This window comes from Oncorhynchus keta, chromosome 4, assembly GCF_023373465.1.
Source record: "Oncorhynchus keta strain PuntledgeMale-10-30-2019 chromosome 4, Oket_V2, whole genome shotgun sequence".
NCBI classification, from domain to species: Eukaryota; Metazoa; Chordata; class Actinopteri; order Salmoniformes; family Salmonidae; genus Oncorhynchus; species Oncorhynchus keta.
Window position 1 is genome coordinate 61,375,395 of NC_068424.1, and position 144,179 is coordinate 61,519,573.

A 144,179-nucleotide genomic window follows, 5' to 3' on the forward strand; every position below is an offset into this window, starting at 1 on the left:
ACAGTGACTCGGTCAATGAAAAAGTGCATCGATGATGTCGTCCCCACAGTGACCGTACGTACATACCTCAACCAGAGGCCATGGATTACAGGCAACATCCTGACTGAGCTATAGGCGAGAGCTGCCACTTTCAAGGAGCGGGACTCTAACCTGGAAGCTTATAAGAAATCCCGATATGCCCTCCGATGAACCATCAAACAGGCAAAGGGTCAATACAGGACTAAGATCGAATCCGAATCGTACTACACCGGCTTCGACACTCGTCGGATGTGGCAAGGCTTGCAAACCATTACAGACGACAAAGGGAAGCACAGCCGAGAGCTGCCCAGTGACACAAGCCTACCAGATGAGCTAAAGTACCTCTATGCTCGCTTTGAGGCAAATAACACTGAAACATGCATGAGAGCACCATCTGTTCCGGAAGACTGTGTGATCACGCTCTCCGCAGACTATGTGAGTAAGACCTTTAAATAGGTCAACATTCCCAAGGTCGCAGGGCCAGACAGATTACTAGGACGTGTACTGCAAGTATGCAATGACTAACTGGCTAGTGCCTTCACTGACATTTTCAACCTCTCCCTGTCCGAGTCTGTAACACCATCACATTTTAAGCAGACCACCATAGTCCCTGTGCCGAAGATCACTAAGGTAACCTGCCTAAATGACTACCGACCCGTAGCACTCATGTCTGTAACCATGACGTGCTTTGGAAGGCTGGTCATGGCTCACATCAACACCATTATCCCAGAAAACCTAGACCCACTCCAATTTGCATTCCGCCCAAACAGATCAACAGATGATGCAAACTCTATTGCACTCCACACGGCCCTTTCCCGCCTGGACAAAAGGAACACCTACATGAGAATGCTATTCATTGACTACAGCTCAACATTCAACACCATAGTGCCTTCAAAGCTCATCAATAAGCTAAGGACCCTGGGACTAAACACCTCCCTCTGCAACCGGATACTGGACTTCCTGATGCCCCGCCCCCAGGGGGTAAGGGTAGGCAACAACACATCCACCACACTGATCCTCAACACAGGGACCCCTCAGGGGTGCGTGCTCCCTGTTCACTCATGACTGCACAGCCAGGCACGACTCCATCACCATCATTAAGTTTGCCACAACAGTGGTAGACCTGATCACCGACAATGACGAGAAAGCCTATAGGGAGGAGGTCAGAGACCTGGACATGTGGTCCAGGACAACAACCTCTCCCTCAACGTGATCAAGACAAAGGAGATGATTGTGGACTACAGGAAAAGGAGGATCTAGTACGCCCCCATTCTCATCGACAGGGCTATAGGGTAGCAGGTTGAGAGCTTCAAGTTCCTTGGTGTCCACATCACCAACAAACTAACATGGTCCAAGCACACCAAGACAGTCGTGAAGAGGGCATGACAAAACCTATTCCCCCGCAGGATACTAAAAATATTTGACATGGGTCCTCAGATCCTCAAAAGGTTCTACAGCTGCACCATCGAGAGCATCCTGGCTGGTTGCATCACTGCCTGGTATGCCAACTGCTCGGCCTCCGACCGCAAGGCACTACAGGGGGTTGTGCGTACGGCCCAGTACATCACTGGGGCCAAGCTTCCTGCCATCCAGGACCTCTATTCCAGGCGGTGTCAGAGGAAGGCCCTAAAAATTGTCAAAGACTCCAGCCACCTTAGTCATTGACTGTGCTCTCTGCTACCGCACGGCAAGCGATACCGGAGCCCCAAGTCTAGGTCCAAGAGGTTTCTAAATAGCTTCTACCCCAAAGCCATAGGAGTCTTGAACATCTAATCAAATGGCTACCCAGATTATTTGCATTGCCCCCACAAACTCTTTTACACCGCTGCTACTCTCTCTTGTTATCATCTATGCATAGTCACTTTAATAACTCTACCTACATGTGCATATTACCTCAATTACCTCAACTAACCGGTGCCCCCGCACATTGACTCTGTACCGTTACCCGCTGTATATAGTCTCGCTATTGTTATTTTATTGCTGCTCTTTAATTACTTGTTCCTTTTATTTCTTATTCTTAATTAGATTTTTTAAACTGCATTGTTGGTTATAGGGTCTTGTAATTTAACATTTCACTGTAAGGTCTACACCTTTTGTATTTGGCGCATGTGACTAATACAATTTGATTAGATTTGATTTGTTGCTATGCCGTTTCAAGAGGCACAAACAGTTATATTGCTGTATTTTGGAGAAGAAGCTTCTCATTTCATTTGAGCGCATTTTCTGCCACAATCACTCTTCTCACTGCCTCTCTTCGATTACCTTTGACCTTTTTCAAAAGGAGGCAAGAGAGGATGGAGGAGAGGATGCAGTTAAGCAAAACTTATTGAGAAAAGAACTGAGTTGTTTGTTTTCTGAATTGTCATGATTATATCTAACCACTAGGTGGAGGCACCTGACACAGCCACACAATACTCGCTTTTAGACAAATTACCACCACTCAGAGTTCGAAACGGGAAACCCACATCCTCAGATCCCAGTCTCACACCCACACACATAGTTAGAGAACGTACAATGGTACATCCAAGGGTGAAAGGTTCTACCTGGAACTTAAAAGGGCTCTCCTACAGGGACAGTCGAAGAACCTGTTGGTTCTAGGTAGTCTAAAGTGTAGCCTTTGATGACATCATTGTTGTTACAAGGCTCTACCCAATTAAGCATTATTACAGCCTGCTGTATCTGGTCTCAGCTATTAACTGATTAGAAACTCAGAAATGATGTAAGTCTATAAATGGTTATCAACCCCTGTCCCTGGGACTCTTTATTAGAGACATAGAGATAACAGATGATCAAACAATGAGACAATTCTTATATTTCCAGTTAAATAAAAGAACATTGGAACATCAAACATTTGCCGAGGATGTCAGGGACATGAATGCTATCAGTTGTTGACAGTCGTTATGAATTCACGAGACTTTGTTAATGGCTACATCCTGCTCTGCATCTCTTCTGTGTGTGGGCAATAACTTACGTAAGTGTCATTGATGTGGAAAAGTGAGCAAACAGGGGAACAAACATGGGTATTTGAATGTCTGTCTTTAGAACATCTGGTTTTATGATGGAGGTTTATATAACTGGAAGGATATCTTGGTATTCTATGTGATTCTGCATGTTCAAATTACAGGTTAAGGGATTCACCATGAAAATCATGTGCAACGCTATCAATAATCAACATTTATCATTGATATAGTTTTTTTTTTGGTGCGAATTGTAATTCAGTTATCAGAAATACAATTATTTAACATACAAAGAACCTACATAGCATAACCTACAGTATTCCAGAGTATGTTTTATATAAATCAAATTGTTTTGTTTTTCAAATCATATTAATCCCTGATTTTACCTCACTGTTTAGAGAGGGTAAAGCATTCTAAAAGCCTACATCCTGACATCCCAAGTGACATTATGATTCAGAAAACAACTGTGAATGATGATATCGAATTAAACAATAAACTCAAGTTTAAAACTACTCATCGATGGTAGCCTCTGACAAGTCATAAATTGTCTGATTGAAATAGACAGAATCCCTGGTGGTGATGATGTAGACAGAATGGTTCCCGCTCTGCTTGTTTACTACCTCCTGTCCATCCCTTCCAGAGGATCTGCCAAACCCCCTCCCTTCTCTGACTCCTCTAGTTCCTTTACGACCCTCTCCTCCTCACTGGAGTTCCTGCTGATGCTCTTTAAGCATGGGTTATGCCCTGCACAGTGGATCTCCTTATGTTCTGATAGAATTTGCTAATTTGCATAAATTTTGAAAATGGGTACTTTAAACCAATAATGGTCAATACTAATTTCCCCCTATTTGATGACATGTAATATAATTTTTCCATAGACTAATTTTATTACGAAGGATATAGATTTTCTACCGATGCTTTTCTGTTCAGGAGTAGGCTAACATCTGTGTGCTTTGTTCTCTATGGAGAATGCATATTACAGACACAATTATGTTCTTTGTTGTTTTTTTTATTGACAATGATAATAGAGACTATTGCCTAGAGTAGAACACAATAGAATAGAACACAGTAAAATAAAACACAGAATATAACACAATAGAATAGAACACAACAGAATAGAACACGGTCAACTAAAAATAGATCACAGTAGAATTTTTTAATTTTTTTTTTATTTCACCTTTATTTAACCAGGTAGGCTAGTTGAGAACAAGTTCTCATTTGCAACTGCGACCTGGCCAAGATAAAGCATAGCAGTGTGAACAGACAACACAGAGTTACACATGGAGTAAACAATTAGCAAGTCAATAACACAGTAGAAAAAATGGGCAGTCTATATACAATGTGTGCAAAAGGCATGAGGAGGTAGGCGAATAATACAATTTTGCAGATTAACACTGGAGTGATAAATGATCAGATGGTCATGTACAGGTAGAGATATTGGTGTGCAAAAGAGCAGGAAAGTAAATAAATAAAAACAGTATAAAAACAGTATGGGAATGAGGTAGGTGAAAATGGGTGAGCTATTTACCTATAGACTATGTATAGCTGCAACGATCGGTTAGCTGCTCGGATAGCTGATGTTTGAAGTTGGTGAGGGAGATAAAAGTCTCCAACTTCAGCGATTTTTGCAATTCGTTCCAGTCACAGGCAGCAGAGTACTGGAACGAAAGGCGGCCAAATGAGGTGTTGGCTTTAGGGATGATCAGTGAGATACACCTGCTGGAGCGCGTGCTACGGATGGGTGTTGCCATCGTGACCAGTGAACTGAGATAAGGCGGAGCTTTACCTAGCATGGACTTGTAGATGACCTGGAGCCAGTGGGTCTGGCGACGGATATGTAGCGAGGGCCAGCCGACTAGAGCATACAAGTCGCAGTGGTGGGTGGTATAAGGTGCTTTAGTGACAAAACGGATGGCACTGTGATAGACTGCATCCAGTTTGCTGAGTAGAGTGTTGGAAGCCATTTTGTAGATGACATCGCCGAAGTCGAGGATCGGTAGGATAGTCAGTTTTACTAGGGTAAGCTTGGCAGCGTGAGTGAAGGAGGCTTTGTTGCGGAATAGAAAGCCGACTCTTGATTTGATTTTTGATTGGAGATGTTTGATGTGAGTCTGGAAGGAGAGTTTGCAGTCTAGCCAGACACCTAGGTACTTATAGATGTCCACATATTCAAGGTCGGAACCATCCAGGGTGGTGATGCTAGTCGGGCATGCGGGTGCAGGCAGCGATCGGTTGAAAAGCATGCATTTGGTTTTACTCGCGTTTAAGAGCAGTTGGAGGCCACGGAAGGAGTGCTGTATGGCATTGAAGCTCGTTTGGAGGATAGAACACAATAGAATATAACACAGTAAAATAAAACACGGAATATAACACAATAGAATAGAACACAACAGAATAGAACACGGTCAACTAAGACACAATAGAATAGATCACAGTAGAATAGAACACAGTAGAACAGAACACACTCTAAAAGGCCACTCTAAAATGTGCAGTTTTGTCACACAACACAATGTTACAGATGTCTCAAGTGTGCAATTGGCATGCTGACTGCAGGAATGTCCACCAGAGCTGTTGCCAGAGAATGTAATGTTCATTTCTCTATCATAAGTCGACTCCAACATTGTTTTAGAGAATTTGGCAGTATATCCAACTGGCCTTACAACCGCAGACCACGTGTACGGCATAGCGTCAGCGACGGTTTTGCTGATGTCAATGTTGTGAACAGAGTGCCCCATGGTGGCGGTGGGGTTATGGTATGGGCAGGCATAAGCTACGGACAACGAATCCAATTGCATTTTATCATGACAATTTGATTGCACAGAGATACTGAGACGAGATCCTGAGGCCCATTGTCGTGCCAATCATCCGCCGCCATCACCTCATGTTTCAGCATTATAATGCACGGCCCCATGTCGCAAGGATCGGTACACATTTCCTGGAAGCTAAAAATGTCCCAGTTCTTCCATGGCCTGCATACTCTGCAGACATGTCACCAATTGAGCATGTATGGGATGGTCTGGATCGACACCTACGACCTTTTATTAAGGTATCTGTGACAAACAGATGCATATCTGTATTCCCAGCCATGTGAAATCCATAGATTACGGACTAATTTATTTATTTAAAATGACTGATTTCCTTAGATGAACTGTAACTCAGTAAAATCTTTGAAATGATTGTGTTTATATTTTTGATTGGTAGCGTAATATCCCAATGTTTCAAATAGAGAACTCTATCTCCTTTGTTCCTTGCTTTCTGTACTGCCCCTTTAAAATAAGACATTTTAATCTAGGCGTGTTTCCTGCACCCATTGATTAGAAACGAGACAAGCTCGCATCGCGTCTTGCGGGAAATCAAAACCAACACACCTTATTTAGGCAACGATTATCTATGATATAGAACTATTGTTTTTTAAAAATGTGTTATTATGTCTTACTGAATAGACTAATATCAACATAAACCAAGCGATGACTGTCATGTGCGCGCATGTATGATCAGTTTTATGGATGTCACTCGGTCAAGGTCCACGCTCCTGATGCGAGTAGCAAGACTGGATTTCTTTCCTTTGGGCCAAAAAGATCTGACTCAAACAAATTCCGTTATTAAAGGGGAGAATTTAAGATACTGATTACTGTTCTACTATAGAATGGAAGCCCTCTGGCACTGGAAGGAGGTGGACGCACTGAAACGAGGAGAACTTTGATTGCCGAAAATATGGATAGATGCATGGATTTGTTCAAATGAATGACACTAACGACATGTACTTCTCAATCATGTCATTTCAGAACAACTAACGTGGAGTGTTTATAGGAATACGCATATTTGTGAGCTGAATCGCCCGTATAAACGGTGAAGGAAAAAAAACATCTCACGGATATTTCCTGTCACAGGGAAATGTACTTTACCGTATAATTTTCGTTTTGAAAGTCAAGTAAATATTGTAATTTACATACAGTGGCCTATAAACATTATATGTCACTATAGCTTACTGAGTTGATCGAAAACTGTCAGTATGTCGGCGGTAATGATGACACGGAAGGTACGAAAATGGGAAAAGCTCCCAGGGAAAAACACTTTCTGCTGTGATGGACGCGTAATGATGGCCCGGCAGAAAGGCGTCTTCTATCTAACCTTATTTCTCATCGTTGGCACCTGCTCCTTGTTCTTCGCATTCGAGTAAGTAGATCTGTTTATCCATTGTTTATTTGGGCGATGATCAAACAACTAAGCAAGCTGTCAAAATAATTCGGCCGTGTTTTCTCAATAAATTCTGAACAAATCAATGTCCCATGACGTTTCCTTAGGTGTGTAAAATGTTTTCTAGGATGAGGTACTTTTAGGGCCGCAAGTCCGATGAAACTAATAACATGTAGTAGGGCCTAAAAATAGCCTTTATTTACCCTGTACTAAGCTATGCATTAAGTGATGAGGCATATAAAATATTGAAGAAAAAAAATTCTCCCCACAAAAATCGTTGGCTGGGTGGTATCAGAAAGAAACCATTATTGATTAATATCTAGTCTTGCATATTTAATTCCCTTACTGTCCAGTGAAAGGGGCCCTTGCTAAACATTAAGCATTGCCTTTCAGAACATAATAATAAAACATCAACCTAGCTTTACAGCCTGGTCTCAGACGATGCAACATAGTAAGTGTAAATCCGTAACACTCAAATTAGTATTATATGTTTAGGAGGACTACATATGACAGAAGTTGATTGTGGTGGATGAAAATCTAGGTAACAAAGGTTGCGTGTTTGAATCTCATCATGGACAACTTTAGCATTTTAGCTAAATACCAATTTTTCAACTACTTGCTACTTTGCAACTACTAGCATGTTAGCTAACCCTTCCCCTAACTGTAACCATTTAACGTAACCTGCACCTGTATTGGACTTGGCAGGTGGAGCTAGCTGGCCAGGTGTTTTACAACTGAGGTTACAGAGTGAAACCGTAGCCCCCCAGAAACAGACTGGCCAAAGAGCAGTTCGGGCAATGCCTTGTCAGTGTGCCTGTCTAAATATTTTTTTGTTTGTTGCAGATTTATCATTAATTAATTTTAAAAAATGGGGGCCTCAAGGAAAAGTGTTCCAGTGTCCAGGCTGATGACTAGTTTTGCCCTATAAATACAAAATGTTTCCCTCCATGAAATGTAATGCATGATATTCTAACAGCTGGAATCAAGTTTTACCAAGTAATTCTACTGGACAGGGACCGTCACTGCTAGGCTTCTTGGCCTAATGTAATCATCCAGTGGACTGCTGAGGAGCTACAGCAGTGGCTGCAGACTGTAGCTCCCTGGGGCCTCTGGCCTTACAGTAAATGTGCAGCCCGTTCCATCTCTGTGTGCGCTCAATGTGAGTCTGGGTCGTGTTCATTAGGCACCAAATGTAAGAAAACGGACCGAAACATGGGGGGGGCTATATCTGGACTCGTCCAATCAATAACGCTCAATTTTATTTTACGTTATTGAAATATTTTGGCATAATGAACAGAACATGTTCTCTGAATCTCCACAGAGGGAACTGTTGTCTCGCCCCGGGGCCAGAGTGGAGACTGATATTGCTGATCCCACTAGTTTAGCGCCTGAGGTTGGACCAGGCCCAACAGTAACTAATGGCCAGATCGCCGTTAGCACACTACGTTCGTATTACAGTTGCCCCATAATTATCTCTCATGGGGAGGCCTGAATATTAACATAGAGATTGAGCTGGGGAACAGGGGCTGTAATTCAAAACTCTCCATTACGGAGCAATTTGAGCCATATCAGATCTAGCCCCTTGACAGGCTAATGACAATTTGCTGAAGAAAGAGGCACAGTGGTTTTCATGCTTTTCAGGAGGCATGTTTGAGAGAGTAGCTCACTACCACTAACCAACATCTAGTCACTCCTCTATCGGAAACTGAAGTGAGATCTGGAATCTTTCACTTCCACTATACTATATCTCAAAAAATTAAATGTCCCAACACAGTGGTTCCCAAACTTTTTATAGTCCCGTACCCCTACAAACATTTAACCTCCAGCTGCATACCCCCTCTAGCACCAGGGTCAGCACACTCTCAAATGTCGTTTTTTGCCATCATTGTTCGCCTGCCACACACACACTATACAATACATTTATTAAACTTAAGAACGAGTGTTCGTCACAACCCGGCTCGTGGGAAGTGAGGAGGGAGCTCTTATACGTAGGACCAGGGCACAATTAATAATAATCAATAATTTGACTCTTTATTTAACCATCTTACATCTTATAAAACCTTATTTGTTCATTGACAATTGTGAATAACTCACCACAGGTTAATGAAGGGAGTGCTGGAAAGGATACACATAACTCTGCAATGTTGGGTTGTATTGGAGAGAGTCTCAGTCTTAAATCATTTGCCCCACACAGTCTGTGCCTCTTTAGTTTTCATGCTAGTGAGGGCCGATAATCTACTCTCACATAGGTATGTGGTTGCAAAGGTCATCAGTATTTTAACAGTGCAATTTGCCAAGGCAGGATACTGAGCACAGCCCAATCCAGAAATCTGGCAGTGGCTTCTGATTAAATAAAAATTTCACAGAACCGCTTGTTGCAATTTCGATGAGGCTCTCTTGTTCAGATATCGGTAAGTGGACTGGCATGAAAGGGATAATGAATCCAGTTGTTTGTCATCTGTTATATCACATTTGACATTGTCTGTGAGTTCATTTGCACACAAAAAAAATCATACAATGACGGAAAGACCTGTGTGTTGTCCTTGTTGATGCAGACAGAGAAGAGCTCCAACTTCTTAATCATAGCCTCAATTTTGTCCTGCATATTGAATATAATTGCGAAGACTCCATGTAATCCTGGGTGCAGATCATTCAGGTGAGAAAAAGCATCACCCAGTTAGGCCAGTTGTGTGAGAAACATCATGCAAGCAGTCAGACAAGTGAAAATTATGGCCAGTAAAGAACTTTAACTCGTCTCTCAATTAAAAAAACAAAAACAACTGTGTCAATACTTTGCCCCTTGATAACCAGCACAATTCAGTATGTTATAAAAGCATTACATGGTCGCTGTCCATATCATTGCATTATGAAGAAAATACACGAGTTCAGGGGCCTTGCTTTAACAAAGTTAACCATGTTCACTGTAGTGTCCAAAACCTATTTCAAGTTGTCAGGCATTTCCTTTGCAGCAAGAGACTTGGTGAATGCTGCAGTTTACCCAAGTGGTGTCGGGAGCAACTGTTTGCACGCGCGTTACCACTCCACAATGTCTCCCTGTCATGGCTTTTGCGCCATCAATACAGATACCAACACATCTTGACCACCAAAGTCCATTTAATTTCACAAAGTTGTCCTGTACTTTAAAAATATCCTCTCATGTTGTCCTGGTTTGCAGAAGAGGATGTCTTCCTTAATTGACCCCCCATAAAAGTAACAGACATATACCAGGAGTTGTGCCAGGCCCGCCACATCTGTTCACTCATCCAGCTGTAATGAAAATAATTCACTGGCTTGTATGCGAAGCAGTGATTGTTTCAAAACATCTTCTGCCATGTCACTGATGTGTCTTGAAACAGTGCTGTTTGGTGAAGACATTGTCTGTATAGTTTTTTTGGCCTTTTCCCCTGCGTTGACCCAGCCATATCCGCAGCAGCAGGAAGAATTAAGTCCTCCACAATAGTATGGGGCTTGCCTGGCCTAGCCACACGGTAGCTCACCATATAAGACACTTCTGGTATCTGTTGTTTTTATACATGTCTTACTACTCGAAAGTCGTCTTAATTCTCGCTCAAACTCCTTCGGCTTATTTTTCAAAATGGCATTTTCTAAATTTCTACGCAATTGTGAAGGTTTCATCGAGTTGTGAAGGTTTCATCGAGTTGTGAGCAAAAAGTACTTTCTTTCAAAAAACAATTTGTAAAAATCCAAATAACTTCACAGATCTTCATTGTAAAGGGTTTAAACACTGTTTCCCATGCTTGTTCAGTTAACCATAAACAATTAATGAACATGCACCTGTGGAACGGTCATTAAGACACTAACAGCTTACAGACGGAAGGCAATTAAGGTTACAGTTATGAAAACCTAGGACACCATGGGTGATGGTCGGATTCGTGTTTATTGTCGAAGGAATGAGCATTATACCGAGGCCTGTACTCTGGAGCGGGATCGATTTTGGAGGTGGAGGGTCTGTCATGGTCTGGATTGGTGTCACAGCATCATCGGACTGAGCTTGTTGTCATTGCAGGCAATATCAACACTGTGCGTAACAAGGAGACATCCTCCTCCGTCATGTGGTACCCTTCCTGCAGGCTCATCCTGACATGTCCCTCCAGCATGACAATGCCACCAGCCATACTGCTCGTTCTGTGAGTGATTCCCTGCAAGATAGGAATGTCAGTGGTCTGCCATGGCCAGCGAAGAGCCCGGCTCTCAGTCCCATTCTGCTCGCCTGGGACCTGTTGGATCGACGGGTGAGAGCTAGGGCCATTTCCCCCCCCAGAAATGTCTGGGAACTTGCAGGTGCCTTGGTGGAAGAGTGGGGGAACACCCACAGCAAGAACTGGCTAATCTGGTGCAGTCCAAGAGGAGGGGATGCACTGCAGTACTTAATGCAGCTGGTGGCTACACCAGATACTGACTGTTACTTTGATTTTGACCCCCCTGTTGTTCAGGGACACATTATTCAATTTCTTTTAGTCACATGTCTGTGGAACTTGGTCCATGTCACCGTCTGTTCAGAGCTTTCTCGGGTAAGGGGGCAGTAGCTCTTTGGCTGCATCAGCTTCACAACTGTGTGTCCATGCTTGCTGGGCTAACAACAAATGTAGAATTACTGATGCTAGCATTGGATGTGATCATTGACGCAGAACATCTTGTTTCGTCAACAGGTGCAGGTGTACTGTTGGTAGTAGCAGTACTACCAGTAGAGATGGTATGTGTCTCTGTGGATGCGGTGCTACATTTTATTTAACCATTTATACATTTTCGAGCAAATGGAATGAGCAGCAGCTACGGTTTGGCTACATACGGACCGTTAGTGGGATTCCCATACATGCGGACCGTTAGTGGGCTTCCCATACATGCGGACCGTTAGTGGGATTCCCATACATACGGACCGTTAGTGGGATTCCCATACATACGGACCGTTAGAAGAATTATTTGACTAGGCTACCTGTATTTGACATTGTTATTTCGCCGAACACTAGATGGTTTAATGTTATTTTTGGCAGTGAAACATGGCTACTCGCGTTGGAAAATATAAATGTATTGATTGAAAATGTGGAGGTGAATCACATTTTTACTTGGCGTACCCGCTGGGGGGTACACACAATGGGAATACCTGTCCTAACGCATAGATGTCTGCACATAAAATCTGCACGTAAAAAGAGAGACATCTATATAGACAGGACTTCTCCAATTCCCATGGATCTGGCCTTGTCCCATGAGCTCTTTGGACTGTATGTACAGTACCAGTCAAAAGTTTGGACACCTACTCATTCAAGGGTTTTTCTCTATAGAATAGTGAAGACATCAACTGTGAAATAACACTCACGGAATCATGTAGTAACCAAAAAAGTGTTAAACTATATTTGTTTATATTTGAGATTCTTCAAAGTAGCCACCCTTTGTCTTGATTATAGCTTTGCACACTCTCGACATTCTCTCAACCATCTTCATGAGGTAGTCAACTGGAATGCATTTAAATGAATAGGTGTTGCATTGTTAAAAGTTCATTTGTTGAATTTCTTTCCTTAATCTTTCCAGTTGTGCTGTGACAAGGTAGGGGTGGTATAAAGAAGATAGCCCTATTGGTAAATGACCAAGTCCATATTATGACAAGAACAGCTCAAATAAGCAAACTGACACAATAGTCCATCATTACTTTAAGACATGAAGGTCAGTCAATCTTGAACATTTCAAGAACTTCAAGAAGTTTCTTCAAGTACGGTCGCAAAAAACATCAAGCACTATGACGAAACAAGCTCTCATGAGGATCGCCACAGTAAAGGAATACCTAGAGTTACCTCTGCTGCAGAGGACAAGTTCATTAGAGTTAACTCTCCGCTCTCTCCACTGGCTTCCAGTTGAAGCTCGCATCCGCTACAAGACCATGGTGCTTGCCTACGGAGCTGTGAGGGGAACGGCACCTCAGTACCTCCAGGCTCTGATCAGGCCCTACACCCAAACAAGGGCACTGCGTTCATCCACCTCTGGCCTGCTCGCCTCCCTACCACTGAGGAAGTACAGTTCCCGCTCAGCCCAGTCAAAACTGTTCGCTGCTCTGGCTCCCCAATGGTGGAACACACTCCCTCACGACGCCAGGACAGCGGAGTCAATCACCACCTTCCGGAGACACCTGAAACCCCACCTCTTTAAGGAATACCTAGGATAGGATAAAGTAATCCTTCTCACCCCCCTTTAAAAGATTTAGATGCACTATTGTAAAGTGGCTGTTCCACTGGATATCATAAGGTGAATGCACCAATTTGTAAGTCGCTCTGGATAAGAGCGTCTGCTAAATGACTTAAATGTAATGTAATGTTAACTGCACCTCAGATTGCAGCCCAAATAAATGCGTCATAGGGTTCAAGTAACAGAAACATCTCTACCTCAACTGTTCAGAGGAGACTGTGTGAATCAGGCCTTCATGGTTGAATTGCTGCAAATAAACCACTACTAAAGGACACCAACAAGAAGAGGAGACTTGCTTAGACCTAGAAACGCAAGCAATGGACATTAGACAGGTGGAAATCTGTCCTTTTGATCTGATGAGTCCAATTAGGATATTTTTGTTCCAACCGCCATGTCTTTGTGAGACGCAGAGTAGGTGAACGGATGATCTCCGCATGTGTGGTTCCTACCGTGAAGGAGGTGGGGTGCTTTGCTGGTGACACTGTTGGTGATTTATTTAGAATTCAAGGCACAATTAACCAGCATGGCTACCACAGCATTCTGCAGCAATACACCATCCCATCTGGTTTGTGCTTAGTGGGACTATCATTTGTTTTTCAACAGGACAATGACCCAACACGAATCCAGACGGTAAAGGCTAAAGGAGGAGAGTGATGGAGTGCTGCATCAGATGACCTGGCCTCTACAATCACCTGACTTCAACCCAATTGAGATGGTTTAGGATGAGTTGGACCGCAGAGTGAAGAAAAAGCAGCAAACACGTGCTCCAAATATGTGGGAACTCCTTCAAGACAGTTGGAAAAGCATTCCAGGTGAAGCTGGTTGAGATATTGCTAAGTGTGGAAAGCTGTCATCAAGGCAAAGGGCGGCTACTTTGAAGAATCTCAAATATAAAATACATTTTGATTTGTGTAACACTTTTTATTACTTACTACATGATTCCATAAGTGTTATTTTATAGTTTTGATGTCTTCACTATTCTACTATGTAGAAAATAGTAAAAAATAAAGATAAACCCTTGAATGAGTAGGTGTGTCCAAACTTTTGACTGGTACTGTATGTCCATTATGGACTGTATGGCATGACAATAGGAGTTGGCTACAGCACATGGAGTTATGGAATGAGGTTGCCATGGAGCATCTATGGGACAGATTCTGCAGCTGGACACGGAGGGTCTGTGATTATCTGTTGTATCTGGCGACAGTTTGACATTTAGCAAGAATGTTACTAATATTGTAGACTAAACTACTAGTCTTATGTGAGTAAGGAAACAATGATGGAAGCCTCCTCTTTACTAGATTATGATTTTTCAACGCCGATACCGATTTATTGGAGGACCATTATTATTATTTTTTTTTTGTATATATAAAAAAATGTATTTATTAATTTGTAACAATGACAGTTACAACAATACTTAATGAACACTTATTTTAACTTAATATAATACATCAATAAAATCAATTTAGCCTCAAATAAATAATGAAATGTGTTCAATTTGGTTTAAATAATGCAAAAACAAAGTGTTGGAGAAGAAAGTAAAAGTGCAATATATAAGAAAGCTAACATTTTAAGTTCCTTGCTCAGAACATGAGAACATATGAAAGCTGGTGGTTCCTTTTAACATGAGTCTTCAATATTCCCAGGTAAGAAGTTTTTTTGGTTGTACTATGAATTATAGGACTATTTCTCAATATACCATTTGTATTTCCTTAACCTTTGACTATTGGATGTTCTTATAGGCACTTTAGTAATGCCAGTGTAACAGTATAGCTTCCGTCCCTCTCCTCGCTTGAACCAGGAACACAACGACAACAGCCACCCTCGAAGTAGCGTTACCCATCGCTCCACAAAAGCCGCGACCATTGCAGAGCAAGGGGAACAACCACTCCAAGTCTCAGAGCGAGTGACGTTTGAAATGCTATTAGCTCGCACCCCGCTAACTAGCTAGCCAGTTCACATCGGTTACACGAGCCTAATCTCGGGAGGTGATAGGCTTGAAGTCATAAACAGCAGAGCTGCTGGCAAAACGCACTAAAGTGCTGTTTGAATGAATGCTTACGAGCCTGCTGTTGCCTACCATTGCTCAGTCAGACTGCTCTATCAAATCATAGACTTAGTTAGAACATGAAAACACACAGAAAAATGAGCCTTAGGTCATTAATATGATCAAATCCGGAAACTATTTTTTTTTTTTTTTAACCTTTATTTAACTAGGTGTAACGGATGTGAAACGGCTAGCTTAGTTAGCGGTGGTGCGCGCTAAATAGCGGGTCAATCGGTGACGTCACTTGCTCTGAGACCTTGAAGTAGTGGTTCCCCTTGCTCTGCAAGGGCCGCGGCTTTTGTGGAGCGATGGGTAACGATGCTTCGTGGGTGACTATTGTTGATGTGTGCAGAGGGTCCCTGGTTCGCGCCCGGGTATTGTTCAAGGGGACGGTTTAAAGTTACACTGTTACATTGATGCTGTTGACACTGATCACTGGTTGCTGCGGAAAAGGAGGAGGTCAAAAGGGGGGTGAGTGTAACGGCTAGCTTAGTTAGCGGTGGTGCGCGCTAAATAGCGTTTTAATCGGTGACGTCACTTGCTCTGAGACCTTGAAGTAGTGGTTCCCCTTGCTCTGCAAGGGCCGCGGCTTTTGTGGAGCGATGGGTAATGATGCTTCGAGGGTGACTGTTGTTGATGTGTGCAGAGGGTCCCTGGTTCGCACCCGGGTATGGGCAAGAGGACGGTCTAAAGTTATACTGTTACATAGGCAAGTCAGTTAAGAACAAATTCTTATTTTCAATGACCGCCTAGGAACAGTGGGTTAACTGCCTGTTCAGGGGCAGAACGACAGTTGTGTACCTTGTCAGCTCAGGGGTTTGAACTTGCAACCTTCCGGTTACTAGTCCAATGCTCTAACCATTTGGCTACCCTGCCACCCCAACTATCATCTCGAAAACAAGACGTTTATTCTCTCAATGAAATACGTTCCGTATTTTATCTAACGGGTGGCATCTATAAGTCAAAATATTCCTGTTACATTGCACAACCTTCAATGTTATGTCATAATTACAAAAAATTCTGGCAAATTAGGTGGCCCAAACTGTTGCATATACACTGACTGCGTGCAATGAATGCAAGAGAAGTGACACTTTCACCTGGTTAATATTGCCTGCTAACCTGGATTTCTTTTGGCTAAATATGCAGGTTTAAAACTTCTGTGTATTGATTTTAAGAAAAGCATTGATGTTTATGATTAGGTACACATTGGAGCAACGATACGCACCGCATCGATTATATGCAACGCAGGACACTCTAGGTAAACTAGTAATATCATCAACCATGTGTAGTTAACTAGTGATTATGATTGCTTGATTATTTTTTCTAAGATCAGTTTAATGCTAGCTAACAACTTACCTTGAATTACTGCATTTGTGTAACAGGCAGTCTCCTCGTGGAGTGCAATGAGAGGCAGGTGGTTAGAGCGTTGGACTAGTTAACTGTAAGGTTGCAAGATTGAATCCCCCGAGCTGACAAGGTGAAAATCTGTCGTTCTGTCCCTGAACAAAGCAGTTAAGCCACCGTTCCTAGGCTGTCATTGAAAATAAGAATGTGTTCTTAACTGACTTGCCTAGTTAAATAAAAGTGTTAAATGTATTTTTTAAATGGGCCAAATCTGTGTCCAAAAATACCGATTTATGAGAACTTGAAATCAGCCCTAATTAATCAGCCATTCCGTTTAATCGGTCGACCTCTACTCTTTACACTGAATATATGTAGTTGTTTTCAGAGGGGAGACAGATCTAACCATGGGTTCGTTCTTTAGGCACCAAACTAAAGAAAACCGTCAATCTGAGTGCAACTGAGCGGTCCTATCTGAGCTTGGCCAAGAACAAAGGCTCGTGTTCATTTTCCATTTTCGTTTGCACACTGTTCTGCTTTATGTACCCTAAGAAATCACAGCCCAGTTCTGACAGCTCAAGGTCAACAACTTTAGAGGAATCCTACGATTACATTACTCTAGGAGATCCAGCTTAGTTCTCCTTCCACTAATTATATTGATGTTTGTCTGTGAAGATCCAACACACACATCTTCTTTGGGAATCAATTCACTGCATTAGGGCCAGGTTCCTTTCATGTTACTTTTTGGATTAAAAAGTAGCAACAGGGCATAGATTGGAGGACAGAGAGGCAGTGTCCTCCTGAGCAGGCTGGACCCAGTCCAAGAACAACCAACCAACTGGGTTAACCTCTACTTATCACCAACCATCAGCAGTCTAGTGAGGGAGGCTCCCCCTGAAGAGTAGCTCCCCTACAAATGAGCAACACCTACACAGAACAGATGAGCCAAATTGGTAGAAACAAATTGTAGGATGAAGCGATCTCCATGCTTTTGTTCCTTGTTCCAGCATTGATTCGTACAATAGGATTGTGTGGTCTTTGTATGTTTTGCAACAAACAGAAATGAGCATTTCTTATTGGTCCAGGTCCCTAATTTTCTGTGTTTTCTTTCTTCTGTTTGATGCTAAATGAACAGGCTCAGGCTTTGATAGTAATTTGGCTCTGAACTGAAGGCCTGGCTGCTGCTGTACAAGTCCTCATGGGGGTGGCTAGTCTAGCAGAGAGGCCCTTGGCTTCTCCCGGTCAGATCCCTCAAATATTGTGTGTGTGTGGCTCGGGAGGGGGAGAGATTGCACTGCCAAGTGCTGACCTTAGTGTGACTCTGGCCAGAGGATATCTAGTAACAGACCTGAGGTCCCCCCGGGTATCCATCTTCCCTTGTGTGTGTGTGTGTGTGTGTGTGTGTGTCTAAATCAGCAAATTAAATGAGTGTTTTATGATTGAACAGGTAAAGGTAGTCACTCCCTGGTTGTTTGTTTTCTTCTTAATTTTGGTGTCTAATGAACACAACCCAGTCAGTGCCCTGATTTCATATTCAGAACAACTGTATCTATTTCCAATTATCATAAAGTAGTCTTTCTTCCCTAAAGATATTTAAGGTTTTGTTTATAGGGAGAGTGAATTTCAGTGAAATGATCCTGTTCATATCTGTACATCAAGTCCAGGAGGTGAGCTAGGGGGAGAGACTTTACATGTTTTTCACCTCCATCCAAGTGCTTTGAAATGGAAGACACATGCCACCCTTCTCCCAAGAGATGTCTGTTGTCATCTCTATAAAGGACTCGGATGTGCGGTACTGCCTCATAGGCACTCTGGCAGCATTTTGGGTCTTATGGTTTCGGTCCCTTCTCAATTAGTAGATATTGATCTACTGGGCCCTGGTCAGAAGTAGTGCACTATAGGGGAAAGGGTGCCATTTGGAACACAGCTGTTGTATTGCAGTGGCTTGTTGGGTCCTTATTGATTCTCCACACTACTATGTTCCTCTCTGTCAGAGGTCACTGGTGTGGTATTTCATGTAATCACATCGTTGTGATCTGATTTATTAATGAATCTCTTTGTTCTGCTCCACTGTTACAACTTTTTGTTGCTGATGCAACTTGTTTCTGAACATTAATATCAGACAGTTTTCAATTCCAACTCGTTTATTTGATTGTCCTTAAGTTGAGTAACCAATTGTAGTGTTATTTTTGTTTTAATTTTTAGAGTTCATTATTATATATTGATGTCACAAAACTGCACCCTTACTGTAGGTTGGGGTTTCTTTCTTATTGTTCAAAGGGCAATGTCCAGACTGCACTTTTAGTCTTGTGGCCATTCTTGGTCTCAAGCCAATATGTCATGAAGACAACCGGGCACAAACCTTGGTAAGTTCAGATAGGAGATTTATGTCTAGAACAAACATGACATGTAGAATAAGGAATCACATACTACCTGCAGAACATTGTTGCTGAGATGACTGTGGCTTAGAGATCACTAGGGACTCTGGTCAGAATATACAGCGGCAAATATTCTGGAACTCTTTCCTGGGTCAGAGAACTGTTTACTGTGTGGGTGTGAGAGAGAAGGCTTACAAAAGAGAGAGGTTACACAGCAGGCCTACTGCAGATCTGCTAGCGCAGCAGTATAGTACATAATTCACTTCTGCTTTCCAACAGACAGCTAGCGCCGGTGTTATGTATTCATAAAGGCTTGGTATGAGATACTCAGTGAAGGCAAATGTCAGGAGTGGCAAAGCTAAGGCATGACATATTCCTTGGTTCGACTTTTTTTTAAGGCTGCAACGTCTCCACCTTAGAGGCCTCTCCTCATCTCCACTCTTGAAATACATGATCGGCCGGTTTCCCAGACACAGATTAAGCCTAGTCCTGGGCTAAAAAGCAGGAAATTGGGCAGATAAGTCTCAAACTGAGAATTGCTCCCAATTTCATGGACAACTAAAGTTGAGGGGAACCAAAAAAATATTATTTCTTAGTTCTTGTTACTTAACAAGTCCTGTACCTATCCTCTTATCGGTGTTGAGTGTGAAGTTAAATGGTTTAAAGTCTAGATTAGAGAGCCGTCAATCAAATGTCCCTCCCCCTCCAGTGGTTAAAATTTAACAGTAAAGTGTTTACTCTGCATCTGTTACCTATTATAATTCATACCAGGTAGAGCCAGTGGTTGATATGTTAGCTCTGCTTTCAATGTATTCAAATAACTGGCTGTTACAAGCCTCATGTGTTAGGAAAGTGTTGTGACAAATTGTACAGGTTCTATGGCATGCGGGTTGGGCTCAAGGCCCTATTTTCAAGGGATAGTTTAGAGAAATTACATATTTTGATTTCTTAAAGGAATTTTGTTACTCAATGACTTGGTTTGATGTTATTTTGAGATGACTTGAGGGCATAAATATAGCCTACTTTGGGGAGCCTTTCTCACCGACGACAACGGGGGAGAGAAAGAACAAACAAGGGAATATCTGACAACATATAAAAGGCCCAGTGCAGTCAAAAATGAGATTTCCTGTTTTTTCTATACACTTCCACACTGAGGTTGGAATAGTATTGCTAAATTGTGAAAATTAGGATAATGCTGATTTTTAAGTGTAAGATCTGTTTGAAAAGAATGCCTGTTTTGGAGGGATGTAGTTGTGGCCTGCCTTGTGATATCACCAGGTGGTAAATTAGGTTGTGTCTACAGTTACTTGCGACTTCGGCTATCAGAACACAAAGCTTGCAATGAAAAGACTGGTCTAGACCAACAAGTTGCTTTGTGGTCTGATTGTGTTCAGATCTGTCTGACCACTTCAGGAGGTGGTCAGGGATGCATTGTGTGGAGATTTCTCCTCAATCTGGATTCTACCAGAACTCCATTATCAGAATACTGAAGCTGCATGAACTGTCAGGTCCAGAGTCATCCTTAGTTAATAGACCAATAATAGTTCCAAACCCCTCAGCCAATAACAGCTAGTTTTCAGTTTTCCCCTCCCCACCCAGACCACTCCTAGACAGTCCTAGCAATATTCTTGCTTGAGAAATTGCTATTTTTGTTTCTTTTTCACCACGAGACAAAAATGGCTACATTGATCATATTGAGAGATTATCAAAGGCAAATAATACTGAACACAGAATCTGACAATGCGTGTTGAGTCTGAATGTGATTAATTATGCTGTTGATGAAAACTGAAACAGCAAAATGAAAAGAGCCATGCTTAAATTTGACTGGTTTATCGCATTCTTTTATATTTTTTAAAAATATAGCTCAGTCCATCTGCCTCAGGGCTTAATCTAGTGGAAATGTATATTGATTGGATGGATCTCTGCTCCTTTTAATTTTTCCATTAGTGTTGAAAAGGTAGCCTGTTCCCAGATCTGTTTGTGCCATCTTTCCAACTCCTATGGTCATTGTCAAGCAAAGGAGTTGGACACAGCCCAAACAGATGTGGAACCAGACTATTAAATAGGTACTGGGTGGAAACGTATGGCACCTGTATGCAGACTTACCTGTCTAATCTACATAGTGCCTTTTGCCCCACTAAATTCAAAGTAATAATAATAAGTCCATCTCCATAATTTGAAAGGAACAGGTAGACTTTGTCACCCTGTGTTTTGTTGACTCATTCTTGTACACTGTAGCTACACCCCTCCCTCGTACCGAACATTTTCACTATGAGTGTTTGAGTCAGCATAAAATGGCACCCAAACAAAAGGAGGAAATTAAACATTTTTAAATGGGAACTGAATATGACAGAACCAGCCAAACCAGTCAGTGTCTGGGGCTTCCATCATAAACGTGCCTTGTGCATGGGTACCAGACTGAGTACGGAGAACGTTTGTTTTTCAACTAGAACGCATTTTCTTGGATTGATTATGTTTGGGATTTTGTAGGAAGATCCACCATCTTTATACATCAGGATCCACAAAAAATCTGGTGTTTTTTTAAAATAATTTCCATTTGCATAATCAAACCCATATCCTGTTACACTGTGAAATACACTCAAGACTCATCAACCTGTCCAACATGGCCATTGGCCTGTACTGTATGACCAGATGTGGTAATACTTTCCCATTTGGTCTTCATAAGGAATTATATGCGTCATGTATAGCTCATAAGGCGTAATACATGTGCTTATGCATTATGAAGAGGGTGTTCATAGGACATGTTATCATAATACATCTCTCCACATGGGGAGCAGTACATTATAATGCATCATGCACAGCTTATATGGCATTACAAATGTGATTATTATGAAGAGGGATGTGTTATATATTAGTACCAGTCAAGATTGGACACACCTACTCATTCAAGGGTTTTTCTTTATTTTCACTACTTTCTAAATTGTAGATTAATAGTGAAGACATCAAAACTATGAAATAACACATGGAATCATGTAGTAATGAAACAATTGTTCAATCAAAATATATTTGAGATTATTCAAAGTAGCCACCCTTTGCCTTGACAGCATTGCACACTCTTGGCATTCTCTCAACCAGCTTCACCTGGAATACTTTTCCAAAAGTCTTGAAGGAGTTCCCACATGCTGAGCACTTGTTGGCAGCTTTTCCTTCACTCTGTGGTCCAACTCATCCTAAACCATCTCAATTTGGTTGAGTTCAGGTGATTATGGAGGCCAGGTCATCTGATGCAGCACTCCATCATTCTCCTTCTTGGTCAAATTGCCCTTACACAGCCTGTAGGGGTGTTGGGTGATTGTCTTGTTGAAAAACAAATGATGGGATGGTGTATCACTGCAGAATGCTGTGGTAGCCATGCTGGTTAAGTGTGCCTTGAGTTCTACATAACTGACAGTGTCACCAAGAAAGCACCATCACAACACCACCTCCATGCTTCACTGTGGAAACCACACATGCGTAGATCATCTTTTCACCTACTCTGCGTCTCACAAAGGCATGGCGGTTGGAACCAAAAATCTCATTTGGACTCAGCAGTCAAAAAGGACAGATTTCCACCGGTCAAATGTCCATTGCTTGTGTTTCTTGGCCCAAGCAAGTCTCTCTTATTGTTGTCCTCTAGTGATGGTTTCTTTGCAGCAATTTGACCATGAAGGCCTGATTCATGCAGTCTCCTCTGAACTGTTGATGTGTCTGTTACTTGAACTCTGTGAAGCATTTATTTAGTCTGCAATTTCTGAGGCTATTATCCTCTGCAGCAGAGGTAACTCTGGTAACTCTTCCTTTCCTGTGGCGCTCCTCATGAGAGCCAGTTTTTCATCATAGCACATGATTGGTTTTTGCGACTGCACTTGAAGAAACTTTAAAAGTGCTTGAAATTTTCAGAATTGACTGACCTTCATGACTTGAAGTAATGATGCTGCTGTTTCTCTTTGCTTATTTGAGATGTTCTTGCCATAATATGGAGTTGGGTCTTTAACCAAATAGGTGTGGTATACACAAGATAGGGCTATCTTGTCACAACACAACTGATGTACAATGTAGAATATAGTAACAATAAAGACAAACCCTTAAATGAGTAATTGTCAACTTTTGACTGGTACAATAGATGTATATCACACATCCACAATGTAAGAATCTCTCCACACGGGGAAGAAGGAGAGCAGCTTCTCTATTAATAGCTCAATGCAGTGGCCTGTGGTGCTTGCCAATCTGCCGCAGCACTTTACAGAATGCCTTTGCCACCATGACAGGAAAAGGGGCTTTTTTTTGTGGGGCATCCTGGCTGCAGAGTGGCGTCCTGAGTCTATTGGCAGTTTTACAGTTTAGGCGTGCCATTTGGACTCGTGTTAATACTGCTCCTCCCCCCCTCTGGAGGGTGAGAACGTTTAGAAGTGTAAACATGGTCTCCGGCTGTTGTTGATTCTTGGGCCATGGCTGCAGTGTGTGTGAAGCCCTAGGGAAGGGTTGCAGACCAAACTGTTTTAACTGCATGCTGCGTCAGTAAACAACTTCTGAACACCGTTCTACAAGGACGTGTAGAGGCTTGTTTCTCAGTGCCGACTGTTTGTGCAGCGCTTTCGTTGACAATTAGGGTATTCTAATAGTCTCGTGTGTAAGACGAGGGCTTCTTCAACCTCTAGTGTAGTTATCTTCTCAGCCGTATTATTGTGCTGCCACAGATTTGCTCCTGGGCCATGTAAATACATATTTTTAAAAAATCAGATATTGAGTGTGTTTTGATGTGAAATTGAAGACAAGAAATTCAAATGTTCCACTCACAATTCATGAGGATTTGCATCATCATAACTAAACAGAATAATCACATGGTACTGTAACTACCCTGCTTTAGCTTAATGTTTCACGAGTAAATCAGATTATCAAATCAAATTTATTTATATAGCCCTTCTTACATCAGCTGATATCTCAAAGTGCTGTACAGAAACCCAGCCTAAAACCCCAAACAGCAAGCAATGCAGGTGTAGAAGCACGGTGGCTAGGAAAAACTCCCTAGAAAGGCCAAAATCTAGGAAGAAACCTAGAGAGGAATCAGGCTATGAGTGGTGGCCAGTCCGCTTCTGGCTGTACCGGGTGGAGATTGTAACAGAACATGGCCAAGATGTTCAAATGTGCATAAATGTCCAGCATGGTCAAATAATAATAATCACAGTAGTTGTCGAGGGTGCAGCAAGTCAGCACCTCAGGAGTAAATGTCAGTTGGCTTTTCATAGCCGATCATTAAGATTATCTCTACCGCTCCTGCTGTCTCTAGAGAGTTGAAAACAGCAGGTCTGGGACAGGTAGCATGTCCGGTGAACAGGTCAGGGTTCCATAGCCGCAGGCAGAACAGTTGAAACTGCAGCAGCAGCATGGCCAAGTGGACTGGGGACAGCAAGGAGTCGTCAGGCCAGGTAATCAGTCCTGAGGCATGGTCCTAGGGCTCAGGTCCTCCGAGAGAAAGAAAGAGAGAATTAGAAAGAGCATACTTAAATTCACACAGGACACTGGGTAAGACAGGATAAGTACTACAGATGTAACAGACTGACCCTAGCCCCCCGACACAAACTACTGCAGCATAAATACTGGAGGCTGAGACAGGAGGGGTCGGGAGACATTATCACTCACTATGGAGTATTCAGTCAACATTGAGAGAGTTGTGTGGTGCTGAAATATTATTAATCTATGGTCCTCTTGTAACATCTGCAGGTGCCCATACCTGGCAATCCACCTGTCCCCTGCCATCCCGGTCTTCGCTATCCTCCTCTTCTTTTTCGTCATGGCCATGCTGCTGAGGACCAGCTTTAGTGACCCGGGCGTGTTGCCGCGCGCACTCCCCGAGGAGGCCACCTTCATCGAGATGGAGATCGGTGAGAAAGTTTACCCTACCTGTGTTATCATCCTTCCATTGGCCTAGTATAGAAACAACCCCTAGGCCATATCCCATATATACACTGAACAAAAATATAAACGTGACATGTGAAATGTTGATCTCATGTTTCATGAGCTGAAACAAACAATCCCAGAAGTGTTCCACACACACACACACACACACACACACACACACACACACACACACACACACACACACACACACACACACACACACAGCTTAATTATCAACAACAACAAAAAGTTTGTGGCATATCAAGAAGCTAATAAAACAGCATAATAATTGAACAGGTGCAACTTGTGCTGGGGATAATAAAAGGCTATTCTAAAATGTGCAGTTTTGTCACACAACACAATGCTGCTGATGTCTCAAGTTTTGAGAAAGCATGAAATTGGCATGCTGACTGCAGGAATGTCCACCAGAGCTGTTGCCAGATAATTTAATTCCCATTTCTCTACCATAAGCTGCCGCCAACGTAATTTTAGAGAATTTAGCAGTACGTCCAACCGGCCTCACAACCGCAGACCATGTGTAACCACGCCAGCCCAGGAACACCACATCTGGCTTGTTCACCTGCGGTATGGTCTGAGACTGGCCACCGGAAAGCTGATGAAACTGTGGGTTTCAATTTCTGCACAAACTGCAGGAAACCGTCTCAGCGACGCTTATCTATGTGCTCGTCGCCCTCACCAGGGTCTTGACCTGACCACAGCAAATGCTCACCTTTTGATGCCCACTGGCACACTGCTGTGAGTCCCGGTTTCAACTGTACCGTGCAGATGGCAGTATGTCGTCGTGTGGGTGAGCAGTGTCAATGTTGTGAACAGAGTGCACCATGGTGGGTTTATGGTATGGGCAGGCATAAGCTACAATTGCATTTTATCAATGGCAATTTGAATGACAATGATCCTGGGGCCCATTGTCGTGCCATTCATCTGCCACCATCACATCATGTTTCAGCATGATAATGCACATCCCCATCTCGCAAGGACCTGTACAGATTTACTGGAATCTGATTGGTTTTCTGATCCATGTCCCTACCTTTAAAATAAAATGCATGCATACATGCATACATTCATTCATTCATTCATTCATTCATTCATTACCAGTCAAAATTTGGACACCTACAATTTCAATTCTGTATACATCTGGCCCTTTAGATACTGTGTTAACAAACCACTGCCGTGACGTTGTATTAGTTAATGTGACGACTGTTGCTCATCGAATGATTACATGTTTCTAATTACATGATTAACTTAATCAAGCAATTATTAACCTTGAGTTTCTATTTCCCAAATTAACTCGGAATATCAGAATATCGATTTTACAACAGCCGCTAATTAACCAGTTGCCTCTGAACAATCTCGTTCTGAACGTCTTATCGCCCGTGAATCTGCACGGACCCGGGTCCCACTAATGAATTCGTATCACACCAATCTCAATTGAATATTTATTTACTAAAAAGCTAAAATGATGATAAAAGATACACATAGACAAAACACATTATAGGGTATTGATTAGAACTTAGTATAACGGGCCAACACACCATGGCGCGTGTTACCCAAAATGGGGATTTCAAAAGAGAGAGAAAGAAAGTACACAAGAATATACATTTGGGTGAATTTGTCAGCTATGCTATTCTAACCCTAGCCTTGCCCAAACTGCCCCTCTTATGGGTCAGAATATGATGTAATTACGTGGGGACGATCTCCGGGGATTCTCTGCGTGGACCATTCCGTTGTTCGATGACTCACTTCTCCTGTGCACCTCCCTGCTTGTCCTCCCGGTGTCCTTTTTGGCTTAGGAGTCTGTTCCCTCACCCCTTTCTCTGGAAGGGGTCTTCTGAGGACAGATAGCTCACAGCATAGGAATGAAACCCTTTAGATACCACGATTCGATGGGAGATGGAGGCTAGGTGGTTCGACTTGAATTCACCCGCTGAGACACAGCTACTCATCCGTAGCTTGGGTAGAAAAGGATTTCGTTGTCCTCAAGCTTGCGTTGCGTTCTGGGTTGGTTGACTTTTTCAGACCCTGCTGCAGCTGGGGTCACGTAGTCCTGTTGTAAATTCTATACTCACAGGTTTTATACCCTTGGGTCAGAAGTGGGCGTAGCCACCTTTAGGGCAATTCTCTGGGCGTACCAAGTTAATGAGGCAAGGCCTAGGTTTTTCTCAAATCCAATTTTAGACAACTAACTTCACCTTTCATCTTCCCCAAAACATTCTCTTTGATTTGGATATTTTCCATACAACGTAGAATGTATAAACATCAAACATATACTAGGAAAATCCTTCACATTACAATATTTTCGTAATAACGTCATCTATTAACCTTTAATAACAGAACAAAAATGACATACATTTTCATAGTCCATCTATCGTCATGACCACCATTGTGGCTGACGGAAATCATTGTTCCAAAGTCCCTTTATTTCATGTTTAATGTTCTGAGGCTGGTTCTCCGTAGTAACAGGACAAAGGAATTTGTCTGTGGCCTGAGATTTACCAGGGCCGTAAGGGGCCATAACCCCCCCCCGCATCTTCAGACCCCTAGATCTCTCCTCCTCTGTTGGATTTGAGAGAATCTGTAGGGTTGTGGTCTCCTGTAACCTGACCTGATCAAGACAGTCATGACACCACCAAACGAGCTTCAACGCCATACAACACTCCCTCCTTGGCCTCCAACTGCTCTTAAATGCTAGTAAAACGAAATGCATGCTCTTCAACCGATCACTGCCCGCCCGCCCGACTGCATCACTACTCTGGGTGGTTCTGACTTATGTGGACAACTATAAATACCTAGCTGTCTGCGTTAGACTGTAAACTCTCCTTCCAGACTCGCATTAAGCATCTCCAATCCAAATATAAATCTATTTCGCAACAAAGCCTCCTTCACCCATGCTGCCAAACACCCTTGTAAAACTGACTATCCTACCGATCCTTGACTTCGGTGATGTCATTTACAAAATAGCCTCCAACACTCTGCTCAGCAAACTGGATGCAGTCTATCACAGTGCCATCCGTTTTGTCACCAATGCTCCATTAACTACCCACCGCTGCGCCATGTCTGCTCTCGTTGGCTGGTCCTTGCTACATATTCGTTGCCAAACCCACCGGCTCCAGATCATCTATAAGTCTTTGCTAGGTAAAGCGCCACCTTACTCAGCTTACTGAACACCATAGCAACACCCACCCGTAGGACGTGCTCCAGCAGGTATATTTCACTGGTCATTTTCAAACCCTACCTTGGCCGCCTTTCCTTCCAGTTCTCTGCTGCTAATGACTGAAACGAATTGCAAAAATCACTGAAGTTGGAGACTTATATCTCCCTCACAGAGTAGCTTACCGATTGCTGTAGCTGTACACAGCCCATCTGTAAATAGCCCATCCAACTACCTACCTCATCCCCATATTTGTTTTTGTTTTTCTGCTCTTTTGCACACCAGTATTTCTACTTGCATATCCTCATCTGCACATGTATCACTCCAGTGTAAATTGCTAAATTGTAATTACTTCACCACTATTGGCCTATTTATTGCCTTACCTCATTTCATTTGCTCACACTGAATACAGATTTTTCTATTGTGTTATGACTGTACATCTGTTTATCCCATCTGTTTTTGTCGCACTGCTTTGCTTTATCTTGTTGCAGTTGTAAATGAGAACCTTTTCTCAACTGGCCTACCTGGTTAAATAAAGGTGAAAAAAAGGGGTTTCTTTATTTGTACTATTTTCTACATTGTATAATAATAGTGAAGACGTCAAAACTATGAAATAACACATGCAATCAAGTATTAAACAAATATTCTATATTTGAGTTTTCAAAGTAGCCACCCTTTGCCTTGATGACAGCTTTGCACACTCTTTGCTTTCTCTCAACCAGCTTCATGAGGTAGTCATCTGGAATGCGTTTAAATTAGCAGGTGTGCCTTTTTTACTTTGTGGAATTTCTTTCCTTAATGCGTTTGAGCCAATCACTTGTGTTGTGACAAGGTCGGGCTAACTCCATATTGTGGCAAGAACCGCTCTCAAATAAGCAAAGAGAAACAACAGTCCAATACTTCAAGAAAGGTTCAGTCAATTTGGAAAATTTCAAGAACTTTGAAAGGTTCTTCAAGTGCTGTTGCAAAAACCATCAAGCGCTATGATGAAACTGGCTCTGAGGACCGCCACAGGAATGGAAGACCCAGAGTTACCACTGCTGCAGAGGATAAGTTAATTAGTTACTAGACTCCTGCCTTCTTGGTTGAATTGCTGTGATGTAAATGTAAGAAACCACTACTAAAGGACACCAATAAGAAGAAGAAACTTGCTTGGGCCAAGAAACACAAGCAATGGACATTCGAGTGGAAGTCTTTCCTTTTGGTCTAATGAGTCCTCATTGACAGATTTTTTTGGGGTTCCAACCACTGACTTTGTGATGCAAAGTAAGTCAACTTATGATCTCTGCACGTGTAGTTCCCACCATGAAGCATGGAGGAGATGTGATGGTGTAGGGGTGCTTTGCTTGTGACACTGCTGGTGATTTATTTAGATTTCAAGGCACACATAAGCAGCCATACCACAGCATTCTGCAGCGATATACCATCTCATCTGGTTTGCGCTTCGTGGGATCATTTTGTTTTTTAAGAGGACAATGACTCAAAACACACCTCCAGACTGTGTAAAGACTATTTGACAAAGGAGAGTGATTGTGCTGCATCAGATGACCTGGCCTCCACAATGACCAGACCTCAACCCCCATTTGCATAGTTTGGAATGAGTTGGACCGCAGAGTGAAGGAAAAGCAGCCAATAAGTGCTCAGCATATGTGGGAACTTTTTCAAGCCTGTTGGAATAGCATTCCTCATGATGCTGGTTGAGAGAATGCCAAACCAAGTGTGTGCAAAGCTGTCCCCAAGGCAAAGGGTGGCTACTTTGAAGAACCTCAAATCTCAAAAATACATTTGGGTTACTACATGATTCCATATGTGTTATTTAATAGTTTTGATGTCTTCACTATTCTTCAATGTTGAACAAATAAAGAAAAACCTTGAATGAGTTGGTGTCCCAACTTTTGACTAGTACTGTATATCTATGACCAACAGATGCATATCTGTATTCCCAGTCATGTGAAATGCATAGAATAGGGCCTAATTAATTGTTTTCAATTGACAGTTCATATAAGGAAATCAAACTCAGTAAAATCTTAGGAATTGGTTGCATGTTTTTGTTCAGTGTATTTGTAGATTTGAAACCCAAACTGAATCAATGTAATGTGACATTTTCTGTAGCTCTGAAAGAATTTTATTGTTTAAGGTAAGCAATATTGTGAGCGTTCCCTCTAGCCTATCAGAGGGCAAGGTAGAGCTACTGTCATGCTGTTCAGGCCTATCTAATCCTCTCTGATGTACATGAAGTGCCTAAGGGGTAGGGGCAAGCGAAGTCTCTTCCGGATGTGGGGCCAAGGAGGACTGTGGCCCACCATCCGAGGCGATTAAGAAGCAAGTGAAGTGTAAAGCATTTTAGAGTCATGAATACTGCAGCAGACGTGTGTCAAGCAGCAGTGTGGAGACCAGAGCCCCCTGCCTGTTGGTTAATTCATGTTTGTTATGCTTTATGCCACCTAAAGTTTAGCTAATCATCCATGTTGTTCAGAGCTTATCCCCTAGTCAAACCCCTGCATCGTTACCCCTGCATATATATATATTTATCGTTACCAACTTTTTCTGCAATTTGAGGTGTACTGTTTCGAGCCTTGATGACGTCTGAATGTATCAATTTGGCCCTCCATGCCGTTCTCATTTACCTAGAAAACATTAGTATGCATTCATTATTATGACGGCACAACCAAATAGGAGGGTTTTGCAAACGTGTCCTTCCTATGTTCCCACGTATAAGCTTGCCAGATGTGGCTCTTAATGAACATGTACATTGCTGCACTTATAATGGCCTTTGTTTTTGATAACCTGACCACTCCCTAGTGGACTATCCACTCTTTTAGCCAGACTCTCTTTCCTGTCCATCTCTTGCTGGAAAAGCCTGTCTGCTCTGCAGTAGCCCTGCCACAGCCCAACCCTTTCTCCCTCTCTCTCTAGCTGTTCAATGTGCAGGGAAGATTCACAGTGCCCTTCATGCATCCCCAATTTGGTCGAGAGGCTTGGGTGGGGGACTCGTCAGTGTTCCTCTACAGATGAGCGGTCTGGAAATGATTTGCCTATCCTGCAGGTGGTCCACTGAGAGTGCCTTTGCTGGCAGTGCTCCTTTTTTGTCACGGCTCTGACTCAAGCCTTCCAGTCAGAATGCATAGAGATGCTAATGGATATTGCTTGTTGGACTGATTTGCTTCCTTTGTGATGGCTCTGACTCAGGCCTTCCAGTGAGACAACAGTGAACCATGCTAAAGGCTATTGCATATTAGGATAACATGTGAATTGTTATTGCCTGTTCGGCTAATGGCTATTTAGCTAACATGCTATTGGGCTAACATATTAATGGATGTAGGGATTTTGTCGAACAATGGCCGTAATGGCATTACTTTGAACAGCAAGGCCGTTCAGTTTGTGTGACATGACCTTGTTTAGTATTTTGAGTCACAGATTGCATTTGGTATTCTGCAGCAGGATCCTGCCCTCAACCTATTTTGCTCTAACTCGTCTTCCTCATTGTACACTAGTCTCAAAAAATCTGACCCTAGGCAACAGTGACTTGGGTCTGTGTTCAATTATATACTTTTTTGGAGGAAATACATCACTGCCTACAGTACGTCACTAGTTTATCCGCTTGAATTAAATACAAAATAGTATCTAGCAAGTTGGAGATCAGAGGTTATGTTGCATTTCGCAAGTGACTCATTTGCATCAACTACCTTAACTAAAAACCACTGCAAAGGTTTTGCCTGCAAACTTTTGATTTTGAATCGTGACGTTCTAGCATGCCTGCCTCGTTTTATTGGTAGTCGCCAGAATAGTTTTCATCTTGCCTTTACATCCCTAAAATGTCTTGAATGTGCCATCATTGGCCAGCGTGGCAATCGGTGGGGTCTGTGATGGTGTGTTAATGGGAGACAGGTAGGTGCAGATGTGTAGGCTCTAGAACCCAGGCTGCCCGGCATATTGATGAAGGCTCAGCTGTGGTGCTCTGTCACTTAGACCCGTTAGTAGCTGGTTCCTGGAGGACACCTTATCGGATGAGAGCCTATCCTCCTGGCATATATAATGGGCCGACCAGGACCAGCTCTTCACAAAGGACCGCATGTATGGTCTCATTCACCTCTGGAGTGCTACCTTAATTAATTAACAAAGCAATGGTTTTAAGTGGAAAGTGGTTTGATATAACTTACTGTGATTTGACATTGTGATTTGTTAAACAGCCTGGTGTTTCTTTAAACATGTTCTGCAGCATTTGATGAAGCCATTTGACCACCGTCTTGTGTCCTGTACAGTACACTGTGCTGATTTGTCCTGTACATGGTGTTGATTTGTACATTTTTCATCAAAGGTGGTAGCAAGATCCTTTAAAAAAATGTATTCTGCTTTCTTGCAGAGCCTCTTGTTCAATCATACAAAGACATTGGAGGTGGTATGGCCTCTATGCTTTTAGAGCAAACTGTGTAAATGTTTCATTTGGTTCCAGTTGTGATGTCTCTCCGCCTATCCTAGTATTCATTCCCCCTGGCAGTATTCAGTAATGTTATTTGAATAATTAAAATATAAGTGATTTACACTACATGCAGTTGAAGTCGGAAGTTTACATACACCTTAGCCAAGTACATTTAAACTCAGTTTTTCACAATTCCTGACATTTAATCCTAGTAATAATGTCCTGTCTTAGGTCAGTTAGGATCACCACTTTATTTTAAGAATGTGAAATGTCAGAATAACAGTAGAGTGGTTTTTCAGCTTTTATTTATTTCATCACATTCCCAATTGGTCAGAAGTTTACATACAATCAATTAGTATTTTGTAGCATTGCCTTTTTAAATGGTTTAACTTGGGTCAAATGTTTCAGATAGCTTCCCACAATAGGTTAGGTGAATTTTGTCCCATTCCTCCCGACAGAGCTGGTGGAACTGAGTCAGGTTTGTAGGCCGTCTTGCTCGCACACGCTTTTTCAGTTCTGCCCATGAATTTTCTATGGGATTGAGGTCAGGGCTTTGTGATGGCCACTCCATTACCTTGACTTTGTTGTCCTTAAGCCATTTTGCCACAACTTTGGAAGTATGCTTGGAGTCATTGCAAACCGTAGGCTGTTTTGGAGCAGTGACTTCTTCCTTGCTGAGCGGCCTTTCAGGGTATGTCGATATAGGACTCGTTTTTGCTGTGGATAAAAACACTTTTGTACCTGTTTCCTCCAGCATCTTCACAAGGTTGTTGTTCTGTGATTGATTTGCACTTTTCGCACCACAGTACGTTCATCTCTAGGAGACAGAAGGCTTCTCCTTCCTGAGCGGTATGACGGCTGGGTGGTCCCATGGTGTTTAATACTTGCGTACTATTGTTTGTACAGATGAACGTGGTACCTTCCAGGCTTTTGGAAATTGCTCCCAAGAATGAACCAGACTTGTGTATGTCTACAATTATTTGATTTCTTTTGAATTTTCCATGATGTCAAGCAAAGAGCCACTGAGTTTGAAGGTAGTCCTTGAAATACTTCCACAGGTGCACCTCCAATTGACTCAAATGATATCAATTAGCGTATCTATTTGTCAGTTTCTTCTGAAACTCGTCAGTCTATTCTTGTTCTAAGAAATGAAGGCTATTACATGGCTTTTTTTCTGGCCACTTCTGTAAAACCCAGCTCTGTGGAGTGTACGGCTTAGTGGTCCTACGGACAGATACTCCAATCTCCGCTGTGGAGCTTTGCAGCTCCTTCAGGGTTATCTTTGTTGTGCCTCTGATTAATGCCCACCTTGCCTGGTCTGTGAGTTTTGGTGTGCGGCCCTCTCTTGGCAGGTTTGTTGTGGTGCCATATTCTTTCAAAATAATGTATAAGGGATTTAACGGTGCTCTGTGGGATGTTCAAAGTTTTGTATATATTTTTATAACCCAACCCTGATCTGTACGTCCCTGACCGGTTTGAAGAGTGCCTTGGTCTTCATGGTGCTGCTTGCTTAGTGGTGCCCCTTGCTTAGTGATATTGCAGACTCTGGGGCCTTTCAGATCAGGTGTACGGTCGTGGCCAAAAGTTTTGAATGACACAAATATACATTTTTGTTTGTATGATGGCAATTTGCATATACTCCAGAATGTTATGAAGAGTGATCAGATGAATTGCAATTAATTTCAAAGTCCCTCTTTGAAATGCAAATTAACTGAATCCCCCCAAAACATTTCCACTGCATTTCAGCACTGCCACAAAAGATCAGCTGACATGTCAGTGATTCTCTTGTTAACACAGGTGTGAGTGTTGACAAAGACAAGGCTGGAGATCACTCTCATGCTGATTGAGTTTGAATAACAGACTGGAAGCTTCAGAAGGAGGGTGGTGCTTGGAATCATTGTTCTTCCTCTGTCAACCATGGTTACCTGCAAGGAAACATGTGCCGTCATCATTGCTTTGCAGGAAAAGGGCTTCACAGGAAATGATATTGCTGCCAGTAAGATTGCAGCTAAATCAACCATTTATCAGATCATCAAGAACTTCAAGGTTAGCGGTTCAATTGTTGTGAAGAAGGCTTCAGGGCACCCAAGAAAGTCCAGCAACCCCCAGGACCGTCTCCTAAAGTTGATTCAGCTGCGGGATCAGGGCACCAACAGTACAGAGCTTGCTCAGGAATGGCAGCAGGCAGGTGTGAGTGCATCTGCATGCACAGTGAGGTGAAGACTTTTGGAGGATGGCCTGGTGTCAAGAAGGGCAGAAAAAAAGCAACTTCTCTCCAGGAAAAACATCAGGGACAGACTGATATTCTGCAGAAGGTACAGGGATTGGACTGCTGAGGACAGGGGTAAAGTCATTTTCTCTGAATCCCCTTTCCGATTGTTTGGGGCATCTGGAGAAGATGAGGTGCGTGCTACCATCAGTTCTGTGTCATGCCAACAGTAAAGCATCCTGAGACCATTCATGTATGGGGTTGCTTCTCAGCCAAGGGAGTGGGCTCACTCTCAATTCTTCCTAAGAACACAACCATGAATAAAGAATGGTACCAACACATCCTCTGAGAGCAACTTCTCCCAACCATCCAGGAACAGTTTGGTGACGAACAATGCATTTTCCAGCATGATGGAGCACCTTGCCATAAGGCAAAAGTGATAACTAAGTGGCTCAGGGAACAAACATCTATATTTTGGGTCCATGGCCAGGAAACTCCCCAGACCTTAATCCCATTAAGAATTTGTGGTCAATCCTCAAGAGGCAGGTGGACAAACAAAACCCCACAAATTCTGACACGCCAAGCATTGATTATGCAAGAATTGGCTGCCATCAGTGAGGATGTGGCCCAGAAGTTAATTGACAGCATGCCAGGGCGGATTGCAGAGGTCTTGAAAAAGAAGGGTCAACACTGCAAATATTGACTCTTTGCATCAACTTCATGTAATTGTCAATTAATTTTTTTTGAATATTTTGACACAAGTTTTTTAAAATCACTTCACCAATGTGGACTGTTTGTATGCCCATTATGTCATATCCAAATAAAAATCAATTTAAATTACAAGTTGTAATGCAACAAAATAGGAAAAACATCAAGGGGGATGAATACTTCTGCAAGGCATTGTAGCACGTGAAAATCATCCATCGGTTGCAACACTCACTACCAAGTTCCAAACTGCCTCTGGCAGCAATGTCAGCACAAGAACCGTTTGCCGGGAAACTCATGAAATGGGTTTCCGTGGCCGAGTAGCCACACACAAGCTTAAAAGATCACCATGCGCAATTTGCTGGTGTGGTGTAATGCTCGCCGCCAGTGGACTCTGGAGCAGTGGAAACGTGTTCTCTGGAATAATGAATCCTGCTTCATCATCTTACAGTAAGACGGCCGAATCTGGGTTTGGCGGATGCCAGGATAATGCTACCTGCCCCAATGCGTAGTGCCAACTACAAAGTTTGGAGGAGGAATATTGGTCTGGGGCTGTTTTTCATGGTCCGGGATAGTCCCCTAGTTCCAGTGAAGGATAATCTTAACGCTGACTATGACATTCTAGACAATTCTGTGTTTCCAACTTTGTGGCAACAGTTGGGGAAGGCCCTTTTCCTGTTTCATTATGACAATGCCCCCGTGCATATGCAAGGTCCATACAGAAATGCTTTGTCGATCGGTGTGGAAGAACTTGACTGGCCTGCACAGAGCCCTGACCTCAAACACACCAAACACCTTATGGATGAATTGGAACACCGACTGCGAGCCAGGCCTAATCGCCCAACATCAGTGCTCGACCTCACTAATGCTCTTGTGGCTGAATGGAAGCAAGGCCCCACAGCAATTTTTCCAACATCTAATGGAAAGCCTTCCCAGAAGAGTGGAGGCTGTTATAGCAGCAAAGGGGGGACCAACACCATATTAATGCCAATGATTTTGAAATGAGATGGTTGACGAGCAGGTGTCCACATACTTTTGCATCTAATGTTTGTAAAACAGGACTATAGACTAGAGGTCGACCGATTTTAATTGGAATGGACCATTTTAATTCGGGCCGATTTATTTTATTTTTTTTCTTCACGTTTTCATAACAATCGGTAGTCAGCATTTTTGGACACCGATTATGGCCGATTACATTGCACTCCACGAGGAGACTGCATGGCAGGCTGACTACCTTTTTACGCTAGTGCAGCAAGGAGCCACGGTATGTTGCTAGCTAGCATTAATTTGATCTTATAAAAAAACAATCAATCTTAACATAATCAGTAGTTAACTATACATGGTTGATATTAATAGTTTATCTAGCTTGTCCTGAGTTGCATATAATCGATGCGGTACCTGTTAATTTCTCATCGAATCACAGCCTACTTCGCCAAACGTCAATGCCTTTCTTAATCAATACACGTGTATATATTTTTAAACCTGCATATTTAGTTAATATTGCCTGCTAACATTAATTTATTTTAATGATGGAAATGGTTTCACTTCTCTTGCGTTCTGTGCAAGCAGAGTCAGAGTATATGCAGCAGTTTGGGCTGCCTGGCTCGTTGCGAACTGTGTGAAGACCATTTCTTCCTAACAAAGACTGTAATTCATTTGTCGGAATTGTACATAATTATGACATAACGTTGAAGGTTGTGCAATGTAACCCCAATATTTAGACTTGGATGCCACCTGTTCAGGAAAATGGGGAACGGTTCCGTATTTCACTGAAAGAATAAACGTTTTGTTTTCGAAATGATAGTTTCCGGATTTGACCATATTAATGACCTAAGGCTCGTATTTCTGTGTGTTATAATTAAGTCTATGATTTGACAGAGTAGTTTGACTGAGCCGTGGTAGGCAGCAGCAGGCTCATAAGCATTCATTCAAACAGCACTTTCCTGCATTTGCCAGCAGCTCTTCGCTGTTTATGACTTCAAACCTATCAACTCCAGAGATTAGGCTGGCAATGCTAAAGTACCTATTAGAACATCCAATAGTCAAAGGTATATGAAGTACACAGAGAGAGAGTGAGAAATAGTCCTACAATAACTACAACCTAAAACTTCTTATCTGGGAATATTGATGACTCATGTTAAAAGGAACCACCAGCTTTCATATGTTCTCATGTTCTGAGCAAGGAACTTAAATGTTAGCTTTTTGCATGGCACATATTGCACTTTTACCTTCTTCGCCGACACTTTGTTGTTGCATTATTTAAACCAAATTGAACACGTTTCATTACTTATTTGAGACTAAATTGATTTTATTGATGTATTGTATTAAGTTAAAATAAGTGTTCATTCAGTAGTTGAAATTGTTATTATTACAAATATATATAAAAATCGGGCAATTTTATTTTTAAATCGGTATCAGCTTTTTTTGGTCCTCCAATAATTGGTATCAATGTTGAAAAAATCATAATCGGTCGACCTCTACTATATACCCTGACACAGCACGACACATCGTCCCAGGTCCAGGCTCATAAATAACAATAACATCATGATTTAAAAAATATTTTTAATAAATGTAATTGACTGACATTCTTAATTTTCAACTATTCTGGTGTGTGTACTTCCAACGCCCTTCATCTTTATCAGCCTGTGTGGCTCAACTCACAGCTTTACTGTGTAGATATTCAACACAATAGGAACCTTGATTTCCACCGGCTTTGAATACAATTCTTTGAAGTGGAGCTGGCAACAGGCAGTGCAAGATTCTCATTACATACACTCTACTATAGATTTGTCTAGTAGAGGCACTGTGGGTCAATTTAAAAGAAAAATGTATCCTTTGGTTTAGTCTGGTATATTTAGTCGACTGAAAATGTGTACTGTACAAAAATATAAACACAACATGTAAAGTGTTGGTCCATGTTTTATGAGCTGAAATAAAATATCCCAGAAATGTTCTATATGCACAAAAGCTAATTTCTCTCTAATTATGTGCACAAATCTGTTTACATCCCTGTTCGTGAGCATTTCTCCTTTGCCAAGATAATTAATCCACCTGACCGGTGTGGCATATCAAGAAGCTGATCTGCATGATCATTACACAGGTGCAACTTGTGCTGGGGACAATAAAAGGCCACTCTAAAATGTGCAGTATTGTCACAACACAATGCCAGAGATGTCTGTGTGTAATTGGCGTGCTGACTGCAGGAATGTCCACCAGAGCTTTTGCCAGAGAAATTAATGCTCCTTTCTCTACCATAAGCCGCCTCAAGATGTTTGGCAGTATGCCTAACTGGCCTCACTACCACAGACCACGTGTAACCATGCCAGCCCAGGACCTCCACATCTGGCTTCTTCACCTGCTGGATAGTCTGAGACCAGCCGATGAAACTGTGGTTTTGCATGACTTAAGAATTTCTGCACAAACTGTCAAACCGTCTCCGTGAAGCTCATCTGCAAATATTCCCCTTCGATGGCCACTGGTATGCTGGAGAAGTGTGGTCTTCACGGATGAATCCTGGTTTCAACTCTACCTAACCTCCATGTTTCAGCATGATAATAATGCGCAGCCCCATGTCTCAAGGATCTGTACACAATTCCTGGAAGCTGAAAATGTTCTAGTTCTTCTATGGCCTGCATACTCAAAAGACGTCACCCATTTGGGATGCTCTGGATCGACGTGTACGACAGCGTGTTCCAATATCCAGCAACTTCGCATAGCCATTGAAGAGGAGTGGGACAACACTCCACAGGCCACAATCAACAGTCTGATCAACTTGATGCGAAGGAGATGTTGCGCTGCATGAGGAAATGTTGGTCACACCAGATACTGACTGGTTTTCAAATCCATGGTGACCAAAATATGCATGTCTGTATTCCAAAATCCATAGGGTCTAATGAATTTATTTCAATTGACTGATTTCCTTTTGAACTGTAACTCAGTAAAATATTTTGAAATTGTTGCATTTGTTTTTGTTCAGTGTAATTTCCCTGTGGTCTGTGACTCCTAAATGTGACCAACCTTGTTTAAAACATGACTGAATAAAAATGGCTTAAAATACAATTTATACCAAGAGTAGGCTAAACCTGTATTTGTGAAACTTGCATTACACAGCATGATAATGACTAGATTGTTAACGGAGTATAAACTAAAATGGGCACCTTTTGTTGATGTCTCCTTTCCCTCTGTTTTTCACAGAGGCGACCAATGGGAACGTCCCGGCTGGGCAGCGGCCTCCACCTCGGATCCGCAACGTCCAAATCAATGGGCAGATTGTCAAACTGAAGTACTGCTACACCTGCAAGATCTTCCGACCACCTCGTGCCTCACACTGCAGTATATGTGACAACTGCGTGGGTAAGGGAGAGCACTCTTCTCCTCCTGCTCTCTTCAGTTTTTAATTCATTTTGTTATCATAGAAGAATTCACTCTGACACTGGGTATTGTGTTGGACTAGCTTTTCCTTTATCAGTGGGTGAAGGGACACATTCTACAGAAGTTTTTAAATGTTTGCTCAAGACTTGACCTTGCCTACATTGATTTATCAATGTTGTTAAAACCACACACAGGGCAGTTCCATGTAAAACACCTTCCTTCCAGATAATAACCACGCCCACTAGTTTTATTCCAAATGTGATTGGATTATTTTTTTACAAAAATAATTCAGTGAAATACAACACAGACTTGATTGCATTGAGTAAGAAGTAGTGTATTTTTGTTTCGTCTTGCTCCTGGGCAAAGCTGTATGTACATCAAACCCTCTCCCTTCCTTGATTGTATAGAGCCCTTAGTGCAGAGTATCCTGTAAGTAGACAGGCTGCTGTGTCATGATGGGGGGGTGTGACCCAGACAGACTGTAGCAGGTGCACTGGCCCCACACAGACGGCCCTGTGTTCTAACCATGACTGTGCATAGAGGCACACACTGATCCTCTACAGTCTTCTCTATCCTCACTCTGTACTTGTGGGCGCGGGCGTGTGTGCCATATATGATTTAGTAGTCTATCTACACGAGGCTCATATACCGTACATCAACAGACCATGCGTATATCTGATGGTTCTTCCTCATTGTTATTATGCTCCAATGCAGAAGTCTTCCCACCTGCATGCTGTCATAATTTATTTAAATAATGTTGTGAAACTATCCAGGGTGTGCTTGTTATCTGCCACAGGGAGAACCGTTTAAAGCCAGATGTTTTGCCTCGGAAGCCATCTGACCCAGCATTGACTCTGGTAATAATGAGATGGGGGTCACTATATTCAGACTAGAGGGAATTATAAGGAAACGGCTCCTATTGCTTGTAATAACCGTGCGCTCGTCTTTGAGGCTTAGTGACCTTTTGTAGCAGTGGACATTTGGATAATGGCTGCTTTACCTTTGTTGAACAGGTTGTTGTCAGAATTAGTTGTCAATGTCTACCTAGCTAAACGCGTGGAAGGCAATGTGATGCCAATATGTTGGTCTGCCAAATTCATTACTGGTCTATGTGTGTGTGTGTGTGTGTGTCTCTCTATTTGTTATAGCCTGCAGTTTACTCTTTGTTAGTCAAATGTCTTTTACTATCTTTGATACATTAAACCAGCAGAACTTTGGGGGAGGGTCTATCCTATGCACTCATTGGCATCTCCAAGTTAAATTGAACTAAGTTAGTTTTTTTGTGTCTGATGGAGTGGCGTTTGATCCCATGGCCTCAGAACCTCTTCCCATCGGTCTTTAACCTCATCGGTCTTTAACCTCATCCACCTCGGTCTTTAACCTGATCCACCTCGGTCTTTAACCTCATCCCCCTCTTCTCTACAGATCGCTTTGACCATCACTGCCCCTGGGTGGGCAACTGTGTGGGCAAGAGGAACTACCGTTACTTCTACCTGTTCACCCTGTCCCTGTCTCTGCTCACCATCTACATCTTCACCTTCAATATCGTACACGTGGTGATGCGTGAGTATTCTCCTGGAGCTACAGGGGGGGTGTGTGTGTGTGTGTGTGTGTGTGTGTGTGTGTGTGTGTGTGTGTGTGTGTGTGTGTGTGTGTGTGTGTGTGTGTGTGTGTGTGTGTGTGTGTGTGTGTGTGTGTGTGTGTGTGTGTGTGGGGGGCTTGGCACGCCGGAATGTTGCTGTTGTGTCACAGCCAAGACCAGAGCAGCTTTTGATATTCTATTCTAAGGTAGGTCCCAGGTCAGTTTCGGACCATGACAGATTCCAAGACATGGTGTTTACTGATTGGTGGATAGGAAATGCACAGGTTTGCAGGAAGCTGTCACCTATTGATAGTTGAGGGAATGTAACCAAACTGGATGGGGCTTGTCAAGTGAGTGATGTGGGCTAAATATGGTGCTGAAACCGAGACCTAGTTCAGCTGAGGCTTGACTAAAGCGTGAAGTGACATGCAACGCTAACTGCCTGGATGACACACACAGTCTCTTTTGTGTTCCTATATGGGCCTTTACAGACAGCAGGAGGCAGGGAAAAGCATAGAGCATTTAAAGTCAGAATAATTAGCTCCGGGCTTCTGAGCTTAATTCAAGCCTCAGTCAGCGTGCTGTCAATGTTGTCCCTAATTTGTATTAATCATTTCTTTTTTTAATGGTGTAGTGGAGTGAGTGAGAGGGGAATATTTAAGTGCATGTCTTAGAGCGTATTAGATGTGTGTGGTGTGTTTGAGAGCTTGAGTGTATCACAGAAACCCTCTTAACTATGTACACGTCTCTACAGGCTCGGTGAACTCCGGGTTTGTGAAGACACTACAGGACACACCTGGGACATATCCTTTCAGTTCTACAAAGTTTGGGGTCACTTAGAAATGTCCTTGTTTTTGAAAGAAAAGCACAAAAAAAGTCCATTTAAAATAACATCAAATTGATCAGAAATACAGTGTAGACATTGTTAATGTTGTAAATGACTATTGTAACTGAAAACTGCCTCAATACCATCTGTTTATTGACCTTTAGGGCCACTGTAGCTTCCCCCTTAGGGCCACCGTAGCTTCCCCCTTAGGTCCACCGTAGCTTCCCCCTTAGGGCCACTAAAAGAAACAAAGATAATTATTAATAATACAGAATTTAGTTTGAGTCAAATTGAGTTATAACCTGAATCGTCACTGGGACATGGAATGTCAAAAGACCTAATAAATCATTAGTGATTGCAGTAATGTCATGAAAGACCTATCCTTGACCTGTGGACTTTGAGAGCTTTTAGTACAGTATCTGCTGTTGTTTCCTTAACCTGATCCCACTGTGCTGGAAGTGCTGGTGTGCTTCTTCACCTTGTGGTCAGTGGTGGGACTGACAGGCTTCCATACTTACCTGATCTCCCTCAACCAGACCACCAATGAGGACGTGAGTATCTATATTCTCTACCATTCTCTATATTACGTCTCAATAATTTAAACTAGCGTCCTCTATCTATCACTGGTGATTTAAAGAATGGAGATATGGAAAGGGAGGACATTTTAGATTGACACAGCTGGTCATCTTGAAAATATTAGACCTAGGGCAGCAGCACTAGGTCAGGGAATCATGATGGATTATCTTGATCAATTAGATTTAACAATAATAATAATTATTCTGTGGAGTGTCCTTTTCAGACAGACAACTCTTCCAACAAATCACAAGTTTGGGTAGACAGCGCTTAAAATTGTGCTCATTAAAAACTCTTACCATAGCCAGTAGGCAGACCTGCCCAGAATGTTGCGATATAAAACCAAAGTTTGCAGGCAAAACCTTTGCAGTGGTTTCAGTGAAGGTGATTGATACAAACTAGCCACTTGTGAAACTCTCTCTTGCTAGTTACTATTTTGTGTCCGGGGGATGTTTACGCTAGGGCAACAAGTGGATAAGGCAATGTTGTAAGAAAGCCGGATGTCTCCACTCTGCCCTTTCCTCTCAGCCAAACCACATTTAAGTACAGGCGGGTATGCTGGAACATTGGTGCGTTGTGGGAGGCAAGCCGTCGCTCTAGAGACACTGCACAGCTGGACACATGAGTAAAACGTTTTTACATGACACAGATCTGGGTTCAGATGAACCCTTCCCCTAGTACATAACCATAAGGAGCTGTAATAAGATCGAACCCTGTGTCAGTTGTTAGGATCTTCTTCACTCCAGGGTACGGTTAATGCTAAAAGGGGAGTGCTAACACGGCGGGGCTTCATGTGGCTGGAAATATACGCACTTAGGGTGGGTAGTGTAAACATTACAGTTATACCACCTGTCACCTAGGCAACCACACACCCTTTTTGTGCTTTGCAGTCTTATTTGGCACTAAAAGGCTGGAATCAATCAAATCCGCCATAGCAATGTTTACTTTATATGACCATTGCGTATGAACGGCAATGCAGGAGTGACTGAAGTTTGATGCCTGGCACTCTTACATACTCAAATCCGTGGGTATTACATAAACAAAACCGTTAAACCTTTTGAATATTGAGGCGTTTGACAAGTTTGTCAGTGTCGCTACCGCCTCCCCTTGTCCTCACTCCCAGCTGACCTTGTGTTGGTGTGGCGGGAGGATTCTGCTCTGCAGTAGTGTCCTGTGTATGCAGCCGTACAGTGCCTTCGGAAAGTATTCAGACCCCTTGACTTTTTCCACATTTTTGTTACAAAATAGTTTTTCCCTCATCAATCTAGACACAGTAGCCTATAATGACAAAGCAAAAACGGGTTATTAGACATTTTTGCAAATTTATTTTAAAAACTGATCACATTTACATGAGTATTCAGACCCTCTCATCAAGTGTGCTTGGGTATGACACTACAAGCTTGGCACACCTGTATTTGAGTTTATTCCAATCTTCTCTGCAGAACCTCTCAAGCTCTGTCAGGTTGTATGGGGAATGTTGCTGCAAATCTATTTTCAGGTCTTTCCAGAGATGTACGATTGGGTTCAAGTCCGGGCTCTGGCTGGGTCATTCAAGGACATTCAGAGACTTTTCCCCGAAGCACGTCCTGAGCGCTCTGGAGCAGGTTTTCATCAAGGATCTCTCTGTACTTCGCTTCGTTAATCGTTGCCTCGATCCTGACTGTCTCCCAGTCCCTGCCGATGAAAAACATCCCCACAGCATGATGCTGCCACCACCATGCTTCACCTTAGGGATGGTGTCAGGTTTCCTCCAGATGTGAGGCTTGGCATTCAAGCCAAAGAGCGCAATCTTGGTTTCATCATACCAGATAATCTTTGTTTCTCATGGTCTGAGAGTCTTTAGGTGCCTTTTTGGCAAACTCCAAGCGGGCTGTCGTGCCTTTTACTGAGGAGTGGCTTCTGTCTGGCCACTCTACCATAAAGGCCTGACTGGTGGAGTGTTGCAGAGATGGTTGTCAATCTGGAAGATTCTCCCATCTCCACAGAGCAACTCTCAAGCTCTGTCAGAGTGACCATCGGGTTCTTGCTCACCTCCCTGACCAAGGCCCTTCTCCCCCGATTGCTCAGTTTGGCCATGCGGTCAGCTCTTGGAATATTCTTGGTGGTTCCAAACTTCTTCCATTTAAGTATGATGGAGGCCACTGTGTTCTTGAGGGCCTTCAAAGTTGCATTTTTTGGTACCCTTCCCCAGATCTGTGCCTCGACACAATCCTGTCTCGGAGCTCTATGGACAATTATTTTGGTGTCATGGCTTGGTTTTTGCTTTGACATAAACTGTCAACTGTGGGACCTTTTCTAGAGACAGGTGTGTGCCTTTCCAAATCATGTCCAATCAATTGCATTTACAGCAGGTGGACTCCAAGTTAGAAACATCTCAAGGATAATCAATGGAAACAGGGCACACCCGAGCTCAATTTTGAGTCTCATAGCAAAGGGTCTGAATACTTATGTAAATAAGATATTTCAGTTTTTATTTTTAATACATTTGCAAACATCTGTCTAAAAACCTGTTTTTGCTTTGACATTATGGGCTATTGTGTGTATATTGCTGAGGATTTTTATTTAATACATTTTAGAATATGGCTGTAACAACAAAATGTGGAAAAGTCAAATGGTCTGAATATTTTCTGAAGGCACTGTATGTCTGTATCCAAGTCTCTCCCAGATGTGCTGGCAAGAGGCAGAGATGGCAGCAGTAGTAGCTGTTGAGAGCTGCAGAGCTCTTTCTCTACTTTAATGTTTGTATTATTCCTCTTCTTTCTCCCCCTGCGCGCTGCCAACCATATTTTTACTGGTATTGAGCAGTGTGAGCAAAATGAGCCACTGTCACTTTGGTAGCAACACAGCACCGTGGCTGTCAGCCCGCCTTGTCTGTCATCAGGCTAATAATAGACATATCAATACCTGCAGGACCTTGGCCCGCAGCCAAACGTGTGTCGTAATGTGACTATCATTAATGCGATGACATGCTATTTATCGAACTGTAATTATTACGTGATTAATTTAATCATGTAACAATCAACTCATTAGTAACCTGGGGTACCATGGAAAAAGTTTGAGTTACCGTTTACCGAATTAACTCAAGAATAGATGAGAATATCTCCATCATAGCAGTCAATCATTTGCTCATATCAATCTTATTCTGAACATTGCATAATCCATTAAATCTGCACAAACCCTAGTCTACATGACTCAGCGATAGACAAATTGGCTTAGTTAGTAAATAAATAATTAACTAAATAATCACACTTAATTACATAAACACACCCACGATAGATTATACATTGATTACTAACAATTCAATAAAAAGTCCCTAGTGGACTAACCCGGTATGACTGCTGGTTACACAATGAAAGGGGTGGGGAGACAAGGGGAGAGACAAAGGAATTGAACGGTCGTACAAACAGTTGAATAATACGTGCATCGAACATATGGATATTTAGCACCCTAACAACCGCTCATTTGTATTTAGAAATGCAATGTACATATTTTTCACTTGTGTGTCTTTGTCGTCTCTCTGAAATCACCTGATCCGTCTGTGACGAATAGTTCGACGGTGTCTGTTTGTGTAAGTCTCTGGTTGTCCACCAGAGGTCACCGTGTCCTTAGTAGTTGTAGTAGTAGCTTTCTTTGTTCAGGAAGTGTTCGTTAAACTGGATACATCAGACAGTCCAATGGTCCTTTGATAGGGAAATGTGCTTCTTTTCTCGTCTTCGGTCGAGTTTCCTTGTCAACGTTACATGCTGAGCTGCAGGTGATGCATGTCTAGTCTTCTCTGAGTTCGAGGGTCTTACCATTTTCTGGTCTTGATGTTTATTAAAAACATTTTGTAAAGTGTGGACCAAACCCTCACGTTCTATTGCCTTAATGGTTGATTATTCAGCGTACAGCTAGAACCACTCTACACATCGGCAGCAACCCGGCATGTTTTGGTCCTTTATAAGCACTCTGGCAAAAGGGGTGTATCATCCTTATGACATAATGTCTGTGCTCATGTGGGTGTGGTTACTGAATGGGTAAAACTTTTTATATAACAACATTTCTCATGTAGAAGGCAAAAATCACATTTCCTCTTCACAAAAGTTTAGCAATTCTGACATACACGTTGTGAAAGCTCTTAAAGTTACAATGTTTTCGTTAAACCATCTTTAATGACCTCACAAATGATACGACATAATCATTGTTTGCATCCCCACCGACAATTTTCTTTATGTTAGGAATAATGTTTCATTATCCACTTTTGAATGTTGAAGTTCTTTTGGCAATAGTCTATACAAGAGTCTATACAACTCAGACATTCCATTATTGGAGAGGCAGAGGGAGAAAGTTAGAAACCATTTACGACTGGTCGTTAAGTCATAAAACCGACCCAACTTCAGGTCTCTCTCGGTAAGAGTGTGTGCATCTGGCTGAAGCAGGGTTGGGCTAGATTCCATTCCAATTCAGTAGATTCCAGAACTGAAATTCCAATTTCCTAATTTAAAAAGAAAGATTTGGACTTGGATTGAAATGGAATTGACCCTAGGTGGAATAGATGACACAATAAATGTGTACCTTGCTATATGTGTTTCTACTGTATTTTTTTTTTTAAATGGGGGACTGTATTTTGTGTTAAACAGATCAAAGGCTCGTGGTCTGGAAAGAACCGGGTGCAGAACCCCTACAGCCACAAGAACATCATCAATAACTGCTGTGAAGTGCTGTGTGGGCCTGCATACCCCAGGTACTGTACTGTACTGTGCTGTAGGACCACTAGTGCTGTGTGGGCCTGCATACCCCAGGCACTGTATTGTAGGACCACTAGTGCTGTGTGGGCCTGCATACCCCAGGTACTGTATTGTAGGACCACTAGTGCTGTGTGGGCCTGCATACCCCAGGTACTGTATTGTAGGACCACTAGTGCTGTGTGGGCCTGCGTACCCCAGGTACTGTATTGTAGGACCACTAGTGCTGTGTGGGCCTGCATACCCCAGGTACTGTATTGTAGGACCACTAGTGCTGTGTGGGCCTGCGTACCCCAGGTACTGTATTGTAGGACCACTAGTGCTGTGTGGGCCTGCGTACCCCAGGTACTGTATTGTAGGACCACTAGTGCTGTGTGGGCCTGCGTACCCCAGGTACTGTATTGTAGGACCACTAGTGCTGTGTGGGCCTGGACCAGGTACTGTATTGTAGGACCACTAGTGCTGTGTGGGCCTGCGTACCCCAGGTACTGTATTGTAGGACCACTAGTGCTGTGTGGGCCTGCGTACCCCAGGTGCTGTATTTAGGACCACTAGTGCTGTGTGGGGACCACTATTGTAGGACCACTGTGTGGGCCTGGTACCCCAGGTACTGTATTGTAGGACCACTAGTGCTGTGTGGGCCTGCGTACCCCAGGTACTGTATTGTAGGACCACTAGAGCTGTGTGGGCCTGCGTACCCCAGGTACTGTATTGTAGGACCACTAGTGCTGTGTGGGCCTGCGTACCCCAGGTACTGTGCTGTCGGACCACTAGTGCTGTGTGGGCCTGCATACCCCAGGTGCTGTGCTGTCGGACCACTAGTGCTGTGTGGGCCTGCGTACCCCAGGTACTGCATTGTAGGACCACTAGTGCTGTGTGGGCCTGCGTACCCCAGGTACTGCATTGTAGGACCACTAGTGCTGTGTGGGCCTGCGTACCCCAGGTACTGCATTGTAGGACCACTAGTGCTGTGTGGGCCTGCGTACCCCAGGTACTGCATTGTAGGACCACTAGTGCTGTGTGGGCCTGCGTACCCCAGGTACTGCATTGTAGGACCACTAGTGCTGTGTGGGCCTGCGTACCCCAGGTACTGCATTGTAGGACCACTAGTGCTGTGTTGGCCTGCATACCCCAGGTGCTGTGCTGTCGGACCACTAGTGCTGTGTGGGCCTGCGTACCCCAGGTACTGTAGGACCACTAGTGCTGTGTGGGCCTGCATATGTCAGTTACTGTGCTGTTGGACCACTAGTGCTGTGTGGGCCTGCATATGTCAGTTACTGTGCTGTTGGACCACTAGTGCTGTGTGGGCCTGCATATGTCAGTTACTGTGCTGTTGGACCACTAGTGCTGTGTGGGCCTGCGTATGCCTGGGGTATGCAGGCCCACACAGCACTAGTGGTCCTACAATACAGTACCTGGGGTACGCAGGCCCACACAGCACTAGTGGTCCTACAATACAGTACCTGGGGTATGCAGGCCCACACAGCACTAGTGGTCCTACAATACAGTGCCTGGGGTATGCAGGCTTTGATCACTAGGACCACTAGTGCGGTGTGGGCCTGCATATGTCAGTTACTGTGCTGCAGGACCTCTAGTGCTGTGTGGGCCTGCATATGTCAGTTACTGTGCTGCAGGACCTCTAGTGCTGTGTGGGCCTGCATATGTCAGTTACTGTGCTGCAGGACCACTAGTGCTGTGTGGGCCTGCGCTGTATGACGTCTAGCTGCCTTGTCTCTGCTCAGAGGATGAACTAGTGTGGAAAATACTCTGCTTCTGTGTTCTTCTCATGGTCTCTCTTTTTTTCTCTCATGCTAACTTGTCTCTGTAATATTCTTCTTCTCTGTAGCCACCCTCTGTCGTCCTCTTCTGACCCTCACCCATCCCTCCCTAGTTTCTCTTTTTATTCCCCTCATACCGTAGCCTCTCTTCATCCTCCTCCCTCCCTTGTCTCTATCTCGTTCTCTCTCTCCCTCTCCTCTCTGTTTCGGTAGTGAATAGGGTGGTGTTGATGACTGATTTGTCTGTCTTCCCTTGGCAGTGTCTTGGACAGAAGAGGGCTGATGCGGGATGATTTGTCTGTTCCCACATCCGCTGCCGAGCCTGCCACCAACAGCAATCCAGTGCCACAGACCACAGTAAGCACACACACACACACACTAACTTACTGTGTCTGGCACTAAAATCGTTCCAGCTTGCCAGACACAAAGCATAGTACAGTGAGCGTGCATAAAATATAACCTAAATCAATAGAGCGAGAGGGAAGAGAGAAGGAAAGCAAAGGTGTACAGGGAGAACAATGTACTGTAGAGCAGAAACTGTTTTCCTTTTTTATAGAGATAGTATTAAAGTACTCAGCGGCTCATTGTTCTGTAGCCATTTTCTGCCTCTGTACAGATGCCATTTTGCACCTTGCAATGTCTGCAGTTGCCATTCCGTGCCTATCTACTGTTGCACCTCACTATGTCTAGCTATTTTGTGCCTCGCTTTGTGTCTGTATATTTCTACTGGTGCAATGTTTTGCCTTTTCACTTGCCCTGAATTCTAATACAGGCCAGCTATCAATAGTTCCTGGTCTTTGGTTACTATTAGAATCTTCTTATGGTGCCATGTTCCCTCTGCAGAAAACTACAGCTCCACTCATCCCCAACGAGCACACCCCTGACGACGCCAAGCCCAGCATGGCAGACTCTGCCATCGCTCATGCAGAGAAAAGAAGCCCCTCCCCCAGGGAGGAGAAGCTGCCCACTCTACCCAAATCCTCGCCGACTCCCACCAAAGTCCCGCCCTTGGCCTCACCTGAAACTGACGCGGAGGCCTCAATTATTGCCAAGGATAAGGCACTCTAGCTGCATGGTGGGGTTTTTTCCTTGCCCCTCCCACAGTCAGTCACAACCTTTCCCTAAAGCGCTCTGTCTGGACCTGTGAGGGAGACACTTTAATCAGCTGCTATATGAGTGAGAAGCATCTGCCTGTAATGAGTGGAGAATAACTGCAAGGCTCTGACTCCCTGCTCATTCCACCAGATATGCAGAGTTGGTGCCCCCACCAAACCTGCATCCCCCCCTAAGTTAGTGACTGCAGGACTGCTTGATTGACATTTACACTCCAGAAGGATGGTAGCTCGGCACCTTTCTCCTCCCCCTGAACATTGCATGGAAAAACACAGATAATGGGGAAACTAGGAACTGTGAACCCACTGGATGCAGATGACTGTATATCCTGGGTAGTGTTCGGCTGAAGGGGTCCTAAAATACCCAGGCGCCTCTGGATCGTGGCTACCAGTGGACTCTGGTTGTTAATGCTACTGTTTCTGTCTTTTGTTTTATAGCTGTGATTTTTTTTTTATGTGAAGAAGCCAGTTCTAAAATACTTAGCATTGCAAAATATCTGACAAATACACTTATTGTAAAGCCTCTAACACATCCACACTATTAGTCTGTTCTCAGAACCACACCGATCAGGCCCCTATGCAATCCATGGGAAGCTGGGCAGTTGGCACAACATTAGGATGATGAGGAAATAAGGACTGACAGCTAGTTTAGGGTGTTGAACAGTAAAACATGGCAGAGAAAGGAAACACTAACCATCGTTTATGGTTGAGGTACAGAGGCAAACATTTTGTCTCTCTTCAGTAAGTGATTCTAATGAACATCTCTAGAAATGTTGAGATTAAGGTGCCACCTTGGCTACTATCTTTCCATTTGTCACACACACACACACACACACAGGGTTGGGGCCGTCATTATAAATTCAGTCAATTCAGAGGATAAACTGAAAGGGGAAAAAAAGTTTGAATGATCTTCTGAAATGGCAGGCTGTTTCCAGGGGTACCATCAGAGTGCCTGTATTTAGCATTAGAAGCAGCAACTTTAGTACGTCCCAGGGGGGGGGGGGTCATTGTTGGGGGCATTTTCATTTCAATTCAGTCCATTCAGAAAGTAAACTAAAATTCCTTTTCCAAGTTTGAAAAAAATCTGAGGAATTTCCATTGACCCTCTGAATTGACTTTATTTATAATTACGGCCCCAACTTGTGTGTGTGAGAGAGACAAGGCCTGATTGCTGTTGACACTAGTTACAGTGCCTTATCAAAAAGCTGCGCTGTCACATGCAACTATAACTAAGATGGTCTAGCTACAGAGACCCTTAGACTCCAGTTCATGGCTTAGCACTCCAAATCGTACATGCCAACTGTAAATAACGTCCCTTTTTATACAGATACAAATGAGACTTGGAGACAGCAGAGAATGAAGTAAAGCCATTGTTTAAATGTAAATAATATATGTAGGTGTTGAAAAAACTATTTGGTCTATTGCTGATGAAAAGGGAAGATTGAGAGAAGAGAACCAGGTCGTCTCTGTTTTTGAGTGTATGTGGCCAGTGTTAGATTTTTGCCTGTGAATGAACATCCACCCTGCTTCTTGCAAGTCATGCAACTTATTAATTTTTCCTCTTAGCTTCCACTGTCAACTTGGTGCCCTTGCTCCTTATCATCCACCTATTGCTAAGGACAGCTTTCATTATCTCCATTCCTCTTCCTCTCTGTGTTTCCCAGGGAAGATATTCAGTACACCAGCCATCTGTGGCAGGCTCATTATCAAACTGGAAAAGTGAGACGGCAGCTGCTTTCTCTCTTCTCTTTCTCATCTGTTCATTTCACACCAAACGGAGCAGAGGATTGAGGGTTTGTGGGAGTCGGGCAAGGTGTGTGAGAATTTCAGCTGCTTTTCAACTAGGCTAGGATTCACAAATGACGGTCAGTGACAATTGGGGGATATGTTAAACTGCTATTGGTTGACAATGGAGAGAGTTTGTATTACTCATTGTGTTGTATGTAAGGCAGAGTAATTGTGCTGTATACTTATATAGAAACTCTAGTTAACAATGTTGAGTCTTTCAGCCATCTGATAGGCCCAAGATGATCATTTATACATCAATAGAATAATAGTTTAGTAATCTGATTTAATTCATATAAAGGATTGCAGCGCTACTGTATATGGCCAAGCAGTATGTTTAAACTTCTGTTAATTTGATTTGATTTCACAAATCTAATCCGTTCCAGTGTAGTTGAATTAGGAATGTGAGTAGGGGAGTTACTAGTTGTTACAATTTACACTCAATAACATTACAACAGTAACCCAGACTCTATCCTGATTTGAACTATAAGTAAACACAACCATCTAGGCCCTTGCAGTGTTTTTATCACTATTTTAATTGTGCTCAGAAGGTGTAGGGTGAGGTTTCCCAAGATGCAGATCTTGATTCAGAATTTTACTTACTAATGGTTAAGGTTAGGATTGGAGGACGGTAAGCTGATCCTAAATCTGTACCTAGGGGAGATTTCACCCCAGAGCTGCCGATAATGGAAGCTGCCTTTTTGAAACAGACAACAAAGGGATGTTTTAATCAAAAAGTGGGAAAGATTATTTTCTGAATTTCTATGTATGCAATTGTGAGAAGGCCTTTCGGGAAATGTCTTCTATTGTAATCATTTTTTCCCCCCAAAACCTTTTTTTAATCTTTCGGAGCAGGCTTTACCCTCAAACCAATCTTCCTATCAATTGAAGTTGAAAGAGTTTTTTTGTCCCTGAATAGTTTTGGGTTCTGGACAGTTGTAAAGATTCGCTCTCGATAGATAATTCCCTGCTGTATTGCTTCAATGGAGAGTGACTGTACTTGTGATTAACTAATGACAAGAGGAATGTTCATGTGAAAGTTTAAGCCGGTTGAAGGCTAATTGAACAGATCGGACTCTTTTACTATGTGCTCTATATATCTCTATGGGTATATAGTAATATTACATCAAATGACCTGAGACGTTTGGAATTGTTTATCTCAATGTTGAGTAAACGTTTGGATGTATGATTTGGATTTATGTTACATGTGCACGACGAGGGTCTCCGATCAGAAGGCTCCGATCTAGATATGACAGTACATAATGCATACAGTACAGATACAATCCTACTGATGGAATTATATTTATGTTCACTTTGTTTAGTAATAGCACTGTGATTATTTATATTTCATGATATTTCCCTCACTTTTTACATGATTGATTGGCGTATCTGGTAATTAAATTATATTGTCTTATTAATAATGTTGTCTCTGAATAATTGCATGGAAAGGATGTTTCAAGCAGACAAAAATCTGTCAAATAATTTGCATACAGGGAGGGGCCAGGAAATCTGTTCACAATCCAGACTCAGTGGAAGGGACACATTTAAATACCATTTTTAGAAGCAGAAAACATAGAACAGCTAGTAATTGTGTCATCTTGATCAGATCATGAAAACCACTGCAACAATAGAACATGTGACCTTCTGATCCCTATCTCAGTGACTACTTTTTAAACATGTGTATTTGTGCGTATCAACTTTCTTTTTCAGGACCCTGTCTTTCAAAGATAATTTGTAAGAATCCAAATAACTTCAGATCTTCATTGTAAAGGGTTTAAACACTGTTTTCCATGCTTGTTCAATGAACCATAAACAATAAATTAACATGCACCTGTGGAACAGTCGTTAAGACACGAACGCTTACAGACGGTAGGCAATTAAGGTCACAGTTATGAAAATGTAGGACACTAAATAGGCCTTTCTACTGACTCTGAAAAACACCAAAAGAAAGATGCCCAGGGTCCCTGCTCATCTGCATAAATGTGCCTTAGGCATGCTGCAAGCAGGCATGAGGACTGCGATGTGGCCAGGGAAATAAATTGCAATGTCCGTACTGTGAGATGCCTAAGACAGGGAGACAGGACTGACAGCTGATGGTACTCGCAGTGGCAGACCACGTGTAACAACACCTACACAGGATTGGTACATCGGACATCACACCTGTGGGACAGGTACAGGATGGCAACAACTGGATTTAAAATGGCGCTGGAAGAAATTGCAGTAGTTTTACAGGCACCCAACCAATTGTGCTATTATGTGTTTTATAAAGAGCTTCTGTATATCAGGACAGCAATCACCTCTGTTTTTTTTGTTCAAGCAGGACGCATTGGACATTACTTGAACACCCGACAAGGCCAACATCCCAGTTATTTGCAAGAGGAAGAGACGCAGGTACAGAGGACACAGAGCGGGGTGCCTCGTAAACATCCGCAGAAGGCGAGTGGGAAAGCAGCTGTTACCGTCAATATTACTCGCCAACATGCAATCATTGGAAAATATATTAGACTAAGTACGATCACGAATATCCTACCAACGGGACATCAAAAACTGTAATATCTTGTGTTTCACGGAATCGTGGCTGAATGATGACATGGATATTCAGCTAGCGGGATATAATATAGAACAGCACAATCCGGTAAGACAAGGGGGGGGGGTTTGAGCATATTTGTAAACAGCTGTTGCACGAAATCTAAGGAAGTCTCTAGATTTGCTCGTCTGAAGTAGAGCATCTTGTGATAAAATGCAGAGCACACTATTTGCCTAGAGTTTTCAGCTATACTTTCGTGGCTCTTTATTTACCACCACAGACAGATCCTGGCACTAAGACCGCAGTCAGTCAGCTGTATAAGAAAACATGAAACCGTTCACCCAGAGGCTGTGCGCCTAGTGGCCAGAGACTTTAATGCAGGGAAACTTAAATCAGTTCTACATAACTTCTATCAACATGTTAAATGTGCAACCAGAGGGGAAGATATTCTAGATCACCTTTACTCCACACACACAGATGCGTACAAATCTCACCCTCCATTTGGTAAATCCGAGCACAATTCTATCATCCTGATTCCTGCTTACAAGCAAAAATTAAAGCAGGAAGCATCAGTGACTTTGTCTATAAAAAAGTGGTCAAATGAAGCAGATGCTAAACTACAGGACTGTTTTGCTATCACAGACTGGAACATGTTCCGGGATTCCTCTGATGACATTGAGTACACCACATCAGTCACTGGCTTTATCAATAAGTGCATTGAGAACGTCGTCCCCACAGTGACTGCACGTACATACCCCAACCAGAAGCCATGGATTACAGGCAACAGTGGCACTGAGCTAAAGGGTAAAGCTGCCGCTTTCAAGGTGCGGGACTTTAACCCGGAGGCTTATAAGAACCTGCTATGCCCTCCAATGAACCATCAAATAGGCAAAGCGTCAATACAGGGCTAAGATTGATTCGTACAAACCGGCTCTGACGCTCTTCTTATGTGGCAGGGCTTGCAAACTATTACAGACTACAAAGGGAAGCACAGCCGTGAGCTGCCCAGTGACACAAGCCTACCAGACAAGCTAAATCACTTCTATACTTGCTTCAAGGCAAGCAACACTGAGGCATGCATGAGCACATCAGATGTTCCAGACGACTGTGTGATCATGCTCTCCGTAGCCGACGTGAGTAAAACCTTTCAACAGGTCAGCATTCACAAGGCTGCGGGGCCAGACAGATTACCAGGACATGTGCTCCGGGCATGTGCTGACCAACTGGCAGGTGTCTTTACTGACATTTTCAACATGTCCCTGATTGAGTCTGTCATAACAACATGTATCAAGCAGACCACCATAGTCCCTGTGCCCAAGAACACAAAGGCAATCTGCCTACAGACCCGTAGCATTCACGTCCGTAGCCATGAAGTGCTTTGAAAGGCTGGTAATGGCTGACATCAACACCATTATCCCAGAAACCCTAGACCCACTCCAATTTGCATACGGTCCAAACAGATCCACAAATGATGCAATCTCTATTGCACTCCACACTGCCCTTTCCCACATGGACGAAAGGAACACCTATGTGAGGATGCTATTCATTGACTATAGCTCAGTGTTCAACACCATATAGTACCCTCAAAGCTCATCGCTAAGCTAAGGATCCTGGGACTAAACACCTCCCCCTGCAACTGGATCCTGACGGGCCGCCCCCAGGTGGTAAGGGTAGGTAACACATCTGCCACGCTGATCCTCAACACTGGAGCCCCTCAGGGGTGCATCCTCGGTCCCCTCCTGTACTCCCTTTTCACCCACGACTCCATGGCCAGGCACGACTCCAACAAGATCAATAGGTTTGCAGATATCACAACAGTGGTAGGCCTAATCACTGACAACGAAGAGACAGCCTATAGGGAGGAGGTCAGAGACCTGGCCGGGTAACAACCTATCCCTCAATGTAACCAAGACTATGGAGATGATTGTGGACTCAGGAAAAGGAGGACCGAGCACGCCCCCATTCTCATCGACAGGGCTGTAGTGGAGCAGGTTGAGAGCTTCAAGTTCCTTGGTGTCCACATCAACAACAAACTAGAATGGTCCAAACACACCAAGACAGTCGTCAAGAGGGCACGACAAAGCCTATTCCCCCTCAGGAAACTAAAAAGATTTGGCATGGATCCTCAAAAGGTTCTACAGCTGCAACATCGAGAGCATCCTGACTGGTTGCATCACGGCCTCTGATCGCAAAGCCCTACAAAGTGGTCTTCACTGACGAGTCGTGGTTTTGTCTCACCAGAGTTGATGGTCGGATTCACGTTTAACGTCGAAGGAATGAGTGCTACACCGAGGCCTGTACTCTGGAGCGGGATCGATTCGGAGTTGGAGGGTCCGTCATGGTCTGAGGCGGTGTGTCACAGCGTCATCAGACTGAGCTTGTTGTCATTGCAGGAAATCTCAACGTTATGCATTACAGGGAAGACATCCTCCTCCCTCATGTCAGGATGACCCTGCAGGAAGGGTACCACATGACCCTCCAGCATGACAATGCCACCAGCCATACTGCTCGTTCTGTGCGTGATTTCCGGCAAGACAGGAATGTCAGTTTTCTGCCATGGCCAGCGAAGAGTTCGGATTTCAATCCCATTGTGCACGTCTGGGATCTGTTGGATCGGAGGGCGAGGGCCATTCCCCCAGAAATGTCCGGGAACTTGCAGGTGCAAGAGTGGGGTAACATCTCACAGCAAGAACCGGCACATCTGGTGAAGTCCATGAGGAGGAGATGCACTGCAGTACTTAACGCAGCTGGTGGCCACACCATATACTGACTGTTACTTTTGATTTTGACCCTCCCCCCTCTTTAAAGACCACCATTTGTCTTGATGACAGCTTTGCGCACACTTGTCATTCTCTCAACCAGCTTCATGAGGTAGTCACCTGGAATGCATTTCAAATAACAGGTGTTCCTGTTATAGGTCCACAGACAATGCAATCTCAACCACACTGCATACTGCCCTAACCCATCTGGACAAGAGGAATACCTATGTGAGAATGCTGTTCATTGACTACAGCTCGGCATTTAACACCATAGTAACCTCCAAGCTCGTCATCAAGCTCGAGACCCTGGGTCTCGACCCCGCCCTGTGCAACTGGGTACTGGACTTCCTGACGGGCCGCCCCCAGGTGGTGAGGGTAGGCAACATCTCTACCCCGCTGATCCTCAACACTGGGGCCCCACAAGGGTGCGTTCTGAGCCCTCTCCTGTTCTCCCTGTTCACCCAAGACTGCGTAGCCATTTACTCCTCCAACTCAATCATCAAGTTTGCGGACGACACACAGTGGTAGGCTTGATTACCAACAACGACGAGACGGCCTACAGGGAGGAGGTGAGGGCCCTCGGAGTGTGGTGTCAGGAAAATGACTTCACACTCAACGTCAACAAAACTAAGGAGATGATTATGGACTTCAGGAAACAGCAGAGGGAACACCTCCCTATCCACATCGATGGAACAGTAGTGGAGAGGGTAGCAAGTTTGGTCCACTCACACAGACAGCATCGTGAAGAAGGCGCAGCAGCGCCTCTTCAACCTCAGGAGGCTGAAGAAATTTGGCTTGTCACCAAAAGCACTCACAAACTTCTACAGATGCACAATCAAGAGCATCCTGTCGGGCTGTATCACCGCCTGGTATGGCAACTGCTCCGCCCACAACCGTAAGGCTCTCCAGAGGGTAGTGAGGTCTGCACAACGCATCACCGGGGGCAAACTACCTGCCCTCCAGGACACCTACACCAGCCGATGTCACAGGAAGGCCATAAAGATCATCAAGGACCACAACCACCCAAGCCACTGCCTGTTCACCCCGCTATCATCCAGAAGGCGAGGTCAGTACAGGTGCATCACAGCTGGGACCGAGAGACTGAAAAACAGCTTCTATCTCAGGGCCATCAGACTGTTAAACAGCCACCACTAACATTGAGTGGCTGCTGCCAACACACTGACTCAACTCCAGCCACTTTAATAATGGGAATTGATGGGAAATTATGTAAAATATATCACTAGCCACTTTAACAATGCTACCCAATATGTTTACATACCCTACATTATTCATCTCATATGTATATGTATATACTGTACTCTATCATCTACTGCATCTTTATGTAATATATTTATCATTAGCCACTTTAACTATGCCACTTTGTTTACATACTCATCTCATATGTATATACTGTACTCAATACCATCTACTGTATCTTGCCTATGCTGCTCTGTACCATCACTCATTCATACATATTCTTTATCCCCTTACACTTGTGTCTATAAGGTAGTAGTTTTGGAATTGTTAGCTGGATTACTTGTTGGTTATTACTGCATTGTCGGAACTAGAAGCACAAGCATTTCGCTACGCTCGCATTAACATCTGCTAACCATGTGTATGTGACAAATAAAATTTGATTTGTTTGATAAATTCACCTCTGAAGGTGAAATGTGTACTTACATTATGAAATCTTGCTCTGATTTATCATCCAAAGGGTCCCAGAGATAACATGAAGTGTCGTTTTATTCGTTAAAATCATTTTTCATATCCTAAAAAGGTCTATATAGCATGCACGGTCGATTTTTGTATTTCCACTTGTTCAATTGGCAAAGAAAGGAATCTGTGAAAATGTAACCCTAAATGTTTCAACCAGCCAAATCACGTCTGTATGTATTCCTCAGAGATCCTAGAACGTTACCAGACTTCTATATCATTAGGGGTGTAGTATATCCCATAGGACACCATATTTGGTCAGAGAGCTACACCTTCAAGGCACGCCGACTTTGTCAAATAAGCACCAATCGGGGCCAAATAAAGCTAGCTCGATAGCCACTGAGGAATGAGGCAACCCTGTATATGTTGTAAAATGTAGCTACTAAACTTGTACGACAGCATGCATTTTCCTTTTGGACAAAACTTATAGGGCTACTAATACTGGAAAAGCTAAATCAAAGTCCAAGTATAAAGATTTGACGATATTCTTGCAGAAAAATGTAATATGAATGCAAATGTACCTTTCACGATTTGCACATATCTACCTGGGTGACTTCACACTAAATGTCATGGAGCTTGCTCATACTTCAAGTTATCCGTCTGAAACGTTGCACATACACTGCTGCCATCTTGTGGACACCATCGGAACTACAACCGGAGTGATGTCTGGAACTGGGACCTTTCTCTTGCATTTCAAAGATGGTAGAAAAAAACGGTTTGTGTTATATTCTCCTGCATCCAATTCACATTTCCACAACCTTCAAAGTGTTTCCTTTCAAATGGTACCAAGAATATGCATATCCTTGCTTCAGGGCCTGAGCTACAGGCAGTTAGATTTGGGTATGTCATTTAGGTGAACATTTAAAAAAAGGGGGCTATCCTTAAGTTTTAACAAAAGAGCAATGACCACTTCAATAGAATGTCACTGCAACAACTGTTGATTATATGTAGCTGGTAAATTCACTCTGGCCATCTTCTCCAATTTCAGAGCACTCTCCTCTGTCTGCCAGAGTGCAGAGGAACTGACGAATTTACAAACGCTCAACACCTGTTGAATATGGCCAGTGTCAGTAAATGTTGGCAAAAAAGTGTCAATTGTTGCCAGCAGTACAGTTGCAGTCACCATCGATCTGCATAACATCAAAAACAGCCTAACCAGCTCTGCTAGGGCGAATAAAATGGTCAGTGAGCTGTTCTCTCATTTGTGTCTGGAAGTAGCTAGCAAGCTAGCTAAAGTTATCCAGTTAGCTTCGGTGCTTGATTGTTGTTAGGACAGAAGGCTCGGCTCAAACCTTAAAGAGATGGGTGGGGCTAAAGCTTAAGAGGTTGTGAATGATGCTGAATGGGTGGAGACGAAGAGCTCTCCAGTACGTACCAAAACATTCAAAAGTGAGGTTACAAGCTTATCAAAATTAGCAGAATTACTTTGCCATTGTTCCTCAAATGCAGTGTATGATATACATTTTGTAGCCCTGCGTCTCTACTTTTATCCAATGTAAAAAACACTATTTCAATTTTTGCTACCTAAGATCAGATCAAGGCGGTCGGTCACAGATAGCCATATTTGGTAAAAGACTATCTTCTGTATACCAACCATACCTTGTCACAACACAACTGATTGGCTCAAACACATTAAGACATGTAGCTATGTAAACGATTAACCATAATCCCAACTTCTGACGTTACCAACCTGCATGAATCTGCAGGTGGCTAACCCACCAGGTTCAATGTTAGCTAGCTAACATTAAGCTATAACTAGCAAAGCAAATGGCTCTGAGATACGAATAATAAGATTTGACCTGGTGACATATGCTGCGTTTAGACAGGCAGACTGATTCTGATATTTTACCACTAATTGGTCTTTTGACCAATCAGATCAGCTCTAAAAAAGATCTGTGATTGGTCAAAAATATAAATTTAGTGTAAAAAAATAATTGGTCTGGCTGTCTAAACGTTGCCCTTGTGTGTCACAAATGGCATTTAACACCCTCAACCCTACCTCCAACCTTCTTCCCTGACCCCCCACACTACCTCACTTACTCTCCAACCTTCTTCCCTGACCCCCCACACTACCTCACTTACTCTCCAACCTTCCTCCCTGACCCCCCACACAACCTCACTTACCATCCAACCTTCCTCCCTGACCCTCCACACTACCTCCAATCTACACCCATGACCCTCTAACCAACATTCCTCCACACTACCTCCATCCTACCTCCCTCCTACCTCCCTCCCTACTACTACATCCCTCCAACCTTCCTCCCTGACCCTCCCTACTACCTCCAACCTACATCCCTCCTACCTCCCTCCCTACTACATCCCTCCAACCTTCCTCCCTGACCCTCCACACTACCTCCAACCTACATCCCTCCTACCTCCCTCCCTACTACTACATCCCTCCTACCTCCCTCCCTACTACTACATCCCTCCAATCTTCCTCCCTGACCCTCCCTACTACCTCCAACCTACATCCCTCCTACCTCCCTCCCTACTACATCCCTCCAACCTTCCTCCCTGACCCTCCACACTACCTCCAACCTACATCCCTCCTACCTCCCTCCCTACTACTACATCCCTCCTACCTCCCTCCCTACTACTACATCCCTCCAATCTTCCTCCCTGACCCTCCCCACTACCTCCCAGTGAGCCTTGTCTTTACTGGACTCAACCCATTGACCTGACACTAAGCTCTGCCCACTAAGCTTTTATCCAACTCCGGACTATTTTCGAAGGTTGTCAAAGAAGATCTGCTCACAATCAATTATATGAATCATCTTCACTGGTCTAAAAATTTGAGCACAATCAGAACGTGGATAAAATCAGGACACATGTTGGCACCAGGTATAAACGGCACTATTAACAGTGCTCTCTGTGTGCAGTGGTAGGGTTCTGTCCTATAGTGTCTCTTGTGTAATGCCCAGGTTAATTGACTATAAACTGTTTCATTTCAAATTGAATACAGAAAAGTCTACCTAACAACTATGACAGACAATACAGATGTTAACAAGATTTTTAACTAGGCAAGTCAATTAAGAACAAATTCTTATTTACAATGATGACCTACGCTGGGCCAGTTGTGCGCCGCCCTATGGGACTCCCAATCATGGCTGGTTGTGATACAGCCTGGATTCGAACCAGGGTGTCTGTAGTGACGCCTCTAGCACTGAGATGTAGTGTCTTAGACCGCTGTGCCACTCGGTAGCCCTTTAGCTTTGGTGGTGTCAAATGTGTAAAAGTCCACATATTCATGGTTTTATTTCAGTTTATTTCCCAAATAACGGATGAAAAAAAACATGAATGCAAAAAAACATTACACATCAACACAATTAAAATGTTAAAAATGAACAGAGCTTGACAGAATAAAGGATTTTTTAAAAAGTTACAGAAAATGTATATTTCCTACCTATCCGTTGATGGGAATATGAAATACGTGACCATATCAGGTCAGAAACACATTTCAGAATATTACAATTTGTATGTCCTCACTAAGGTCTTTAATATCCATGTCAGAACTAATAGTAGCCTGGAAAGATGACAAGAAGGATCTGAGTTGATACAAAATCCACTCAGGCCTGCTCAAATGACATGGTATCAGTGAAAAGGATGACACTTGCGCAATCAATTTGTATTTACAGTTTGACCACACAAAGCTTTCAAAAGTCTTGTATTCTTCCAAAACATTTCCAATAGTTACTGGTGAAGCTCCGGCTGCTGCCTTGTGACCTTTGTTTTAAAAGTGTGCAGGCCACAAATGAAAAGACACTCCCTCTCAATATATATGGCTTAATCCTGACTATCACTCTATCCTGATAGTTTGAATCAATCAACCAATTGTCGTTGGCTTTTGATAAAATGTCCATCAGTACAGTCAACCAACCAAGGCTCATCAATTCCAGAGCCTCTCTTCAGTATTCAGGTGACCACCACATCCACTGTAAGCTCCTGCAGTTGCTCCTCAACAGAACTCAGCTGACCCTCTTCAACCTGGTGCTGCTTTGGCTCCCGGTTAGACTTCTGCTCTGTACCTGGCTCTCCCTCTGGTTCATGGCGCCCGTTCTCCAGGTTTTCTGTGCTCTCGAAGCAGCCCGAGTCCCTGGGTACATCACCCTTCTCCTCAACGCTACTTACCTCCTCCTCTGGCTCAGACTCATCATCCGCTGAGAGGGACAAAGACAGACAACCATCACCTCAAGTGTTGGTACAAATGCCATTATTTCAGTATGTGCCTCTAACGTTTTGACTTGACTTTTGAATTGCCTTTAAGTGCAGTGTGGTTCGTTTGAATCCTGGCCATAATGTATGTAATTAGAACAGGGAAGCATGTCGGAGCTGCTAGCCCCTCAGGCTAAGGGCCAACCAAGTGGTTATGTTCCAAGCAGAGGAAACAGCTAGAGAAAGGTGTTTAAATGAGGGCTAATGATCTGGCTGGAGGAAAGAGAGCTTCCATATCAAAAGTGTTTCTGAGGGCCAAATGGGGTTTCCAACAGGCTAATGAGCATAACGAGAAAATGTGAGCGGAATGTTGTACCATTACTGTACAGTGAGCCTCATAAGCTAATTAGCGAACAGTTTTCCCAGAAAGGAGAGAAAGCTGGTGATAGCACTGTACAGAGAAAAGAGGCCTTGCTTCTAGGCCTTGCTGAACATGTCCTGCATTACATTACATCTTGAAGTACCACATAAGAGGCTATGAGGGAGGCTCCCAAGTAGAAGGTCAAATTGACTGTATATACAAATAAATATATACAATTTGCTGATTGATTTCAAGTACATTATTGCATCGACTAGCTGCAGTAAATAATGGTATCTGTGTGTGGTGGGCCTCCTGTAGGTGTGTTTATGTGTGATCATAATGTGATCATGGGCCTCCTATAGTGGGAGTACGTTGTTATATGGAATAGATAGTGGACCTACATTCACGCAGCAGCTCAGTAGCAGTCAGGATCTTTGTACGTTGTTCAGCATCTGTGATGTTGAGCTCATTGAGGTGGGACTCCTTCAGTCCGCTAAAGTCCTCCAGGCTCTGGAAGCCATGCATAGACAGCAAAGATCCCAGCTCCTGAACGACAGGGAGAAGCATCACATTAGCATTAGCATTACACAAAATCCAAAAAGAAAGGTTAATTGACAGGGAATTATGAGTGCTTCGAATTAATTGCAATTATATGAGATACGTGGTCAGGTATTTATCCAATTTCACTGAGGTCTTTATACAGCTCTCAGTGTTTAAACTCTTCCCAACTCAACTGATCCAAGTTAGTAATGATTGCGTTCTCTAAGCCACCTGTCTATTTTAATTTCTGAGATTAAGAGGATATGATTGTCTTACAATGAGACCGATCCTCTCCAGAACTTCCTCCAGGGTCTGGGGCTTGTCTTTGGCCATGGAGCGGCGGTTCTTGCCGGAGCACCTCTTCCTCATGGGCGGTGTGGTCTCGTCCGGTAGGATGTTGACGTAGATGAACTTAAAGGTGCCCACCTTGTTGTTGAGCTTCCCCGTCCACGTGCCCACCGGGTCTTTCTCAATTATCTGGATGATGTCACCTTTCTGCAGGAGAAACAATGAATGATGACTACCTCCATCCAAACACGATCTGCATTCCAGTTACATAAACAGTGAATGATGACTACCTCCATCCAAACACAATCTGCATTCCAGTTACATAAACAGTGAATGATGACTACCTCCATCCAAACACGATCTGCATTCCAGTTACATAAACAGTGAATGACGACTACCTCCATCCAAACAGGATCTGCATTCCAGTTACATAAACAGTGAATGATGACTACCTCCATCCAAACACGATCTGCATTCCAGTTACATAAACAGTGAATGATGACTACCTCCATCCAAACATGATCTGCATTCCAGTTACATAAACAGTGAATGATGACTACCTCCATCCAAACAGGATCTGCAGTTACATAAACAGTGAATGATGACTACCTCCATCCAAACACGATCTGCAGTTACATAAACAGTGAATGATGACTACCTCCATCCAAACAGGATCTGCAGTTACATAAACAGTGAATGATGACTACCTCCATCCAAACACGATCTGCATTCCAGTTACATAAACAGTGAATGATGACTACCTCCATCCAAACACGATCTGCAGTTACATAAACAGTGAATGATGACTACCTCCATCCAAACACGATCTGCATTCCAGTTACATAAACAGTGAATGATGACTACCTCCATCCAAACACGATCTGCATTCCAGTTACATAAACAGTGAATGATGACTACCTCCATCCAAACACGATCTGCATTCCAGTTACATAAACTGACTACCTCCATCCAAACAGGATCTGCATTCCAGTTACATAAACAGTGAATGATGACTACCTCCATCCAAACACGATCTGCATTCCAGTTACATAAACAGTGAATGATGACTACCTCCATGCAAACACGATCTGCATTCCAGTTACATAAACAGTGAATGATGACTACCTCCATCCAAACAGGATCTGCAGTTACATAAACAGTGAATGATGACTACCTCCATGCAAACACGATCTGCATTCCAGTTACATAAACAGTGAATGATGACTACCTCCATCCAAACACGATCTGCATTCCAGTTACATAAACAGTGAATGATGACTACCTCCATCCAAACAGGATCTGCATTCCAGTTACATAAACAGTGAATGATGACTACCTCCATCCAAACACGATCTGCAGTTACATAAACAGTGAATGATGACTACCTCCATCCAAACACGATCTGCATTCCAGTTACATAAACAGTGAATGATGACTACCTCCATCCAAACAGGATCTGCAGTTACATAAACAGTGAATGATGACTACCTCCATCCAAACACAATCTGCATTCCAGTTACATAAACAGTGAATGATGACTATCTCCATCCAAACAGGATCTGCAGTTACATAAACAGTGAATGATGACTACCTCCATCCAAACACGATCTGCAGTTACATAAACAGTGAATGATGACTACCTCCATCCAAACACGATCTGCATTCCAGTTACATAAACAGTGAATGATGACTACCTCCATCCAAACACGATCTGCATTCCAGTTACATAAACAGTGAATGATGACTACCTCCATCCAAACAGGATCTGCATTCCAGTTACATAAACAGTGAATGATGACTACCTCCATCCAAACACAATCTGCAGTTACATAAACAGTGAATGATGACTACCTCCATCCAAAACATCTGCATTCCAGTTACATCTGCATTCCAGTTACATAAACAGTGAATGATGACTACCTCCATCCAAACACGATCTGCAGTTACATAAACAGTGAATGATGACTACCTCCATCCAACACGATCTGCAGTTACATAAACAGTGAATGATGACACCTTCCAAACAGATCTGCAGTTACATAAACAGTGAATGATGACTACCTCCATCCAAACACGATCTGCAGTTACATAAACAGTGAATGATGACTACCTCCATCCAAACACAATCTGCATTCCAGTTACATAAACAGTGAATGATGACTACCTCCATCCAAACACAATCTGCAGTTACATAAACAGTGAATGATGACTACCTCCATCCAAACACAATCTGCAGTTACATAAACAGTGAATGATGACTACCTCCATCCAAACACGATCTGCATTCCAGTTACATAAACAGTGAATGATGACTACCTCCATCCAAACAGGATCTGCATTCCAGTTACATAAACAGTGAATGATGACTACCTCCATCCAAACACAATCTGCAGTTACATAAACAGTGAATGATGACTACCTCCATCCAAACACGATCTGCATTCCAGTTACATAAACAGTGAATGATGACTACCTCCATCCAAACAGGATCTGCAGTTACATAAACAGTGAATGATGACTACCTCCATCCAAACACGATCTGCAGTTACATAAACAGTGAATGATGACTACCTCCATCCAAACACGATCTGCATTCCAGTTACATAAACAGTGAATGATGACTACCTCCATCCAAACACGATCTGCATTCCAGTTACATAAACAGTGAATCATGACTACCTCCATCCAAACAGGATCTGCATTCCAGTTACATAAACAGTGAATGATGACTACCTCCATCCAAACACGATCTGCATTCCAGTTACATAAACAGTGAATGATGACTACCTCCATCCAAACACGATCTGCATTCCAGTTACATAAACAGTGAATGATGACTACCTCCATCCAAACATGATCTGCATTCCAGTTACATAAACAGTGAATGATGACTACCTCCATCCAAACAGGATCTGCAGTTACATAAACAGTGAATGATGACTACCTCCATCCAAACACAATCTGCATTCCAGTTACATAAACAGTGAATGATGACTACCTCCATCCAAACACAATCTGCATTCCAGTTACATAAACAGTGAATGATGACTACCTCCATCCAAACACAATCTGCAGTTACATAAACAGTGAATGATGACTACCTCCATCCAAACACGATCTGCAGTTACATAAACAGTGAATGATGACTACCTCCATCCAAACACGATCTGCAGTTACATAAACAGTGAATGATGACTACCTCCATCCAAACACGATCTGCATTCCAGTTACATAAACAGTGAATGATGACTACCTCCATCCAAACACGATCTGCATTCCAGTTACATAAACAGTGAATGATGACTACCTCCATCCAAACACGATCTGCATTCCAGTTACATAAACAGTGAATGATGACTACCTCCATCCAAACACGATCTGCATTCCAGTTACATAAACAGTGAATGATGACTACCTCCATCCAAACATGATCTGCATTCCAGTTACATAAACAGTGAATGATGACTACCTCCATCCAAACAGGATCTGCAGTTACATAAACAGTGAATGATGACTACCTCCATCCAAACACAATCTGCAGTTACATAAACAGTGAATGATGACTACCTCCATCCAAACACAATCTGCAGTTACATAAACAGTGAATGATGACTACCTCCATCCAAACACGATCTGCATTCCAGTTACATAAACAGTGAATGATGACTACCTCCATCCAAACAGGATCTGCAGTTACATAAACAGTGAATGATGACTACCTCCATCCAAACACAATCTGCATTCCAGTTACATAAACAGTGAATGATGACTACCTCCATCCAAACACGATCTGCATTCCAGTTACATAAACAGTGAATCATGACTACCTCCATCCATACATGATCTGCATTCCAGTTACATAAACAGTGAATGATGACTACCTCCATCCAAACAGGATCTGCAGTTACATAAACAGTGAATGATGACTACCTCCATCCAAACACGATCTGCAGTTACATAAACAGTGAATGATGACTACCTCCATCCAAACAGGATCTGCAGTTACATAAACAGTGAATGATGACTACCTCCATCCAAACATGATCTGCATTCCAGTTACATAAACAGTGAATGATGACTACCTCCATCCAAACATGATCTGCATTCCAGTTACATAAACAGTGAATGATGACTACCTCCATCCAAACATGATCTGCATTCCAGTTACATAAACAGTGAATGATGACTACCTCCATCCAAACACGATCTGCAGTTACATAAACAGTGAATGATGACTACCTCCATCCAAACATGATCTGCATTCCAGTTACATAAACAGTGAATGATGACTACCTCCATCCAAACACAATCTGCAGTTACATAAACAGTGAATGATGACTACCTCCATCCAAACACGATCTGCAGTTACATAAACAGTGAATGATGACTACCTCCATCCAAACACGATCTGCAGTTACATAAACAGTGAATGATGACTACCTCCATCCAAACACGATCTGCATTCCAGTTACATAAACAGTGAATGATGACTACCTCCATCCAAACACGATCTGCATTCCAGTTACATAAACAGTGAATGATGACTACCTCCATCCAAACACGATCTGCATTCCAGTTACATAAACAGTGAATGATGACTACCTCCATCCAAACAGGATCTGCAGTTACATAAACAGTGAATGATGACTACCTCCATCCAAACACAATCTGCATTCCAGTTACATAAACAGTGAATGATGACTACCTCCATCCAAACACGATCTGCATTCCAGTTACATAAACAGTGAATCATGACTACCTCCATCCATACATGATCTGCATTCCAGTTACATAAACAGTGAATGATGACTACCTCCATCCAAACAGGATCTGCAGTTACATAAACAGTGAATGATGACTACCTCCATCCAAACACGATCTGCAGTTACATAAACAGTGAATGATGACTACCTCCATCCAAACAGGATCTGCAGTTACATAAACAGTGAATGATGACTACCTCCATCCAAACATGATCTGCATTCCAGTTACATAAACAGTGAATGATGACTACCTCCATCCAAACATGATCTGCATTCCAGTTACATAAACAGTGAATGATGACTACCTCCATCCAAACATGATCTGCATTCCAGTTACATAAACAGTGAATGATGACTACCTCCATCCAAACACGATCTGCAGTTACATAAACAGTGAATGATGACTACCTCCATCCAAACATGATCTGCATTCCAGTTACATAAACAGTGAATGATGACTACCTCCATCCAAACACAATCTGCAGTTACATAAACAGTGAATGATGACTACCTCCATCCAAACACGATCTGCAGTTACATAAACAGTGAATGATGACTACCTCCATCCAAACACGATCTGCAGTTACATAAACAGTGAATGATGACTACCTCCATCCAAACACGATCTGCATTCCAGTTACATAAACAGTGAATGATGACTACCTCCATCCAAACACGATCTGCATTCCAGTTACATAAACAGTGAATGATGACTACCTCCATCCAAACACAATCTGCATTCCAGTTACATAAACAGTGAATGATGACTACCTCCATCCAAACAGGATCTGCAGTTACATAAACAGTGAATGATGACTACCTCCATCTAAACATGATCTGGCACGACTCCAACACCATCATTAAGTTTGCAGACGACAACAGTGGTAGGCCTGATCACCGACAATGACGAGACAGCCTATAGGGAGGTGGTCAGAGACCTGGCCGGGTGGTGCCAGAATAACAATCCATCCCTCAACGTAACCAAGACTAAGGAGATGATTGTGGACTGGAGGACCGAGCACAACCCCATTCTCATCGACAGGGCTGTAGTGGAGCAGGTTGAGAACTTCAAGTTCCTTGGTGTCCACATCAATAACAAACTAGAATGGTCCAGACACACCAAGACAGTCGTGAAGAGGGACAAAGCCTATTCCCCCTCAGGAAACGAAAAGGATTTGGCATGTATCCTCAAAAGGCTCTACGCTGCAACATCGAGAGCATCCTGACTGGTTGCATCACGGCCTCTGACCGCAAAGCCCTACAGAGCGTAGTGCGTACGGGGCCCAGTACATCACAGGGGCTAAGCTGCCTGCCATCCAGGACCTCAACACCAGGTGGTGTCAGAGGAAGGCCCTAAAAATTGTCAAAGACCCCAGCCACCCCAGTCATAGACTGTTCTCTCTACTACTGCATGGCAAGCGGTACCAGAGTGCCAAGTCTTGGACAAAAAGGCTTCTCAACAGTTTTTACCCCCAAGCCAGAAGACGCCTGAACAGGTAATCAAATGGCTATTTGCGTAATGTGCCTCCCCCCAACCCCTCTTTTTACGCTGCTGCTACTCTCTGTTTTTTATATATGCACAGTCACTTTAACTATACATGCATGTACATACTACCTCAATTGGACCGACCAACCAGTGCTCCCGCACATTGGCTAACCGGGCTATCTGCATAGTGTCCCACCCACCACCCTCTTTTACACTACTGCTACTCTGTTCATCATATATACATAGTCACTTTAACCATAACTACATGTACATACTACCTCAACCAGCCTGACTAACCGGTGTTTGTATGTAGCCTCGCTACTTTTACAGCCTGTTTTATTTCTTTACTTACCTATTGTTCACCTAATACCTTTTTCGCACTATTGGTTAGAGCCTGTAAGTCAGCATTTCACTATAAGGTCTACACTTGTTGTATTCAGCGACCATGACAAATAAACTTTGATTTGAGTTACATGCTATAAGATCACATACATTTGTGGTATATGTCACTATACTTCACTGAGCTACTCTAATACTACTGTAATTGTACCCTACAAAGGGCAATGTCATTGGGATATTTTTTAGAACAGAGGAAAGGGTGCCTCCTAAAGACCCTCCAACACCACTTCCAGCTGCATCTGGTCTCCCATCCAGGGACTGATCAGGACCAACCCTGCTTAGCTTCAGAAGCAAGCCAGCAATGGGATGCAGGGTGGTATGCTGCTGGCAATAATACAGTAATTGTACACTTCACCGAGCTACTATAATACTACTGTAATTGTATTCTTCACTGAGCTACTGCAATACTACTGTAATTATGTGATATGTCTAATCTGATCAGCGCTCAGTAAGATTGGCTCCTGCAGAGAGTCAGCCATGGATAATGATTAAGGAACCATTCTTTTATTTCACAATCTGTTAACAAGTTCCCTAGGGAGGGTCTTACTCGGTAGTCTGCCTGAACCAGTATAAATGCTGAGTGTACCTTCAGTCTGGTTAAACTAGTATAAATGCTGAGGCAGACTTAAATCTGGTTAAACCAGTCTACTTACTTGGAGCTTGAGGGACTCAATGTCGTAGGGGCTGGGGATGAAGTCTGTGTGGACGCGGGCGCGACCACAGAAGGGGCCTGTGTAGGGAGGACTGGTCTCCTCCAGCCTCATGCTGTCTCTCTGGCTGTAGCCACTGTCTAGGCTCTGGCGGTCCCCACCTGCAGCACACATAGACAGACAATCGCAGGCATTGTCAGCTTATCTAACAGCCGTATAGTCCCATGAAGGGTTTCCCTGAAAATAAGAAGCTGAACTATACTCAAAACTTTTAGCCATACCATTCCAATATTCCCAAGCTTGTGGCTATGCCATGATTGGTAATGGGAGCGCCCAGCAACCCTGGACATGTCTATGATTAAAATTCATATCTACTATGGGCTTCTGATTTGAATGTAGTGGGGGTTAGCTTTATGTACTTGACTTGTTAGACAGGTTCAGTAAAATATATTTTTGTTTACACCCAGAGAGCTGGCGAGCGAGGGGGCTGTAGATGGTGTCCTCTGAGCCTGTGGAGCACACAGAGGTCCTATTGCCTGCTGTCAGGTCTGGCATCCAGTCTGTGGTGGGGGACGGGGAGCCCTCCTCGCCACTTTCCCCCTGTACATAGAGGATATTGATTAGTGTTTAACAACAGAGCATTCAGTGCATTCAGGTCAACATTTGCCCTACGACAGACATACTGTATATTCATTATACAATATACATATATTTTGTTATGTATGTAAATATACATATACACACATATATATGGCCATAAAATTAGGCTGTAGTACATATACAGACAGCTTGACAACTGAAGGCCTTACATCAGAAAAGTCTCTAAAGTAGACTGTGCTGTCGTGTGGCCTCATATGGTAGAACATCTTGAAGCTGTGAAAGTCTGAACCTTTTTGGGTGCTGTTTGAATTTGACCACTAAGGGGAGACATTGTCAACCTTTTGAAAATGTTCAGGAAAAGAGGTAGTGGCACATATACCGTGCGAAGTCAGAAGTTTACATAGAGTTTAGCCAAGTACATTTAAACTCAGTTTTTCACAATTCCTGACATTTAATCCTAGTAAAAATGTCTTAGGTCAGTTACCTGTCTTAGGTCAGTTAGGATCAGCACTTTATTTTAAGAATGTGAAATGTCAGAATAACAGTAGAGAATGGTATTTCAGCTTCTATTTCTTTCATCACATTCCCAGTGGGTCAGAAGTTTACATACACTCAATTAGTATTTGGTAGCATTGCCTTTAAATTGTTTAACTTGGGTCAAATGTTTCAGGTAGCCTTCCACAAGCTTCCCACAATAAGTTGGGTGCATTTTGGCCCATTGCTCCTGACAGAGCTGGTGTAACTGAGTCAGGTTTGTAAGACCTCCTTCCTCACACACTCTTTTTCAGTTCTGCCCACACATTTTCTATGGGGTTGAGGCTTTGCGATGGCCACTCCAATACCTTGACTTTGTTGTCCTTAAGCCGTTTTGCCACAACTTAGGAAGTATGCTTGGGGTCATTGTCCATTTGGGAGACCCATTTGCGACCAAGCTATAACTTCGTGACTGATGTCTTGAGATGTTGCTTCAATATATCCATATTTTTCCTTCCTCATGATGCCATATGTTTGTGAAGTGCACCAGTCACTCCTGCAGCAAAGCACCCTCACTACATGATGCTGCTCTGCACCCTCCGTGCTTCACAGTTCGGATGGTGTTCTTCAGCTTGCAAGCCTCCCCCTTTTGCCTCCAAACATAATGATGGTCATTATGGTCAAACAGTTCTATTTTGGTTTAATTAGAGGACCAGAGGACATTTCTACAAAAAGTAAGATATTTGTCCCCATGTGTAGTTGCAAACCGTAGTCTGGCTTTTTTTATGGCGGTTTTGGAGCTGTGGCTTCTTCCTTGCTGAGCAGCCTTTCATGTTATGTCGATATAGGACTCGTTTTACTGTGGATGTAGATACTTTTGTACTTGTTTCCTCCAGCATCTTCACAAGGTCCTTTGCTGTTGTTCTGCGATTGATTTACACTTTTTGCACCAAAGTACGTTCATCTCTAGCAGACAGAACACGTCTAATTCCTGAGTGGAATGATGGCTGTGTGGTCCCGTGGGGTATATACTTGAGTACTATTGTTTGTACAGATGAACGTGGTACCTTCAGGCATTTAGAAATTGCTCCCAAGGATGAACCAGTCTTGTGGAGGTCTACAAAAAAAATGCTGAGGTCTTGATTGATTTCTTTTGATTGTCCCATGATGTCAAGCAAAGAGGCACTGAGTTTGAAGGTAGGCCTTGAAATACATCCACAGGTACACCTCCAATTGACTCAAATGATGTCAATTAGCCTATCAGAAGCTTCTAAAGCCATGACATCACTTTCTGGAATTTTCCAAGCTGTTTAAAGGCACAATCAACTTAGTGTATGTAAACTTCTGACCCACTGGAATTGTGATAAAGTGAATTAGAAGTAAAATAATCTGTCTGTAAAAAATTGTTGTAAAAATTACTTGTGTCATGCACAAAGTAGATGACCTAGCCGACTTGCCAGAACTATAGTTTGTTAACAAGACATTTGTGGAGTGGTTGGAAAATTAGTTTTAATGACTCCAACCTAAGTGTATGTAAACTTCCAACTTCAACTGTGTGTGTGTGTATATATATATATATATATATATATATTTTTATGCTGGGTTTCTGTATAGTTTTTGTGACATCGGCTGATGTTAAAAGGGCTTTATAAATCAATTTGATTGAAATTGGATTGATATGTAGATATATCCATGATCACTCAAATGAAGTATCTGTCATTTTCAGGGTTAAACTGAATATCTATGCCTAAAATTGTGTTTTTTTATTTCACACATTTAAAACTATATTTGAATATAAATTAGTTGTGCAATCATACATTATGTTCATATTGACAATATAATTGTCATTTTTGTAGACAACAGTCAGTTATGATGATTTTTTGGGTAAGAAGACCTACCCACGATGTTAGGGTTGTGACTAGATTACTTTTCATAACAGGTGACCATTTTAGCTCACACTAACCCTTTTCCTAACCTTAACCTAATTCTTGTAAACTACCACTTTAATTCTCCTAACCTGTTATGAAAAAGTAACTTCCGGTCATCGCTGTACTCCACCTACCTGATGTTAGCTTTGGAACCAAACCAGATGTACTACATTACCCATAATACATCACCCTACACTTACCCCCTCTGCCAGAGCCTTCTGTACCCTCTTGGAGGTTTTACGAGTCATGGTGCGTGAGATGACGTTACGCCACGACTTCTTCCCCTGCTTACTGCCACTCTTCACTGTCTCCTCCTCAGACACATCCTCCGGCACCTAGAGGGTTACTTTTGGTTACCATTTCAACATCTACTTAAGTGAATTTCTGTAAGGTGGGGGTGATGTGCACTGCTGTTATCTGTGTAGGATCACAAGAATTGTGAATTCTCAGACACAAATTAAGTGCACAGTGTCACCTAATCTAACTGTTTTTATTCACTAAAATTAAAGTTATCACAGTAACTTGGGTGGGGATGTCCTCTAGTGGTTCACACGCACTAGCGATTCTCTCACACACACACACACACACACACACACACACACACACACACACACACACACACACACACACACACACACACACACACACACACACACACACACACACACACACACACACAGCAATGTGTGACGTGAATCCGTGATTGGGACACTGTCGATGAAAATGCTTCCAGTAAAGCTTGGCTGTGATGAAAGCTTGTGTGTGTCACTGGCAGCAGGCCAGAACATTTTGACCTGAAGGCGCTGTCTTGGTGAGAGAACAGAACAGAGTAGAACAGAACAGAGCAGAGTAAAACAGAGCAGAGTAAAACAGAACAGAGCAGAGTAAAACAGAGCAGAGTAAAACAGAACAGAACAGAGTAGAACAGAGTAGAGCAGAGTAGAACAGAGCAGAGTAGACCAGAGCAGAACAGAGCAGAGTAAAACAGAGTAGAACAGAGCAGAGTCGAACAGAACAGAGTCGAACAGAGCAGAGTAGAACAGAGCAGAGTAAAACAGAGTAGAACAGAGCAGAGCAGAACAGAGCAGAGTAGAACAGAGCAGAGCAAAACAGAGGAGAGCAAAACAGAGCAGAGCAAAACAGAGGAGAGCAAAACAGAGGAGAGCAAAACAGAGGAGAGCAAAACAGAGCAGAACAGTGTAGAACAGAGCAGAGTCGAACAGAACAGAGTAGAACAGAGCAGAGTCGAACAGAACAGAGTAGAACAGAGCAGAGTCGAACAGAACAGAGTCGAACAGAACAGAGTCGAACAGAACAGAGTCGAACAGAGCAGAGTCGAACAGAGCAGAGTCGAACAGAGCAGAGTAGAACAGAGCAGAGTAGAACAGAGCAGAGTAGAACAGAGCAGAACAGAGCAGAACAGAGCAGATAGTAGAACAGAGCAGAACAGAGCAGAGTAGAACAGAGCAGAGCAGAACAGAGCAGAGCAGAACAGAGCAGAACAGAGCAGAGCAGAACAGAGCAGAGCAGAACAGAGCAGAACAGAGCAGAGTAGAACAGAGCAGAGTAGAACAGAGCAGAGTAGAACAGAGCAGAGTAGAACAGAGCAGAGCAGAACAGAGCAGAGCAGAACAGAGTAGAACAGAGCAGAGTAGAACAGAGCAGAGTAGAACAGAGCAGAGTAGAACAGAGCAGAGTAGAACAGAGCAGAACAGAGCAGAGCAGAACAGAGCAGAGCAGAACAGAGCAGAACAGAGCAGAGCAAAACAGAGCAGAGCAGAGTAGAACAGAGCAGAGCAAAACAGAGCAGAGCAGAGTAGAACAGAGCAGAGCAAAACAGAGCAGAGCAGAGTAGAACAGAGCAGAGCAAAACAGAGGAGAGCAAAACAGAGGAGAGCAAAACAGAGGAGAGCAAAACAGAGCAGAGCAGAGTAGAACAGAGCAGAGCAAAACAGAGCAGAGTAGAACAGAGCAGAGCAAAACAGAGGAGAGCAAAACAGAGGAGAGCAAAACAGAGGAGAGCAAAACAGAGGAGAGCAAAACAGAGAAGAGCAAAACAGAGCAGAACAGAGCAGAACAGAGCAGAACAGAGCAGAGCAAAACAGAGCAGAGCAAAACAGAGGAGAGCAAAACAGAGGAGAGCAAAACAGAGGAGAGCAAAACAGAGGAGAGCAAAACAGAGGAGAGCAAAACAGAGCAGAACAGTGTAGAACAGAGCAGAACAGTGTAGAACAGAGCAGAACATAACATAACAGAGCATGGTACAGTCAGCACCACAGAGAGTTATACTAATTCCTCCTCACAGGGCTACAATCAGACAGTACAGTACGGCTGTGTAGTTAACATGGAAGCCTTCAGCCTCAACTTCAGCATAACAGACCACATGTGCTGTAAACAAATACTACAGATTTCTCACATACATAGAGCAAATAGAGACATACTCTCTCACACTGGCATGCATTTGTACACACACGAGCACATGCACACAAACACATACCGTACACACACTATACATGCTTGTGCACAGAAAGACAGGACTGGAACAAAATAAACCCTAAACAAAATCATAGGAGCAGCACGTGGGTCGATAGCTCATAATTAAACCATGTCCCTCACAGTTAATGGAACCGATAGGTTCTGGAGATGTCATTAGCTGGAGTGAATGGATCCCACTGTGAAGAACCAGACTGTCTCGAAGACAGCAGCCATAAGTTCCCTGCTTGACTTCACAGAGAACATCCTGCTTGTTTATTTCAGTCCCGTCTCTCGACGTTTACACACAATTCTAAGCTTCATCCTCTGTGAACTTCCTCTCCTTGTTGAAAACTCCTTCTTAACTGCTGTCTCTGTCTTCTAACTTCCAGTCATACGGTTTGTAAAACTACAGTAGCAAAATAACAGTGCTGTCTATTTCAGTTTGATGTTATTGTCATCAATGTGAAAGTGAGGAAGTACAGAACTTGGCTATTGGTTGTTTGACAGGTCTTTGTTTTGGGCAATTTTGGGAAGCATAAACTGCAAACTTCCTTCATGGTTAAAGATTCAAACACTTTCGTGAGTTTGCCCTTTGTGTTCATTAAATAGACAGTGTGCGGTGAATGTGGGTATGGATGAAAGCAGTATGTCCCCCGTCGAGGAACAACCACTTTTAGAATTTCAGTAAACAGAGAGACTGAAACAAACTATGTATTTCCATAATCAATGGTTGGTATCAAACTGTTACATGATGGAACTGTGATGTGTTTGGCTGCTAATGGAAGACAACAGAGGCTTTTGTTTGTAACAGAGGTAGTTTGGTGAACCATGCTCGTGCGATGAATAACCTTGTCTGAGCCCTGAAGAATTGCATTAGCTTCCCAAGGTCATGCCTAGGCTTTAGCTCTGCGCGCTGACACAGCGTAGTGGTGACCCGAATTCAAAACCAGTCAGTCACACTGTAAACTTACTGTGTAGTCCAAATTGAACTCCTTGTCCAGCACTACAGGGGACTTGGGCTTCATGAAGTCCTTGAAGCTGCTGGACCTCTGCAGGGTGAGCTGTGGAGACAGAGAGAAATACACAGAGGACTCATGTAGAGGAGACCCAGAGAAATACACAGAAGACTCATGTAGAGGAGACCCAGAGAAATACACAGAAGACTCATGTAGAGGAAACCCAGAGAAATACACAGAAGACTCATGTAGAGGAGACCCAGAGAAATACACAGAAGACTCATGTAGAGGAGACCCAGAGAAATACACAGAAGACTCATGTAGAGGAGACCCAGAGAAATACACAGAAGACTCATGTAGAGGAGACCCAGAGAAATACACAGAAGACTCATGTAGAGGAGACCCAGAGAAATACACAGAAGACTCATGTAGAGGAGACCCAGAGAAATACACAGAGGACTCATGTAGAGGAGACCCAGAGAAATACACAGAGGACTCATGTAGAGGAGACCCAGAGAAATACACAGAAGACTCATGTAGAGGAGACCCAGAGAAATACACAGAAGACTCATGTAGAGGAGACCCAGAGAAATACACAGAGGACTCATGTAGACGAGACCCAGAGAAATACACAGAGGACTCATGTAGAGGAGACCCAGAGAAATACACAGAAGACTCATGTAGAGGAGACCCAGAGAAATACACAGAGGACTCATGTAGAGGAGACCCAGAGAAATACACAGAGGACTCATGTAGAGGAGACCCAGAGAAATACACAGAAGACTCATGTAGAGGAAACCCAGAGAAATACACAGAAGACTCATGTAGAGGAGACCCAGAGAAATACACAGAAGACTCATGTAGAGGAAACCCAGAGAAATACACAGAAGACTCATGTAGAGGAGACCCAGAGAAATACACAGAAGACTCATGTAGAGGAGACCCAGAGAAATACACAGAAGACTCATGTAGAGGAGACCCAGAGAAATACACAGAAGACTCATGTAGAGGAGACCCAGAGAAATACACAGAAGACTCATGTAGAGGAGACCCAGAGAAATACACAGAAGACTCATGTAGAGGAGACCCAGAGAAATACACAGAAGACTCATGTAGAGGAGACCCAGAGAAATACACAGAAGACTCATGTAGAGGAGACCCAGAGAAATACACAGAAGACTCATGTAGAGGAGACCCAGAGAAATACACAGAAGACTCTCATGTAGACGAGACCCAGAGAAATACACAGAAGACTCATGTAGAGGAGACCCAGAGAAATACACAGAAGACTCATGTAGAGGAGACCCAGAGAAATACACAGAGGACTCATGTAGAGGAGACCCAGAGAAATACACAGAGGACTCATGTAGAGGAGACCCAGAGAAATACACAGAAGACTCATGTAGACGAGACCCAGAGAAATACACAGAGGACTCATGTAGAGGAGACTCAGAGAAATACACAGAGGACTCATGTAGAGGAGACCCAGAGAAATACACAGAGGACTCATGAAGAGGAGACCCAGAGAAATACACAGAAGACTCATGTAGAGGAGACCCAGAGAAATACACAGAAGACTCATGTAGAGGAGACCCAGAGAAATACACAGAAGACTCATGTAGAGGAGACCCAGAGAAATACACAGAAGACTCATGTAGAGGAGACCCAGAGAAATACACAGAAGACTCATGTAGACGAGACCCAGAGAAATACACAGAAGACTCATGTAGAGGAGACCCAGAGAAATACACAGAAGACTCATGTAGACGAGACCCAGAGAAATACACAGAGGACTCATGTAGAGGAGACCCAGAGAAATACACAGAGGACTCATGTAGAGGAGACCCAGAGAAATACACAGAAGACTCATGTAGAGGAAACCCAGAGAAATACACAGAAGACTCATGTAGAGGAGACCCAGAGAAATACACAGAAGACTCATGTAGAGGAAACCCAGAGAAATACACAGAAGACTCATGTAGAGGAGACCCAGAGAAATACACAGAAGACTCATGTAGAGGAGACCCAGAGAAATACACAGAAGACTCATGTAGAGGAGACCCAGAGAAATACACAGAAGACTCATGTAGAGGAGACCCAGAGAAATACACAGAAGACTCATGTAGAGGAGACCCAGAGAAATACACAGAAGACTCATGTAGAGGAGACCCAGAGAAATACACAGAAGACTCATGTAGAGGAGACCCAGAGAAATACACAGAGGACTCATGTAGAGGAGACCCAGAGAAATACACAGAGGACTCATGTAGAGGAGACCCAGAGAAATACACAGAAGACTCATGTAGAGGAGACCCAGAGAAATACACAGAGGACTCATGTAGAGGAGACTCAGAGAAATACACAGAGGACTCATGTAGAGGAGACCCAGAGAAATACATAGAGGACTCATGAAGAGGAGACCCAGAGAAATACACAGAAGACTCATGTAGAGGAGACCCAGAGAAATACACAGAAGACTCATGTAGAGGAGACCCAGAGAAATACACAGAAGACTCATGTAGAGGAGACCCAGAGAAATACACAGAAGACTCATGTAGAGGAAACCCAGAGAAATACACAGAGGACTCATGTAGAGGAGACCCAGAGAAATACACAGAGGACTCATGTAGAGGAGACCAGAGAAATACACAGAGGACTCATGTAGAGGAGACCCAGAGAAATACACAGAGGACTTATGTAGAGGACCCCCAGAGAAACACACAGAGGACTCATGTAGAGGAGACCAGAGAAATACACAGAGGACTCATGTAGAAGACCCCCAGAGAAACACACAGAGGACTCATGTAGAGGAGACCAGAGAAATGCACAGAGGACTCATGTAGAGGACCCCCAGAGAAATACACAGAGGACTCATGTAGAGGACCCCCAGAGAAACACATTTGAGTCATAACAGAAGACCCTTTCAACATACAGGTCACGTCTTAAAGTCTTAAGCCTATAACATTTAATCAAAGATATTTAGGCACCCAGAGAGTTCTTCTAGTAAACTTCACAGAGACAGTTGGGATAAGAGGCAATGAGCCAGGAGAAGATAGAACATCGGTATGATGTCTAAAATACAGAGCCAAAATGTCACTGTGACCTGGGTTACTGTCACCGCTCTCTGGGGGTTTAGGCCTTGTTGCCGTTTAGGCCTGTGTTACAGTTTAGGCTTCTTTGGGGGTTTAGGCCTGGGTGACTGCTTAGGCCTACTGTTAACCACTTACAGTAATGACAATATTTTAAATATTTTACATTTTTGTAGCAACAACACAAACTCTGTATCATCAGGTTTATTAAATGAGAACTTAAAAACCTTTCCTCTTATATTATGTAGAGCCTAGATCCAGCTAAATGTATCTGACCATTAGTCCTCAAAACATTTGAAACAGTTGTGTGCAGAGAGAGAGAGACAGACAAACATCTAGTCTATTGTTTGTGTCCTGAGATAGCACCTATCACACTGATGTTTCACTATACCTGGTATCATGTCCTTATCTGTAGAGATTCACAGAATACATCACTACATCAGACAGCCTTAGTCATAATGCTAGCTCGGCTGGTCATCATGGGATATGTAGTTATATATTACGGGATATGTAGAATGACCCACTGCTTACGCAGATATAAAGAGCCTAAACACAGATCGATAACATTATGGAATACTGTTCCCAAATGATCAAACAACCGTTATATGGCAAAGATAAAAGCTGAAGTCAGGTATATTGTGTTGAGGCCTAGTCTGTGTTGGAGCCGAGTGTGTTGGAGCCGAGTCTGTGTTGGAGCCTAGTCTGTGTTGGAGCCTAGTCCGTGTTGGAGCCTAGTCCGTGTTGGAGCCTAGTCCGTGTTGGAGCCTAGTCCGTGTTGGAGCCTAGTCCGTGTTGGAGCCTAGTCCGTGTTGGAGCCTAGTCCGTGTTGGAGCCTAGTCCGTGTTGGAGCCTAGTCCGTGTTGGAGCCTAGTCTGTGTTGGAGCCTAGTCCGTGTTGGAGCCTAGTCCGTGTTGGAGCCTAGTCCGTGTTGGAGCCTAGTCCGTGTTGGAGCCTAGTCCGTGTTGGAGCCTAGTCCGTGTTGGAGCCTAGTCCGTGTTGGAGCCTAGTATGCTTTTATTTGCTCTATGCCTCTACCTCTAATCTCTCCAATGCATTTCAACAAACCTCTTCTTTTGCCTTGACATCTCTGATTCTACACTTCAGTTATGACTAAAATATTCCCAACTGTATACTCCAACTTGGAGTAATTACACATATGATTTGGTCTCAATTTGATACTGTACTTGTTGCTGTCTAACATTTTTCATTGTTGCAGTTCCCTATAGAGATAAGCAGCCATTACTTTCCACATGAGGCCATGGCCTATCTTCACCTCTCCTTCTTGCCCCTAGTTAAAACCCACAGGAAGTGGGTACATGTTGGCCAACTGTTGGCAGCTAATCGCTGTAGATGTCTAGACAGCCTTGGTGGCTGTGAGAAGACTACATACTAATCAAACCACTGAACCAAAGGAGGGGAACAACCACTCAGAGAAGAGAGTTTTAAGTTTAAAATGATAGGCATTAGTATAATCTAATATCCATTAGGTGATCTTGCTGAGGAGCAAATCATTTGCCTTCTCAGGCCTCAAAACACACTGAAGCCCATGTTTCAGGTACATTGACTCTACAGTGTCTCTGCTCCTGAGTCTATACAGTTGACCTTTCTCATCCAGGGCTGATTATATTATATTACTATGGCATGTGGTGGTGAGGAGGAGCATTGGCATTAAGGTAATGAGGTGTGTTATAATGAAACCTGGATAGGAGCGTGGAACATGGGTAAACAAGGGCACTGGTTAAGTGTAGGAGGTTAGCTGTTACCCAACCAAGCCAGTAGAGCTTTAGAGCATGAAGCCACGAAACTGACTCAAACTGAACTTAGCGTCTATGTCCAAGGCCAACAGCAATGAATCATACAGCAATATTAGAGAGGAACTAACGTGTTGTGCCGTGAGAAGCATTATTTCATGTTTTTAACCCTGACAACCAAGGCTTCCATCTATTTCAGTTCTACGTTTTAGAATGTTTTTTCAGGTCACCACAAAGGTTTCTTCCTCTAAGCCTGTGTAGAACATCCTGTCAGTCTTTGCAGCCCATATAGGCAATAGGCTAAGAGGTGCATCTCAATGTTGGGGTTAGTCCAGTATAATGGGATGAACCAGATAAAGTAGCACTCTTCTAAATTACTCTCCACGCCGTGTTCATTCATCAGCAAGACAGAGCAACACAAAGTGTCCATCTTGTTCTATCACATATTTTCACACAATGTACTTATTTCACTTGTTCACTTCTCATTTGGACAAATAAATATAATAATAATAATAATAATAAATAGGCCTATGTGTTTTTGATAGACATCGGAGTCCAAAGCCCTTTTTGCAGTGTGCACACAGCCCTTCTCCTCTTGTCATTGCACTTCGTATCATCATCACTCACAGACAGACACAGACAACCCAAACCTCCTCACCTTCTTTTTCTGAACCTTCTCCAGCACCTGCTCCTTCTCTGAGGCGTTGGAAGGTTTTCGCCGTAACATTGTTCCTCTATGGTTCCTCCTGCAATTCTTTGTGGTCAAAAGTGGAGAGACGGGTACCAATGCAGAATTCAACGGCTCCTATCACTCTGTTGTCACTGCTAGAGGACAAAAAAGTAGAGACAAAAAGAGTGACTTCCTGTTTGACAGAGTGGAGCCAGAGACTGAGAGGAAGTCACATGACCACACAGGAAATGGAGAAGCAGACTTCTATAGGCACTTTGGTTTGAGTTTGCCAGAGAAACTCAACTTTGCTTGTATTTTTATTTTCTTTCTTTTTCTTTTCTGAATACCTTTCTGTCCTAGGATATTTGGTTCTACACCGCTGGTGAAGGAGATGATTCATCTCTAGGTTCACAAAGAGTAATGGTTGATCTATTCAGAAAAAGTAATGGATCTAATCTAATTTCTCTAACATAGGGGATAATTAATATAAAACAGAGATTACCATTATTTAAAAAAACATTTTCTTGTAAAGATGCATGTCCCGTCGTGACAAAAATGCAGAACTAGTGATTGCCTTCCTCTCATGCTGATCTATATTTGCCTATTACATAACAAGAAAAAAATCCCATCTATCCGAGTGGGAGAAATGAATCATCTTCGCATGTTCTGCCAGTCACATTCTGTTAAAAATCTCCCAATCTCAGTTCGCAGCAGAAGGTGACTGGAACGGGCTGCAAAAAACACTCAAACTGGACAGTTTTATCTCCATCAATACATTCAGAATAAATCATGGACACTCTTACTGACACTCATATCACATGTGCATATACTGTAATTTATACCATCTAATGCACCTCGCCTATGTCGCTCGGCCATTGCTCATCCATATATTTATATGTACATATTCTCATTCGGTAGTTGTTGGGCAATTGTTAGATTACTTGTTAGATATGTGTGTATTCGGTAGTTGTAGAGAATTGTTAGATTACTTGTTAGATATTACTGCACTGTTGGAACTAGAAGCACAAGCATTTTGCTACACTCCCATGAACATCTGCTAACCTTGTGTATGTGACCAATAAAATCGTATTTTATTTTATTTGATCATCAATTAAATTGTGAGCTTTAATACTTGGTTGCAAATCATTTGCAGTCGATGACTGCCTGAAGTCTGGAATGCATAGACAACACCAGATGCTGGGTTTCTTCCCTGGTGATGCTCTGCCAGGCCTTTACTGCAGCTGTCTTAAGTTCCTACTTGTTCTTGAGGCGTTTTGCCTTCAGCAAGTTAAATGCACACTCAATTGTATTCATGTCAGGTGATTGACTTGGCCATTGCAGAACATTCCACTTCTTTACCTTAAAAAAGTATTGGGTTGCTTTCACAGTATGCATCGGGTCACTGTCCATCTGCACTGTGAAGGGCCGTCCAATGACTTTTGAAGCATTTGGCTGAATCTGAGCAGATAATATAGCCCTAAACACTTCAGAATTTATCCTGCTGCTTTGTCAGCAGTCACAGCATCAATGAATACCAGTTCCATTGGCAGCCATACATGCCCACAACATAACACAACCTCCACCATGCTTTACAGATGAGGTGATATGCTTTAGATCATGAGCAGTTCCTTCCCTTCTCCATACTCTTCTCTTCCCATCATTCTGGTACAAGTTTATCTTTGTCTAATCTGTCCATAGGATGTTGTTGCAGAACTATAGACTTATTTAGATGTTTTTTTGGCATACTATAATCTGTTATTCCTGTTTTTGAGGCTTACCAATGGTTTACATCTTGTGGTAAACCCTCTGTATTTACTCTGGGGAAGTCTTCTCTTGATTGTTGACTTTGACACAGATACACCTAAACTCGCCTCTTTCAGGACCCCGTCTTTCAAAGATCATTTGTAAAAATCCAAATAACTTCACAGATCTTCATTGTAAAGGGTTTAAACACTGTTTTCCATGCTTGTTCAATGAACCATAAACAATTAATGAACATACACCTGTGGAACGGTCGTTAAGACTCTAACAGCTTACAGAGGTAGGCAATTCAGGTCGCAGTTATGAAAACTTAGGACACTAAATAGGCCTTTCTACTGACTCTGAAAAACACCAAAGGAAAGATGCCCAGGGTCCCTGCTCATCTGCGTAAACGTGCCTTAGGCATGCTGCGAGGAGGCATGAGGACTGCAGATGTGGCCAGGGCAATAAATTGCAATGTCTGTACTGTGAGACGTCTAAGACAGCACTACAGGGAGACAAGACGGGCAGCTGATCATCCTCGCAGTGGCAGATGTCGTGGAAGGATCAGAATTTGTTGGTAACATTTGTAAGCTGTTTAATATTCATCAAATGTGTGTAAGTTACTTCTCATCAGAATGGTATTTTTGTGTAATTCTGTGGTGAGGTTGCAGTTATCTGTTCTATGTCAAAACTAAGTTGCATGGGCCGCTGAGAGGGGAGAGATCAAAGTGTCATCATGTGTAAACATATCTTTTACTCCCTACGTTTTCTAGTGGGGAAAGAAGGGTTGCAGTGTCTGGAATCATTCTATGCTCCCTCTTATGTTGTTTCTATCTTAACCTATAGCCTCACCCTCCTCTCCGTGAGTTTGTCCAGGAGTTTGTATTTAGAGTGGGTTGTATATACATGACAATTTGATATATGCCTGTTGATATGGAGGATCTGGTTTATGGTTCTGGGGTTTGGGAAAGGAGACAAAGCTGAACGATGAATTATGTCTATGCTGTCTGACGATGTGTGCCTTTGCTATTAAAAGGAACTCAGTTGCATTGTAAGGGGACTCTCTGAGAATTCACTGGGAGACACTGAATTTATCTGAGAGTCACAGGATTGTGATAAGAGCTCATATAATTAAAGATGGACTTGTATAACTAACTCTGACGTCTGTGTGTGGTTTGCTCCCATGATTAGGTAAGTAGAGGAAATTTCCACGACACAGACCACAGGATCGGTACATCCGAACATCACTCCTGTGGGACAGGTACAACAACTGCCCCAGTTACACCAGGAACACACAAAACCTCCATCAATGCTCAGACTGTCCGCAATAGGCCGAGAGAGACTGGACTGAGGTCTTGTAGGCCTGTTGTAAAGCAGGTCCTCACCAGACATCACCGGCAACAACGTCGCCTATGGGCACAAACCCACCATCGATGGACCCGACAGGACTGGCAAAAAATGCTCTTCACTGACGAGTTGCTGTTTTGTCTCACCAGGGGTGATGGTCGGATTCGCATGTATCGTCGAAGGAATGAGCGTTACATAGAGGCCTGTACTCTTGTGCGGGATCCATTTGGAGGTGGAGCGTCCGTCATGGTCTGGGGCGATGTGTCACAGCATCATCGGGCTGAGCTTGTTGTCATTGCAGGCAACCTCAACGCTGTGCGTTACAGGGAAGACATCCTCCTTCCTCATGTGGTACCCTTCTTGCAGCGTCATCCTGACATGACCCTCCAGCATGACAATGCCACAAGCCATACTGCTCGTTCTGTGCGTGACTTCCTGCAAGACAGGAATGTCAGTGGTCTGCCATGGCCAGCGAAGAGCCCGGATCTCAATCCCATCCTGTTGGATCGGAGGGTGAGGGCTAGGGCCATCCCCACCAGAAATGTCCGGGAACTTGCAGGTGCCTTGGTGGAAGAGTGGGGTAACATCTCACAGCAACAACTGGCTAATCTGGTGCAGTCCATGAGGAGAAGCACTGCAATACTTAATGCAGCTGGTGGCCACACCAGATACTGACTGTTACTTTTGATTTTGATCTCACCCCTTTGTTCAGGGACACATTATTCCATTTCTGTTAGTCACATGTCTGTGGAACTTGTTCAGTTTATGTCTCAGTTGTTAATTTTGTTATGTTCTTACAAATATTTATACATGTTAAATTTGCTGAAAATAAACGCAGTTGACAGGGAGAGGACGTTTCTTTTATTGCTGAGTTTACCTCCTAGAGGGTGTTCTTGAACCGGCCAAATGTTGTGAAGGGGTTTTTCTTCACCAGGGATAGAATTCTTCTGTCATCTACCACAGTTGATTTCCGTGGTCTTCCAGGCCTTTTGGTATTCCTGAGCTCACCAGTGCGTTCTTTCTCTTATTAAGAATGTAAAATAGTTGATTTGACCACACATCTCTCTGATGGGTATGTTTCAGCCTAATGATGGGTTGCATCACTGGCAGTGACAGCTCTTTGGATTTCATATTGAGGGTTAACAGCAACAGATTCCAAATGCAAATGCCACACTTGAAATTAACTATAGACCTTTTGTCTGGTTACTTGTAAATTCATTTATTAAGTGATAATGCCGAGAAGCCGGTATCTGTTGGATATATTGTCACGGGTGTTGTTAAACCATGTCAACATATCTATCAGACACCGGCTTCGAGGACATTATCACTTTCATAAAACAGGTTACAAACATAATCAAATAATGATCGATATATTTTCATTTACATTTTTATTTTGGTCCAGGAGTAACACCCTACCCTAACATACAGTACTGTCCAGGAGTAAAACCCTACCCTAACATACAGTACTGTCCAGGAGTTAAACCCTACCCTAACATACAGTACTGTCCAGGAGTAAAACCCTACCCTAACATACAGTACTGTCCAGGAGTAACACCCTACCCTAACATACAGTACTGTTCAGGAGTTAAACCCTACCCTAACATACAGTACTGTCCAGGAGTAACACCCTACCCTAACATACAGTACTGTCCAGGAGTTAAACCCTACCCTAACATACAGTACTGTCCAGGAGTAACACCCTACCCTAACATACAGTACTGTCCAGGAGTTAAACACTACCCTAACATACAGTACTGTCCAGGAGTAACACCCTACCCTAACATACAGTACTGTCCAGGAGTTAAACCCTACCCTAACATACAGTACTGTCCAGGAGTAACAACCTACCCTAACATACAGTACTGTTCAGGAGTAACACCCTACCCTAACATACAGTACTGTCCAGGAGTAACACCCTACCCTAACATACAGTACTGTCCAGGAGTTAAACCCTACCCTAACATACAGTACTGTCCAGGAGTAACACCCTACCCTAACATACAGTACTGTCCAGGAGTAACACCCTACCCTAACATACAGTACTGTCCAGGAGTTAAACCCTACCCTAACATACAGTACTGTCCAGGAGTAACACCCTACCCTAACATACAGTACTGTCCAGGAGTTAAACCCTACCCTAACATACAGTACTGTCCAGGAGTTAAACCCTACACTAACATACAGTACTGTCCAGGAGTAACACCCTATCCTAACATACAGTACTGTCCAGGAGTTAAACCCTACCCTAACATACAGTACTGTCCAGGAGTTAAACTCTACCCTAACATACAGTACTGTTCAGGAGTTCAACCCCATTCTGTCTTGAAAGCTGCCACCCATTTTAACTCCTATTTACCACCATCATTAGAGTGTTGAAAGTGATCTTCACTTGTTGGACAACACTGTTACAATGACTACATGTACCGTTCTTAATTGGACAGAAGAAGATGAGTAGTGTTGATATAGAGGTGCCAGTTGAGGTTGTGTTGATATATACATTTTTGTTTGTTGTCATTTTATCAGACATTCTTATCCAGAGCAACTTAGAGTAGTGAGTGCAGACATGTTTTAGTACTGGTCCCATGTGGGAATCAAACCCTGGTGTTGAATGCACCATGCTCTACCAACTGAGCCACACAGGATAGAGGTGCTGGTTATGAGTTCCAGCACTGAGTCAGCTTTACAAATACACCCACAGTATTTCTGTCAAAGCAGACCTGAACCCTGGAAGTGAAAGCCTTCACGAGATGACACATCTAGAAACTGAAGCCGCTGGGCTGGTGCAAATCCCTGCCACAGCAGAATCACGCAGCCTGCTCGACCAGAAACACATCCATGTTGATTCTTGATGAGGTATACAATGTGACTGCTCTGTAAGGAGAGAGGTCTGTCAAATCATGGCCATCCATTTGAGTTGCAGGATCAGTTGTCCTTAACCACGGATACAGGGTTAGGTATTTTCTATCCCATAATGGTTAAGGTTAGGATTGAAGGACAGGGTAATATGGTCCTAAATCAATGTTCAAGGACATCTTCTTCATTGATCCAATAACATCCCAAAAAACAACCGATGGAGGATAAAGAAAATGTGTATACATTTGCGTGTGTACCTTGCATGTTGGACAAAACAACCATTAGGATGCCTACCAAGTGGAATTAGACAAAACAGGAAGTCAAACGTGTGTTACATGTAGCCTGTTAATTTAGGGGGTTGGTCATGTAGGCTGTTATTTTGGAGGGTTGGTAATGTAGGCTGTTATTTTGGAGGGTTGGTAATTTAGGCTGTTATTTTGGAGGGTTGGTAATGTAGGCTGTTATTTTGGAGGATTGGTAATGTAGGCTGTTATTTTGGAGGGTTGGTGATGTAGCCTGTTATTTTGGAGGGTTGGTAAAACCACATGACAAGAGAATGCCCCAGTTTCGTTTTCTCTTCATTCGAATGGAAGGTTGACAAAATGTTTGTGTGTTTGTGCAAAAGTTTGAGGAACAAAAGCATAAATAAACAATATTCAGCATAATATATACTGGTTTAATAGAAAGAACAAACAGTAGCTATTCAAGAGGATACACAGTATAACTATACTCTTCATTTTGGGACATGGGCACTATGTGACAGTTGAGACAGTACATTCACTATAACTATATTCAGGCTCTTTGCTCACACAGAGACAATGAGCTCATATTTTCAACATCAATTAGTCATTGCATTGTTCCTCTTTCTCCAGTGGCCTCTAGCAACAGACCCAACCACTTGAAACACACCGTGTTAATGGGACAGTGTCATCTAACAACAACAATGGAAGCCCCTGAACAACAGAGCAAAGCTATCTTTCTCTTCTTGTGAAAACACTTTTTGCACATCAAAGAAAAGCATGCAATGTCTCAGAAAAACCCACATTCACAATTTCCTGCAGCTCTGACAGATCTGTTGTCATGCAATGGCCCCCGTCTCGCTGGCAGTAGTTCTTCACATGGCACAGCTAGACGAACCTCTCAGGCTTGGGGGTTACTCATATCCGACAGTGACAGTGGCTGCTTTTAGAGACACTGATTAACACTCAACGTGTGATGATGAACCCCATTATCTGTCCCTTACAAAGTGCTAACAGGCACAGATTACACTACAACATTCCTCTTGTCATCATGGCCATCTTGTGCTATATTGAGTTTGTTTGGTTCAACTTTTTCTTCAGGGACAAAGTATGTTTGATGTGCAATCAAAGCAAACACAGAGAGTAAGTAGTGGACAACATGCTGGTTAACAAATGGTAATCATAAGTATTAAAATTGTTCTTAATTAATAAGCTACAAATCCATTTACACTGACTACAGGCAAGGAGACCTGCCATGGAAGCAGCTATCTCCACCTGCTTCCATGGCAGGCTCTTGTCCCCTGCCATTACCTCCTCCCAGGTCCAGGATGTCCTCCACTCCTCTTTCTCCTGGGTCCAAGATGTCCACTCCTTTTTAGCACGCTGCTTGGTCCTTTCTTGGTGGGTTGTTTTGTCACGGTCATCATAATGAGGAGACCAAGGCGCAGTGTGGCAAGCGAACATAACTCTTTGATAAAAGAGAGAACACTGAACAGAACTAAACAAAACTAACAGTGAAGCAATATGGCTAGTGCAGAACAGGCAACTAAACATAGAATAACAACCCACAAAAGACCAAGGATTATGGCTACTTAAATATGATCCCCAATCAGAGACAACAATAAACAGCTGTCTCTGATCGGGAATCAATTCAGGCCACCATAGACCTACATTTACCTAGAAAATACTAAAACCCCATAGATATACAAAAACACCTAGACAAGACAAAAACACACATACCACCCTCGTCACACCCTGACCTAACCAAAATAATAAAGAAAACAAAGATAACTAAGGTCAGGGCGTGACAGTATCCCCCACCAAAGGTGCGGACTCCCGGCCGCGAACCTAAACCTATATGGTAGAGTCTGGGTGGGCATCTAACCTCGGTGTCGGCTCTGGTTCTGGACTCCGCCCCCCTTCTTTACACTGAGTCCGCTCTTGTAGCACAGTCCCGTGGATCATCGTCGGAGGCTCTGGACTGCGGATCCTCGCCGTAGGCCCCGGGCTGGGGATCCTCGCTGCATAGATCATACCCGGATGTTCTGGACTGGTGACCTTCGCTGGAGACCCCGGACTGGGGACCTTCGCTGGAGACCCTGGGCTGGGGACCCTGGGCTGGGGACCGCCGCTGGAGACCCCGGGCTTGGGACTGTCATTGGAGGCTCCGGGCTGTGGCCCGTCGTTGGAGGCTCCGGACTGTGGCCCGTCATTGGAGGCTCCGGACTGTGGCCCGTCGTTGGAGGCTCCGGACTGTGGCCTGTCGTTGGAGGCTCCGGACTGTGGCCCGTCGTTGGAGGTTTCGGACTGTGGCCCGTCGTTGGAGGCTCCGGACTGTGGCCCGTCGTTGGAGGCTCCGGACTGTGGCCCGTCGTTGGAGGCTCCGGACTGTGGCCCGTCGTTGGAGGCTCCGGACTGTGGCCCGTCGTTGGAGGCTCCGGACTGTGGCCCGTCGTTGGAGGCTCCGGACTGTGGCCCGTCGTTGGAGGCTCCGGACTGTGGCCCGTCGTTGGAGGTTTCGGCCTGTGGCCCGTCGTTGGAGGTTCCGGTCAGGGCGAGTGCGGGGAGGAGGAACAGAGCGTACTGGACCCTGGAGGCGCACTGGAGGCCTGGTGCGTGGTGTCGGAACTGGTGGTACTGAGCTGGTGATACACACCTCAGGGTGAGTGCGGGGAGCAGGCACAGGACGTACTGGACTGTGGAGGCGTACTGGAGGTCTGGGGTGTAGAGGTGTCACAACCCGTCCTGGCTGGATGTTTATTTCCGCCCTGCAAATGCAGTGTGCTGGCACAGGACGCACTGGGCTGTGCAGACTCACCGGAGACACAGTACGCAAAGCCGGCGCAGGATATCCTGGTCCAAGGAGGTACACTGGAGACCAAGAGCGCTGAGCCGGCACCCTCCTTCCTGGTTGGATGCTCATTCTAGCCCTGCCAATGCTAGGAGCTGGAATAGAGCGCACCGGGCTAGAATATCGCACTGGAGACACCGTGCGCTCCACCGCATAACACAGTGTCTGACGAGTAACACACTCCCCACAGTAAGCACGAGGAGTTGACTCAGGTCTCCGACCTGACTCATGCAATCTCCTCGTGTCCCCCCCCAAAAAATAATATTGGGGCTGCCTCTCGGGCATCCGTGCCAGTCGTGTACCTAGAAAATACTAAACTCAACAACCCGGTCGCATTCCGCTTCGCTCCACAGGTAGTATCACATTTTCATTTCATTTCATTACAGCACAACGGTTTGATTTGCTTGATCGTAGCTAGCTACATAGCTAGCTACATAGCCGTCTTTGTATCAAAGATAATTGTGTAGTCTAGAGCGATTTTCTAGGTTAGCTAGCCAGCTATTGTCGTTCTTTTAACGCAACGTAACGTAATCAACACTGCTAGCTAGCCAGCTAGCCCCCGAATAGCTGCACTGTAGAAACTATTACACTCAACGGAGCGACTTGATTAGTGTAGTGTCAACAACGCAGCCACTGCCAGCTAGCCTACTTCAGCAGTACTGTATCATTTTAGCTAGCCTACTTCAGCAGTACTGTATCATTTTAATCATTTTAGTCAATAAGATTCTTGCTACGTAAGCTTAACTTTCTGAACATTCGAGACGTGTAGTCCACTTGTCATTCCAATCTCCTTGCATTAGCGTAGCCTCTTCTGTAGCCTGTCAACTATGTGTCTGCCTATCCCTGTTCTCTCCTCTCTGCACAGACCATACAAACGCTCCACACCGCGTGGCCGCGCCACCCTAATCTGGTGGTCCCAGCGTGCACGACCCACGTGGAGTTCCAGGTCTCCGGTAGCCTCTGGAACTGCCGATCTGCGGCCAACAAGGCAGAGTTCATCTCAGCCTATGCCTCCCTCCAGTCCCTCGACTTCTTGGCACTGACGGAAACATGGATCACCACAGATAACACTGCTACTCCTACTGCTCTCTCCTCGTCCGCCCACGTGTTCTCGCACACCCCGAGAGCTTCTGGTCAGCGGGGTGGTGGCACCGGGATCCTCATCTCTCCCAAGTGGTCATTCTCTCTTTTTCATCCCCTTACCCATCTGTCTATCACCTCCTTTGAATTCCATGCTGTCACAGTTACCAGCCCTTTCAAGCTTAACATCCTTATCATTGATCGCCCTCCAGGTTCCTCGGAGAGTTCATCAATGAGCTTGATGCCTTGATAAGCTCCTTTCCTGAGGACGGCTCACCTCTCACAGTTCTGGGCGACTTTAACCTCCCCACGTCTACCTTTGACTCATTCCTCTCTGCCTCCTTCTTTCCACTCCTCTCCTCTTTTGACCTCACCCTCTCACCTTCCCCCCTACTCACAAGGCAGGCAATACGCTCGACCTCATCTTTACTAGATGCTGTTCTTCCACTAACCTCATTGCAACTCCCCTCCAAGTCTCCGACCACTACCTTGTATCCTTTTCCCTCTCGCTCTCATCCAACACTTCCCACACTGCCCCTACTCGGATGGTATCGCGCCGTCCCAACCTTCGCTCTCTCTCCCCCGCTACTCTCTCCTCTTCCATCCTATCATCTCTTCCCTCTGCTCAAACCTTCTCCAACCTATCTCCTGATTCTGCCTCCTCAACCCTCCTCTCCTCCCTTTCTGCATCCTTTGACTCTCTATGTCCCCTATCCTCCAGGCCGGCTCGGTCCTCCCCTCCCGCTCCGTGGCTCGACGACTCATTGCGAGCTCACAGAACAGGGCTCCGGGCAGCCGAGCGGAAATGGAGGAAAACTCGCCTCCCTGCGGACCTGGCATCCTTTCACTCCCTCCTCTCTACATTTTCCTCCTCTGTCTCTGCTGCTAAAGCCACTTTCTACCACTCTAAATTCCAAGCATCTGCCTCTAACCCTAGGAAGCTCTTTGCCACCTTCGCCTCCCTCCTGAATCCTCCTCCCCCTCACCCCCCTCCTCCCTCTCTGCAGATGACTTCGTCAACCATTTTGAAAAGAAGGTCGACGACATCCGATCCTCGTTTGCTAAGTCAAACGACACCGCTGGTTCTGCTCACACTGCCCTACCCTGTGCTCTGACCTCTTTCTCCCCTCTCTCTCCAGATGAAATCTCGCGTCTTGTGACGGCCGGCCGCCCAACAACCTGCCCGCTTGACCCTATCCCCTCCTCTCTTCTCCAGACCATTTCCGGAGACCTTCTCCCTTACCTCACCTCGCTCATCAACTCATCCCTGACCGCTGGCTACGTCCCTTCCGTCTTCAAGAGAGCGAGAGTTGCACCCCTTCTGAAAAAACCTACACTCGATCCCTCCGATGTCAACAACTACAGACCAGTATCCCTTCTTTCTTTTCTCTCCAAAACTCTTGAACGTGCCGTCCTTGGCCAGCTCTACCGCTATCTCTCTCAGAATGACCTTCTTGATCCAAATCAGTCAGGTTTCAAGACTAGTCATTCAACTGAGACTGCTCTTCTCTGCATCACGGAGGCGCTCCGCACTGCTAAAGCTAACTCTCTCTCCTCTGCTCTCATCCTTCTAGACCTATCGGCTGCCTTCGATACTGTGAACCATCAGATCCTCCTCTCCACCCTCTCCGAGTTGGGCATCTCCGGCGCGGCCCACGCTTGGATTGCGTCCTACCTGACAGGTCGCTCCTACCAGGTGGCGTGGCGAGAATCTGTCTTCTCACCACGCGCTCTCACCACTGGTGTCCCCCAGGGCTCTGTTCTAGGACCTCTCCTATTCTCGCTATACACCAAGTCACTTGCCTCTGTCATAACCTCACATGGTCTCTCCTATCATTGCTATGCAGACGACACACAATTAATCTTCTCCTTTCCCCCTTCTGATGACCAGGTGGCGAATCGCATCTCTGCATGTCTGGCAGACATATCAGTGTGGATGACGGATCACCACCTCAAGCTGAACCTCGGCAAGACGGAGCTGCTCTTCCTCCCGGGAAGGACTGCCCGTTCCATGATCTCGCCATCACGGTTGACAACTCCATTGTGTCCTCCTCCCAGAGCGCTAAGAACCTTGGCGTGATCCTGGACAACACCCTGTCGTTCTCAACTAACATCAAGGCGGTGGCCCGTTCCTGTAGGTTCATGCTCTACAACATCCGCAGAGTACGACCCTGCCTCACACAGGAAGCGGCGCAGGTCCTAATCCAGGCACTTGTCATCTCCCGTCTGGATTACTGCAACTCGCTGTTGGCTGGGCTCCCTGCCTGTGCCATTAAACCCCTACAACACATCCAGAACGCCGCAGCCCGTCTGGTGTTCAACCTTCCCAAGTTCTCTCACGTCACCCCGCTCCTCCGCTCTCTCCACTGGCTTCCAGTTGAAGCTCGCATCCGCTACAAGACCATGGTGCTTGCCTACGGAGCTGTGAGGGGAACGGCACCTCAGTACCTCCAGGCTCTGATCAGGCCCTACACCCAAACAAGGGCACTGCGTTCATCCACCTCTGGCCTGCTCGCCTCCCTACCACTGAGGAAGTACAGTTCCCGCTCAGCCCAGTCAAAACTGTTCGCTGCTCTGGCCCCCAATGGTGGAACAAACTCCCCACGATGCCAGGACAGCGGAGTCAATCACCACCTTCCGGAGACACCTGAAACCCCACCTCTTTAAGGAATACCTAGGATAGGATAAGTAATCCTTCTCACCCCCCCCCCCTAAAAGATTTAGATGCACTATTGTAAAGTGGCTGTTCCACTGGATGTCATAAGGTGAATGCACCAATTTGTAAGTCGCTCTGGATAAGAGCGTCTGCTAAATGACTTAAATGTAAATGTAAATGTGTACCCTCATATCGACGCCGTTCCTCCTGTGCTATCTCCACCTGCTTCCATGGCAGGGTCTTGTCCCTGCCATTACCTCCTCCCAGGTCTAGGATGTCCTCCACTCCTCTTTCTCCCGGGTCCAAGATGTCCACTCCTTTTTAGCACGCTGCTTGGTCCTTTCTTGGTGGGTTGTGTTGTCACGGTCGTCATAATGAGGAGACCAAGGCGCAGCGTGGTAAGTGAACAGAACTCTTTAATAAAAGAGAGAACACTGAACAGAACTAAACAAAACTAACAGTGAAGCAATATGGCTAGTGCAGAACAGGCAACTAAACATAGAATAACAACCCACAAAAGACCAAGGAATATGGCTACTTAAATATGATCCCCAATCAGAGACAACGATAAACAACTGTCTCTGATTGGGAACATATTCAGTCCACTACATTTACCTAGACAATCCCAAAACTCCATAGATATACAAAAAACACTAGACAAGTCAAAAAACACACATATCACCCTCGTCACACCCTGACCTAACCAAAATAATAAAGAAAACAATGATAACTAAGGTCAGGGCGTGACAGTACCTGTACAGTCAATCTGTAAATAGCACACCCGACCCGAATAGCATACCTCATCCCCATATTATTACTTACCCTCTTGCTCTTTTGCGCCCCCAGTATCTCTACTTGCACATCATCATCTGCACATCTATCACTCCAGTATTAATGCTAAATTGTAATTATTTTAGCCTCTAGGGCCTATTTATTTGCCTCCTCCCTACCCTTCTACATTTGCACACACTGTACATAGATTGTTATATTTTTATTTCCTTTTGTGTTATTGACTGTACGTTTGTTTATATGTAACTCTGTGTTGTTGCTTTGTCACAATTAAAAAAATAAAAATAATAATACATGCCACATTCCACGTCACATGTAACATACACAGAGGCAGTATTTCTGTAGGTCATATGTTTTTTACAGTAGAAATATGTTTTTTACAGTAGACAAATGTTTTTTACAGTAGACATATGTTTTTTACAGTAGACATATGGTTTTTACAGTAGATGCATTACAAAGGGAAGCATGGCTGAACATGCAGCAAACATTAGTAGATTACAGTTTGGATTACATGTACAAAATGAAATTGCTCACTTTTTTTCTCTGAAACAAATAGAAAGTAATATCACTGCTGATGAAGTTAAAACATGGTTTCTCAGGAAAACTTGAAAGCTGCCTGTAAAACTCTGAGGGGGATTTTCTGAGGAAATAATCTCAACCTGTAAATCTGAAAGTCTAATGTGTATTTACCCCATGCTCTCATAGCTACTAGCTAGATGTCGCAGACAACTGAACCCTTCAATGTTTATTAACCTTCAGTCATTAGAGCTACATGCCATAATACAGTCCTAATAATGACCCAATGGGCATCACAGAGATTCTATCAAATTACACACACACAGTAATTCCACTGACCCAGTTTCCATGGACTCCTTTCTGACATTTTGCAATTGGGATTCTACATAATAAATAGTACTGAAATAAAGGAAATTAATTGAAATGAAATATGTACATCTGTAATGTGCATCATGTCAGTGTTATTGCAGATGTTCATTAAGCTGACACTAGCTGTGATGACAGGTGCAGATGTTTTATCATGATTGATGATGATGTCTTGATGATATCTGCTGTCATTAGAGTAAGAAGGCATCATGACAGAGGGTACAAGTAAAGTGTCACCACACCATGTGCTTCTTACCTGTTGCGGCTCATGAGGGAGGTGTCAATCCCCTCCCTGTCACACGGGACTAATGACACGGTCTCAAAGGGGAGGTAATTATGGCCATACTGCAGGAGACAAATACAAAGGGCAGAAAGTCAATGATCGTCCGTCTTTGGCTGTGTTTCTAGCTGACTACATTGCAGACACTGCAGCCAGATCTTATAACATCTGGGCTCTTTACATCTGACAATTGACATCATATTATGTATAGGAAGCATACAGTATTTTCACAGCTTTAATACATTCCCATCATAGTTAAACATGTATCAGTATTTAGCCACACACACGAGATACAATCTGCTCATGAAATAAAGATGTCCATTCTCTTCCTTTTCATGCAAGTCAAAATGGCAGTTCACAAATCTAAATAAACCTTATGGCATCAAGATGTTTGTTACAGATAAGGAATCAGGCTTTTACAAGCATAAGAAACATGACATTGACATTGGTTTGCTCTTTTCTGACCAAATTAGGAACACTCTTATTAAAATGGTGCCATCTAGAACCTAAAATGATTATTTGACTGTCCCCATAGGAGAACCCTTTGAAGAACCCGTTTTGGTTCCAGGTAGAACACTTTTGGGTTCCATGTAAAACCTTTTCCAGACAGGGTATTACATGGAAACAAAAATAGTTCTACCTGGAAACAAAAAGGGTTCTCCTATGGGGACAGCCAAAGAACCCTTTCGGAACCCTTTTTTCTAAGACTGTACTAAAGATGGTAGACCAAAAAGAAACAATGATAAATGTGTGTAAAGCCATCATACACACATTTTCACGCCGTGGCAAGCCCTGTGTCCGTGGTTCAGGTCCACTTCCCACAATGCCCGGCGCCCCAGCAACTCCATGTTTACAGCCATTGATAAACAAAAGTGTTAACGTGCCCTGAGGGGTATACTATAGGGTTATATCCTTCCTGTTTGGCCTTGTCCGGGGGTGTCCTCAGATGGGGCCACAGTGTCTCCCCTCCTGTCTCAGCCTCCAGTATTTATGCTGCAGTAGTTTATGTGTCGGGGGGCTAGGGTCAGTTTGTTATATCTGGAGTACTTCTCCTGTCCTATTAGGTGTCCTGTGTGAATTTAAGTGTGCTCTCTCTAATTCAAATCAAATAAAATCACATTTATTTATATAGCCCTTCGTACATCAGCTGATATCTCAAAGTGCTGTACAGAAACTCAGCCTAAAACCCCAAACAGCAAGCAATGCAGGTGTAGAAGCACGGTGGCTAGGAAAAACTCCCTAGAAAGGCCAAAACCTAGGAAGAAACCTAGAGAGGAACCAGGCTATGTGGGGTGGCCAGTCCTCTTCTGGCTGTGCCGGGTGGAGATTATAACAGAACATGGCCAAGATGTTCAAATGTTCATAAATGACCAGCATGGTCGAATAATAATAAGGCAGAACAGTTGAAACTGGAGCAGCAGCACAGTCAAGTGGACCGGGGACAGCAAGGAGTCATCATGTCAGGTAGTCCTGAGGCATGGTCCTAGGGCTCAGGTCCTCCGAGAGAGAGAAAGAAAGATAATAAAACTGTGAACTGCGTTACTCTGGACCCTGATCTCTCTTTTGAAGAACATATCAAGACCATTTCAAGGACAGCTTTTTTCCATCTATGTAACATTGCAAAAATCAGAAACTTTCTGTCCAAAAATGATGCAGAAAAATTAATCCATGCTTTTGTCACTTCTAGGTTAGACTACTGCAATGCTCTACTTTCCGGCTACCCGGATAAAGCACTAAATAATCTTCAGTTAGTGCTAAATACGGCTGCTAGAATCCTGACTAGAACCAAAAAATGTGATCATATTACTCCAGTGCTAGCCTCCCTACACTGACTTCCTGTCAAAGCAAGGGCTGATTTCAGGGGCTACAGTTGCTCATGGGTATGCATACCCACATCCATTATTATACACATTTTGCCATGGAGTGTAGAGAAATTTATGCAGTTTTAAAGCAAATTTCCAGCAATTCTACACATTTTCGATGGGGTACAGAGAAATGTTTGCAGTTTTCAATAGGATATCTGAGTGAGACTGACAAACAAAATCAATGGGGCCCCCCAGGCCAGTAATTCAACTATAACAAGTTTAGATAGCTGGTCTCTAAACTAATTTAGCAATCTGATTGCCTATCAGTGAATGACATAACAAGAGAAAATCTGCTGGTGCACAACTACATTTTGAAAATACATCTTGTGTATTGTACTATTACAACTCTCAACAGTATTGAATTGATCCGAGGACCGCCAGTTGCCGATCCCTGCTTTAAAACATGTATTTTTTCCTTCCTTTCTTGAAGTAATCACTGATTTAACTGGATAGGTGACTGTGAAACTACATGTTTCCTCATATACCTTTCAATACAGTAATAACAGATCAAGATCCTAAAAGAAGGAAAAATGCATTTTCAAAGTGTTCATTGAACAGGTCCTCAGACAGACCCAAAGTGCTTTATGTAAAATAAATCACCTTGCTGGGGGACAAGTAGACAAAATAACGCCCTCTTGTGGTTGTATTGAATGTCACTCTAATTCTTTTACATATCCACCAGTAGTAACCCCTGACAGTGTGACGAGAATGAGCAGCTGTTTCTGAGCACTTGTACATTGCATTGCATTCACCTTCTGTCCCTGAGCAGAAGATGGTCCGAGAGATGCCAATATTTCCCATGAGCACACAAGTAACAGCCTCCTTTGGTGTGAGAGATATAGACAGGTGTTGATTAGAGACTTGGTTTGAAATTACTTGGTTTGAAATTATAGACATATGAAATACCTGTAGGCTCCATGAAAGGTATATGTACTGTATATAAAGCTGCTGAGACCCGTAGGGTCACCTTAACACATAGCTGTACCATCTGCATGTCAGTGGGGGTCATTCAGTCAACAGTTTGTGTGATGTCAGTGGTCTCATCTCTATGGGTCACAAGAACACGATATCAAAGAACACAAGTCATGGATCATTTGAATCAATATGGATAATAACTGAAGACTAATGTTTTCTTTCTAGGTCTATGGTTTATACTACACCCTCAGCTGTTCTCTACTCACAGATACTGGCCACCAGAGATATGGTTTATACTACACCCTCAGCTGTTTTCTACTCACAGATACTGGCCACCAGGGCTATGGTTTATACTACACCCTCAGCTGTTTTCTACTCACAGATACTGGCCACCAGAGATATGGTTTATACTACACCCTCAGCTGTTCTCTACTCACAGATACTGGCCACCAGAGATATGGTGTATACTACACCCTCAGCTGTTTTCTACTCACAGATACTGGCCACCAGGGCTATGGTTTATACTACACCCTCAGCTGTTCTCTACTCACAGATACTGGCCACCAGAGATATGGTTTATACTACACCCTCAGCTGTTCTCTACTCACAGATACTGGCCACCAGGGCTATGGTTTATACTACACCCTCAGCTGTTCTCTACTCACAGATACTGGCCACCAGAGATATGGTTTATACTACACCCTCAGCTGTTCTCTACTCACAGATACTGGCCACCAGAGATATGGTTTATACTACACCCTCAGCTGTTCTCTACTCACAGATACTGGCCACCAGAGATATGGTTTATACTACACCCTCAGCTGTTCTCTACTCACAGATACTGGCCACCAGAGATATGGTTTATACTACACCCTCAGCTGTTTTCTACTCACAGATACTGGCCACCAGGGCTATGGTTTATACTACACCCTCAGCTGTTTTCTACTCACAGATACTTGCCACCAGCAGCTGTTTTCTACTCACAGATACTGGCCACCAGGGCTATGGTTTATACTACACCCTCAGCTGTTTTCTACTCACAGATACTGGCCACCAGAGATATGGTTTATACTACACCCTCAGCTGTTCTCTACTCACAGATACTGGCCACCAGAGATATGGTTTATACTACACCCTCAGCTGTTTTCTACTCACAGATACTGGCCACCAGGGCTATGGTTTATACTACACCCTCAGCTGTTCTCTACTCACAGATACTGGCCACCAGAGATATGGTTTATACTACACCCTCAGCTGTTCTCTACTCACAGATACTGGCCACCAGGGCTATGGTTTATACTACACCCTCAGCTGTTCTCTACTCACAGATACTGGCCACCAGAGATATGGTTTATACTACACCCTCAGCTGTTTTCTACTCACAGATACTGGCCACCAGGGCTATGGTTTATACTACACCCTCAGCTGTTCTCTACTCACAGATACTGGCCACCAGAGATATGGTTTATAATACACCCTCAGCTGTTTTCTACTCACAGATACTGGCCACCAGGGCTATGGTTTATACTACACCCTCAGCTGTTCTCTACTCACAGATACTGGCCACCAGGGCTATGGTTTATACTACACCCTCAGCTGTTCTCTACTCACAGATACTGGCCACCAGGGCTATGGTTTATACTACACCCTCAGCTGTTCTCTACTCACAGATACTGGCCACCAGGGCTATGATTTATACTACACCCTCAGCTGTTCTCCACTCACAGATACTGGCCACCAGAGATATGGTTTATACTACACCCTCAGCTGTTCTCTACTCACAGATACTGGCCACCAGAGATATGGTTTATACTACACCCTCAGCTGTTCTCTACTCACAGATACTGGACACCAGAGACATGGTTTATAATACACCCTCAGCTGTTCTCTACTCACAGATACTGGCCACCAGGGCTATGGTTTATAATACACCCTCAGCTGTTCTCTACTCACAGATACTGGCCACCAGAGTCCACCGTCTCATCAAGTCAGCTTTCTACTGTTTGCATTAGAAGGGCTATAATACAACATTTGTGACAAAACAATAGAGTTAGTGGTACTGTGAGGCAGATACTAAGTAACATTAGGAGACATGGTGGAAAGATAGTTCCAGATACCTGTGGTGGGCCAGAGCAGCATTGGGCCCACTGGCAGATATGGTTTCAAAGCTTGGTGTGCCATCAGAGACTCTGGGTTCGCGCCCAGGCTCTGTCGTAACCGGCCGCGACCGGGAGGTCCGTGGGGCGACGCACAATTGGCCTAGCGTCGTCCTGGTTAGGGAGGGCTTGGCCGGTAGGGTGTGGCGCCCGGCCCGCCACAGGTTGCCAGGAGCACGGTGTTTCCTCTGACACATTGGTGCGGCTGGCTTCCGGGTTGGATGTGCGCTGTGTTAAGAAGCAGTGCAGTTTGGTTGAGTTGTGTATCGGAGGACGCGTGACTTTCAACCTTCGTCTCTCCCGAGCCCACGATGAGACAAGATAGTAGCTACTAAAACAATTGGATACCACGAAATTGGGGAGAAAAAGGGGTAAAATAAAATAATAAAAAAAGAGAATGATAAACTTGGATTAGCTAACACAACGTGTCATTGGAACACAGGAGTGATGGTTGCTGATAATGGGCCTCTGTACACCTATGTAGATTTTCCGTAAAAAATCTGCCATTTCCAGCCACCATAGTAATTTACAACATTAACAATGTCTACATTGTATTTCTGATCAATTTGATGCTATTTTAATGGACAAAAAATATATATATTTCAAAAACAAGGACAATTTCTAAGTGACCCCAAACTTTTGAACGGTAGTGTACATGCAAACATTAGGCAATGAGTTGACGTAGACTAGCAAGAATTGGTCTGAGAATGGTCAATATCAAAGACGGATTAAATATCTCAGATATTTAATTAACATTGTAAAATGAATGGATTCACATGCAAGGCATAAAGCGTAAGTTACACGCATTAACAAGCATGACATGGCATTATTTCGAGCATATAATGTAAATCCTAAAGTTAATTTACAGGACAAAGCATGAACAAAGATATGATTATTCCATAGACTGGATACAGGATAACAGCGATTTGCTTATTCCAATTATAACATCTGAAACTTTTAACCCAAAGCCAACCACCACTGACCAATCAAACTAAACAAAGTTTACAGTGTAACCTGACCACCAAGGCCCAATCTTACACAGGGTGTCACAGCATCTAAGTGCTTGTGTGGGGGATGGAACCACTGTAAACGAGAGGACAATAACACTTATTTGAAATTAATTATACAGATACAAGTAACCACAGAGATCATACATACATATATATATAGCTAGCATCAGATATCCTCAGTGAACAAGTTTCCGATATTATAATACTATAGTACCTCACTTCTGGTATCTATCACATTCAATAGTCAGTCCTCTGAATACTGTAACAGAGAGAAACATTTTGGACCCTGTCGTCCTACTACAGGTGTCAAAGAGCACAAATTAGGGATGAGCCGACATGTGTGCCCACATTGATAACTTTATGGGCTGCCTTAGGGATAGAGAAGAGGAAGGGGTCAAAGCCGATGTCGTCAGTGACCGTAATCTCTCGAATCAGCCAGTCAGTTGAACTGCTGACGAATGTTGTGGAACAAAAGCAACAATAGGACTGATCAGTAATTTATTCCCCACATTTCTTAATGATTTTAGAACATCAAGTATGACTGTTTAATTAATGAAGGGATTAGCGTGAAATCTGTCAGTTTTATGCAGATTAACAACTTTTACAACTTTAACATAGCTTTACTGATGAACATTGCTTGCTCTTTGGGGTTTTAGGCTGTAAAGCACTTTGTGACAACATCTGATGTTAAAAGGGCTTTATAAAATACATTTGGTTGATGCCAAACCCTGAGGTTTTTTTGTGTGTTTTCAGTGGAATTCCTCTTTCCACTCATAGTTTTGTTCAGCTAGAGATAGGGATTTGAAATGAGAGGAGGTAGACAAGAGAGCAACACAGTCTGCAGGTCTAGTCAACACAGGCTGCAGGTCTAGTCAACACAGTCTGTTGTTCTAGTCTAGTCAACAGTCTGCAGTTCTAGTCAACACAGTCCGCAATTCTAGTCAAGTCAACACAGTCCGCAATTCTAGTCAGGTCAACACATTCTGCAATTCTAGTCGAAACAACAGTCTGCAATTCTAGTCAACACAGTCTGCTGTTCTAATCTAGTCAACACAGTCTGTTGTTCTAGTCTAGTCAACAGTCTGCAGTTCTAGTCAACAGTCTGCAGTTCTAGTCAACACAGTCTGCTGTTCTAATCTAGTCAACACAGTCTGTTGTTCTAGTCTAGTCAACAGTCTGCAATTCTAGTCAACACAGTCTGCTGTTCTAATCTAGTCAACACAGTCTGTTGTTCTAGTCTAGTCAACAGTCTGCAGTTCTAGTCAACAGTCTGCAGTTCTAGTCAACACAGTCTGCTGTTCTAATCTAGTCAACACAGTCTGTTGTTCTAGTCTAGTCAACAGTCTGCAATTCTAGTCAACACAGTCTGCTGTTCTAATCTAGTCAACACAGTCTGTTGTTCTAGTCTAGTCAACAGTCTGCAGTTCTAGTCAACAGTCTGCAGTTCTAGTCAACACAGTCTGCTGTGCTCGTCTAGTCAACACAGTCTGCAATTCTTGTCGAGTCAACACAGTCTGCAATTCTAGTCTAGTCAACAAAGTCTGCTGTTCTAGTCTAGTCAACACAGTCTGCTGTTCTAGTCTAGTCAACACAGTCTGTGATTCAAGTCTAGTCAACACAGTCTGCAGATCTAGTCAATACAGTTTGCAGTTCTAGTCAACACAGTCTGCGGTTCTCTTCGAGTCAACACAGTCTGCAGTGTTAGTCAAGTCAACACACTCTGCAGTTATAGTCTAGTCAACACACTCTGCAGTTATAGTCTAGTCAACACACTCTGCAGTTATAGTCTAGTCAACACACTCTGCAGTTCTAGTCTAGTCAACACACTCTGCAGTTCTAGTCTAGTCAACACAGTCTGCAGTTCTAGTCTAGTCAACACACTCTGCCATTCTAGTCTAGTCAACACTGTCTGCAATTCTAGTCTAGTCAACACACTCTGCCGTTCTAGTCTAGTCAACACTGTCTGCCGGTCTAGTCAACACACTCTGCAGTTCTAGTCTAGTCAACACACTCTGCCGTTCTAGTCTAGTCAACACAGTCTGCAATTCTAGTCTAGTCAACACACTCTGCCGTTCTAGTCTAGTCAACACTGTCTGCAATTCTAGTCAAGTCAACACACTTTGCCGTTCTAGTCTAGTCAACACACTCTGCCGTTCTAGTCTAGTCAACACTGTCTGCAATTCTAGTCTAGTCAACACACTCTGCCGTTCTAGTCTAGTCAACACACTCTGCCGTTCTAGTCTAGTCAACACTGTCTGCAATTCTAGTCAAGTCAACACACTCTGCCGTTCTAATCTAGTCAACACACTCTGCCGTTCTAGTCTAGTCAACACACTCTGCCGTTCTAGTCTAGTCAACACAGTCTGCAATTCTAGTCGAGTCAACACAGTCTGCAATTCTAGTCGAGTCAACACAGTCTGCAATTCTAGTCGAGTCAACACTGTCTGCAATTCCAGTCGAGTCAACACAGTCTGCAATTCTTGTCAACACAGTCTGCAATTCTAGTCTTGTCAACACACTCTGCAATTCTAGTCTTGTCAACACAGTCTGCAATTCTAGTCTTGTCAACACAGTCTGCAATTCTAGTCGAGTCAACACAGTCTGCAATTCTTGTCAACACAGTCTGCAATTCTAGTCTTGTCAACACACTCTGCAATTCTAGTCTTGTCAACACAGTCTGCAATTCTAGTCGAGTCAACACAGTCTGCAATTCTAGTCGAGTCAACACTGTCTGCAATTCCAGTCGAGTCAACACAGTCTGCAATTCTTGTCAACACAGTCTGCAATTCTAGTCTTGTCAACACAGTCTGCAATTCTAGTCTTGTCAACACAGTCTGCAATTCTAGTCGAGTCAACACACTCTGCCGTTCTAGTCAAGTCAACACAGTCTGCAATTCTAGTCTAGTCAACACAGTCTGCAATTCTTGTCAACACAGTCTGCAATTCTAGTCGAGTCAACACAGTCTGCAATTCTTGTCAACACAGTCTGCAATTCTAGTCTTGTCAACACACTCTGCAATTCTAGTCTTGTCAACACAGTCTGCAATTCTAGTCGAGTCAACACAGTCTGCAATTCTAGTCGAGTCAACACAGTCTGCAATTCTAGTCGAGTCAACACTGTCTGCAATTCCAGTCGAGTCAACACAGTCTGCAATTCTAGTCTTGTCAACACACTCTGCAATTCTAGTCTTGTCAACACAGTCTGCAATTCTAGTCTTGTCAACACAGTCTGCAATTCTAGTCATGTCAACACAGTCTGCAATTCTAGTCGAGTCAACACAGTCTGCAATTCTTGTCAACACAGTCTGCAATTCTAGTCTTGTCAACACACTCTGCAATTCTAGTCTTGTCAACACAGTCTGCAATTCTAGTCGAGTCAACACAGTCTGCAATTCTAGTCGAGTCAACACTGTCTGCAATTCCAGTCGAGTCAACACAGTCTGCCGTTCTAGTCGAGTCAACACTGTCTGCAATTCTGGTCTAGTCAACACACTCTGCCGTTCTAGTCGAGTCAACACTGTCTGCAATTCTAGTCGAGTCAACACAGTCTGCAATTCTAGTCGAGTCAACACTGTCTGCAATTCCAGTCGAGTCAACACAGTCTGCAATTCTTGTCAACACAGTCGGCAATTCTAGTCTTGTCAACACAGTCTGCAATTCTAGTCTTGTCAACACAGTCTGCAATTCTAGTCGAGTCAACACACTCTGCCGTTCTAGTCTAGTCAACACACTCTGCCGTTCTAGTCGAGTCAACACAGTCTGCAATTCTAGTCGAGTCAACACAGTCTGCAATTCTTGTCAACACAGTCTGCAATTCTAGTCTTGTCAACACACTCTGCAGTTCTAGTCTAGTCAACACACTCTGCCGTTCTAGTCTAGTCAACACAGTCTGCTGTTCTAATCTAGTCAACACAGTCTGTTGTTCTAGTCTAGTCAACAGTCTGCAATTCTAGTCAACACAGTCTGCTGTTCTAATCTAGTCAACACAGTCTGTTGTTCTAGTCTAGTCAACAGTCTGCAGTTCTAGTCAACAGTCTGCAGTTCTAGTCAACACAGTCTGCTGTGCTCGTCTAGTCAACACAGTCTGCAATTCTTGTCGAGTCAACACAGTCTGCAATTCTTGTCGAGTCAACACAGTCTGCAATTCTAGTCTAGTCAACAAAGTCTGCTGTTCTAGTCTAGTCAACACAGTCTGCTGTTCTAGTCTAGTCAACACAGTCTGTGGTTCAAGTCTAGTCAACACAGTCTGCAGATCTAGTCAATACAGTTTGCAGTTCTAGTCAACACAGTCTGCGGTTCTCTTCGAGTCAACACAGTCTGCAGTGTTAGTCAAGTCAACACACTCTGCAGTTATAGTCTAGTCAACACACTCTGCAGTTATAGTCTAGTCAACACACTCTGCAGTTCTAGTCTAGTCAACACACTCTGCAGTTCTAGTCTAGTCAACACACTCTGCAGTTCTAGTCTAGTCAACACAGTCTGCAGTTCTAGTCTAGTCAACACACTCTGACGTTCTAGTCTAGTCAACACTGTCTGCAATTCTAGTCTAGTCAACACACTCTGCCGTTCTAGTCTAGTCAACACAGTCTGCCGGTCTAGTCAACACACTCTGCAGTTCTAGTCTAGTCAACACACTCTGCCGTTCTAGTCTAGTCAACACAGTCTGCAATTCTAGTCTAGTCAACACTGTCTGCAATTCTAGTCTAGTCAACACACTCTGCCGTTCTAGTCTAGTCAACACACTCTGCCGTTCTAGTCTAGTCAACACACTCTGCCGTTCTAGTCTAGTCAACACACTCTGCCGTTCTAGTCTAGTCAACACACTCTGCCGTTCTAGTCTAGTCAACACTGTCTGCAATTCTAGTCTAGTCAACACACTCTGCCGTTCTAGTCTAGTCAACACTGTCTGCCGGTCTAGTCAACACACTCTGCAGTTCTAGTCTAGTCAACACACTCTGCCGTTCTAGTCTAGTCAACACAGTCTGCAATTCTAGTCTAGTCAACACTGTCTGCAATTCTAGTCTAGTCAACACAGTCTGCAAATTCTAGTCTAGTCAACACTGTCTGTAATTCTAGTCTAGTCAACACAGTCTGCAATTCTAGTCTAGTCAACACACTCTGCCGTTCTAGTCTAGTCAACACTGTCTGCAATTCTAGTCAAGTCAACACACTCTGCCGTTCTAGTCTAGTCAACACACTCTGCCGTTCTAGTCTAGTCAACACACTCTGCCGTTCTAGTCTAGTCAACACTGTCTGCAATTCTAGTCTAGTCAACACTGTCTGCAATTCTAGTCTAGTCAACACACTCTGCCGTTCTAGTCTAGTCAACACTGTCTGCCGGTCTAGTCAACACACTCTGCAGTTCTAGTCTAGTCAACACACTCTGCCGTTCTAGTCTAGTCAACACAGTCTGCAATTCTAGTCTAGTCAACACTGTCTGCAATTCTAGTCTAGTCAACACAGTCTGCAATTCTAGTCTAGTCAACACTGTCTGCAATTCTAGTCTAGTCAACACAGTCTGCAATTCTAGTCTAGTCAACACACTCTGCCGTTCTAGTCTAGTCAACACTGTCTGCAATTCTAGTCAAGTCAACACACTCTGCCGTTCTAGTCTAGTCAACACACTCTGCCGTTCTAGTCTAGTCAACACACTCTGCCGTTCTAGTCTAGTCAACACTGTCTGCAATTCTAGTCTAGTCAACACAGTCTGCAATTCTAGTCTAGTCAACACACTCTGCCGTTCTAGTCTAGTCAACACTGTCTGCAATTCTAATCTAGTCAACACACTCTGCCATTCTAGTCTAGTCAACACAGTCTGCAGTTCTAGTCTAGTCAACACACTCTGCCGTTCTAGTCTAGTCAACACAGTCTGCAGTTCTAGTCTAGTCAACACTGTCTTCAATTCTAGTCGAGTCAACACAGTCTGCAATTCTAGTCAACACAGTCTGCAATTCTAGTCTTGTCAACACACTCTGCCGGTCTAGTCAATACACTCTGCCGGTCTAGTCAACACACTCTGCCAGTTTAGTCAACACACTCTGCCAGTTTAGTCAACACACTCTGCAGTTCTAGTCAACACACTCTGCAGTTCTAGTCGAGTCAACACACTCTGCCGGTCTAGTCAACACACTCTGCAGTTCTAGTCTAGTCAACACACTCTGCCGTTCTTGTCGAGTCAACACTATCTGCAATTCTAGTCGAGTCAACACTGTCTGCAATTCTAGTCGAGTCAACACTGTCTGCAATTCTAGTCGAGTCAACACAGTCTGCAATTCTAGTCGAGTCAACACAGTCTGCAATTCTAGTCGAGTCAACACAGTCTGCAATTCTAGTCGAGTCAACACAGTCTGCAATTCTAGTCGAGTCAACAAAGTCTGCAATTCTAGTCGAGTCAACACAGTCTGCAATTCTCGTCGAGTCAACACTGTCTGCAATTCTAGTCGAGTCAACAAAGTCTGCAATTCTAGTCGAGTCGCTCTGGATAAGAGCGTCTGCTAAATGACTTAAATGTAAATGTAATGTAAATGAGTCAACACTGTCTGCAATTCGAGTCGAGTCAACACACTCTGCCGTTCTTGTCGAGTCAACACTGTCTGCAATTCTAGTCGAGTCAACACAGTCTGCAATTCTAGTCAACACAGTCTGCAATTCTAGTCTTGTCAACACACTCTGCCGGTCTAGTCAATACACTCTGCCGGTCTAGTCAACACACTCTGCCGGTCTAGTCAATACACTCTGCCGGTCTAGTCAACACACTCTGCAGTTCTAGTCTAGTCAACACACTCTGCCGTTCTAGTCTAGTCAACACTGTCTGCAATTCTAGTCAACACAGTCTGCAATTCTAGTCAACACACTCTGCCGTTCTAGTCTAGCCAACACAGTCTGCAGTTCTAGTCTAGTCAACACACTCTGCCGTTCTAGTCGAGTCAACACTGTCTGCAATTCTAGTCGAGTCAACACAGTCTGAAATTCTAGTCGAGTCAACAAAGTCTGCAATTCTAGTCGAGTCGCTCTGGATAAGAGCGTCTGCTAAATGACTTAAATGTAAATGTAATGTAAATGAGTCAACACTGTCTGCAATTCGAGTCGAGTCAACACACTCTGCCGTTCTTGTCGAGTCAACACTGTCTGCAATTCTAGTCGAGTCAACACAGTCTGCAATTCTAGTCAACACAGTCTGCAATTCTAGTCTTGTCAACACACTCTGCCGGTCTAGTCAATACACTCTGCCGGTCTAGTCAACACACTCTGCAGTTCTATTCTAGTCAACACACTCTGCCGTTCTAGTCTAGTCAACACAGTCTGCAATTCTAGTCAACACACTCTGCCGTTCTAGTCGAGTCAACACTGTCTGCAATTCTAGTCGAGTCAACACAGTCTGAAATTCTAGTCGAGTCAACAAAGTCTGCAATTCTAGTCGAGTCGCTCTGGATAAGAGCGTCTGCTAAATGACTTAAATGTAAATGTAATGTAAATGAGTCAACACTGTCTGCAATTCGAGTCGAGTCAACACACTCTGCCGTTCTTGTCGAGTCAACACTGTCTGCAATTCTAGTCGAGTCAACACAGTCTGCAATTCTAGTCAACACAGTCTGCAATTCTAGTCTTGTCAACACACTCTGCCGGTCTAGTCAATACACTCTGCCGGTCTAGTCAACACACTCTGCAGTTCTATTCTAGTCAACACACTCTGCCGTTCTAGTCTAGTCAACACAGTCTGCAATTCTAGTCAACACACTCTGCCGTTCTAGTCTAGTCAACACTGTCTGCAATTCTAGTCAACACAGTCTGCAATTCTAGTCAACACACTCTGCCGTTCTAGTCTAGCCAACACAGTCTGCAGTTCTAGTCTAGTCAACACACTCTGCCGTTCTAGTCGAGTCAACACTGTCTGCAATTCTAGTCGAGTCAACACAGTCTGAAATTCTAGTCGAGTCAACACAGTCTGCAATTCTACATTTACATTTTACATTTAAGTCATTTAGCAGACGCTCTTATCCAGAGCGACTTACAAATTGGTGCATACACCTTATGACAACCAGTGGAACAGCCACTTGCATCTAAATCTTGTTGGGGGGAGAAGGGGGGTGAGAAGGATTACTTACCCTTACTTACCCTATCCTAGGTATTCCTTGAAGAGGTGGGGTTTCAGGTGTCTCCGGAAGGTGGTGATTGACTCCGCTGTCCTGGCGTCGTGAGGGAGTTTGTTCCACCATTGGGGGCCAGAGCAAAACAGTTTTGACTGGGCTGAGCGGGAACTGTACTTCCTCAGTGGTAGGGAGGCGAGCAGGCCAGAGGTGGATGAACGCAGTGCCCTTGTTTGGGTGTAGGGCCTGATCAGAGCCTGGAGGTACTGAGGTGCCGTTCCCCTCACAGCTCCGTGGCGAGCACCATGGTCTTGTAGCGGATGCGAGCTTCAACTGGAAGCCAGTGGAGAGAGCGGAGGAGCGGGGTGACGTGAGAGAACTTGGGAAGGTTGAACACCAGACGGGCTGCTAGGCGTTCTGGATGAGTTGTAGGGGTTTAATGGCACAGGCAGGGAGCCCAGCCAACAGCGAGTTGCAGTAATCAAGACGGAGATGACAAGTGCCTGGATTAGGACCTGCGCCGCTTCTGTGTGAGGCAGGGTCGTACTCTGCGGATGTTGTAGAGCATGAACCTACAGGAACGGGACACCGCCTTGATGTTAGTTGAGAACGTCAGGGTGTTGTCCAGGATCACGCCAAGGTTCTTAGCGCTCTGGGAGGAGGACACAATGGAGTTGTCAACCGTGATGGCGAGATCATGGAACGGGCAGTCCTTCCCCGGGAGGAAGAGGAGCTCCGTCTTGCTGAGGTTCAGCTTGAGGTGGTGATCCGTCATCCACACTGATATGTCTGCCAGACATGCAGAGATGCGATTCGCCACCTGGTCATCAGAAGGGGGAAAGGAGAAGATTAATTGTGTGTCGAGTCAACACAGTCTGCAATTCTAGTCGAGTCAACACTGTCTGCAATTCTAGTCGAGTCAACACTGTCTGCAATTCTAGTCGAGTCAACACAGTCTGCAATTCTAGTCGAGTCAACACAGTCTGCAATTCTAGTCGAGTCAACACAGTCTGCAATTCTAGTCGAGTCAACACTGTCTGCAATTCTAGTCGAGTCAACACAGTCTGCAATTCTAGTCGAGTCAACACAGTCTGCAATTCTAGTCGAGTCAACACAGTCTGCAATTCTAGTCGAGTCAACACAGTCTGCAATTCTAGTCGAGTCCACACTGTCTGCAATTCTAGTCGAGTCAAAACTGTCTGCAATTCTAGTCGAGTCAACACTGTCTGCAATTCTAGTCGAGTCAACACAGTCTGCAATTCTAGTCGAGTCAACACTGTCTGCAATTCTAGTTGAGTCAACACAGTCTGCGGTTCTAGTCTAGTCAATACACTCTGCCGGTCTAGTCAACACACTCTGCCGGTCTAGTCAACACACTCTGCCGTTCTAGTCTAGTCAACACACTCTGCCGTTCTAGTCTAGTCAACACACTCTGCCATTCTAGTCTAGTCAACAGTCTGTGGTTCAAGTCTTGTCATCGCACTCTGCTGTTCAAGTCAACACACTGCCTTTCTAGTCTAGTCAACACAGTCTGCGATGCTCGTCTAGTCAACACAGTCTGCAATTCTAGTCTAGTCAACACAGTCTGCAATTCTAGTCGAGTCAACACACTCTGCCGTTCTAGTCTAGTCAACACAGTCTGCAATTCTAGTCTAGTCAACACAGTCTGCGGTTCTAGTCTAGTCAACACTGTCTGCAATTCTAGTCTAGTCAACACTGTCTGCAATTATAGTCTTGTCAACACTGTCTGCCGGTCTAGTCAACACACTCTGCCGGTCTAGTCAACACACTCTGCCGGTCTAGTCAACACACTGCCTTTCTAGTCTAGTCAAAACACTCTGCCGTACTCGTCTAAACAACACAGTCTGCAGTTCTAGTCTAGTCTACACAGTCTGCAGGTCTTGTCAACACAGTCTGCGGTTCTAGTCTACACAGTCTGCAGGTCTTGTGAACACAGTCTGCAGTTCTTGTCTTGTCAACGCAGTCTGCAGTTCTAGTCTCGTCAACACAATCCAGTCTCATCTCTTCTCACCATCTCTCTCCAGCTCACAGTTGTAGTCCATTTAGCGTTCAGCCTTGGCCCAGTAGTGTCTGTCCAGAGGACTGTTGTTCTGGTCACCACTGCTGTGCCTGCTAGGGAGGGTTACATTACTGGCTGAGGAAGAGTTACGTGTACTTTTTAATGCATTGGCTACTTACAGGACATGTACATAACAGAGGGACTTACATTTTGTAATCATTGGAAGTGTTGTATCAACTCATTCACAGCATTTTCATAACAGCATCATAATAGTTTTACTCTTTGTAACACTGGTGTTGACCTCTGTGTTTATCGTAAGCTGCCAGACACAGACTAATCTGGATGTCTGGCACATTCAAATATAAAATAAAACAGCCTCTTATTCTCAGGGGAGAGATTCTAACAGTACTCAGAATGATCCATTATTCTGCCTGAGCTCTAGTACAGAAATGGCTTTGATCATCTGTTCATGTCAGTCATTAGTCCAGGAATAGATCTCACCATCAATCTGTCTATGGAAGCTCCCTGATTCAAATATCATCTGTCACTCATCAATGACCCTTTTATGGTGGGGAGGGGTTAATAGTTGTGAGAATGAGAAGCAGTGAGGATGGAGGAGTGGAAGAGGGGAGTGGGGGACAAGGGTTGGTGGGGGGGTGGTAGGAGAGGACAGGGGAGTAGAGGAGGAGGTAGAGGAGGAAGAGGAGGAGGAGGGAGAGGACAGGAGGAAGAAGAGGAACGGGAGGTAGTGGGGAGGAGGAGGAATAAGGGAGAGGAGGAGGTAGGGGAGAGGAGGAGGTAGGGGACAGGAGGAGGTAGGAGAGAGGAGGAGGTTGTGGGGAGGAGGAGGAGGTTTGGGAGAGGAGGAGGATGAGGAGGGGGGAGGTAGGGGAGAAGAAAGATGAGAGATGATGTGGAACTGAGTAGTAAGGAGGTGAGATGAATGGGAAGGACTGATACTGAGCCACAGGAGGAGAGGAAGGGAGTGTGGTATTTTAGGATGGAGAGGAGGGGAAGTAAGGGAGGAGGGGAGAAAGGGAGAACAGAGGAAAGAGAGACACCCACCTGCAGAGCCTGTGAAGCCTGTCATAAAGGCCATCTGTGCGTCACATGTACTCACTCTGTAGGAGATACACACTGTCAGCACCACACACACACACACTTAGTCACCACGCGTACACACATGCGCAAACATGCACACGTACGCACACACACAAACACGCATCTGTCCCATGGATTATGTAGGCAGAGATATTAAGGGAACTCATAGCCTCCCTCAGGCCCTGCAGCCATATGGTAGTATTGACGGTGCGGGGCAGGTACTGACACAAACAATGAAGTGTAACGCTTGTCATCAGGGGAAGGAGAGGAGGACCAAGGTGCAGTGTGGTAAGTGTTCATATTATTTAATGAAATATACAACACTATACAAAACAACAAACACGACAAACAAACAGTCCTGAAAGGTGAAACAAAAACACTAAACAGGAAACAACCACCCACAAAACACAATGGAAAACAGGTTACCTAAATATGGTTCTCAATCAGGGACAACGATTGACAGCTGCCTCAGATTGAGAACTGTACCAGGCCAAACACAGAAATAGAAAATCATAGACAAACTAACATAGACAACCCACCCAACTCACGCCCTGACCATACTAAAACAAAAGACCAAAACAAAGGAACTAAGGTCAGAACATGACATAGAGAGAGTCAGAGGGCTGAATTCCAACCTGAAAATCGATGTGTGAATCGCATATTGTCATGAAGGTATGATTAACATCAAAGTCACAATGTGGGATTTCTCAAAACAGGATTGGACCCAAATAGAGAGTTTCCTGGAACCTAAAGTTCCTCTGAATGAATGAAGTAAAACAACAGTGCAACATAGCAATATTTAGTGTAGATTCCAGGGTCTGTATTCATAAAGGGTTTCAGAATAGGAGTGCTGATCTAGGATCAGTTTAGACTTTTAGATTCGAATTAATTAAATTATATTGACAGGGAGGACCTGATTCTAAATCAGAACTCCTACTCTGAGTGTCAGATTTTACTAGGAGTGGTGGGTTGGAGTCAGGCGCAGAGAGCAGAGGGTTCGGTAAATCGTAATTTATTCTCCGGCACAAGACGGTCACGCCAAAATACAGGGCACATAAAACAGACCAGCCCAAACACAGGACCAAACAGTCCAGAGAAAACAAACATAAAACAGACCAGCCCAAACACAGGACCAAACAGTCCGGAGAAAACAAACATAAAACAGACCAGCCCAAACACAGGACCAAACAGTCCAGAGAAAACAAACATAAAACAGACCAGCCCAAACACAGGACCAAACAGTCCAGAGAAAACAAACATAAAACAGACCAGCCCAAACACAGGACCAAACAGTCCGGAGAAAACAAACATAAAACAGACCAGCCCAAACACAGGACCAAACAGTCCGGAGAAAACAAACATAAAACAGACCAGCCCAAACACAGGACCAAACAGTCCAGAGAAAACAAACATAAAACAGACCAGCCCAAACACAGGACCAAACAGTCCGGAGAAAACAAACATAAAACAGACCAGCCCAAACACAGGACCAAACAGTCCGGAGAAAACAAACCCGAAAACACATCCACAACCAACAGAGTAACAATCCTTCACAAACCCAGGCGGACCTAACAGGCTTAAATAGACATAAATCAAGAAACGAAACAGGGAACAGGTGCAACCAATAAGACGAAACGAAAAGGAAAAAGGGATCGGTGGCGGCTAGTAGACCGGCGACGACGACTGCCGAGCGCCGCCCAAACAGGCATGGGAGCCACCTTCGGTGAGAGTCGTGACAGTACCCCCCCCTGACGGGCGGCTCCCGCAGCGCGCCACCACCGGCCTCGAGGGCGACCCGGGGGACGAGGCGCAGGGCGATCTGGGTGGAGGCGGTGGAAGTCCCTCAGTAAGGTCCAAAATGTCCTTCACCGGTACCCAGCACCGTTCTTCCGGACCGTGCCCCTCCCAGTCCACAAGGTACTGTAGGCCCCTCACCCGGCATCTAGAGTCCAGAATCGCATGTACTGTGTACGCCGGGGACCCCTCGATGTCCAGAGGGGGCAGAGGGAACTCCGGTACCTCACCTTGGAGTTGTAAAAGCAAGGTTAAAAATGTTTTATTTAAACATTTATTTAACTAGGCAAGTTAGTTAAGAACAAATTTACAATGACGGTCTACCCCCGGCCAAACCCTAACAACACTGGGCCAATTGTGCGCCGCCGTATGGGACTCCCAGTCACGGCCAGTTGTGATACAGCCTGGAATCGAATCAGGGTCTGTAGTGACGCCTCTAGCATTGAGATGCAGGGCCTTAGACCGCTGCACCACTCAGGAGCCCAGTACATAACTTAAGTGGATTGGGGTATTGAAACCTTGGTTTGGCAAGGCCCAATGTTCCCAGCCTGAACCTGAAAGGGGCCCTGCTAACCGGTTATTTGTTCCTAACTTAGTCCAGTCCCGGGTCCTGTTTGGCCACAGGACTCTGTCCTTTTGAGTGCTCTTTGGGGTGTCGACCTCCACTCTTCCCAAAGCAAGATCAGGAGGTCTGCGTACCCTTGGCCCAGATGTATGTCCGCCGCTGTCAACGTCCCTGGAGAAGAGCTCGGACGGCAATTCTCAAGACCAACTCCAGATATCATCAACAAGAGGACCGTCATCGGACCCCCGCTCCCCGCTACCGCATTGGGCAGAGGGTATAGCTCTCCACTCGGGACCTGCCCCTTTCGGGTGGAGTCCTGCAAACTGTCCCCCCATTTCATTGGTCCTTTCCCATCTCTAGAGTCCTTAGTTCCATTGCTGTCCATCTTGTGTTACCCCGTACCCTCCGTATTCACCCGACCTTCCATGTGTCTAGGATTAAGCCTGTCTCTCACAATCCTTTGTCTTCTGTTTCTACTTCAGTTCTCAATGGAAAATATAGGCTAATAGTCAGAATTTGATGAGAGGAGAGGCCTCACCTGAACAGAAACATTCAGGAGACTCCCCAGCTCCTTGTCCAATTACTGCTTAGCAACAGTGACACCTACATCTTGTACACTAAATCCTGTAAAAGCTCCTACCCTGGTAGACACCTGGTAAAGTTTGCAGACGACAGCACTGGGCAGTCTACTCCAGGATGAGGAGGTGGAGCACGGGCCAGTCTACTCCAGGATGAGGAGGTGGAGCACGGGCCAGTCTACTCCAGGATGAGGAGGTGGAGGACGGGCCAGTCTACTCCAGGATGAGGAGGTGAAGCACAGGCCAGTCTACTCCAGGATGAGGAGGGGCCAGTCTACTCCAGGATGAGGAGGAGGATGGGCCAGTCTACTCCACGTTGAGGAGGAGGGGCCAGTCTTGTTGGACTATTTGACGTGGTGTGACATATCTCACTTAATGCTCAATACAACAAAGACCAAAGAGATGTACATAGATTTTTAGGAAAGAATTGACTCCTTCCCCACCGACTGTTAAGGGACAAGACATAGATGTAGTGGAGGAGTATCAATACCTTGGCGGTGGACTAGAACACAAGCTACAATGGAGAAAGTGCACTGAGAAGATTAATAAGAAAGGACAGCAAAGGCTCTACTTTTTAAGGAAACTATTTTAATGTTGATTGTGTTCTATTGTCACTGTTTCATTCTTCAGTATCTTAACATATTGTATAATTTGCTCGTACAGAAATCCTAATGTATCTCAGAAATATGATAAAGAACGTTTTTTAGCTGTGCTAGTAAGGTGCTCGGGGTCAAGCAGACACGTCTGCGGGTCATTTATGACTTTAGAGCCTTCACAACATCCCACAAGGTACAGACCCAGACATCCTCTTTACCGGGAGTTTGAGCTACTCCCCTTGGGGCGATGTTGCAGGGCACAAAAGACATAGAGCCAAACGATCCTTTGTCCCAGCAGCAGTAAGGCTCCTGAATGTTTAAAACCAGACCAGAGGGCTGGCCTACATCTAACATTGTAGTTGACAGTGTGTTCTGTTGTGTATATAGTGGACAGATGATCATTGATCGCTCGTGAATTTTCTACAGTTTGTATTGTCTGTATATGACCTTGTCTATCTTCCATTATGCATTTATATTTTTGATCTGCTGCAGATCTGCACCTGCTGCTCAGGTGTGTATTCATTAGTACACACCGTAGCAAACAGTAACTGTCACACCCTGGTCAAAGTATTTTGTGTTTTTCTTTATGTATTTGGTCAGGCCAGGGTGTGACATGGGTTTTTGTATGTGGTGTGTAGCTTAGTGGGATTGTAGCTTAGTGGGGTGTTCTAGGAGAGTCTATGGCTGTCTGAAGTGGTTCTCAATCAGAGGCAGGTGTTTATCGTTGTCTCTGATTGGGAGCCATATTTAGGCAGCCATATTCTTTGGTTGTATTGTGGGTGATTGTCCTGAGTGTCTTGATGTCCTTAGTCTGTGTTAGTTTGCACCAGTTAAGGCTGTTTCGGTTTTCACTACGTTTATTGTTTTGTAGAGTTTGTGTTTTGGATTCGTGTTACGTTGTGTATATAAACATGGATCACAATATACACGCTGCAGTTTGGTCCGACTCTCCTTCACCACATGAAAACCGTGACAGTAACAAAACATTTTGCAACATAAACAAGAGTTTGTTGTTGTACACATTCAGGTATTCCTGTTTTTGGCCTATTTGCTTCCCTTTGGTGCCTAATGACATTAACCCTGGAGAACCACACGTCCACATTGAATGACTAGGCCTACACTGGGCACGGTTGTTAATGGAGCTGTTAAGTTAAAGATTAACTTATGATGAACTTGGGAAGCTCAGCTGTACTTCAGCCTTTGATCAAAATAGCCTCTATGGGAGCCGGGAGGCAGAGTTATGATATGCAGATGTTAATGTTTGGTCAGTGGCCGCCATCTGTTGTGTACTGGGAAAGATGCTTACAGGTCAATAAAAACACACAGAGCACAGATGTTTTACCGTTGCACAAACTGCTAAACACACATGAACACCAGAATACATAACCTGGCCACAATAGCATCATGTGATGAGCACGAAATGGGATTGTTGTTGTTCATATATATTCATTTATCTAATGATATAATTGAGAGACAAGTGATCCATCAAGCTACCAGAAGGGGTATTTGCTCCATGCGTGTTTCATGCAGAGAACATCTAAAGCACTTCAAGTGTTTTCTTGTTACTTCATCACGTTAAGATAAACATAACTTTATAGCCTATTTAATGCTATGTTGCCATACTTTTCTCTAATCGGTGGCTCGGTTGCCTTCATCTGCAATGGATAACAGTGAAGAGCCTATATACAGACTTTTTCACGTGTTGTGTAATGTGTGTTATAGTGTGTGTTGTAATGTTATGTGTGTTGTAATGTTGTGTTACAATGTGTGTTGTAATGTGTTATAATGTGTGTTGTAATGTTATAATGTCTGTTGTAATGTTGTGTGTTGTAGTGTGTTATAATGTGTGTTGTAATGTTATAATGTGTGTTGCAATGTTATAATGTGTGTTCTAGTGTATTATAATATTGGTTGTAGTGTTATAATGTGTGTTATAATGTGTCTTGTAATGTTATAATGTGTGTTGTAATGGTATGTGTGTTGTAATGTTATGTGTGTTTTAATGTGTCTTGTAATGTTATAATGTGTGTTATAATATGTCTTGTAATGTTATAATGTGTGTTGTAGTGTGTTATAATGTGTGTTGTAATGTTATAATGTGTGTTGTAATGTTATAATGTGTGTTGTAGTGTGTTATAATGTGTGCTGTAATGTTATAATGTGTGCTGTAATGTTATAATGTGTGTTGTAATGTTATAATGTGTGTTGTAGTGTGTTATAATGTGTGCTGTAATGCTATAATGTGTGCTGTAATGTTATAATGTGTGTTGTAATGTTATAATGTGTGTTGTAGTGTGTGTTATAATGTGTGCTGTAATGTTATAATGTGTGTTGTAATGTTATAATGTGTGTTGTAGTGTGTTATAATGTGTGCTGTAATGTTATAATGTGGGTTGTAGTGTGTTATAATGTGTGTTGTAATGTTATAATGTCTGTTGTAATGTTGTGTGTTGTAGTGTGTTATAATGTGTCTTGTAATGTTATAATGTGTGTTGTAGTGTGTTATAATGTGTGTTGTAATGTTATAATGTGTGTTGTAATGTTATAATGTGTGTTGTAATGTTATAATGTGTGCTGTAATGTTATAATGTGTGCTGTAATGTTATAATGTGTGTTGTAATGTTATAATGTGTGTTGTAGTGTGTGTTATAATGTGTGCTGTAATGTTATAATGTGTGTTGTAATGTTATAATGTGTGTTGTAGTGTGTTATAATGTGTGCTGTAATGTTATAATGTGGGTTGTAGTGTGTTATAATGTGTGTTGTAATGTTATAATGTCTGTTGTAATGTTGTGTGTTGTAGTGTGTTATAATGTGTGTTGTAATGTTATAATGTGTGTTGTAGTGTGTTATAATGTGTGCTGTAATGTTATAATGTGGGTTGTAGTGTGTTATAATGTGTGTTGTAATGTTATAATGTGTGTTGTAGTGTGTGTTATAATGTGTGCTGTAATGTTATAATGTGTGTTGTAATGTTATAATGTGTGTTGTAGTGTGTTATAATGTGTGCTGTAATGTTATAATGTGGGTTGTAGTGTGTTATAATGTGTGTTGTAATGTTATAATGTCTGTTGTAATGTTGTGTGTTGTAGTGTGTTATAATGTGTGTTGTAATGTTATAATGTGTGTTGCAATGTTATAATGTGTGTTCTAGTGTATTATAATATTGGTTGTAATGTTATAATGTGTGTTATAATGTGTGTTGTAATGTTATAATGTGTGCTGTAATATTATAATGTGTGTTGTAATGTTATAATGTGTGTTGTAATATGTTATAATGTGTGCTGTAATGTTAAAATGTGGGTTGTAGTGTGTTATAATGTGTGTTGTAATGTTAGAATGTGTGTTGTAGTGTGTTATAATGTGTGTTGTAATGTTATAATGTCTGTTGTAAATGTTGTGTGTTGTAGTGTGTTATAATGTGTGTTGTAATGTTATAATGTGTGTTGCAATGTTATAGTGTGTGTTCTAGTGTATTATAATATTGGTTGTAGTGTTATAATGTGTGTTATAATGTGTCTTGTAATGTTATAATGTGTGTTGTAATGGTAAGTGTGTTGTAATGTTATGTGTGTTTTAATGTGTCTTGTAATGTTATAATGTGTGTTATAATATGTCTTGTAATGTTATAATGTGTGTTTTAGTGTGTTATAATGTGTGTTGTAATGTTATAATGTGTGTTGTAATGTTATAATGTGTGTTGTAATGTTATAATGTGTGTTGTAGTGTGTTATAATGTGTGCTGTAATGTTATAATGTGTGCTGTAATGTTATAATGTGTGTTGTAATGTTATAATGTGTGTTGTAGTGTGTTATAATGTGTGCTGTAATGCTATAATGTGTGCTGTAATGTTATAATGTGTGTTGTAATGTTATAATGTGTGTTGTAGTGTGTGTTATAATGTGTGCTGTAATGTTATAATGTGTGTTGTAATGTTATAATGTGTGTTGTAGTGTGTTATAATGTGTGCTGTAATGTTATAATGTGGGTTGTAGTGTGTTATAATGTGTGTTGTAATGTTATAATGTCTGTTGTAATGTTGTGTGTTGTAGTGTGTTATAATGTGTCTTGTAATGTTATAATGTGTGTTGTAGTGTGTTATAATGTGTGTTGTAATGTTATAATGTGAGTTGTAATGTTATAATGTGTGTTGTAGTGTGTTATAATGTGTGCTGTAATGTTATAATGTGTGCTGTAATGTTATAATGTGTGTTGTAATGTTATAATGTGTGTTGTAGTGTGTGTTATAATGTGTGCTGTAATGTTATAATGTGTGTTGTAATGTTATAATGTGTGTTGTAGTGTGTTATAATGTGTGCTGTAATGTTATAATGTGGGTTGTAGTGTGTTATAATGTGTGTTGTAATGTTATAATGTCTGTTGTAATGTTGTGTGTTGTAGTGTGTTATAATGTGTCTTGTAATGTTATAATGTGTGTTGTAGTGTGTTATAATGTGTGTTGTAATGTTATAATGTGAGTTGTAATGTTATAATGTGTGTTGTAATGTTATAATGTGTGTTGTAGTGTGTTATAATGTGTGCTGTAATGTTATAATGTGTGCTGTAATGTTATAATGTGTGTTGTAATGTTATAATGTGTGTTGTAGTGTGTGTTATAATGTGTGCTGTAATGTTATAATGTGTGTTGAAATGTTATAATGTGTGCTGTAATGTTATAATGTGGGTTGTAGTGTGTTATAATGTGTGTTGTAATGTTATAATGTCTGTTGTAATGTTGTGTGTTGTAGTGTGTTATAATGTGTGTTGTAATGTTATAATGTGTGTTGCAATGTTATAATGTGTGTTGTAGTGTGTTATAATGTGTGCTGTAATGTTATAATGTGGGTTGTAGTGTGTTATAATGTGTGTTGTAATGTTATAATGTGTGTTGTAGTGTGTGTTATAATGTGTGCTGTAATGTTATAATGTGTGTTGTAATGTTATAATGTGTGTTGTAGTGTGTTATAATGTGTGCTGTAATGTTATAATGTGGGTTGTAGTGTGTTATAATGTGTGTTTTAATGTTATAATGTCTGTTGTAATGTTGTGTGTTGTAGTGTGTTATAATGTGTGTTGTAATGTTATAATGTGTGTTGCAATGTTATAATGTGTGTTCTAGTGTATTATAATATTGGTTGTAATGTTATAATGTGTGTTATAATGTGTGTTGTAATGTTATACTGTTTGTTGTAATGTTATAATTTGTGTTGTAATGTTATAATGTGTGTTGTAGTGTGTTATAATGTGGGTTGTAGTGTGTTATAATGTGTCTTGTAATGTTATAATGTGTGTTGTAATGTTATAATGTGTGTTGTAATGTTATAATGTGTGTTGTAGTCTGTTATAATGTGTGTTGTAATGCTATAATATGTGTTGTAGTGTTATAATATGTGTTGTAGTGTGTTATAATGTTATGTGTGTTGTAGTGTTTTATAATGTGTGTTGTAATGTTATGTGTGTTGTAGTGTGTTATAATGTGTGTTGTAATGTTATAATGTATGTTGTAATGTTATAATGTGTGTTGTAGTGTGTTATAATGTGTGTTGTAATGTTATAATGTGTGTTGTAATGTTATGTGTGTTGTAGTGTGTTATAATGTGTGTTGTCGTGTGTTATAATGTGTGTTGTAATGTTATGTGTGTTGTAGTGTGTTATAATGTGTGTTGTAATGTTATGTGTGTTGTAATGTTATAATGTATGTTGTAATGTTATAATGTGTGTTGTAGTGTGTTATAATGTGTGTTGTAATGTTATAATGTGTGTTGTAATGTTATGTGTGTTGTAGTGTGTTATAATGTGTGTTGTCGTGTGTTATAATGTGTGTTGTAATGTTATGTGTGTTGTAGTGTGTTATAATGTGTGTTGTAATGTTATGTGTGTTGTAGTGTGTTATAATGTGTGTTGTAATGTTATAATGTGTGTTGTCGTGTGTTATAATGTGTGTTGTAATGTTATGTGTGTTGTAGTGTGTTATAATGTGTGTTGTAATGTTATAATGTGTGTTGTCGTGTGTTATAATGTGTGTTGTAATGTTATGTGTGTTGTAGTGTGTTATAATGTGTGTTGTAATGTTATAATGTGTGTTGTAGTGTGTTATAATGTGTGTTGTAATGTTATAATGTGTGTTGTAATGTTATGTGTGTTGTAGTGTGTTATAATGTGTGTTGTCGTGTGTTATAATGTGTGTTGTAATGTTATGTGTGTTGTAGTGTGTTATAATGTGTGTTGTAATGTTATGTGTGTTGTAATGTTATAATGTATGTTGTAATGTTATAATGTGTGTTGTAGTGTGTTATAATGTGTGTTGTAATGTTATAATGTGTGTTGTAATGTTATGTGTGTTGTAGTGTGTTATAATGTGTGTTGTCGTGTGTTATAATGTGTGTTGTAATGTTATGTGTGTTGTAGTGTGTTATAATGTGTGTTGTAATGTTATGTGTGTTGTAGTGTGTTATAATGTGTGTTGTAATGTTATAATGTGTGTTGTCGTGTGTTATAATGTGTGTTGTAATGTTATGTGTGTTGTAGTGTGTTATAATGTGTGTTGTAATGTTATAATGTGTGTTGTCGTGTGTTATAATGTGTGTTGTAATGTTATGTGTGTTGTAGTGTGTTATAATGTGTGTTGTAATGTTATAATGTGTGTTGTCGTGTGTTATAATGTGTGTTGTAATGTTATAATGTGTGTTGTGAAGTGTCCAGTAGTTTCAATGAACTGATAACACAGGATGTGAATGCTATGTTTGAGCCATTAGTATCTCTGTTGTGAGACTTTATGGCTTAATGGGAGCACAACTCAATGGATGTCTCTTAATCTATTAAGAAGGAATATGGAGCCTTGTGTTTCTATCTGAACAGAGCAGACTGCATCGTGTGTGTGTGTGCATGTGTGTGTGTGCTTCACACTCAGGAAAACAGAAACACACTCGGGGTCACCATCATGACCTTTAGTTTTCCAGCCTCCCCATTTACCAACTGTCGTGATAATAGAAGCCAAAAGGTAGGACCATAGAGTAAACAGAGAACTATCAGGGAATATTTACAGGGAAACAGACCCTCTTCCAGAGTTATTACCTGCAGTGATAACCAGCCATAAACAACTGAATGGAATGTTTATGGCAGTATTTGTGATATGCTTATAGCCATTCCATTACCTGACCAGAGGGAGGCACATTTGCACCATACTTGTTTCACACAGAGAGCAATACAGTGAGCATAATGCATCTTGTCCTTCTTACTTTATTTCATTTTTATAAAGATTTTGTATTTGATGCTAATGTTGATGGGGCAGTGGGGTTTAAGCTATCACTACTGTTACAATATTAATTCCTTGAAAAATTGAAATGGCAATGAGGGCAATTTCAAAATGCATTTCCAAAAAAGTCAACCTGTCAGCTGTTCCTCAGTTGCTTTACCCACATAAAATATGGGAGAATCTCAATTGATTTTCCTTGATTCCTCGCGTCCTCTCTCCTCACCTCCTTCTCAAAACCCATTAGATGAGAAGGTCCATCCCCTCTGACCATCTCATCCAATAGGTTTTGAGAAGGAGGCGAGAAGAAGGGATGTGAGGAATCATGGAAATGAGATTGAGATTATCCCTAGGAAACAGGTTGAAATGACCTGCCTCTACCTATTAAACCAGTAGGGGGCACTAATTACCAACAGAACCTAGAGACAACACTCCCTCCCACTAGTCGTGTTTAAAGTGTACCCTGGTCTGATAGATGCATTGACCACAGTCTAATACAGTATGTGTGGGGTATGTTCAGTATAAAGGTCTATAGTCAGGATTCAGTGGCTGTCTCTCACTGTTATTCGTTCAAATGAGGCTGGTGGCAGCTCTCAAAGTTATGGACTGATATTAATAAATGGTAGCCCTGGCAACGCTTCCATGTTCAGTGGGTGAGTCGGAGTAGCTAGCTAGTACAGACACAGAGGAGGGTAGGGGGCTGAGGTGGGTTGGAGTAGTTAGCTAGTGCAGACACAGAGGATGGTAGGGGGCTGAAGTAGCTAGCTAGTGCAGACAGGGGAAGGGCTGGGGCTGAGGTTGGTTGGAGTAGCTAGCTAGTGCAGACACAGAGGAGGGTAGGGGCTGAAGTAGCTAGCTGGTGCAGACAGGGGAAGGGAGGGGGCTGAGGTTGGTTGGAGTAGCTAGCTAGCGCAGACACAGGGGAAGGGAGGGGCTGAGGTTGGTTGGAGTAGCTAGCTAGTGCAGACACTGGGGAAGGGAAGGGGCTGAGGTTGGTTGGAGTAGCTAGCTAGTGCAGACACAGAGGAGGGTAGGGGGCTGAAGTAGCTAGCTAGTGCAGACACAGAGGAAGGGAGGGCCTGAGGTTGGTTGGAGTAGCTAGCTAGTGCAGACACAGGGGAAGGGAGGGGGCTGAGGTTGGTTGGAGTAGCTAGCTAGTGCAGACACAGGGGAAGGGAGGGGGCTGAGGTTGGTTGGAGTAGCTCGCTAGTGCAGACACAGGGGAAGGGAAGGGGCTGAGGTTGGTTGGAGTAGCTAGCTAGTGCAGACACAGAGGAGGGTAGGGGGCTGAAGTAGCTAGCTAGTGCAGACACAGGGGAAGGGAGGGGGCTGAGGTTGGTTGGAGTAGCTAGTTAGTGCAGACACAGGTGAGAGTAGGGGGCTGAGAGGCCACAGACACCTACTGTACTGTTTTTAGGTGATGCAGAAAGGCTGGGGGATGTTAGGGGATGCAGGAAGGCTGAGGGATGTTAGGGGATGCAGCAAGGCTGAGGGATGTTAGGGGATGCAGAAAGGCTGAGGGATGTTAGGGATGCAGGAAGGCTGAGGGATGTTAGGGATGCAGCAAGTGTGGGGGTTGTTAGGGATGCAGGAAGGCTGGGGGTTGTTAGGTGATGCAGGAGGGTTGTTAGGTGATGCAGAAAGGCTGAGGGATGTTAGGGGATGCAGGAAGACTGAGGGTTGTTAGGGATGCAGGAAGGCTGAGGGTTGTTAGGGATGCAGGAAGGCTGAGGATTGTTAGGTGATGCAGAAAGGCTGAGGGATGTTAGGGGATGCAGCAAGGCTGAGGGATGTTAGGGGATGCAGGAAGGCTGAGGGATGTTAGGGATGCAGGAAGGCTGAGGGTTGTTAGGGATGCAGGAAGGCTGAGGGTTGTTAGGTGATGCAGAAAGGCTGAGGGATGTTAGGGGATGCAGCAAGGCTGAGGGATGTTAGGGGATGCAGGAAGGCTGAGGGATGTTAGGGATACAGGAAGGCTAATGGTTGGTAGGGATGCAGGAAGGCTGAGGGTTGTTAGGTGATGCAGAAAGTCTGAGGGATGTTAGGGGATGCAGCAAGGCTGAGGGTTGTTAGGGGATGCAGTAAGGCTGAGGGTTGTTAGGTGATGCAGAAAGGCTGAGGGATGTTAGGGGATGCAGCAAGGCTGAGGGATGTTAGGGGATGCAGCAAGGCTGAGGGATGTTAGGGGATGCAGGAAGGCTGAGGGATGTTAGGGAGGCAGGAAGGCTGAGGGATGTTAGGGATGCAGGAAGGCTGAGGGTTGTTAGGGGATGCAGTAAGGCTGAAGGTTTTGAGGGATGCAGGAAGGCTGATGGTTGTTAGGGGATGCAGTAAAGTTGAGGGTTTTGAGGGATGCAGGAAGGCTGAGGGTTGTTAGGGGATGCAGTAAGGCTGAGGGTTGTGAGGGATGCAGGAAGGCTGAGGGATGTTAGTCGATGCAGGAAGTCTGAGGGTTGTTCGGGGATGCAGGAAGGCTGAGGGTTGTGAGGGGATGCAGGAAGGCTGAGGGTTGTCAGGGGATGCAGGAAGGCTGAGGGTTGTGGGGGATGCAGGAAGGCTGAGGGTTGTTAGGGGATACAGTAAGACTGGGGTATGTTAGGGGATGCAGTAAGGCTGAGGGTTGTTAGGGGATGCAGGAAGACTGAGGGTTGTGGGGGGATGCAGGAAGGCTGAGGGTTGTCAGGGGATGCATGAAGGCTGAGGGTTGTGGGGGATGCAGGAAGGCTGAGGGTTGTCAGGGGATGCAGTAAGGCTGAGGGTTGTGGGGGATGCAGGAAGGCTGAGGGTTGTCAGGGGATGCAGTAAGGCTGAGGGTTGTGGGGGATGCAGGAAGGCTGAAGGTTGTTAAGGGATGCCTGAAGGATGAGGGGACAAATGGGGTTGTTTAGCCCTGGACCTCAGTCTCTCTCCACAATCCTTCACCCTGGGTGTCCTAAACCAGGGTTTCCCAAACTTGGTCCTGGGCCCCGCCCCCCAGGTGCATGTTTTTTTCATTCTCCCTAGCACTATACAACCGATTCAAATAACCAATTCATCGTGAGGCTTTGATTATTTGAGTACCTCAAGTATCTCCAACAGCACACATTTTTGTTGTAGCTCTGGACAAACACACCTGACTCAACTCATTGAGGGCTTGATGATTAGTTGACAAGTTGAATCAGGTGTGTTTGTCCGGGGCTATAACAAAAATGTGTGCTGTTGGAGGTAGTTTAGGACTGGAGTTGGGAAATCCTGTGCTAACCAATACACAATGAGATGTTGGGATATAATTATTGTTTTGGTCCAAATTCCTTTATCTCTGTGGGATTGATATTTTAAATGTGACCATATTTTTTGTGAAGCAACAGAGACTGTTTGGGTTCTGTCAACGGAATAGAAATCAGAGACTTAGCCACAGACAGTAGATGCCAGAGAGCGCCACTCACTCTCTTTCCGACTTACAGGACTCATCCATTGTAAACATCTGAAATATGTTATTATTTAACATGGATAGAGGGAAAGAGAGAGGGGTGAGTGTCAGTATGAGAGAACTATCTGGGTCAATTAGGGGAGATGCATTGTGCTCTGAGGTGTTGCTTTATCTGTTTTTTTAAACCAGGTTTGCTGTTTATTTGAGCAATAAGAGACGGGAGTGCATGCAATAATGGCTCTATATAATACTGTACGCGTTCTTGAATTTGTTCTGGGCTTCCCGAGTGGTGCAGCGGTCTAAAGCACTGCATTGCAGTGCTTGAGGCATCACTATAGACCCAGGTTTGATCCTGGGATGTGTCGCAGCCGATCGTGACCATCAGACCCATGAGGCAGGGATGTCCTTGTCCCATCGCGCTCTAGTGACTCCTGTGGTGGGCCGGGCGCATGCATGCTGACACGGTCGCCAGTTTACGGTGTTTCCTTGGACACATTGGTGCGGCTGGCTTCTGGGTTAAGCGAGTAGTGAGGCATGGCAGGGTCGTCTTTCGGGGGACACATGACTCTCGACCTTCGGCTCTCCCGAGTCCGTATAGGAGTTGCAGCGATGGGACAGGACTGTAACTACCAATTGGGGAAAAAATGGAGATTATGAAAAGACCGCTGGTGGCATGTCTGGTGGGGTAAGTGTGTGTGTCAGAGCTGTGTGTAAGTTGATTATACAAACTATTTAGAATTTTCAACACAGGAATGTTTCTTATAAAAAGAAGAAGTGACGCAGTCAGTCTCTCCTCAACTCTTAGCCAAGAGAGATTGGTATGAATGGTATTTATATCAGGCCTCTGATTACAATGAAGAGCAAGCCATGTCGCTCTGTTCTGGCCCAGCCGCAGCTTAACTAGGTCTTTCTTTGCAGCACTTGACCACACAACTGGAGAATAATCAAGATAAGATAAAACTAGAGCCTGCAGGCTTTATGGGGTGTGGTGTCAAAAAAGCAGAACATCTCTTTATTACGGACAGGCATTTCCCCATCTTTACAACCATTGAATCTATATGTTTTGACCATGACAGTTTACAATCTAAGGTAACACCAAGGAATTTAGTCTCCTCAACTTGTTCAAAACCCACAACATTCATTACCAGATTTAGTTTAGGTCTAGAATTTAGGGAATGATTTTTACCAAATACAATGCTCTTAGTTTTAGAGATGTTCAGGACCAGTTAATTACTGGCCACCCATTCAAAAACAGACTGCAACTATTTGTTAAGGGTTTCAGTGACTTTGTTATCTTTGGTTGCCAATGCGTATATAGTTAAATCATCAGCATACAGCATACATGGAGAGAGAGAGAGAGAGAGAGACAGAGGGGGAGAGACAGACAGACACGCAGACAGAAACAACAAAACAGAGACAGAGGTAATACAACTCCTCTTATGAGCTGCTGTATCAAAGATCTGGTAGCTTTGTGACCTCAGTCATGTATACAGAGTACAGTAGTAAACAGCTACTAGCCACTGTGGGGTCACTCACGTCTACAACCCTTTGTTTAAAATGCCACTTCAAGGTCCTCGGGAAGCACATTACAAATCAAACTGTTTCCCTTTGATTACATCTAGCCTATATGAATGTACAGATGTCGGATCTTAATTTGATCACCCTGTTGCAGAAGAACTTTACTGAAATGGAAAACGTTTTGTGTATTTGAGGTTTAAAAAGGCTTCTGAAGTTTGTAATTTCCACTTTGAAATTTCAGACCTGATTTTCCCTTACAAAATATGTATCAAACTCTACAAAAAAATCACATTAATTCAGATTTCCTGTTGCTGCAGGAATATTTTCCTGCTGTAGCAAATTGGTGCAAATTAAGATCTGTAGCTGAATCTTGGCATTGCTTCTTTGACAAAGTTTTTCTCCCCTCAAAATGTCGACAGCCGCCCCAAAATGTCTTAAGTGCTCAAGATAAACGACGGAAATCAACACACTTAACATTTTGGTCAGCATTGCAGAACAATTCAGATGTGATTGCATTTTGCCGCGTTGGAAAAATACAACCTCTTACAACTTCTTTTTATGTGCACCATAGAGTGTCCAAAAGTTTCCAACATCTTGAAAGCATTACAGATTTCAGCACTGGCTTCGTTAAATAACCCTTCTCTTTCTCTGGTACACAAAACATAATTATCTCTGGTACACAAAACATAAATATCTCCTCCTTTCATTCTGTTGACAAAGTGCTCTTCAATGTAGCCAGGAGCCAGGAGCACAACTGAAAGCAGATTGTGCAGACAGATAGGTGAGGCGAGGGATAACGTGTGCTGTAAATCTGGTGAGATAGACTAACACACTGAGGCTGAGACCCACAGATAGTGACAGAGTAACACCTTGGCATAGTATCACTGGTGTTGTGCTACATTGCATTGATTACACCATTTGAAATTAAAGCATTTTTGACCTTGTAGATTTTTGGAGTGCTTTGGTGGTCAATCTTGAGATATGTTTAGGCAGTACTTTTCCTATGAACATACTAAGGCCACACCAGGCACTACTGGGCTGGACACAGGAGAGGACTGAAAGACTCCCATGACTGGAATGTAAGAAGGATGACACTGGTGTCTGGTCTAGGGTGGATACAGAGGAGGCATGGGTGATGTTGTCTGCCACTCTGTGTGCTGGATGACCAGGCAAGCTTTGAGGCAGCTCGAAGCTCTGCTGGGTTGTGTGTGTGCGCATCTTAGGTAATGGGGATGGGATAGTGAAGAATAGCGGGATTAGGAGGAGGTCGGGAGGGGTCAGGCAGGACTTCCCCCTCAGTTCTTTTGCGCCACACACACTGAGGCATTTTTTTTTTTTTACAAAATCAGCGGGTGGTCCCTGGGGTACTGACCCCTCGCTACGCATATACACATAGAAGACACACACAGGCATGTACACACACACACACACACACACACACACACACACACACACACACACACACACACACACACACACACACACACCTCATGCAACTGAGCTACGTTCCAATCAGCAGAATTAATGAAGAAGTATCATGTTTTACCGTCGAGGGGTGTGTGAGTCTCAGGGGGAACAAATGGGTGGAGACTGTTATTTCTCACGTCTGTCTTCAATAATGTAATGGACCCCGGGTTACGAGATAGCATAGTGAAGGCAATTTGCAGAACTTTGTGTCACAGCTGAATTATTTTGGCTGACAAGCCCATCACATGTAATCAGTAATACAATGTAAAGATCCTAATGCTACATCCTCATAAATATTTAGTCTTTTCAACATACAAGGAAACATGGTGTTGAGATTCATCAGGGGTTATTTGCTGCAGGTGGTATGTGTGTGTGTGTGTGTGTGTGTGTGTGTGTGTGTGTGTGTGTGTGTGTGTGTGTGTGTGTGTGTGTGTGTGTGTGTGTGTGTGTGTGTGTGTGTGTGTGTGTGTGTGTGTGTGTGTGTGTGTGTGTGTGTGTGTGTGTCAGTGGAGGCTCCTCAGATGAGGAAGGGGAGGACCATCCTCAGTGGATTTCAGATTCTCTTTTATAATGAAACATTAAAAGGTTATCATTTTTAGGTAAAACTATACTAAATATATTCACGTCATCAAATAATTGTTTTAAGCACTATGTTTTGCAATGAAGGTCTACAGTAGGTCTACAGTAGCCTGAACAGGACAGTGTTGAGGCACCATGGTGCAGCCCGGAGGACACCCCCTTCCATAGACTTACACAGTAAACATGACAACTTCCGGAGGACGTCCTCCAACCTATCCGAGCTCTTGCAGAATGAACTGACATGTTCTCCACCCAATCAAAGGATCAGAGAATGAATCTAGTACTGAAAGCATACGATACCGCTAGCTAGCACAGCAGTACATAAAATGTGGTGAGTATTTGACTCAAAGAGAGAGAAAGACAATAGTTGAACAGTTTTTAACATATTAATTTCTTTAAAAAAACGAAGGAGAAGCAAGAGAGAGAAAGAGAAATAGTGAGAGCTATCTATATGCTGTCTACGTATATATATTTTTGTAACTTTCACATTCACTTACTTAGCTAGCAAATGCAGCTAGCTAGTTTAGCCTACTCAAACACCCAGCTCAAAAAGAGAGGGATGCTATGTTACCAAGCTGGCTATGGCTATAAACTCTTCCAAGTCAAGGTAAGCTTTTGGTTTTATTAATTTATTGCCACAGGGGCCCACCTGTGTAACTGCTAAACTGCTTGCTGTACACTGTACTGCATGATTGTAGCGGGTTTACTAACACGTTAGTTCTAATAGACTATGACGTGACAACAATGTGGACTGTGTGTAGCAGTTAGTGGTTATGATATGAAGATTTGGCTAGGAAAGGTTTTTTCGCCTGGTCACAGACTGCTGATGTGTTGGGCACTGAAGTCACAAGCAAAGGGAAAATGTGAGAGGAGGAAAGCGTGTAGATGCAAGAAGTAATTATCTAAAGATCAAAGCGATCATGCTGTTTGCATGTGGCTGCTATGAAAATAAACTGTGTTTGCGTGTAATCAGGGGTATGTATTCATTCCTGTATTCATTCCTCCAATTCTATTGAAAAACTTTTCTTTAACGAAAGAAAATGTAACGAAATATGGATAAACATACCTGAATTTGTCCAGCAGAAACTCTTGTTTGCAACTGTTAGATTAATGATTACATCCTAGTTCAGCTAGATGCAGGAAAGAGTGTGCAAGGCGGTATTGAATGTGTCAATGTCGGTCACTTTGATTACTCAAATTTGTCTCGATCTGTGCACCTACATTGTAAATGTTCAGTCATGTCGCAACCTCATGATGGGTCGAGGGAAATTTGAGTATCATATAGTAGCCTAAACCTATCGATGTTACATTGAACTGGGTGAACGGAATATGAATGACAGTCAACCAATATGCGGTAATAGAAATAAGGCCATGCTCATTAACAAAGAAATCTGCACTGACCGCCACTGGTGTGTGTGTGTCCAGGAGCATTTGTGTGTATGATAACAAGGAATCTGTAAGAGGTTTTTTGCTATTAAGTATTCATGGATAAAAGTGTTGCATTTGGTGACAAGCACACACACACACATATCCAACATCATCAGAAGCCTGAATGAACCTCAATGAACCAAAAAGGAGCCTAGAATAACCTAAGAAGACGATGATAACCCTTTATGGAGGTTAACACAGTGTTATGGGGAAGAAGACTGATAATAAACACCAAAGATAATTATTCACCTCTGAAGGAATTATGTGAACTATTAGAAGCAGGGAATTCATGTACTTTGGAATGACACTGTATGACAAATAAGAATAGTGTCAGAATGCCATCATTCTACATACAGCGCAATTAATGTAGAAGGGGTTAGGCAAGACTTATTGGCAGCGACCAGTATAGCAGAGGAGAAAAAAACTATCCTGTAGTTTTCCTTTACTTGATACAGAGCCACCTGTCAGCTGACGTTATTCTGTCCAACAAGCTCTCTCTCTCTCTCTCTCTCTCTCTCTCTCTCTCTCTCTCTCTCTCTCTCTCTCTCTCTCTCTCTCTCTCTCTCTCTCTCTCTCTCTCTCTCTCTCTCTCTCTCTCTCTCTCTCTCGTTAAGGACAAGAGCTGCGACTCACTGTAGCCGAGGTTCAGGATTTACAGCTGGAGCTGCTGAGGTGCTGCTGGCATGTTGTTCACAGAGCTTTTGGGAGATAACACTGTCGACTTGGTGTGGGGTGACAGGGTCTCACTCCACTGGCCCAGTGCTATGGACACTCCCCAGGGAGCCTGGTCCTGCCTCCCCCACTCTCCCAGAGTGGCACATTCCAAACCGTTGAGGGAATAACCAACAATTGTAATGAGGAATTTGAGAGACAACAAGGGCTCATTTTCCAAATGTATTTATGGTTTCGATAAACATTTGGAGACTAAATATAGTTTGCATGTTGTCAACATGGGCTCCCGAGTGGCGTAGCGGTTTAAGGCACTGCAGCTCAATGCTTGAGGCGTCACTACAGACACCCTGGTTCAAATCCAGGCTGTATCACAACCGGGCGTGAATGGGAGCCCCATAGGGAAGTGCACAATTGGCCCAGCGTTGTCCGGGTTTGTCTGGTGTAGGCCGTCATTGTAAATAAGAATTTGTTCCTAACTGACTTGCCTATTTAAATAAAAGTACAATTAAAAGCCAAGCTCAAGTAATCTGTGTTACTTGATCTTGGGTCTGGATGAAAGGACAGCTGGGGTGTCTGTCAGCACACGGGGACAGCGCAGTGTGCATGTAGCCTAGATACTGAGCCAATTTTTACCTTGTTTTAGAGAACATCTCTGTGCAACATTTCCACCCTGAGCTCTCATTACAGAGTGATAAAACATGTGAACGCAAAGGCCAACCAAAAGGACCAATAAGTGACCTCAATACTGGGCCTGAGTGCACCTCATCTGAGCAATTTCACAGCAAAGGCTCACGGAGGTCATCGAGTCAACGGGACAGTTCTGTGTCCTCCCTTGACTGATACTGGAGTGCTGTAGTGCATAGCAGTCTAAGAGTGACAATGCCAACAACAAAAACATTCAATCAGCCATTTTGGCAAAGCCAGCCTTATTGTTTATTACCACTAATTCCAATGCATCACCATTCATCCATAAGATTATATTATCTGTAATTCCAATGCATCACCATTCATCCATAAGATTATATTATCTGTAATTCCAATGCATCACCATTCATCCATAAGATTATATTATCTGTAATTCCAATGCATCACCATTCATCCATAAGATTATATTATCTGTAATTCCAATGCATCACCATTCATCCATAAGATTATATTATCTGTAATTCCAATGCTCCACCCTTCATCCATAAGATTATATTATCTGTAATTCCAATGCATCACCATTCATCCATAAGATTATATTATCTGTAATTCCAATGCTCCACCCTTCATCCATAAGATTATATTATCTGTAATTCCAATGCATCACCATTCATCCATAAGATTATATTATCTGTAATTCCAATGCATCACCATTCATCCATAAGATTATATTATCTGTAATTCCAATGCATCACCCTTCATCCATAAGATTATATTATCTGTAATTCCAATGCATCACCATTCATCCATAAGATTATATTATCTGTAATTCCAATGCATCACCATTCATCCATAAGATTATATTATCTGTAATTCCAATGCATTACCCTTCATCCATAAGATTATATTATCTGTTAAATGGCCCCACAAACCGTGGACCCAGCTTCCGGCATGGCAGGCAGACTCCGCTGTCCTGGGCAGGCTGGGGGCCGGGTTTTGACTGGGCTGAGCGGGAAGCCAGTGGTAGGGACCCGGTCCCCTTGTTTGGGTGTAGGGTGCAGAGCCTGGAGACACTGGGGTCTCACTGGCGAGCACCATGGGTGATCGCTGGAGATGGACATGAGCGGCGGGCGCCCATGTTGCAGTAATCAAGACGGGAGATGACTGCCTCCTGCGCGCCTAAACCAGTCATCCACCGCAGGGTGGAGTGTCGGTCTGACCCTGATGCCAGAACCGGCTGGTACCCCAATATACACTGAAAGGGGGAGAGGTTAGTGGAGGGTGGTGACTTGGTGTATCGAGGGTTCTGTGCCATCTCGCCACGCCCCAGGGCACGAACGCTGCCCACTACCCCAGCCGGTCCTGGCAATAGGACCAGTTGAATGACTAGTCTTGAAACCTGATTTGCCCACATCCTGGTTTTGACTCTCTCTACCTGCCAGTTATTCTTGGGGTGAAAACGGAAATGGTCTGGAGAAGAGAGGAGGGGATAGGTAAGGCTGAGCGAGACCCCCAGACGTTCCATGAACGCCCTCCAAAATCAAGTCATCTGCAGAGAGGGGAGGAGGGAGGGGGGGAGGATTCAGGAGGGAGGAGAAGGTGGCAAGAGCTTCCTAGGGTTAGAGGCAGATGCTTGGAATTTAGAATGGGAAAAACTCAAGGTGGCAAAGAGCTTCCTAGGGTTAGAGGCAGATGCTTGGAATTTAGAATGGTAGAAAGTGGCTTTAGCAGCAGAGACACAGGAGGAAAACGTGAACTGGGGACCCCGATCCGACACTATATCTTCAGGCACCCCGTAGTGCCTGGAAGACATGTGTAAACAGGGCCTCTGCAGTTTGTAGGGCCGTAGGGAGACCAGGCAGAGGGAGGAGATGACAGGACTTAGAAAAACGATCCACAACGACCAGGATCGTGATATTTCCCTGTGAGAGAGGAAGATCTGTTAAGAAATCCACTGACAGATGTGACCAAGGTCGTTGTGGAATGGGTAAGGGATGTAACTTACCTCTGGGCAGGTGTCTCGGAGCCTTACACTGGGCACACACCGAGCAGGAGGAAACATAAACCCTCACGTCCTTTGCCAAAGTGGCCACCAGTACTTCCCAGTCAGACACACGCAACGTCCGACCGATCCCCGGATGACCAGAGGAGGGTGACGTGTGGGGCCCAAGAGATCAACTGGTCACGGACAGAACGTACTTACGCCCAACGGGACACTGGAGGGGAGCGGGCTCCGTACGCAACGCCTGCTCAATATCCACATCCAGATCCCACATGACCGGTGCTACCAGGTAGGAGGCTGGGAGTAGGGGAGTGGGATCCATGGGCCGCTCCTCTGTGTCATACAGTCTGGACAGTGTGTCTGCCTTCTTATTCTGGGAACCTGGTCTGTAGGATAAGGTAAACACAAAACGAGTAAAAAACATGGCCCACCTTGCCTGACGAGGGTTCAGTCTCCTCGCTGCCCGGATGTACTCCAGGTTGCGGTGGTCAGTCCAGATGAGGAAAGGGTGTTAAGCCCCCTCAAGCCAATGTCTCCACGCTTTCAAAGCTTTACCCACAGCCAACAACTCCTGGTCCCCCACATCATAGTTACGCTCCGCAGGACTGAGCTTCTTCGAGAAGAAAGCATATTGGTGGAGTTTGTGGCATGCCCGAGCACTGTGAGAGCACAGCTTCTATCCCAGCCTCCACTATGAATTCCAAAGAGGGATCCGGATGGACAGCACTGGAGCCGAACTAAACAGAGCTCTTAGCTGCGCAAAGGCCGTGTCTGCCTCAGCCGACCATTGCAACCTTACAGGATCCCCCTTCAGCAATGAGGTAATGGGTGCAGCAACCTGGCCAAAACCCCAGATAAATCTCGGCCTCCCTGATTAGCTCGGACCCTAATGGTTGACTATCTAGAGTGTGTACCTGGAAGGGTCTAACAATAGGAAAAATGGGGATCCCAAATCTAATGGCTAATGCTCTGTCAATAAATTTCCCAGCTGCGCCTGAATCGATGAGCGCCTTATGCTGGGAATGTGGGGAAAACTCAGGGAAACAAACAGGCACAAACAGTTGATCAACAGAGGACTATGGATGAGTGTGGTGCAAACTCACCTGGGGTGATGCCAGAGTGCCCTGCCTGCTGCCTTGACTCCCAGAGGAACCAACATGGCACCGACCGGCAGTGTGTCCTCTGCGGCCACAGATGGCGCACGTGATGGCTCCTCCCGTCCCTCTATGCGCTGCACCTCCTAACTCCATGGGCACCGGAGCAGGAGTGCTGGATGATGGAACCAACAGAGCCCCCTCTGAACGTCCGTGGGTGACCAGCAGATTATCCACCCTGATGGACAAATTCACCAGTTGGTCAAAGGTAATGGTGGCATCCCTGCAGGCCAGCTCATGTCGGACGTCCTCTCGTAAGCTGCATCAATAGTGGCTCTGTCGTTCCAACCTGCTCCAGCGGCCAAGGTTCGGAATTCAAGGGCAAAGTCCTGGGCGCTCCTCGTCCCCTGCCTCAAATGAAAGAGCCTCTCCCCCACCGCTCTGCCCTCAGGTGGATGGTCGAAGACGGCCCTGAAGTAACGGGTGAAATCATGTGTCCTTCTCTACAAACAGCGTTTTCCCACTCCAGCGCTCTTCCTGTGAGGCAAGAGACGAGAGCGGCCACTCTCTCCCATCCCGAGGGAGCTGGGTGCACAGTGGCCAGGTAGAGGTCCAGTTGTAGTAAGAATCCCTGGCACTATGCTGCCGTTCCATCATACTCCCAGGGAATGGTCTGGACAACGCGATCCATCATGGCACCAAGATGATGTAGCATGGCTGAATGTTCCTGGACGCGCTCCTCGACTCCTCTAACCGGGGAACCTGATCCTGCTGACTAAATAAAGTGCACTTTATTATAGTTCCAAACCGGGAGCACAACAAAACAAACACGCTCAAAAAAAGGAACAATAAAGTAAAGCGCTAAACGAACATCACGAGACATGAAAACATTTACACACAAAACATGATGGGAAACAGAGGGTTAAATACAAGTAGATTGATTGGGGAAATGAAAAACAGGTGTGTATGAAAACAAGACAAGACAAATGGACATATGAAAAATGGAGCGGCGGTGGCTAGAAAGCCGGTGACGTCGATCACCGCCCGAACAAGGGGAGGAGACAACTTTGGCGGAAGTCGTGACAACATTGTACTGTATGTAATTCTAATGCTCGCCATTCATACATAACATGACATTATCTGTAATTCCAATGTTAAGCCATTTACTCAAAACATTTATTTATTTTTGATATCCAAATTAAGCATGAAATGTATGTAACCCAGTAGTTTGAATAACATTTCATTATTTCGTTTTAGAGAGGAGGGCAAGACAGTTGAGAGGAGGAGAGGAATTCATATGTTCGGAAATCCTTGGAAGTGGCTTTGTTTGATTTTGTGATGCCGGACTTTTGGGTGGAAAATTATTGTCTTTATCCAGTTTGGATACAGTCAAAGTGAGGGAGGCGATCAGTGCTCCAGAAATAGCCATAGCCAAACCAGGGCAGTTTCAAAACAATGTGCCTGCACACACAGGACTCCATCAGATATCCCGGGGTCGATATTCTAAACCCTTTAATGACGTCCGGACAGCCAGAAAAGAGCAGTGGGGTCAGATGAGAGCCTTGGAGAGCAAAAGGAAAACATCCAAACAGTGAGTGGGTAAACAGGAAAATACAGGGAGGAGGGGACAGAGAGAGGGGAAGGGGAGGAGGAGGAGGGGACAGAGAGAGGGGAAGGGGAGGAGGAGGAGGGGACAGAGAGAGGGGAAGGGGAGGAGGAGGAGGGGACAGAGGGGAGAGGAGGAGGGGACAGAGGAGGAGGAGGGGACAGGGGACAGAGAGAGGGGAAGGGGAGGAGGAGGAGGGGACAGAGAGAGGGGAAGGGGAGGAGGAGGAGGGGACAGAGAGAGGGGAAGGGGAGGAGGAGGAGGGGACAGAGAGAGGGGAAGGGGAGGAGGAGGAGGGGACAGAGAGAGGGGGGGGAGGAGGAGGAGGGGGAGGAGGGGACAGAGGAGAGAGGGGACACAGAGAGGGGAAGGGGAGGAGGAGGAGGGGACAGAGAGAGGGGAAGGGGAGGAGGAGGAGGGGACAGAGAGAGGGGAAGGGGAGGAGGAGGAGGGGACAGAGAGAGGGGAAGGGGAGGAGGAGGAGGGGACAGAGAGAGGGGAAGGGGAGGAGGAGGAGGGGACAGAGAGAGGGGAAGGGGAGGAGGAGGAGGGGACAGAGAGAGGGGAAGGGGAGGAGGAGGAGGGGACAGACAGAGGGGAAGGGAGGAGGAGGAGGAGGAGGAGGAGGGGGTAGAGGGGGAGGAGGAGGGGACAGACAGAGGGGAAGGGGAGGAGGAGGAGGGGACAGAGGGGGAGGAGGAGGGGACAGACAGAGGGGAAGGGAGGAGGAGGAGGAGGGGACAGAGAGAGGGGAAGGGGAGGAGGAGGAGGGGACAGACAGAGGGGAAGGGGAGGAGGAGGAGGGGACAGACAGAGGGGAAGGGGAGGAGGAGGAGGAGGAGGGGGCAGAGAGAGGGGAAGGAGGAGGAGGAGGAGGAGGAGGAGGAGGAGGAGGAGGAGGAGGAGGAGGAGGAGGAGGAGGAGGGGACAGACAGAGGGGAAGGGGAGGAGGAGGAGGAGGAGGAGGAGGAGGGGGCAGAGGGGGAGGAGGAGGGGACAGACAGAGGGGAATGGGGGAGGAGGAGGAGGAGGAGGAGGAGGAGGAGGAGGAGGAGGAGGAGGAGGAGGAGGAGGGGGCAGAGAGGGAAGAAGAGCAGAGTGGGAGGAGGAGGGGGAGGAGGATAAGGGGTAAGAGGAGCAGAGGGGAGGAGGAGGGGAGGGGGCAGAGGGGGAAGAAGAGCAGAGGGGGAGGAGGGGAGGAGGATAAGGGGTAAGAGGAGCAGAGGGGAGGAGGAGGGGGAGGGGGCAGAGGGGGAAGAAGAGCAGAGGGGAGGATGAGTGGGGGAGGATAATGGGGAAGAGGAGCAGATGGGAGGAGGGGGAGGAGGATAATGGGGAAGAGGAGCAGAGGGGAGGGGGGGGAGGAGGATAAGGGGGAAGGGGAGCAGAGGGGAGGAGGAGGGGAGGAGGATAATGGGGAAGAGGAGCAGAGAGGGAGGAAGAGGGGAGGAGGATAAGGGGTAAGAGGAGCAGAGAGGGAGGAAGAGGGGGAGGAGGATAATGGGAAAGAGGAGCAGAGAGGGAGGAAGAGGGGGAGGAGGATAAGGGGTAAGAGGAGCAGAGAGGGAGGAGGAGGGGGAGGATGATAATGGGAAAGAGGAGCAGAGAGGGAGGAAGAGGGGAGAGGGGGAGGAGGATAATGGGGAAGAGGAGCAGAGAGGGAGAAAGAGGGGGCAGAGGTGGAATCATGCTGCTTTCAGCGACAGGGGGACACCGTCCATGCATGTTGTTTTCTATCTACCACCTCTGTTTCCTCACTTTGGGGCATCCTGTATGTGTGTGTGTGTGTGTGTGTGTGTGTGTGTGTGTGTGTGTGTGTGTGTGTGTGTGTGTGTGTGTGTGTGTGTGTGTGTGTGTGTGTGTGTGTGTGTGTGTGTGTGTGTGTGTGTGTGTGTGAGTCACGGTATGTCACTGTGTGTGTCTGCTTGTTTGTCCCCTATTATTGGTGCTGTTAATTGGCTGTTGGAATTTTTCCATGTAAATTGTGTAGGATGTTACATGGTGCTGAGGATTTCTGTTGCGCCGCCTGGCCTCCGTCAACGAGCAACTGTTGAAACACAAAGACACGTGTCCCTCAACCATGTAGCGCTGCTCTGACTACCAACTGGACTCTGTTTAGATCTTCATTAGGGTTGGGTCTTTTTTTAATTCCCTTCTTTTTAGTGAAGCCCAATCTTGGATAAGTGATTGATTTTCTAATAGGTAGCCCATGTTAGAAATAAATGAATTAATAAAATATATCAAGAGCAAAATGTACCTCTGGCATTGACGCTAAATGACTAACAACATGCAGTACACCACACAGAGTTCCATCTGGTTACCATGCTTACTGCAGAGGAAACAAAGAGCAGCCATAAAAGAAGCTGTAGACCTGTTGCACTGCTCTGCTCATGTCCACACACCCAGCATCTTATAGTAAGCTTGAGAAGGGATTGATATGCTGCCTAGCCTGATCCTGTGACCCCTGAACCAATCCACCCTCTGCTAACAGACGGCAGCCAAAAAAAGGTGCCCACCGCTCACCTGCAGAGGGATTTTTCTCTCTCTTTCGTTCTTTCTCTCGTCTCTCTCCCTCTGAAATCCTTCTGACGCTTGCAAGTGCCCTGTCATGGCTGGCTCTGACCCTGACACATTAGGGGAGTACTGGGTTTCTAGGCAGCCAGTCAAGTTACCCTATTGTGAGCACTGGTTTGGGGGTCAAGCTCTGCTCCCTAAGACACTGGAGCAGAGAAAGGAGTTGTGTTAAGGGGAGCTGTGTGCCCGTGAGCTGCCTTAATGCAGATGCTGTATATTTAGTAAGGCAGAGTAACTAGTCGAAGTTCTCAGTTTCAATAAAGTTTCATTGAACTAAGCAATAGGCAGGGGCGTCATGCAACCCAGAAATCTGAGGGGGCACAAAGTGCATGAGGATGGCTGGGTGGTGGTAGTCGGATACTTTTTCATTTCATCAAACACCTGAAACCATTTCATCAAACACCTTTCCTGCAATCTAGAGCCATAATCATTGTGCTTAATTCTATGTAAAAAATAATAATAATTAAAAAACATACCTCTTGTGCTGTCTGTATCCTCCTGACTGGTGTTTTTTTTTTAAGAAAATAAATATGATTCTCTGCAACTCTGCTAAAACAGGGGTAAAAAATTAAAAGGAAAGTGAGTCTTATTCAGAACATGTAGTTATTGCTTGTTTTTCTAAAGTCTACCATCCTTGCCAGCAGGCATGCCAGCTAAGATAC

The 144,179-nt window shown here is 43.9% G+C and overlaps 2 protein-coding genes and 2 long non-coding RNA genes across 13 annotated transcripts; 2 read left to right on the forward strand and 2 right to left on the reverse strand.

Moving 5' to 3' along the window:
- Nucleotides 1-6,273: 6,273 nt before the first annotated feature.
- LOC118380074 (palmitoyltransferase ZDHHC9) lies at nucleotides 6,274-54,121 on the forward strand. Its single transcript, XM_052511868.1, has 9 exons — nucleotides 6,274-7,151; nucleotides 24,852-25,012; nucleotides 39,726-39,884; nucleotides 41,328-41,465; nucleotides 42,239-42,285; nucleotides 42,757-42,861; nucleotides 47,503-47,606; nucleotides 49,646-49,742; nucleotides 50,229-54,121. Exons 1-9 carry the CDS (start codon nucleotides 6,988-6,990, stop codon nucleotides 50,451-50,453), a joined length of 1,200 nt encoding a protein of 399 aa, XP_052367828.1. The 5' UTR covers nucleotides 6,274-6,987; the 3' UTR covers nucleotides 50,454-54,121.
- LOC127926488 (uncharacterized) lies at nucleotides 47,726-48,375 on the forward strand. The gene is made up of 4 exons (XR_008124248.1): nucleotides 47,726-47,808; nucleotides 47,857-48,000; nucleotides 48,045-48,140; nucleotides 48,311-48,375. It is a non-coding gene; the product is annotated as an uncharacterized LOC127926488 (long non-coding RNA).
- An 8,404-nt stretch (nucleotides 54,122-62,525) lies between the features above and the next one.
- Nucleotides 62,526-84,064, reverse strand: LOC118384041 (SAM and SH3 domain-containing protein 3-like). Of its 2 annotated transcripts, XM_052511876.1 has the most exons (8): nucleotides 83,852-84,064; nucleotides 78,369-78,458; nucleotides 75,123-75,257; nucleotides 72,382-72,520; nucleotides 71,924-72,081; nucleotides 64,611-64,829; nucleotides 64,196-64,340; nucleotides 62,526-63,438 (listed from the first exon to the last, which is right to left on the reverse strand). In XM_052511876.1, exons 1-8 carry the CDS (start codon nucleotides 83,918-83,920, stop codon nucleotides 63,194-63,196), a joined length of 1,200 nt encoding a protein of 399 aa, XP_052367836.1. In that variant the 5' UTR covers nucleotides 83,921-84,064; the 3' UTR covers nucleotides 62,526-63,193. The 2 variants fall into 2 exon arrangements, with proteins under 2 accessions (XP_052367836.1, XP_035626288.2); XM_035770395.2 differs by lacking the exons at nucleotides 75,123-75,257; nucleotides 78,369-78,458; nucleotides 83,852-84,064 and adding an exon at nucleotides 74,062-74,205.
- On the reverse strand, nucleotides 65,023-69,817 carry LOC127926503 (uncharacterized). 9 transcript variants are annotated; one of them, XR_008124294.1, is made up of 5 exons: nucleotides 69,436-69,817; nucleotides 68,504-68,758; nucleotides 67,724-68,091; nucleotides 66,684-67,566; nucleotides 65,023-65,182 (listed from the first exon to the last, which is right to left on the reverse strand). It is a non-coding gene; the product is annotated as an uncharacterized LOC127926503 (long non-coding RNA). The 9 variants fall into 9 exon arrangements; XR_008124290.1 differs by having other exon boundaries at nucleotides 68,504-68,812; XR_008124293.1 differs by lacking the exon at nucleotides 69,436-69,817 and adding an exon at nucleotides 69,274-69,354 and having other exon boundaries at nucleotides 68,504-68,861.
- Nucleotides 84,065-144,179: the final 60,115 nt, after the last annotated feature.

What these genes read in the sequence shown, in the direction of transcription:
- LOC118380074 (XM_052511868.1), top strand. Translation starts at nt 6,988, where the DNA reads ATGTCGGCGGTAATGATGACACGGAAGGTACGAAAATGGGAAAAGCTC. An exon ending in CTTCATCGAGATGGAGATCG is followed by an intron (nt 25,013 to 39,725) that starts GTGAGAAAGTTT and finishes TGTTTTTCACAG; the next exon opens with AGGCGACCAATGGGAACGTC. An exon ending in ACCAGACCACCAATGAGGAC is followed by an intron (nt 42,862 to 47,502) that starts GTGAGTATCTAT and finishes TGTGTTAAACAG; the next exon opens with ATCAAAGGCTCGTGGTCTGG.
- LOC118384041 (XM_052511876.1), bottom strand. Translation starts at nt 83,920, where the DNA reads ATGTTACGGCGAAAACCTTCCAACGCCTCAGAGAAGGAGCAGGTGCTG. An exon ending in AGAAGGCTCTGGCAGAGGGG is followed by an intron (nt 72,521 to 75,122) that starts GTAAGTGTAGGG and finishes CTCTATGTACAG; the next exon opens with GGGGAAAGTGGCGAGGAGGG. An exon ending in TACTGAGCTGCTGCGTGAAT is followed by an intron (nt 63,439 to 64,195) that starts GTAGGTCCACTA and finishes TGTCCCTCTCAG; the next exon opens with CGGATGATGAGTCTGAGCCA.